The sequence below is a fragment of the Rattus rattus genome, chromosome 2, assembly GCF_011064425.1.
Source record: "Rattus rattus isolate New Zealand chromosome 2, Rrattus_CSIRO_v1, whole genome shotgun sequence".
Taxonomy (NCBI): Eukaryota; Metazoa; Chordata; class Mammalia; order Rodentia; family Muridae; genus Rattus; species Rattus rattus.
Window position 1 is genome coordinate 32,028,985 of NC_046155.1, and position 144,179 is coordinate 32,173,163.

A 144,179-nucleotide genomic window follows, 5' to 3' on the forward strand; every position below is an offset into this window, starting at 1 on the left:
TTATTAGATACAACACATTTTTGCCTACTTTCTTTCCATAGACTTAATTACACTTAATGGAGAGAATGTGTCAGGAAATGTGGTACTGGTGAGGACTGTTTCTTCTCCATTTAATTTCCATGGCAGTCATCACTCAAAGTTAAGGAAGGCCAGACTAACCTTAGATCAGAGCTACACTAGACATCCTGCGGTTCACTCTGGAGCTAGCCATGCCATGGATGCTGGGGTTTAGGGTCCAAGGACCCAGGCTTCACTGGAGCTGCCCTGAGCTGTCTGTCTAGTTTTACCTCACATGGCTGGCTGAGCATCTGTGTTGTCGAGGATCCCAACTTAATTTTACACATTTTGTATCTCTAGAGATAAGCTGCCTCACCTGTTCATAGATCCAGCTCACCATGACATTGGAATGAGCACCTTTGTGTTTAGAAAGCCAAATTCAACCTCAAGATAAAGGAAGGCGTAGGCCTTCTGGTTTCCTTAGGCCTTAGGGTTTCCTTAGGCCTTAGGGTTTACCTGCCTTTCCTATGGCAAACTATGAAGAAGCCATTTAATTTGTAGTTAAGAGTCTTCCTACAGAGAGGCACCAAAGATGGGACAGAAACTGCAGCAAGATTGCAGGATTCCCCTTTCCTGAAACATGCTACCTGGTTCTAGGCACAAAAAAAAATTATTCATTTTAATAGTTATTACAGAGAAATAGCTACCAAGTCAGATCATGTTTATGTACTGGGGCCAGAATGGCTGACACAATAAATGACTCGGGCTGAAGAGATGACTCAGCCATTGTAGGTTTGGCTTACAACCAAAATATGAGAGGGCTTCATAGGTCAACGTTATGAGAAAGAGTTGCCAGGAAGAGAGTTGACACACACATACACACACACACACACACACACACACACACACACACACACACACACAAAGAGGAAAAAAGGGAAAGGAAGCTACTGCAGACCGAGTGGTGGGGTTCTTCTCTGAACAGGGTACACTCAGTTAAGTGGTAATGAATTGTTGAAAAGAGCAGGCCACCCAGAGGGGATGACAAAGTACAGAAAATGGAAAATACCTAAAATATACAGTATCCTATTCCATCTACCATCCAAAAATGACAATTTAAATAAGATGACCTAGAAAAATAATTTCTTCACAATTTAGTAGAGACAGCAAGACTAGACACCATATATATATGTAAATAGAGAAGAATCACAAGAGAGCTTTCTCAGAATGAAAGGAAATAAAATAAATGGAAACCACCACGCCCCGACGGTTTCAGACTAGAACTTCAAGAAACAAGACCAGGCAATCCCGTGCACACCTGAGATCTGAGAAAGGTTAGAAAAAAAGAAGCAGGGCTTTAAACTCAGCAAATGCTGCCTGTGAAATGAGTGTGATGTGGTTACCAATGATTAACAAATACTATAAACAAACACGCGCGCATGCGCGCACATGCGCACACGCCACAAAACAGTACAATGCCTTTGTTCTAGGTCCGTTTCCGTTACTGTGATAAAATACCCTGACCAAAAAGCAACTTCGAGGAGGAAGTGTTTAGTTTAGCTATCAATCCCAGGCCATTGCTGTATCTCTGAAAACAAACTATGAAACCCTGAAGGCACTAGGAAAAGGAGAATGTTTCTTATTTCTTCAGAACGTAAAAGCAGATAATTTTTTCTCTTATTCAAAACCCAAGTACAATGAACTAGAATGTAATTGTCTATTTAGCTTCTCGGTTGTGATAAAATACCCACTAGAAACTACTTGAGGGAGGAGAGGGTTAATCTGACTGTACTTGAACAGGAAGCTGACAGAGGGAGGAAGCAGGGAGAGAGAGGCTTCACTTCCTGGCTTCCTTTCGCTGCCTGCTCAACTTGCTTTCTTACAGACTGCCTGCCCAGAGATGCCATCACCAACAGTGGGCTGGGCCCTCCTCCCTCAATCATCAATCAAGAAAAGGCCCACAGCACAGGCAGATGAAGGCAATTCCTCACCTGAGGTCCCCTCTTCCCAGGTGACTGTAGTTTGTGTCAGTTGACAAAAGCTGACCAGCACAGTAACTCATGGTTAATAAAAATCTTAAATTTTGACCATGAGCAAAAAGTGTTAATGTTTTAAGGAACCATGATTCCCAGTGTAAAATTAACAGACGTCAAAAAAACTAAATCAACCTGTCGTTTTAGCTGCTGTTGAAACATCTGACTTTTCTCCTTATTTCCTTCTTAGTGAAATATACACGTGTCCAATTCCTCTCCAATGGCAAGACCATGAAGCAGTATGGAGTACTAGGCATCCAAATGTAACAGGGCCCTGGGCCTCAGCACAACCGATTCCCTGATGGAAGTACCAATCAGGCTGTAAAACTCAGCACGGAGACAGCGCCACATGCCAAAACTAAAGCGGAAAACGGTCCATCGAGTTCATAGTTCTGGGACTCTCAGAATGTACTAGCCTTGCTCTTCAGCGTCTACAGCTCTGCTTTTGCCTCACGGTTTTTGTTATCTGAGGTGTGTCAACGCAGAGCGTGGTGTTTGGGCTTAAAAGCTCACCATGAGAAAAGGACATTTCTGGGGGTTGAATCAAGGTCCCAAAGACTAGGCCTCAGGATACTGGGGTTCTCGGAGGCCATTGGAGCAAGGAAGAGTATGGTAGTTGGGGACTTCTAGGGTGGGTGTAACCTGAGTTGTTCCAGGTCCCCGGGGTTCCTTTTGATGGATATCTGCCTAATACTTCAAAGGCCCTGACACATCAACTCCAAAGGGAAACAAATTAGAGATTGCCTGGTCTGTCACCTCCAAGTGTAAGTCTGGTTAAGGTGCCTTCTGGTTGGACAAATAGGAGAGGTCAGACTTGGCCTCCTGGATCCAGTGTCTATGAGAGTCGATTGATCCCTCTGTCTGTTCAGGTGAATGACCCTGGCCACCCCTGGTTGTCTTTATTGCCTCTCTCTCTCTCTCTCTCTCTCTCTCTCTCTCTCTCTGTGTGTGTGTGTGTGTGTGTGTGTGTGTGTGTGTGTTTCTGTCAGTTCTGCTTCTCTGGTGTAAAAACCCCCTGGTTTGAGGCCATGCTCCATCCCATTAGGAACCTGGATCTTTTCGGCTCTCCCAGATCACCCAGAGAAACCATGACCTATCCTATTCCAGGAGCAGGAGCACTCGCTCGTTTTGTTGCTTGACTCCTGCTCTCAGGCAGGGTTGGTCCCTGTGTGGAGAGGCCAGGCCTCCCATCCAGCCCCTGCCACCTAAGCAGAAGGCACACAGGGACGGGGAGACAGTGCCCCAGATGAGCCTCCCCCCTCTGCTCCACTCCAAACAGCACCAAGAAAAGAGGAACGTTCCCCTGGGCTGAGCCCGAAGAAAAAAAAAGAAAGTTCTACTCCTTTCTCTTTTATGATCTATGTCTTCCTTTTAACCAATGATCCATAAAACCCACCATTTTCTGAGAGAAAAACAAACAAACAAACAAATGAACAAATAAAACCCAGGCCCCTGGGCTGGGCAGGAGGACCACTACCAAGTAACACAGCCTGGACAAAACAGATTGTCTCTTCTGTCCAACACTGACTAAGGAAACTTTAAACAACTTTCACTGGGCCCTTTCGAAGGGTTTACAGACAGCTACTACAAAAGATGTCCTTTGTCACCCTATCAACAACAGATATTTTAAAAAAAATCTGAGAGTTATAAAAGTTAAAGATATAAATAGGCCCCAGTTGCTGGATGCAGCTTAAAGGGTGGTTAACAACAGAGAACTGACTGGGACAGACCTTTTTCATAAACAAAAAGTCACCTTCTCTAAAGATGAGACTCAGACTTACTGATATCCAGCAAACTTGGTGTCTCGCCCTGTGTCGGAAGAAACCAACCTCCCAGGACTGGCCCAAATCAAGCTTCTATAATTGTTCAACTAACCAGTTCAGCTTCCTCCATTCAGATTAAACAACACCCAAAGACCCTCGAAACAAGGAGAAATCGACATCCAAATTGCCCAGCCTAAAAGAGTCGGGCATCCTGGCGCCCTGCCAGTCACCCTGGGACCTCTGATTCTCATGAGTCTGACTCTTACAGAGGAGCGGGTGTTCACTCACTGTCCTGGACCTGAAAGATGCATTCCTCAGCCTCCCGTTGGCAGTGGTGAGTCAACCCATCTTTGCTTTAAAATGGACAGACCCAAATGGGAGGCTACAGAAAGCCACATACCTGAAACAGATGGTCCCAGGATTTAAAGATACTAAATGCAGACTTCCCGCCCTTCCCTCAGAGATTTCCTGGGGAAATAGGTCCTGAGAGACTGCTGCTGGAGTTGCAGAATGGACTACCGGATTTCAGTTAAGAAAGCCGAGCGTGGTACATCAGAAGCTACCTACCTATCTCGGCTGCCAGTTGAAGAGAAAGGCAAAGGGAACCTGTGTCAGAGTAACATGGCTGCCATGCCTCTGGTCCCAATTCCAAAGCCCAAGGGACAGGTCTGAGAGTTTGAGATCTGAGAGACAAATACAGCGGTAGATTGCTGCCTTGGGACATCAGCATTTGTGGAAACAGCCAGGCCGCTATACACCAACACGAAGCAGGCACTGAGCCACTAACCTACACTCAAACAAAAGACAAAGGGGGTTAACCCAAACTTTGGGGTCATGGAAATGTGGCATACCTGTTGAAACAACAGCCCTGCCTGTCTAAGAGCTTTGGTGGCTACTGATAGTTTAATGGGGAAAAAGGCAAACGAGTTAAATCTGGGTCAAGATTTTATGCCCACAGCACTCCATACAGTGGAGGCCCTCCTCTGAGGAACACCGGAACATTGGCTGTCTAGTGACTGTGACCCAGAACTAAGCCCTACTCCCGGCCCACGCTAGAGTCTAGTTTGAGAAAGCCACCACCATCGATCAGTCCTGCTACCCTCTTGCCTGGTGAAGACCCACAAGTGCTCATCCATGATTGTCACGAGATGAAAGATGAAAAGAGGTATGTGGGAGCTTGAAGGGGTGACTTTAACCAAAACAACGTGGGCACAAGCCCATAGAACAGACCTAATTGATCTGACCCAAACTCTCAAGTAGAGAAAGAGGGGAAGTCTACACCATCCACACAGACCATCAGTCTGGATGCTCTCCCTACCAGGCATGGCAGAAGATGGACCTGTCCTCATAAGTAACTTGACCTTTCTTGCTTGCTGCTTTTAATACCCATTCTTTACTCTGTGTTCTAAATATTTTACCTATAGTGTTTTAATAATAACAGTTCGTGAGACTTTTACTTTCTAGGGCTGTTAATTTGGAGTTCTGTAGGGTTTTTATACCTAGATGGGCACCTTTTTCCCTAGGATTTTGAACTTAAAAGTTCACCCTGAGAAAGGCTTGGTGCTACACTGTGATCATGAACACCCAGCGTAGTCACTAGCTAGCTAATAAAGACTTTCTGTTGGCTTAAACCCATGTTTCAATAGTCTTCTCAGTGAATACCCCACTAACAGTGGTTTCTATGTTACTTTTCTCAGGAGACAAAAGAAACCTTTTTAAAGGAGAAATGTCTGACTCTCTTTGAAAGGGATGGATCAGAATGACAGCTACTGAATATAGAGTCAATCATAGTTGGAGTGAAAAAAACAGGTACTATGTGTCTATGACTTTGTCAAATAGAAAAAAAAAATATTTACCAAGAAAGCCTTGTTGGCAAACAGAAATGAAAGTAACCCGAATGAAATTAAAATGAAGCTAAAACTAATATTTAAATCAAGCGTACTGTCGTGGCACCCAGCTGTAGACTCATGAGTGGTACTCATAGGAAGCTCACAGATTCAAGGTCATCCTTGGCTACATAGCAAGCTGAGGGTCAGGCTGAGAGCTTATATGGGGAGGGGGGAGGACTAAATAAACAAACAGATAAGGAGCTGAGGTGGCTCCCATAATGAAGGGTTTGCCTGCCACACCATCTTAAGGACATATCAGATCCCTGGAATCCATACAAAAGCCAGGTGAGTGTGGCAGCCTGCCTGGAATCTCAGCACTGGAGGATTTCCCAGGGAGGCTGCATACGGAGGCACAATCTAGTTCACACAGAGACCTTATCTCAAGAAACACGCTGAAGAGTAATTAAGGACACCTGAGTCAACTTCTGGCTTTGAACTATGTGCACAAACAAGCACTCCCATACATGAGATGTGTCATACTACATGCAGATGACACACACACACACACACACACACACACACACACATATAGAAAGAAAGAAAAAAGAGAGAGAAAGAAAGGAAGGAGGGAAGGAGAGAAGGAAGGAAGAAAAAGAAAGGAAGAAGAGAAAAAGAAAGAAAGAAAGAAGGAAACACTTATTTCCTACAAAGAATAAAAAGGCAGAAGGGAAAATGAATTGATCATAACATAATCAAAATAGACTAGACAACACAATTTTCATGAAAATAAAGAAGAGAAAGAAGGTGTGAAAACTGCTTTATAATAAGGTCAACATAAGAGGCAATAAAAATGCTATGCACAGGACTAGAATGGACTGAATAAACAGAGCCAGTACAAAGAGGCATCCTTTAGACAACCAGAGAAAGTTGACCACAAATGATGCATTAGATGGAATTAAAGAGTCATTGAACTTATCAGATATGAAAGTGACCTTGTAGTTAAATGAAGCAAAAAAAGCCTTTGTTGGGGAAACTTATTAACTATTTTCCAGAGAAACAGATCAACCTCTTCTCACCCCAGAAAATAAGAAGAAAGGAAGAAGGAAATAAAGGAAGGAAGGAAGGAAGGAAGGAAGGAAGGAAGAAAGAAAGAAAGAAAGAAAGAAAGAAAGAAAGAAAGAAAGAAAGAAAGAAAAGATCAGGAAAAAGTATGAAATTTCTAAAGCTTCATGGTGAAGGGGGCAGGTTACCATCACATCAATTTTCTTTCTGGTAGTGTATGTTTAAATTTCTTCCATAATAAGATGATTTCTAAGAAACATTGGGTGATAGTTGTCTAAAGTTGAATCCCTGACTGGGGTCTCATATATGCTCTGCTGGTACCACAGTAGATGCCCTTGAAGATTGGAACATTTCTCTCCAATGGGGTCTCTAAAGCCTTCTCTGTTCGTGAAACCATTTCTTGAAACTGAAAATACTCACCTTAAACGTGACCTGAGTGACTGAAGGAGATGAAGACAGCTAACTGTCGTGACTGTTTGTAGCATCGAACTATGGGTACACCATCTTCTGCCATTAGTTAAAATCAGGCCATTGAAACTCATTAAGTTCATCATAATTTGTTTCTGGTTTGCCTCCAGGTAAATGGAACAATAAACTGACATTTTCCTAATTGCCTAAGAGAATATTAACTTACATAAGACAAAAGGAAAGGACAACTGACTTCAGTAGCAAATAAGCATCTTGTATTTCCTCTGATTTTGCCATCTCACTAACATATACAAGAGATGTTCAAAGTCTTAGCCATTGCTCATACAAGATCAATTCCAAAAAACTTTCAATATTTTTTTTTCTCGATAAACTTTAGTGACTGGTCCATTCCAACTGATGTGTTTGAATTTTCATGATATGTAAATTAGCTTCCGGTTTTACTAAAGCTCTCGTTTGACAGTGGTAAGCAACCCTCAGACCTAAACAATATTATATGACATCAGTTGCTATTAAATGACCTTCTTATGGGGTCAGAATAAAGAACAGAATAGACTCCTAGACCATCCCAATATGAAGACACCCAAGAATCTTTTTGACTGATTCCCAAAGAGAAGAAAACCCAGTGGCCCGTGTTGTAGTCTGCTGCGGCTGTCATAACAAAGCATTGCGGAGGCCTTACCTTGGACAATAGAAATGCACGGTCTCACAGCTCCAGTGACTGGAAGTCTAAGATCAGGTTTTTCATGATAAACTAAGAGAGAGCTAGGAGTGCCTTTCTCCTGGTTTATGCACATTTCCTCGCATCTCTGGCATCTTTTGCCTACAGAGACATTCTTGTGGCCTCTGCCTGAATGATCATGTACCTCCCTCTCCTCACATGTATGTCTATGGAAGACACTGTTTTATAAACACAACAGGTTATTGGATTATAAGCTCACCCATCTCTACTGTAATGTCATTTAGACAAGTTATAACCAGAATTACTTTGTTTCTAAATTAAGTGACATTCAGAGATACAGTTGAGGGCAGGACCTCGTCTCTTTGGGAGAAACACAATTCAGCCTATACTAGACAAAGAATTAAAAAAAAAATCACCATACCTGTCCTGGATGGTTACTAGTGCTATGGTGGAACACTGTGATCAAAAGCAAGTTGGGAGGGAAGGGTTTATTTGGATTACACTGCCACATGATGTAAAGCTAGCCAGCACAACCACTTGTCATCTTGACACACTAATAAGCCACAACCTTTCCTTTCTTGTTCATCCCCCAAATTACACATTAATACTGATAATCACAACATAAAACATTTTACAAACTTAAAAAGTCTCAACGATTTTACAAATCCAAACACTTTAAAGGTTTGGGCTCTTTTAAAAGAATCGAAAGTGTCCATTAAATTCCAAGACTCTCAACTATGGTTTCTATAAAATTAAAAAATAAGTTAGATACTTTGCTATTACAAGAAGGAAGAACCGGGGAACAGCTGCAATCCAACCAAAGTGAAATAGAGCTCCCGCTGAGTAAATAGCTCAATGGCTAATATCTGGGATCCACTCACAAGCTCCTGGGCTCCTCCAAAGGGCCTGAGACTTTTCGTCCACATGCTGCAGCTCATACAGATTGCTTCCTAAGTCCAAGCCATAGCCCTGACATCATGCTGGGTTCTCTCACTGCAGCTAGGCAGTGTTTTCACCAGCAGCCTCTTCAAGGACTCCAGCCCTATCTCGTACTGTCGAGCCCCAACTGCTCTCTATGACTCCTTCGTGACTTTAAAATGCGTATCACCTGGGTGACTCTTACTGCCAACTTGGGCTTCCAGCATGAAGGACAATTGTGGCCACCTCTGGAAGACAACTTTGTGCGTAACAAGACTTCACCTTAACCACAGCTGATTTTCCAGCCCCAGCTGACCAGCTTCCATTGTCCTAGCAAAGCAAAGGTTTTAATAGTTGTGATCTCTTGTTAATTACAGGTGGCTGACCAGATACCACAAATTCTTCACACAAAAGGCCCAATAGATTCTCTGCTTCCCTCTGAAACTTCACGAGCCATGCTTTCATTATCTATAATGCTCTCAACATTCAAGCTTTTACAGAATATTCCACTGAGCTCTTAACACTCAACAACTTTCTAGCTCAGAATTCCTAAGTTCCTCCACTATCCTCCCAAAAACAGCATGGTAAGGTCTGTCACAGTAATACCCCACTCCTGGTACCAACGTCTGCCTTAGTGAGGATTACTATTGCTATGATAAAACACCAAGAGTAAAATCAGCTTGAGAAGGGAAGGGTTTGTTTGGATTATACTTCTATATTATAGCCCATCATTGAAGAATGTCAGGAAGGAAACTCAAACAGGGCAAAAACCCAGAGAAAGGAGTTGCCGTAGAGACCAGAAAGGAGTACTGCTTACTGCTTTATTCGTCATGGCTTGCTTAGCTTGCTTTCTTGTAGAACCAATAGACCAGGGGTGGCCCTACCTACACTGCTGAATCCTCCTCCATTAATAATTAAATAAGAAAATTCCCTACAGGCTTCCCTACAACCTGATCCTACAGAGACATTTTCCTATTTAAGGTTCCCTCTTCCCCAATGACTCTAGCTTGTGTGAACTTGGCATAAAACTAGACAGCACAGTATCACTTCCCACAAATCAGCTGGTAAAAATCTGCCCCTCTAATATACCAACTTACAAAACGAAGTTGGTATGCCTTGGCCAGAGAAGAAATTACCTAAATGATGGCCTTTCTGGGATCCTACTAAGCACATTAATTGAAGTTCACATTCCAGCTGTTGTAATGGTAACACATTGTTGTAGAAACTTACTTTTCCATCATTTGGGATTAAACAAACCCAAATATTGTTTGACAGTTCAAAATTTTTAGGGACCCGGGTATTTTCTGTGCCACTGTCATTTGTTGTCTTTAATGTAAAGCTCCCATCTTTGGACCAGATGGCTGCCCAAGTTCCTGCCACCATGTTCCTTCTACATCTATAAGGAAGGGATTTGGTCAGTGGGGCATATGTCTCTATTTCTGTGGGTGCACCTTCTGTAAGAACACCACTGTTTATCTCATCCCTTTAAACAGAATTTAGCAGATAGCTCTCTCCACTGCCAGGTGCCATGTTTTCTCCTCTCAGCAGGAGAATGGTGAGCAGTATCTCTGCCACTTTCATTCAACCCAGTATATTTACTCACCTCCTTGCAAACTCCTGTCATTCTTAGCAAATAGCTAACCTCAAGCCTCAGAGGCTTACTCAGGTCTCCTGAAGTGCCGTGCAACCTCCAATGACTGGGCTCTCTTTAAGATTCTTCCTCCTCATTCTTCTCCACTTCCCATTCCTTCTTCTTAATAACAGTGTTATCTGGACTAACTCCTCAAACTCTCCCACTTTTTCTTAAATGTGACTGCTTCCCTACCATCCAAATCTTTTGTTTCCTCCCTACTATCCTCTCCTTTTAGCAAAGCCTTCTTTTTCTCCTTCTGGGATCTCTCATCAGTCTTAGTTTTGTCTTAGTTTCTCTCCAATTTCCCTACTCTACAGTCACCAATGTGTGCTAGTTTCCTAAATCAGATTGTGGTCAGTGTCTTGGATCTTCTCCCGTTTACATTTCTCTAACTTGGGTTGTTATAACACTCTAAATAATATTTTCAGAATTTCATTGTCTCTGTCCTATTCTCCCCAATCTTGTCTCTCAGACAATCAATATATCACGTGTTTTAATTGTATCCATTTCTGTACCAAGACCCTTCTGCATCATTCCTAGACCAACTTCACTGATTCTTATTCTACATTCCTTCCTCTCTAAGTCTAGATCACAGCCAACAGGCTCTACCTCCTTCTCAATCTATTTCAGACCTTCAGACTATGCTAACATGAGGTATCAAAGCAGAACTTGGAGAAAAGATTTAGGAAAGCATAGGGACATCCAGGACAATGAGGGTTTGGTTCTCAGAGGAAGAATTTTGGCTTTTTAGTGTCTACCCTTTTCCACATACATCATCCAACAAAATGAGCTGCCAGGCCAATCAAACATCTGCATACACCAAGTGTGATGCCAATGGCTTTCCTCTTACTCTAATCTCATAACCAAAAAAGGATAAATATGCTTCTTTTAGAGATTAAAACATTGAAATGAGGAGGCTGTGTCTTTACAACATTACTTTGCTCTGGGGCTTAACACACACACACACACACACACACACACACACACACACACACACACACAATAAGTCTTTAAAAATAATTTACGCAAAGCCTGACTCTTTTTAACAGTTGAATGAAGACTCAAGCCAGGTACTTCCTAGAACACCCTCTCACCAGCATTAATGTCAAAGAAACCAAAGGTCACTGATACTGTCACCATCTTACAAACTAAGCAAACAAGTAGCCTTCCACGAATAGAGTCACAGCTAAAGCCCATGTTTTTCTTCTACTTTTCACAGCTTCCTATTTACGTCTACATCCCCAAACCGCCTTCAGTCTCCATGAAACTCTGCAACATTTGCAAATGATCAAGAGGAACTGGTAAAAGAGGGACTGGGCATCAAACAGGCCAAGAAACACTAACATTTATGTATATGGGTTGGTTTATTTTTAAAGTATTTATGGAATATTAGCTAAACTCTGAGCCTCCTCTAAAAAAGACAGAGGTATTCACAGGCTGTGCTTGTCACAGCCTAAAAGACTAAAAGGAGGGAAGGACCTTCAAGGGAGGCATGGATTGGATCACCCTTCAGGCAAGAGGTTTATCAACAACCTGACAATCTAGGGCAGAAACTCAAGGAAAACTTCATGCCAGTCAGGAACGCAAAGCATGTTCTTTTAAGGTCTCTTGTGTGAGGAGAGGATGTTGTGCCATGAGAAAGTGGGTACCAGTGGTCAGCTGATCAGGTTAACAGACCATTCCTAGAGTTCGGGCTGGAGCAGGTGGTTTAGAAAGTCTCATGGTCATTTCAGCATAAGAAGTACCTGGAAACTTTTGCAGAATGACAGGGCCTATTTAATATGTAACCTCATCAGGCAGGGAAGCGAGGGTGTTCTCGTCCTACATTTAGTAAGGCCTGTTGGACCTGGAAGGCATCCTTTCAGGAGGTACAGGTTCCATGATACTTATCAGATGGAAAAATAAAGCAAAGAAATCACAAAGCTGGTGAGATCGGCTCCTGCCTTTAATCCCAGCGCTTGGAGGCAGAGGCAGGCTGATCTCTGAGCTTGAGGCCAGTTTGGTGTCAGAGCAGCTTCAAGATAGCCAGGGATACACAGAGAAACCCTGTCTCAGAGAGGGAGAGAGAGAGAGAGAGAGAGAGAGAGAGAGAGAGAGAGAGAGAGAGAGAGAGAGACAGACAAACAGACAGACAGACAGACAAAGAAACAAAGAACAGTAAGAGGCATCATAGGTCCGGTAACATGAGGTATATGGAAAAAAATGTTGGAGTCTTAATAAATTCAGTTCAAACAGAAAGGCAAAGTCATAGCCCATAAAGACAGAAGGGTGAGGTGCCACCAATGTCATGGTTAACTAAAGTTAGTGCTTTTGGTTATAAAAGATGTGCTTTATTATTTGAGCATAGGGCAAATACATTAAAGGAGATCTACATCATAAGAGATCAGTTTCAAGGAGAAATTGCAAACAGAAACCATTTGTTACGCATGAAGACAAATTCAGTGTTACAGCCCTGGCCAATGTCCTCTTATACTCTAATTATAGCCTGGATAAAATACTTGTTATTTCCCCTACCTGGTACCTATCTATAATGTGTGTACGCCTAACACAGTGCACTGATTCTTAGTGTACACTCTATCACTCCTTGGTAACTATGTCAACAGACTCTCCTCTCTCCTCATTGTAATTCAGACTATCATTGAGTATCAATGCACAATTCTGAGAAAAGATTTGGGAAGCATAATAACATCTAGGCCTGTGATGATTCAGTTCTCAATGAAAGAAGCTCATCCTATACAATACTCGGCCTGTGCACTAGCACAAATTCAATATTCCCTTTCCTTTGGCTAATTCTCCATCTACCTTAGGTCTTAACTAAGGTTATTTCCCAGGAAACCTGCTGGGAGGGATGTCTTCCCAAACTGTACCAACTTGTCATCTGTAATACCATGGATACTATGCAGTGGGGCCATGATGTACATTGAGTATTTATTGACCTATATGCTTTATGCTTTAAACTCCAAGCTCACTGATTAAAAAAAGACAGCTGTGTAGTCTTACCATGTTTTATCCTCAAGATTTAATCAGCCACAAAGTACAAAGGTGCCCAACACAAACTTACTAAAGAAGTACACTTTCCGGTGGAAATTTCAGTTCCTTTTGACGATTGTGGTTCTGATGGGTTTTCTGAGATGTATCTCTTAGGGTAAAACTCACTGTTATTGTTACAAAGAGCAAATAGGTTGGGCATAGGTATGGTAAGCTCTAGGTGCGACCATAGATGGGACCTGAAAAGTGAGGTGACAGTGTCAAGAGCTGATGCCTGATTTCCCATGCCTCCTCTCCAGGTCACAGGTTCCCTTCCTTCAGTGATGGAAGAATCGTTTTTAAAAAGAAGCTACATACACATGTGCCATGCATATATCCTGGGTCAAGAAGTAAATCTTAAAATTGCAAAATGCTTGTTTGCTTGATATACTTTCAAAAAGTTGCATCTCTTTATCCTCGCTATCAGGACTTGCCTTTGCTTCTCAAAGCTGAAAACAACAAATATTCTCCTTCCAAGGCTCCCTTGCAGCTATGAGTGATCACATGGCACAGTCCGAGAGAATGGAAGCATAAGAGGTATTCTTCGGTATTCTTCTTGTGTTCTTACTAGTTTCCACCTTCCAAAAAAAGATACTAAACATAATCTTCCTCCCACCCTTTACTTCAGCCTGTAATTGATTGTACAGGACAATCTTTTGACTGAGATCTTAAGCCATAGAATTAATATCAATATGCTAAGAAAAGTGTCAGTGAGGTCAGTGGGTAGCTAGAACATACATGAAATGGGTACCTCGAGAGTTACTGCTCTGTGAGATTGTTTACAGTCTGAACTACTGTTGATCAGGAATATCTTTCTGCTTGCAACTAGATGTTATCTTGACTCTTTGTACAGGGAAATATAGGTTTCCTTCTCTGGGATTTTATCAGTTAGAGATTCCAAAAGTCAGTTTAAATCAGCAAGTAAGAGTGAGTGCTTAGGAACCGCGGGCATCATTTTGAAACACTAAAGTTATAAAGGCATCATCTAATGATGGTGATTTTTATTTAAGAATAAAATCCACATTTTAATACCAGGGGAAAGCAGTGGGCTGGGTTATTCTGGAAGAGAAACATAAGATGGCAGATTGGGAAAGGATACCCATTGGTAAATTTATTCTTGGCCTTGCTATGTAGAATCAGATCATAACTGTATAATTAGCTACCTGCCAAGGGAATGTCTCAGCCGCCCAAGAAGTCCAGGAAGCACCTGCTGTACACGTTTTACCAGCACCAGACCGTCGGAGGTTGGGAGGGAACTAATCTGCATTCAGATTAAGTGGCTGTCTATCTGCCAAGGTCATTTCTACTACCCACCCCGGCCTCAAATAACATGGAATCACAGCCCTCTTCCATCTCGTCCTCAGAAGTCTGCATTACCTCTCATTACAAATCACTGTCCCCAGACATTTTGTCCAAGTATAATTCTTAATTTATTATTAAATATAATCTTGAATGCTGACAGTTTTTTACAGAATGTTCATCAAAAAAAATAGACCTGGAAAAGGAATTACTCTATGCTTCTGAAGGACTCACAGAATCCTTGAAATCAGAGCAGGCAAGGCACAGCACAGTAAAGCACAGACAGTCGGATGTAATAAACAAATCCTTCTCAGAAACAGTGCTCTCACCACCCCAACCAACCACTTTCCACATCCAGTGCCCCTTTCCAGAAGTTCCTCCACGTAATTTGGCTCCTGAAAGCTATTTCCAGACAGAGACATAAACAAGATCTGTGACTTTACATGAACTGACCAGATTAGTTATCTAGTAAGTTTCCTTTACGTACAGGTAAATCACTATGGTTGGATAATGCAGGGACCTAGTTGGTTTTTACAGATTGCAAACACTAGAAGTACACAGGCTGGAAGAGACTAAGTCTACTGGGAAATTATGTTTCTGTGATTTATTTCCATGCAGGGCTGGGCACGCAGATTACTAGTGATGTAGTGGCCACTGTGGCATAGTTATCAGTGAGAAAGGAGAAACTCCTATGTAGACTTTGAAAAAAGATTCACTGGAGAGAATGGTGGTGGGAAATAAACCCTTGTATTGTTCTGGGTCATGAGAAATAAGTTTTAAATAATACCATGGGAGTGTGTGTGTGTGTGTGTGTGTTGTTGTTGTTGTTGTTGTTGTTGTTGTTGTTGTTGTTGTTGTTGTTCTGAGATCAACTATTTTGAACCTTGAACATAATAGGGTGTTCCCATCAGGAGACATGTTCACCACCCTTGAAAATCCAGATCAGTTTATTCTTTAGCAGTTAATACCCATAGAAATGCCAAGTGGGAAATGGAGTCACCAAAAAACTCTCCAGATGCCTTTTGAGTCAATCTACAGTGTTTAAGTAGGTAAACCATAGGGAAAATAAATGAAGGTTTACCTTACCACTATTGTTTATAAGACAAATTTAGTTTTGAAAGATCGGTTTCTCCTAAAATGCTTTCTTTTACCTACTACAAAAATCTGATTGGTGCTCAAATATTGACTTCATTCGTTAACCTAAGTAGTTTTAAATCGCACTTTCAGACAATTCATGCTACACTGCCCCATCACATTCATTAGACTGTCTAGATCGTAATTTCTAAAACATTACTTTCTTAAAAATTGTTTGGGGCCTCTTTCTTCCCAAATGAGAATACCCAGCCCAGAAGACACAAAACAGAGACGTGAGCATTGTAGTTTTCAAATGTCTCTTCAGAATTTATATGTCTGGTTGAATATTTTATCCTTCAAAGGAATCATCTACCCAATCATCTCATTATGATGATGTCTGTAATTGTGAAGACCCAGGAATGGTTCAACACTGGACATGCGGTTTTAAATAACTATTCAGTGATCCCCATGAGGGAGTGAGTAGCTGACAGAAGAACAGACAGATACATTTAAAACTTCCCCCTTGATGACTACATTTCCAGCCTTCATACTTTTGTTTCAAAATCTAAATTCAAGGCAACGCTTTGTAGTGTGAGGTACGTTTGATTGGTGAAAACATTTTAAAATCACTTAGAGTAAATGTGGGGAAGAAGAGACGTGACTTAGCAGGGTAAGGACACTTTGAGGAATACAAGGCATAGTCAAAGCACTGCAAGTGACATTCACATAGTTGGACTCGGGAGGCAATTCCAGAAATGATCTGAGCATGAGCAATGACCCTGAGCCAGGCAGATCCATTCTAAAGGGAGTGATCAGAAGGACTATGCTTGTTTGAATGCAAAAACAAAACCAAACCTGGCATGCTAATTTCCTGGGTATATTTTAGCTGGGCTCAAATATTTGTGGTAAAGTTACATGTTCTTTTGTAAATATAACCAGGGAAAAATATATAGTAACCTTAGTCTAACCTAATGAGAAGTAAACCTCCTTTTTCCTCTCTGTAAAATCAAGTATCATTCTAGAGGACTTCTAGAAAGCTCTCTAGTGTTCTCATTTAGTAAGTCTATAAATAAATAGCATAAACATCATTCATATATCTTCACATACTATCATTACACATCAGGGATTTCATATTAGAGGGAATTATCTCTTAAACAACCACAAAGCTTCAAGGAAAATCCTGCTTTCGATAAAGATCACAAGGTTTATGGTTACCAGTGGCCCTTCTCTAATATTCTCTTGCTCACTGATAACTCTCTGTATCTCTCTGCCTCTTGCTCGCTCGCTTGCGTGCACACTCTCACTCTCTCTCCCTCAATCTCTCTCCCTGTTACCATGCATGCACATAATCACACAACAACACAAACACATACCTCTGTCCATTCACAATAAACAATCTGTCCCTCAAACAGAGACAATTACAAAAATTAAACTGGTAGTTCACATTTGTGTGAAATCACTCTATAATGTGCACAGAGAAAAGCTGTTCTTCAAGATCTGTCAACTTTTCACTAAGTAGTGACAATTTCAAAAGGGGAAGAAATTCCTTCAAATGCTAGTATGACAGCAGGCTTTAGAAGTTCCTGCTTCCGATTGTGTCCAAAATATCGGATTCTGTAGACTCCAGGGAGGGCAGTATCTGGAATATGCCAATGTATTGTTGCATTGCTCAGACCCAATATTCCCTTGTGCCAATAAAACCTGTTAATAGAAAACAAACAATAAAAATTAGAATACTGCTCTTTAAAACGTGTGATTCTTCATCCTGCATGCAAGCCCAGGTCTCTTTCCTACCAGATAACTTCAACTTGCCCATATAACATTTAAACTGCAGGCCCAGCCTGCAGTGCTCATCTTATGCTAGGACCTTGCCAGTAAGTTCACCCTTCTACCATCTTCTTCAGTCCTCATATCTACCCTGAGTCCCACATCTAATGTCTCAGCCTAGTCGAGTAAGTCACATCCATCTGGCCTACAACCCCCAAGCTTTGGAAAGGATGTGCACACATTCAAGTTCCCCAGATACTGCTTGATTCTATCGCACCTGCACTCTGGACCACTTTCAGATTGAGTCCAACTTGCACATCCTATGCTTGGTCCCTGCCTGCTTATGTCCACATTAGACATAAAACCCAACTGAGGAAGTCCACACGCCTGGGTCTCATCACAAATAAGCAAGCAATGTGAAAGAACAAGACAGTTTGTCCTTCCGGCAGTCCTATAGAAATGGTCCCCAATGATAATTAAGTGGATAAACCCCAAGATATAATGTTTAAAGAACAGTCATGAAGTTCATCAGAGAACTAAAGGACTTTAAAGAAGACACAAAGAAACAAACCAATGAACCAATGAACTTAAAGAGAATGGATGCCTGCCTGAGTGATGCCCAAAGCAACACACACACACACACACACACACACACACACACACACACACACACACACTCACACACACACTCACACACACACACACACACACACACACTCTCACACACACACACACACAGAAGCCTAAAGCTGAACAAAGTAATGAGGACAAATCCAGGATTTGAAAGAAGAATTTAATAAATAGAAACATTGAAGATAACTCAAGCTAAAGATAGAGATGGAACTGATAATAATCTGAATAACCCAACTTGACTCAATGAATGGATCAAGAATGATATAGAATATTAACTCTATATAGGTATTAGAAAAGTATATGAAAAAAAGAGGGAAGGGTAATCAAAAATTATGGGACACCAGAAAAGAAAAGGAACAAATTTTCAAATTGTAGGCATAGATGAAGAAAATTTCATGTCAATAGAATAGACATGATGTTCAACAAGATAATAGAAGAAAACTTTCCCAAGCTAAGGAAAGGCACAGTGACATACCTAGAAGAAGCACACAGAGCAGCAAATGAACAAAACCAGTAAAGAAACTCACTATGGCATATCATTGTTCAAACACTAAATATAAGAAACAAAAGGTGAGTATCAAAAGATGCAAGGGGGAAAAAAAACACACACTAGTCCCATGTGAAAGAAACCCCATCCATATAGCATCAGATTTTTAATGTTAATTTCAAAGACCAGAAGAGTTTGAAGCAATACATTCCAAGTTCTAAAAGGCTATAACTACCAACCTAGACAATACCTAGAAAAATCTATCTGCCATAGAATGGAGAAAGAAAAAGTTTCCATAATACAAAAAAGCACTTGGTCACTAAACCAATCCTAAACAGAATACCAGAAACAATACTTCAGATTCAAGAGAATAGCCTTAGCCAAGCGACTGTAGAAAGAAAGCAGATGAAACTATAATTACTAATACAGAAATTATATCTAATAGCATAACCAATAGAAAGCAACAAAATGATACTATACAATCTGTGCACACCATTCAACAATAACTTTAAATATAAACGGCTTAACTCTCCAGTCACAAGACAGAGCCTAGCTGAACAGAATTCATCTTTTTTGTTGTCTATAAGAAACTTGCTTTATCTTTAAAGTTAAAGGATGAAAAAAAGCATTAAATGTTGTCCGTATAAGAGTTGCCTTGGTTATGGTATCTGTTCGCAGCAGTAAGAACTAGATAGGACACTCCCAAACTCCTTCTAAGAAGTCAGCATCATGCTAATACCCAAACCAGATAAAGACACAATAAAAACAAATCTAAACAAGAGGCTGATATCCTTGGTGAACATAGATGTTTTAAATGCTCAGTAAAACACTACAAATCATATCACAGACACATATCAAAAAGATTATCCACCACAATCAAGTTGGCTTTATCCCCAAGATGCAGGGAGAGTTAAACATACCTAGCATAAGTCAATAAATATAATCAACACATAAACTTAAAGACAAAAAAATTGCATGATCATCTCAATAGATATAGAACATGCTTTTGACAAAAGTCAACATACCTTCATGATAAAAGTCCTAGAGAGAGAAGTACCACGGGAAGATACCTCAACGTAATAAAGGCTCTCTATGGCAAATCCACAGCTGACATCATCCCAAATGGAGAGAACTTGAAACAATCCCACTGACACCAGGAGTGAGAGAGGGCTGCCCATTCTTCCCACTCGCTTTCACTATTGTGCTCTAGCCACTAGTTAGAGCAATAAGCAAGAGAGAGAAATTACACGGATACTTATGAGGGGGGGCGGAGAAGGAGAAAAATTACTCCTCTTTGTCAATGATATGCTCTGATATGAAAGAGATGCCAAAATTTCACCAGATGCCTTCTCAAACCAATCAACAATTTCAGCCACATGGCAGTAGGCAAAGTCAAGTTCCAAAACCCAACTTTAGCTTTTCTAAACGCCACCAACAAACACAGTGAGAGATCACAGACACATTCCCATACACAACCATACCCAACAGAGTCAAAGGAAGTAAAATATCTAGGAATAAACCAAAGCAAGGAGGTGAAGACCTCTACAATGAACTCTACAGAATCATCTCAACTCTGTCACCCAGTGTACTTCTTAACCAGTTTACAAAAAGCCTGGCTAGTCTTTCCAGGAATCCCTGTGACCGTGAAAAAAACAAAGGTCATGGAAGCTGGATAGGGCCATAGCTCAGAGATCCACCGCCTTCTTACCCTGAACCAGACTCTACCCAGGACACCACTAAAATCAAGGCCAAAGGTGGCAGCTGACACCTCATTAGTACCTAATCCTAAAGAAACCTTACCCTTACCGTGCTGCTTCCAGTCAAGACAGTCAAAATGGAGTCTAATTAATCAGTTAAATGTAGCCAGGAGGAGCCTTGGGAATTTTGTATGATTAATGTTGTGTACTTAGAAGTCTTTTAGTTTGTCCTTCCTACATGGTGAAGCAACTGTTTTCAAAGCTTCTGAGACAAATAATCAATAAACGTGTTTACCTCGTCTCCCAGGAGGCATCGTTATGCATTATCTGCCAGTTGGCTACAGAGTCCTCGTATTTCTCCACAGTGAGGAAGGTTTCATGGGTCTGAAATACAATTAACACCACTTATCAGAACCAAACACTTAGAGAGAGATCCGGTCTGCACTGTCTCTCCTCGCTGCATAGCATCCCACCCGTGCCTGCTGCTGTGCATGCACAAACACTAGGATTTTACCCAAATAACTAAGTAACCCCTTCATGCAGTGTCTTCAGAGTGATCATTTACACTCTCCCAATAGAATGGAAGTTTAGGAATTCTAAAGAAGCATAATTATGGTATTCACAGCAAATGAGAGCTGAGAAGAAATTTAACGTGAAGTGAGATTTTAAAAAGAGTGATTGATTTTCTCCAATCAGCAAGGAAATGGGACTTCAACTCTCTGTCTCTGGGTAGCTGAATTATTAGTTACCATGCGTTCCTAAGTCAAAACTGCATAAATTGCCCCTGTTCTGGGGTTCTAAAGACACCTCTACTAATAATAGATACCTAGAAACTGTAACATAAGCTATAACGTTCAGTTTCTATACTGAAAGATGACTAATAAAACAACTTGTTTCACACCAAGAGTCTGGCTTCAAATAAAGCCAAGAGTCGAATAAGACGAAAGCTAATAAATGAAATGGCCACGAGACTTTAATACTGCCTCCCTTAAAGACAGGCCTCCTGGGGCAGTGGGATGGGCCAGCGCTTGCCCCAGGACCAGAGTTCGGATGCTCAGAAACCACATGCCTATGACAGAGATGCCTATAGCAGTGCAGGGAGGGAAACAGGTGGACCCCTGACGCTCACTTGCTAGCTCCCTTAAGGCTTCAAGTTCACTGAGAGGCCCTGTCTCAAAAATAAATAAAGAAAGTAGAGGTAAATGAGCAAGAGTCAATGTTGGTCTTTGGCCTCTATGTGTGTGCACCCAGACCAACTTTGATAAATGCATTCCTTATTTATGTTTTGGTCACATCATTGTCTAAAACAATTCTGCAATTGTTCAACTGATACCTGATATATTGATAAAGATATGCTCATAATCATGATGGCTAATCAAGAAATCTTTTTTTTTTCATAGTCACGGCATAACGGCCATGGGGGAGAGGGCTCAGACGGAGTAGTAGGTATGATGGGTCCTAATAAGTAGGTCTGGAGTACAGGTTGGAAAATGCACCTCGGCCTTTAAGCCACCAGGGACAAAGCTAGTGATTACCTTTTCCCTACTTCCCTGTCATAATCTCTGACAGGTACAATTTACTACAAATTGAATGTTCTGCCACTGACAATAAGACAAGCGACTGAACAGCAGTGAGGATTCAATTAGCTGCATGCAAGGGTACATACAAAGCATCCACCCTGATACTTGTAGACAGCGGTTAATCAGCGGTTAGAGACAGTGATAACTGAGGTGTGCAGATGATCACAGGACGCTAGACATTGTTTTGCACCACCTCAGAGTATTGTGAGAAATGAAATCTATTCTCATTACGATGCTGTTATCCTGTTCTCACAACAATGGCGATAAAAGGACCCTGAGGATGCTGGGCTTGATACAGTATTTCAATCTCTTCAGAAAGCAGTGTTAGGAGCATGAACATGGTCTGGTGTGGCTTGGCCACAGGTGTACAGCAACTGTCCATACATTAGAACATTTCTCCCAATCCTTCCATGGGATGATATTATATTGCCACAAGTCTACCACGGAAGTAATGACGTTTGGACATACAGAAGTGACACAGCTCATTTGGGAAGAAAGCACTTTGGATCATAAGTGATTATGGACCCCAAGGAGACTGGCTCACAATATAATGATTCCATTCTCAGTCAGGGGAGGGAAGTGCTAACCCATGTGCTTCATATGCCCACTTTCCCCTAAAACTTCTCTTCAAGTTCTGTAGAGTTTGTGGCAGTGGTTTGTCATCTTCTCTTATTTTGTTTAGTCCTTTAAAATATTTGTTTATTTATGCTATTGTGCATGTAGTGAGAGGGGTGTGTGCATGGCACAGAACCCATGTCAAGGTCAGAGGACACCTTGTGAGAGCCCAGTCTCTCCCTCTTCTATGTGGAGTCCTGGAACTGAACTGGGCTTGCTGAACAAGCATCCGTACAAACTGAGTTGCCTTACCATCTAATTTCCTTAGTCTCTAATCACAGTTGTTATATAGCAATGGCTAGCATCCAACTACTGATATCTCGCCTCTACTTCCCAAGCTCTGGGATTACAAATCTGTGCCACATCTGTCTGTCCAGATTTTTGTAGACAGAACCTGCTCTATTATTGATTGCTTGTTGGACATAAGACAGTTCTAAGGAAATTACAGAAGGTTAGAGTGATCTCATTTCTACACACTGTGTATGTGTGTGTGTGTGTGTGTGTGTGTGTGTATGTGTGTGTGTGCTTTATCATAAATATCATAATAGCAAAAAATAGACATGTTTTATAACAAATTCTTAACAGTAATAACTCTAAAAAATAGATTTGTGGGAAGAAATGTTCTATTTTACAAATATGCTACTTGTTTCTACATTGGGCACATATTTTTCAAGATTAATAAATAAACATTTTTTTAATGTTCCAGTAAAGAACAGGAAATGAACAGTGTAAAATAATGAAGAGCACATGGGACAGAACCTCAGGGCAGGTACCAGTGTGTGATCACCCGGAAATAGAAGAGTCAGGTCCAGAGTTGCAGTGCCGGAGGGGTCAGAAAGATCCCCAAAAGGCAGGGAAATCATGTCCTTTTTTTGACCTTTCAATAACAAACTCAGGAAGTTCTAAATTTAAATATGTAAATGAGAATGTCTCTAAATCCTTATCTTCTGGTAAGGCAGTGTGGTCCTGGAGGATCTGTTCTACACACGGCCCTGTAAGAAGTTAATTAAATCTTCATGGGTTTGTGTTCCACATCCAACTCCACACTAGCTGTACCCACGGAACACTTTCCCACCTCCACAAATGAAGTAGAAGCCTGATACATTTTTGGATATGGGAGATTCTCCTGTAAAGTGAAGAGAAACTTTAAAAGTTTGGAAGAACATGAGGCTCACCTGGTTTTCTGCTGAATTCTTTGGGTTAGCGCCTACAAAGACAACTTCAACCACTTCTCCCTGGAAGTAAAAATGGAATTGAATGAAATCTAAAGCAAGCCTCCTTATCAGATTGGATGCATTGTCTGCTCCATGTTCCAACACCCTAGACGCTGTACTCATCCCACCCCATTTCATTAAGGGATCCCCTCTAAGTTTGGTAGGAATTAGATCCAAAGAATCTGACTTTGGCAGACTCTGATAAATGAAGATCCAGAGCTAAAAATTTTTCAACTTGATAACAGATGAAAATGGCTTCAAATTACATTCCAGAGCCCTGTCTTCAAATAGGCAACACAGACCACAGAGAAATCAGAAGTGAACCCATATCGCTGCAGCCACTCAGACACTGACAAAGGTGTCAACACATTAATTGGAGAAAAAGCGGCCTCAAAAATAACCTCCAACCGCACAGAAAATAATCAGCTAACAAATGGGATGGCAGGGAATTAGAAAGTTTCTTCTGTACAGCAAAGGAAAACATCCACAGAGTGAAGAAGCATTTAGAGGATGCCAACGCTATACCTGTCTTAGTTTCTTTTCCTATTCCGGTGATAAAATAATGTAACAGAAACAGCCTATGGGAGGAAGAGCTCTGGCTCACAGATCAAAGGAGCAAGTCGAGCCAGCAGTGAGCTCACTCTCTGAGTCTCCTTAAAGATCTGTTTCATTTTTAGTTATGTGCAGATGTGTATGTCTGTCTGTAGATATCTGCAGGAGAGTAGGTACCTGCAGAGGCCAGGTAGCTCCGATTCCTCTGGAACTGGAGTTATAAGCGGCTGTGAGCTACCAGCCGTGGGTGCTGAGAACCGAACTCATGTACCCTGGAAGAGAAGTGCACACTCCTAACTGCTGTGCCTTCGCTTCAGCCCCTCTCTTTCTCCATTTTATACAGACCTGAATCCCCTTTCCCAAAAATGCTCCCTCATACAACTGAGACTGACAGAGTGTCAAACTGCTTCCAGGAACACTGATGTAAGTGTGTAAGCATAGACAAACGCTTCTCTTGGCTTTACAGAGAAGCCTCTCTACACGATGAATAGCAGTGCAGGACAGTCTTGGCTGCTCAAGGTGCTGAGACAAGGAAAAAAAAACCAGAAAAACAAAGAAAACAAACAAAAACCAAAAAGCAACTGAGTTCTCAGTCCTAAGGGGACATTGATAGCATTCCCTGGAAGGTTCATGGAATATTACAGGAGTGGCAGAAAGAATTTAAAAGCCAGAAGATAGGGAGAAGACTGTGGAATGCTATTTTCTTTCTTTCTTTCTTTTTTTCTTTTTAAAGATTTATTCATTTATTATATATGAGTACACTGTAGCTGTCTTCAGACACACCAGAAGAGGGCATCAGATCTCTTTACAGATGGTTGTGAGCCACCATGTGGTTGCTGGGAATTGAACTCAGGACCTCTGGAAGAGTAGTCGGGTGTTCTTAACCGCTGAGCCATCTCTCCAGCCCGTGGAATGCTATTTTCAAGGCATGACACAGCCAGTGCGATTTTGGGCTTGTGAGCTGCACTGGGCCTACACAAGACTGGACCTGCCAAAAGTCAATCAAGAAATGGGCGGACTATCATGGGGCCCTACCCATTCCTTCTACACCAGCTGCTATTTATGGATTCTAGGTGATGATCAGTAATTATCTTCAGATATGTACCCACTGGTGTGTCCATATTGATCTGTTGTCTAACTCCATATCCATGGTCACACAGATGGTGCTGATGAAACTCAGTGGGACATCAAACAACAACAACTACACAAGCACAGGAAAGGATCTGTAGGGAGAGGGATGTGGGCAGGAGTGGGAGGGAGAGGATTCACAGCGGAGAGGGAGTGATCAAACCGCATTCTACACACGTATGGAGTTACCGAATGACAAACATAAATGAGAAAAGCTTGTAAAACTATGTGACTTGATGGTGATTTTTACTGGGAACTATACCATATTAGACCATATTAGTCTCTCCTAAAATACATCTTTAGTTCCAATAAATAAATAGGTAAAAAGTTAGAATCAGAGAAGGAAAAGCTGGGTTTTACATCATCAATTAACATGATCAAGATGATTTTCAACAGGGTTCCACAGAGGCCCATCTCCCAGGTGATTCTAAATTCTTTCAAGTTTGATATATAACACGAGTCCATCACAAGATCTGACTCTGTATTCTTATCTAGGCTCTATAGAAGAATTCCAGAAATTAAATACCCAAAACAAATCATCTAATCAATAAGTGAGTTAATGAGTGGAAAAGAATGTTTTGAAAAGAACAACTGTCGTAGAAATATTGTCCTAAAGTATTCAAGTCATTAGTTGTCAGGGAAATGCAATCTAAAACCACACTGAGATTTTACCTCTCGCCAGTTGGACTAGCTACAGCCACTGCTGGCCAGGATCAGGGGAGAGAAACCTGTCTCCCCTGCTACTGGACATGTACACGTAGGCAGCCAATACATAAATCAGCACTGAGACTGCTCAGAAACTAGGGCTGGAACTATGAGATGATCCAGCTTTATCATCCCTGGCCATATCCATGAAGGACCCCAGGTCAGCAAGTTTACTTCTCTATTGCTCTGGTAACCACTGACCAAAAATCAGGAAGAAGCAGTTTATACTTTTGCTTCAGAGTCCATCATTTGAGCAATTTAGAGTGGAAACTCAAAGCAGCAACCTGGAGTCAGGAACTGAGGCAGAAGGCATGGAAGAGTGAAGCTTGCTCCCCGTGGCTTGCTTAGCCTGCTTTCAAATACAAGCCAGGGCAGCTTGCTTAGGAATGACACCACCCACAGTGGGCTCCCTCCACATCAACCATTAACCCAAAAAGTCCCCTCACAGATATAACCGTAGGCCAATCTGAGATGAAGGAAAACTCTGCAATGGAGGTTCCCTCTTCCCAGGTGACTGTAGTTTGTGTCCATGTGACAAAAACTAGCCGGCACAGCATACCAGAAAATATTTGCATATCTATGCTTACTGCAGGACTGTGGACAAGAGCTAAGCTAGGAAACCATCCTCCATGTTCATTAACAGAAGAACGGATAAAATGTAACACCGTAGAGTTCTATACTGCTATGAAGGAGAATTAAATTTGGAAGAAAAGTGACAGGAATGGTGATCACTGAATTAAACAAAAGCAAGGCTCAGAAAGACAAATGTGGTGTGCTGTGCCTCACATGTGGGTATAGATTAAGCATATGTAAATACATATATGACATTGTGATATGAAAGTAGAAAAAATTATTCAGTTTAAAAACATATGAGCTAGGTTTCTCTGTGACACTGTAACATATATAATATATATAATATATAATATATATATACACACACATATATATACTAACTGTCTCTGTTCACCCCATAATCCCTGTCCCCCAGATCCTTTTCCTGCTGAACCCCTCTTTTGCCCAAACATTCCTTTTTCTGCTTTAATGACGTGCATATTCTATAACTCTCCCTTGTTCTCACTTCCTCCTACCTTCACACCTCTTTATCTCATTGTATGCGAATAAAATGATTTAAAACAAATTTATACAGCACAGAAACAGACAAAGATCAGCATCACCAGGTTCCACCAGCCTTGTCTAAACTCCATCCAATCCCAGACTGCAGAAGCTTTCGTTCTTTGTTCCAGCCCCAGTCTGGGTGTCTCATCTCATGAATATTTTGTTGTATCAATTCAGCTGAGCTTGAGACTGTGGTTGGACATTGGAATACGATTCCTAAGGCACTTAGCAGACACACATTAGCCCAAGGAAGTCTACCGGTTCTACAGGAAATTGCAAAAGACAAGCCAAGGGTCATGATTTATTCCATCTCTCATCGGAAATAAAAAACAAGTTTGAGGAAACTAAGGGCGGGAAGTAGGGACAGATAAGAACAAAACACAAGTGTGTGTGTGTGTGTGTGTGTGTGTGTGTGTGTGTGTGTGTGTGTGTGTGAAAATATAGGAAGGAAATCCATTTTTTCTATGTTAACCAAAAACATAATGTTCAAAAATGGAAAGAAGATGAATATGCATGAAGATATAGAATATGTATGACCTTCCATTACAAGGCTGGGGTAAGGAATATGCATAAAGTGAAGGCAGAGGTGAGGAGAGGATATTGGGGGTGATAATTCCCACCTCATGCTTCTGCACTACCTTCCCTGCCTGCTTCCTCTAGACGTAAACATGAGGTGACAGTCCAGGAACTTTTTCTAAGACTAAAGAGACCATCAAGAGGGGGCACAGGGCAGTGTGTGAGCCAACCAGACAGCACAGAGAGGAATAATTATATATATGGTATGTGTATACATAAAGATACATATGTGTGTATATAATTATAAATGGATAGATAGATAGATAGATAGATAGATAGATAGATATATAGATAGATAGATAGATAGATAGATAGATAGGGAAAATCTGAATACACATCTCCTAAGACCAGAAACAAGCCCAGGCTACCAAGTCTCACAAATCCTAGTCCAGAGCTGTTATGGTTTAATTATGATGTGTACTCCCTTCTACCATGATTACTGTAGTGGAGTCTGGGATTCCAGGGGTTAGAACCATTCAGAGGTGACAGAATTAGGAGAGCACTAGCTTCACCTATATGTTTATCCATTTTATCTACTATGGACTTATACTGAATGGTCCATTAAGAAAGTAGGTCACTGAGAGCGTGCCTTTGAAGGCTAAATCGTGTCCCTGGACCATCCCTGTGTTTTCTATACTTCCCTGCCACCATGGGGTGGGAAGAGTTCCCCTGTCACACACTCTTCCTTCATGGTGTTCTACCTCACCATGCATAAGCCCAGGGCAAAGGAGCCAAGTGGTCAGGTTTGAAAGCTCCGAAACAATGAACTAGGATAAATCCTCTCCTCGGCCGTGATGCTTAACTCCGCCCACCACTTGGCGAGATGAGAACCGTTTATGGAGCTATTCCAGAGAGAGTTAGTCGATGATGAAGTCTCACCCTAGTGTGAGTGGCACTGCCCCCTGAGCTGGAATACTGGACTGAAGATGAAGGAAAAAGTGAATAGACAAGCATTTGCCTCTCTGCTTCTGGCAGGGAGGCAGTGTGAGCAGCTGCCTCACATGCGTGCTGCCATGGTTCCCCCACTATGGTGGACTGCATCCTCCATTTGTGAGCCAAGAACACTCTCTTCCATCCTCGGGCTGTTCTTATCAGCCATCGTGTCACCGCAGTCAGAGACTTCACTGACACTGTGTGCGTCAGTCACTCTTTCAGCTGTCTTATCACAGCACTGAGAAACTGACACTACATTCTAGATCATTCAGGAACTGATGAAGCATGACACTGAAGCTTAGTCATGCTTCATTAGGCAAAAGAGAAATCTAGAAATGGACAAATCAAGTTACTTCGTTTGCTGATTACATTATAAAGGTAGGAATCCCTAAGGCGGGGGAGAAGAGAAGACCTGCTGGAATTAATACATCATTCAGCGAGAATGCAGAACACAAAATCAGCATAAAATGAAGCAGGGCAGGTCCCGCTTCACTTCTGTTGCTTTCCCATGCCTTGATCTAAAAGGTAGCTTGGTCCAACTCCTAGGCATGGATGTTTGACTATCTATTTAATAAAAAGAATAATTTGCATTTTGGAAATTCAATTTTATGTAGCTAACAACGAGGGGGGAAAGCAGTGTTTCCCATTTCCCTCTGCAAAGATGGAAATAGATATAAGCATCACCATCGCTGAAGCTAGCCTGTGCTACTGCCAACATCGCCATTGCTGAAGCTAGCCTGTGCTACTGCCAACATCGCCATTGCTGAAGCTAGCCTGTGCTACTGCCAACATTACCATTGCTGAAGCAATGATATGAAACCACTAGAAGCAGGTGATGATGTTTTTCCTTTTACCTCCAGAAGCAAATTCTTAAAGCATCTGGAGACTTTTCTGTGAGTCTTACCACTCTGTATTCAGGTTTTGCTGGCTGCAGGACATCCCCAAATTGTTTGCCTATTGGTGCTCTATCCGCGATATTAGGAATAAGTGAACCTATCAGGTTTTTGAAGAATGGAGGCTCAGGACCGCTGCTCATGTTGGCTACTGTGTCCTGAAACAGAGAGCAGTTGTTAAAGAAAGGTACAACGGAGATGAAGTCACACTGCCCATCCCCATTCATATCCCAAGAAATGCCCTCATTAAAGGAGGCACACACACACACACACACACACACACACACAGACACACACACACACAGACACACACACACACAGACACACAGACACACACACACACACACACACACACACACACAACACACACAGACACACACAGACACACACACACACACACACACACACACACACACACACCAGTAATTTAAATTTTTTGATAGAAGAATGTTGCACTTGAAGGTAGTTTCTTTGCTAGCCTGGCTGGTCTAATCTAGATATCAGAAAGCACCCAAGTTAGATTCTGGGCAGTCATTGTTTTCCCTGTGTAGTTCAAGGTAGTGGTCTACCACATATTTTAACTTCATGACATGATATTGCAATGTTTATATTTTCAATATTTTGTCTCATATATGTCTTGATGTGTATGTGTGTCAAAAGTCAGTATTAAATATCATTCTTATTCAGGTACCACATATCTTGGTTATTGTGCCAGGTGTCTCTCACTGATTCAGCTAGGAAGCTTATAAGCAAGCCTCTGGGATCCTCCTGTCTCTGTCTCCCCAGGACTGGGATTATAAGAGTACAGTGCATATATAGCCCAGCTTTTCCATTCTGGTGCTGAGGGTCAAATTCTGAACAGTGTGCTTGCAAACATGAGCTGTATCTCAAGCTTCTAAAATGTTACTTTGACTGATTGGTTAAGGGTGGAGTGGGGTTGACACAGGTCTTAACGATGCTACCTGGACTTTCCTGGATTTTGCTGCACAGGCCAGACTGCCCTAAACTGGGATGCTCATATCCCTGCTACGCTTGCTATACACGCAGGCAAGTACCAACATGCTTGCTTCAAATTGTGGATAATCTCTTTATCCAAAATCATTACCAAGGTCCTCTTCTAGTCCCAAATCTGTGTTGAATAATATAATAAATATATCTTTATTAAAAATTTAAGATCAGCCGTATCCTGACCAATTAATATTGTTTTCCACAAGATTCACCAACTTTAATGGAGGCATCAAAACAAGAGTCTCTTTGTTTCAATAGCCCTTGATACATATTTAGTGTTCTTTAATGTTCACATTAGACTGTTAGGTGTTATAGCTGCACAGGGTATGGGGGATACACTGCCATTCTGATGCTGCAAGCAAGAAGATGGAATTGAATATACTCAGTTGGTTTTCAAGACCACATAGTCAGTCTTAAAATAAGTGACCATATCATAGACCAAAAACCAAGTTTCCACAAGGCAAAGGAACAGGTCTAAGGGCACTATGGTTTAAAAAAAAAAGAGTAAGCAAAGTGTGTTCAAGTCTCCAGATTATGTTGAAATTTCAAATACACTAGGCAGCTATAGAATTGTATGAAATTGCCTGATTTGGTCTACAGCACATAAGTACCATGCACTTCGATCCATTATACGCACAGTTTCTTTAAATGGTGTGTGGGACTTATTATGCCATAATTTCACAGCTTTTACTATTATAAAGCTATTATGTGGTAAGCAATATACTTACTATTATAAATTCTACAGGTACTACATACAGATCTGCTTATTATCTTAAGCTCTTTGTCCCAATTGTCAACCAACTATACCACAACTGCACCTATATAAATGTGTCCTAAAGGTGACTTTTCGTGCTAAGGAACTTTAGTAAATCAGTGGTGTGCATTTCAGAAACTCACATGTGTGTGCCAAGGCAGTACAAGAGTTCAACGAACCTAAGTCTCCATTCATTACCATTTATACTATTTTGGGCCTTCATAAAATTTAAAAATGCTATTAGTTATAAGGGTGAGATTCCTCTAATCGGAAAATGCACCTCAATTTCAGAGATGCCATAATGAAGAATATGAATATCAAGTATTCTGTACCTGCATGGTCTACTCAACTCTCTGAATGGCAGGAAAGAATTTGGCAAGTGATCACTGACTGTTGTTATAGTACAGATGGCCAATTACCACCTTCAAGTATTTTTGATAATCTAAAACCGTGGAGAAAAGTAATATCTCCTTACTTCAAATGACAGTTTCATATATATAGATAGATATATATATATGAAATATATATGTATAATAGACTACCACCACTAAATGAAATTAAGCTTGAATTTTACAACCAGTAAACTTTGAATTATTTTCTTAGTGATATTATTGTTCCAATTTTCTTTCCTAAGGAAAATTGCATGTAAGATAAAATTAGTCAAATAACATGTGTATTTAAGGTTCTTTCTTCATTCTGTGCCTTTTCCCCCAAAGACAAACATAGACACAGACACACACACACACACACACACACACACACACACACACACACACACACACACGATTTTATTACCGTAGCAATTGCCTTAGCAAGGGCTCTGAAGAGCTGGATGTACGCAGACAGGGTGTGTGGTCCATAAATCGTAGATGCTGCCTCATACCGTTGAGCCTGCAGGAAAAGCAAGAAGAGATACAGATAGTTTCGCATACATCAATTAGTTTATGGAAGTAAGCATTTTGGGGCAAAGTGATGTCTGGACCATTAACATTATTCAATACCAGCAAATACTCAGTGGTTTTTGTAAAAACAGGATGTGAGCATTTTCCACTAACCAGACAAAGTGAATGGCTGAGTCTGATCCTTGTTAAAGTGATGGGTCCTTTCTGCTTATCCATTTAGGCTCCATTTCTTTTCATCTGAAAGATGTTACAACTTTCCACTTCTCCTGCCTGCATCTATTGTAGGTTTTGTACTATTAGTGATCTCCCCCTCCAGGTTAATATCAGGAGAGGAAATGAAGGTAAAATGAATCATATTTAATAATTTCCAGGTAAGTTGGCTACTAATGGTCCCTTCTGTGGAAGGACTTCTGCCATATAGCATAACCATGAAATAGAGTCAAATGCATCATATATGAGCAGGAACCCTAGGAAGCGGTCCCAAAAAAAAAAAAAAAAAAAAAAAAAGCATCATTATGAGCAGGAAAGTTATCAGTCCTCATCATCCAGAAACACCAGCTTCCCCTGCAGTATTCTGCATGCCAGCCTTCCAGTATCTCCATGGTGATGAGTTGGCAGTCATCTTAGACCCCCTCCTCCATCTCAACCTACATTTTATAAGTCTTCAGATTGTGTCATACGCCTCCTTTAAAAAACTCTCAAGGTTTTCTATTTTCCTTTCCTCCTGGCCTTAACTCTGTACAACCTTTATTCCTCACCCAGATCCTAACTCTAATGTGGTAATCAAATTCTGTCTCCACACACCTATAGTAGTTTCCCAATGACATTTTATAGAGTGAATCAAAGCACTGTCTCCAGAACCTTCCAACAAGGTCAATACTCCACTATGCTGCACCAAGGACTCTTCCTCCATTCACCTTGCCTCCCCCAGCCCTCTGAACTGTTGTGCACATGCTTGCTCTATAGAGAAGACATTCCTAACTTTTGATTTGCTTGACTGACCCTAAGGTATTGTCAAAAATCAGATAAATGCCTGTCGGTTTTTGTCTTTTGTTTTAATATTTGTTTGTTTGTTTATTTGTGTGTGTGTGTGTGTGTGTGTGTGTGTGTGTGTGTGTGTGTGATGCATCTAAGAGCCTTAGGAAGTCAGAAGAAGAGAGCATTAGATCCCTAGAACTGGAGTTACACCTGCTTATGAGCATCCCTGTAAATGTCAGAAACTGAACCTGGGTCTTCCCCCCTTAACTGCTCTTAACTACTGATCCATCTCTTCAGCCCCGAGTGTTCTGTATCCTTATCTGCTTTCTCCATTACCTCTGATGGAAGAAGCAGATTTTTATCATTACTGTCTCCAGAAAATGACCAGCAAACTGTCTATTGTATTCATTGATATGAATGAGTCAAGACCAAACTTGACAGAAACATCATCCTAAATAAGGGATCAAGTTTGCAGGGATTCCCAAGTTTGTCTGTGCCATGGACTCCTTTTGAAACCTATAGAACACCTGTCAGACTGATGGTTCTAAGTGCACAAAACAAAACACTTAAAGTTGGTCTAAACAAATTAGACTAGAATATGTTTATCAATCTACAATGACCAATTTTGCAAAAGAATATGTGCTTTCTCTTTCTCAGATAGTTTGATGAAGGTAGGCCTAGGAACTCTTCTAATTTTTACAAAAGAAAAAGAATAAAAGGTATTTCTAGCTTCTTGGCTATAAGCAAAGAGTTTAACATATGATAGCATGAACTATCATAACTGCTCGGCCTCTTTAGCATCACCCAAAAGCTATGGATGCATAATATTACCAACCCAAGCCTCTGAAGCTGTAAGCCAATATTAGCCCTTTCTCTGTGTAAATCGATGTCTCGGAGAGTTATAATGATGGGAAGCAGACTAATACAACTAAGATTTCTTATGGCAAAACCAACAGAGGGCAGCAGGGCAGATTCCAACTCGTGTATCACTGAATGCCCCTGTATGGACTACCATGATATGCCAGGAGATCTATTTGTAATTATCAATTGTGGGACTCTAGGGCATTGTCATTTTAGGCAATTATTGTTTTTTAAAAGGCTTGGGGCTGCTTTAAGAACTCTACACATAAAGAAGTAATTGTGAAAATCAGAATCCTAGCTCTGAGAGGGTTTTGTTTGGTTTTGTTTGGTTTTGAGTCATATCATGTAGAGAGTAATAAGTTACTTCAAGGCTTGTGCATGGCTACATTTGCAAGGTAGTTCATGCATAGTGCAGTCAATAAATAGTAGACAGGACGTGCTACAGAAGCTTAAGACACCAGATGCATTCTGGGTAGTTGTTTGCATACCATAATCCAGGTTTATCACCAGTGCCCCTGGCAAAACACGTGTCAGCACTACATGGTAGTGAGTGAATCGCTAATGCGGACATATACTCAGCTGTGATGAACGCAAACCAAATAAAATCCTTGTCTTATTCTCTTAGAATTCCCACTGAAACAGTCATCGCTCAGACACGTGGCTGAGGAGATCCAGAGACTGTGTAATAAAAAGTCATGAGAGCTTTTTACTTTACCTGGTATTCTTCATATGTGGTAATGTAGTGGGTATAAACATTGCTCAGCCCTGCGATAACAACAGTCATATCCTTCATCCCATAAAGTGCAAATTCCTACAAGGGGAAAGTGAAAAATTATAAGTGCACGTTTTGTATGAATTGTTAACAGAAGAAGTTCTTCTTAAGAAAATCTTCCCAATGACCCAAAACCAGCAAGGAATGTGAAAGCATAAAAGAGTACTTTGAGAAAAGACCTAATCCCCATTACGGCTGGGCAAATCGATGGATCTATGAAAGTCATAGCAATCAAATCAGTAGATGTAGAATCTTATTAGGAAAGAAGAATTGCCTCAAAACTATATTGAATTTATGTAATTAAAACAGATGTTTATAAGACCCAAATAACAAGAGAAGACATTCATTAGTATATCATTTTCTAAGTGTTTCCAATATATCTTGAATCTGAAGAAAATATAGGGGGAAAGGTCCCCAAAGGCGATGATTTTATTTAGAACATTCATGGGGCTTTAAGCAACCTTTAAATATAATTTACTCTTTATACAAGCATTATCAACTTTTAATTATTTAAATGTAAATGCCAATAAAATATTTTAACCTGGTTATAATTCCATTATATTTTAATTCTGATTCTTAAATAACTGACATTTCATATTTATCTCTACCCACTAATTTCAAGGAACATAAACTTTAGTCATTTGGGGAAAGAATAATTTAATAGGAAATTTCTTCCTCCTCGAATATAACTGTACAGGCATTGTATTTCATAGTTAACTTACATTTTTAACTGCCTCACGAAGTCTTCGACCTGACATGGTTCTGAATCAAGAAAACAGAATTAGGTTAAAATCTTCCCATTCGCATGTGTGCAAGCTATTCAGAAGGCTTTTGTTACACGTCAAAAATCCTTGCCTAGCTCAGCACACAACAGTAAAATATGTAGAAGTTGATGGTGTAAAAAAGCCTAGCTTTTTCCCTTGACTGGCCTATCTTCAAAGAAAATGCTGAATTGAAGACAATTTGACCAAAGAGGGGGAAAAAAATCAATGAGCATCACTGAAAGAAACCCATCAAGGGTTTAGGTGTAGATCAGTGGTGGAGTACTTCCCTGACAGGTACAAGGCCCAGGGCTCCACCCTGAGCATCACGAAACATGACATCATCTTCTATCCATGAGATCAACATATTGGGTTCATTCCATCCAATATGAATGAGAGTGCGGGGCCAGGGGAGACAGAGGGAGGTTCAACGCTTGGCCCCGCCTATAATGAACTTGGCATTTTATTTTCATATTTAATCCTTCAATAAAATCTTGAATATCTGCTGCTTACCAGGCCCACATTTATGTGACAATGATTTAATGGAATGAAAATTACATTCAGTAGTAAAAAATATTAAATAACCCCAGCATGGGGTTTCTACCTGCATTGGACCATTTATGTTCCCAGATGAAAAACCCATACAGCCTGTATATTTTTAAAATATGCCTTACTCAGCACAATAGCTGGACAACTGTCTACCCTCTATACTGTTAGAATCTGCCTTCCTAATGATAACCCATGGTACTTCTTACCAGGATTCATTGGGGCTGATCTTAGCTCTAATTGGCCAGCCCACATGGCCACTTTTTTATAGCTCAGTTAACCCATGGTGGCGCTCCTTTCTCCTCTTCTGCATGTTCTTCTATCCCATGGTGGCTTCTCTCTCCTCCCCTCTCTTCCCCTCTCCTCTCTCCTCCCCTCTCCTCTCCTCTCCTCTCCTCTCCTCCTTCCCTTTCCTCCTGGTCTCAAGCCCAAGGAACCTAAACCCCACCTCTATCTCTTCTCCCCAGCTATTGGCCGTTGGGATCTTTATTTCCCAATCAGAATTAATTTGAGGGCAGGGTCCCAGGGGCTATGTTGCAGACTCCAGGTTTTGGAGGGCCTGCACTTAACATTACAATACACAATAAGAGACAAAACCTCGACATTCCAAAACTGGAAGGTGACTAAATAAATAATGAAAAAGTGAGATGACATGGGGGGGGGATAATAAAGCAGAGTAAGGGTAGAATGGAATGGAGGGCACAATGGAGTTAGTGGTGGTGCTGATACTGGTGCTGATGCTGACGTGAGAGTGACAGTTGGTCACTCTTGGTAGACATACTTTTTATGTGGTATGAATAGTATTAGCATCTCCATTAGAGATCTGAGCAAAGAATTTTAAAAGAAAAAGAAAAGACTTGACCTTGAGGGCACCTGGAGAACATGTGCTTTATATAGAGAGGACCGTAAGTTCAAAATCTCCAAGCCCAGAACATGGTTAGTGGATCTAGCGGGTGCATTTGCAGTTCTCTCTATACAGAAAACCTTGCCAACCATGCAGGATGACAGAATCAGGGTGAGAAAGAAGGAAAACCAAAAGAAATCACACCAGGGAACTTGGGGAGAAACAGTCAGCATGAGAAATGTAAAGGAACTGGGAAGACATGAGGGACTGCCTGGAATAAGATGGGACGGGACTGGGTGGCCTTGAACAGAGAAGTGGCACATTTAGTTCATGTTTTGAAGCAGTGGTTCTCAGACCCTTTGGCAACCCTCTATCTATTTTATGGTAGGTATCATTACAACACGAGGAACTGTATTAATGGGTCACAGCATGAGGAAGGTTGAGAACCACTGTTTTAAAGGAAAGCAGTTGGGTATTGTGTTGAAAACGGCCTACATAGGAGCCCCAATTGAAGGTTGGTGAAATAATCTGTGTGAATGATGGCAGTGACGGGGAATGATAGAAAGTGTTGAGCAGAATGTAAGAATTTGATGAATTCTTGAAAGAAGAAAATAATTCAAGGACTAGTTCAGCGAACTTCCCTTTATGGAGATAGGAAAGATTGTAAAAGATACAGTCTTAAAATATTCTCCTTTTTAGTATCTAAACTGATGCTTTCAAATGTTTTAATATTATTTTAGATCTGCGTACTTTCCTTAATTCACTGTACTCTTTTCCCTTTAAAATGCCAGGCTTGTGAATTTTTCATGTTTTTCCCCCATCTTTTTCACAGGTCACAAGCATAGGCAGATTTATTCTACAGAGGCGCCACCAAATATGGAAAAATTATTTGTCACTATAATATAGGTGGCTACAAGAGAGCAGCAGAGAACTATCTTCCCCTAAGAACTAATCCCAGGGCCAGCAAGATGCCTCAGTAGGTAAAGAGACTTGCCACCAAGCTTGATGACACGAGTTCTGACTCCTTAGCCCACTTGGTGAATGAAGAGAAGTGACTTGGACAACTTATCCTCTGACCTGAAAAAGTATGTCATGGCCCATAAGCCCCTCCACAGACACACAAACACCGATAAAAAATTTAAAAGAAGCAATTCCAACAGAAATACATTCTTTACTATGAAAGTTTTCTTATAAAAAACTTACGTAAATTCCCCAGGGATAGCAGCTATGGCCAACGAACCAAGAGTAACGATCTGAATATCAACAATATCTGGTTGCCAAGGATGAGGTTTTGTCAGCTGAGATCCCAAAACAAGAAAGTCACATTAGGTATAAATTACCCCTTCTACCGTCGAGAATCACATAATTTCCTCCATGAAACAATTCTGAATGTTTGGTGTGCTTTGTTTTCACTATACCCTAGGATTCATTTCTAACTCTGCTGTAAGCTTAAACACTTCACGTGCATGTTTATGTCCTGGTCATAACATGTGAATCCCAATGCTGTATTACTCTGAAGTTACCAAGTGAGTGTTGGTAGACTCATCATTATGGTCCAACAGGGGTTCTGCCAGAGTGGTATAAGAGGCTATCTCCTCACTGAATAGAGAATGCCATTTAGCATCGCTCAATACAATCATTTCTATTTTTACCCCAGTAGTGCCAGTCTGGCTTCATCTCCCAACCTTCCTTCAAGAGAACCTGTCCTTTCCATATTGTGATGAGTAGAAACTATCTCACCACCCCTTCTTCCTTTCTTTCTCCGACCCTAACAATTTTAATAGGATACCAAGAAAGGTTACTTTTTAAATGCTTACACTTTGACAATCATGCTTTTACCAACAGTGGGACGACTTCTTAACAGTGCAAATGTAAAAACAAAAAAACTATGTTCTAAAGTAATGCTAAAAGAAAATTGCTCTAGCCTGGATGTGATACACGCCTTTAATCCCAGAACTTGGGAGAAAGAGGCAGGTAGATCTCTGAGTTTGAGCCCAGCCTGTCTACAGAGTAAGTTCCAGTACCCAGAGAAACCCTGTCTTGATAAAAACATAGCAGAACAAAAAATGCTTTAATTAGTGATGTCGCCACATAAGCAGAGGGAATTGAGAGGGATCTGCAGCACTCCCACGAAAAAGACAGGCATAGCGTGTACTCAATCTTAACGCTGGGAGGTAGAGAGAGAAGGATCCCTGGAGCTTGCTGGTCAGTCTGTCTAGCCTAATTGGTGAGCTGCAGGTCCCAGTGAGAGATCCTGTCTCAAAACATAAGGTGTGTAGTCCAGAGAATACATCTGAGGTATCCAATAATACCTCTGGTCTCCATATACACCCAGTCACCCATGTCCCTGCCCACCTACACATAGTAACAGACATAAATACATGCATATGTAAATAACTAAGTAAAGAGATAAACCGTGCTGCCCAGCATGAGAGAATTGACACATAAGCATTTTCCTACATGGCCTACATGATTTCCTCTGCAAAGAACGCTTCACGGACTGCCTTCCTGGAGCCCAAATAACATGAATGTTAGTCTTCCCTTTCTATATTCCAATCCCTTCCATGTTTCTTAATAATTAGATAGTGTGTGTCTTTAGTAGTAATTCTTTAAAGTTGGATCCAAATGTGTAATATCAAACATTCATGGGAGGTGACAGACTGAGAAGGCCCTGCAGGGAATGTGCCAGCCACGCAAAGCTAAGCCCAGTCCCCAGAACCCAAGTAAAGGTACAAAAAGAGAACCAACTCCACAAAGTGTCCTCTGACCTCTACAGACATGCCCCTCACACATATAGGTAATAATTGTAGTGGTGGTAAATATGTAATGACAATTAATAACAAATTACGTAAGAGCATCTAAGAAAGATCTTACATGTCAGTAGACATTAACTACTTAATTTCTGATAGCTCAGAAACTACATAGTATAACATTCTGAGTTCCTTCTGACAGTCGGATGCGTTACCTCTCCCGTGTGGATTAGGATTGGTTTAGGTTTCTGGCATTCTATGATTTCTTCAGATGGTTTTCCCAAGAGCTGGTCCCGAAGAGTGTCCCAAAATAGATTCCCTTCTGTTGTTCCTATTAGAATTGTTATGATTAGTAATATATCTTGTACTAGCCCTCTGAGGACGTCATGATTTAGATAGTATGGCATAATCATTCTAGACATCTCAGATATTTTATTAAGGTTGTCATTCAATGGCTTCAACAATTTAGAGCAATAGAAGGGGCAGTGTTTCCTGTATATCCTAAAATAATAGCCCTTAACTAGACTGTCATTTTTATAAACAATGGCAATACTATCAAGGTTGTACTCATATTAACTATGCTCATTTATGTCACAAATAAAGACGGTTTAATTTAATCCACGGGTTTGTGAACCACATCAGCTTTTTCTCATTTTAAAAATTATCACTGATTACTTCAACATATAATACTAGCTGTCTGGCTTGTAAATAGTAAAACTTTTAGAACTGCAGGGTAAGCCTTCATGATGGTGAATGATTCTTTGGTGTGATGATAAGTAACAAAGAGGAAACTGATCTGGATATCTGTGTCTCAAAGAAAATAGTTAAAAAATTGCAAAGGCGACCTATCGAATGAGGGGAAAGATTTTCAAATAATCTAACTGATGCGGGATTTGTATATAGAAATACATTTTAGAAAGCCTCATAACTTAATAATTACAGTAAAAAATCCCAAACTTAAAGAAATAGTTCCCCCCAAAATACACATGATGGCCAGTAGTCACATGAAAAGACATTTGACATCAAATAGGTGATGCAGATCAAACCCACAGGGAGACATCATTCCACACACATGCTGGCCAGAGTCAGCATGCCAAATAGCATATATCGACCAAGATGTGGAAAATTTTAATGGCTACATTACTGACACAGATGTAAAGCAGTGCAGCCATTTGGGAGGTCATGTGATAGGGCCTCAGATGTTACAACACAGTAAGCATGTGACCAGCAAACACTCCTCTCTCTATATACAAGCCTAAGAGGAAAACTGCAAACACAGACCCACTCTTGTACATATGTACTTAGGGAGGCATTATTCTTAACATACAAAAAAAAGGAATAACTGGAATATCCATCAATTAAGCAATTGGCAAACAGCATCTGGTATATTGATACCATGAATCAATTCAGTCATGAAAGGGAAGGGAGCACTTCCGCATTCTATACCTCCATGTACCTTAAAGCAGAACGCCACATAAAAGATGCAACAAAAGTCCAGACAGTGTGTGTTCCCCGGCATTTGAAATGTCTAAGGTAGCAGATGTAAGATCGGGAGGTTTGCTGGTTGCTTAGACCAAGGGAGAGGACATGTGTCAGCTAAACATGGTCAGAGCTTCTGTTCGAATGATGGAACCTCCAACACTGACTTTGAGAAAGTTGTTTCTCAAAATATTAAAAACCACCAAGTGTACTTTAAATAGCTGACTTATATGGCTTGCCAATTATTTCTCAATAAATAACTGCGATTTCCGAGTTGCCAGCAGTTGTCTAAAATACATTTTATGTGCAATTTCCCTTATCGGACTTATTTTCTGAAAATCTTGTCTCTCGTTGTCAGGGCTATCCTTTTCACTTCTCTCCTTACACTCTTTGCACGATGCCATCACAAAGAAATCATAGCTGCTTAAAGTAAAAGACACCCTGGGGGCAGGGAGATGACTCAGTGAGGAAGTGCTTGCCTCTAAAGTGTGAGAATCTGAGTTCGAATCTCCCAAAACCCACATAAAAAGGCAGGTGCGCTGGCATACACCGGTAATCTCAGCAATGGTGAAACAGGAGATAGCAACAGGGAGAGCCCAAGAAGCTGAAGGGCTACCTAGCCTGGTCTTCACGGCAATTGCCAAGCCAGTGAGAGATCTACTCTCTAGCATTGAGTAGAAGGCACTTGGGGTCCAACATCTCTAAGCCCTACACACATGCACACATGCGCAGTCATACACATACATACACACACACTAAATGAATTACCAAGGTTCATCAATAAACTAAAATGCTAAGAGACTCTGCTTCTGGTTATATTTGAATTAATAAAGCTCAGGGACAAGGGCTACCTACTCCCGGGCAGTCTGAGATGGCACACTGACACTCAGCTAGCACCCGAGTTAGAGATGGGAATCATAAGCACACTGGCCACAGGTCAGCTTCGTTAGGACACAGAAGCCTGAAGCCCCCGAACCTAGAAGCACACATTCCATCCTCCTTTCTCTCACCCTGTGTAATATTGAGGCCCGAAACTCCATCAATTGTGCCTGCGGCAAAACTGTAGCCCAGGGCAGCTTTACACGTCTTCACCTGAAGGAAAAATCACCAAACAAAAACAAAGAAAGAAGAGACACAAGTTCATCTGTGAGCAAAAGGGAGCTGTGCTTGGCCCGTGTAGCAAGGTCAGTGTCTTCTGTCATACTCACTGTGTGTGTGGCATTGAGTTGGACGCTCACATCCGTCATGTTCACCCACTGGTGAGCTGTGAGCACTGGGCCGGTCACTTCCTGGGAGGCAGAGGCATGCAGCTCCTAGAAAAGCCACATAGGCTCACTGCCCTGAGGAAAAGAACTGAAGAGAAATAGACACAGCCCCTGGCACCGAGTATCTTCTGCACCAAGACACCTTTCTTTGACTCTTTGAAAACAATCCCACCGCCAACCGGTGTTCCCTCTATCCATCCCAGTGTTTTCCTAGAACTTGAAACCTCCGGGAATGTCGACCTGTAATTCATCTCAAAAGGAGAACGTAACATGACTCAGCTCATGATATAAAATCCCCAACCTCACACTTGCTGTGAGTGCCAGACTTGGTATAAAATGGCCCTCTTCGGACCCCAGAGATCCCCAAGGACAGGGGACTGGCAGTGTCTTGAAGACTTCGAGTCCCACACACATCAGCTAATCTTTGACATCCGTGGTTTGTATCAAGTCGGGTGATGCTTTTCCAAGTGTGTGGGAAATGTAAAGTTTAATACTTTTAAGAATATTCCTGGGCTGGAGAGATGGCTCAGCCATTAAAAGCGAGGCTCACAACCAAAAATATAAGAATATTCCTGTGTATTCATCTAAGGCATATGATAGAGGAAAATTCTACTTCAGTGCAAGCACAGTGAGTGGCCTGACACCTAACCCACTTCTATGACAGCCGAGTGTGGACTTTAAGATAAGTGACTGCAGCCTGCCGTCCTGGTAGCCAAGGAAGCTGAGCCTTGTTGAGAAGAGATTCCAGAATTGCTCTGCCCCAGGCTGAGGACACAAACAAAATCTGTGGCAACAAAGGGTGTCATAGGCACATCCCCCCAAAGAATCCATAAATTAGAATAATCTACTGATAATACCGCAGTGAATAAAAAGAGCCTACAGTGATCAGTCAGGCCGTGGTTATGGCTTTCACGCCTGATTGTTTTGAAAGGCACTTTTGTTCTTCTTAATTGCTTCTGAAACATTTTAGAACTCAAACAGAAATATCTATTTAAACATAAGCAGGCAGGTGTGTGTGTGTGTGTGTGTGTGTGTGTGTGTGTGTGTGTGTGTGTGTGTACAAGTCATGGAAACAAGGGGATTTAATACTATCAATTGGTTAGAAGCCATTTCTCATTATCATCTGCCCCTCAGAAATTTCTCCGTAGAAGCAGATACAAAAATGGGGAGAGCATGGGAGACAAAATTTAGCACATCACTGGGTAGATAATAACGTGTCTATCACACAAACAGGGGGATCTCAATTACATTCCCAGTACTCATGCAAAAGCCATGTAGAGAGTCACACTTCCATATCTCTAGTACATGGGAGACAAAGACTGAAGTATCCCTGGGGCTAGTTGCTGAGGGATCCTTGTCAGCATAGGCAACTGATAAAGTTCCAAGTTCAGTGGGGGACACCCGCCCCCAAATAACAAGATGGAGAGCAGTTAAACAAGAGACCCAACCTCAGCCTTGGCCCCCATACGCATGTGTACACACATACACACATGGACATGCACCCTCACACCCCAAAGCACACACTTATTCATACATAAATACATACATACATACATACATACATACATACATACATACATACATACATACATATGTACACCACATACATCACATACATGAAACCAATAGTTTAGAGGCAAGATGAAAGCGTAGTCATTCATAGTAATCTCATTGCAAACCGGATCCTCCTTCAGCATAGTTGTTTTGTTTGTTTTATAAGAAAAGTAGGGTGGCCTTTGCCCTTTCAAAGAAGCGTACAAACTGATGGGAGCTCACTGTGACTGAGATGTTCAGCTCAGCTTTGTCACGGCAGACTAAGGTCAGAAGTGAACAGGTAACTTTAGCCAGATAATGGCTGGAGAGATTTCCAAGAATCGAGATGAGACTGGTTCAGAGTGGGACCACATTAACTGAACATTTAGAGTCTATCTGTCTCCTCAGCCTGTGCTCATGCACTCTGGGTTTCTAGCATCCTAAAATAGAACGTTTTCCTGCTTGCTCGGTTTTAAATGCACTAGGAAATCTGACCAGATCAGACAGAGTCCTGCCTGGCTCCCAAGGGCAATTTGTCAAACCAAAGTCTTTCAGACATCCTGGCCAGCCTGCGCACTTGCGGCCTTCCTTGCAATTATGGACTTCCTGCTAAATGAGGTCTGTGGGTTTTAAAGAACGTGAAACAAAGATGTAAAACACTGGGCTCGTGCCTACCTTGGCTTTCTGATAGATGATCCGTCCTATAATGTGTGTGCTCTCAAACATATCTTGTCCGGGTCCACTGGCCATGCACATGCTAGGCTGGAGCAAAATGAGACAATATGGTCCTTAGTGTGGTGAGGGATGGCTTTGAGAAATAGAAAATTACACATGAACCCAAGCAAATACATTCGTTAAGCCCATTCTAGCGTTTCTCTTCAGACGTTTTCTTAATTTACAGCTGAGGCAAACATAATCATGCATGCATTCGGAGCAAGGAGTGTTTTCAGATCGCGTCTCTTCCAGTAACTTCCTTTGAAAATTAGGAAACAGAGTTTCGGCTGGGCTGAGAGATTTGCTGTACCTCTCACAGGAGCTAAGCCTGAGCTGGGACTGGAAGTCAGGCCTTATGCTCTACCACTGCTATTTGTTTGCTGATGCTGGCCTGGGGCTCTTGCTCTGATTGCCTTACACAGAAACTCGTTCAGATTACATTAGAACCATCAGCCATCCTCCTGGGAAGAAAATTAGCAACTCTAGCTCTATATCCTATTTCTTAGACCAGAAAAGCTCAAGACTGATCAAATACTTAAATATGATAAGTGTTGCAAAGAACGTACGGAAAGAAGATACAGGAAAATAAATGCCACCGTCTGGGAAATTTTACAAAAAGACCCAAACATAATAAAGAACAGGTTTAGTAAACTTGACATCCTAACATTTTAACATCTATGTGGGAGAGACAATGTAAATAAGGTAGATAGAAAATCTCATAGACTGGAGAAACTTTGTAATGTTTATGACAATTATAACATACTAGGGACTTCAAGGTGTTTTGGAGAGAAGAACATTACTGCTTTTCTCCCTGTAAAGGAGATGAAATCATTCTACTCATTTTTTTACCGATCTCCCTTTGCCTCAGCACTACCCGTGACAGCTACCATCAACCACAGCGCCCATCAACAGAGGCCTGGTGTTCATCCTCACTAGAAGGTAAAAGCTGTAAAAGGGGCTGGAATCCATTCATTTGCAGCAGTGTGGATGGAATCAGGAATCTTCTGTTAAGTGAAATAACCCAGGCACACAAAAGCAAACACATATTCTCACTTACTTGTAAAACCTAGAAAGCTAATCTCATGTAAGAACGGGGTGGAATAGTAGTCACTAAAGACCAGGGAAGGGCAGAGAGGAACAAGGTAGAGAGAAATTAGATAAGGGTACCAAAACAATGCTAAGCTGGATTCATTCTGGTTTCTGTAGCACAGTAGGGCAACAACTGTCGACAATAATGTAAGCTATATTTAAACTAATGAGGAAGGTGGGAATTTTCCAACATATAAAAACACAGGCATATATAGGTACCACAAATTACTGTACTATAAACTGCCCAAGTACTGTATCTAAATTTGAAAAATAAAAGGAAAAGAACATCCTTATTAATTCCCTTCCATTGATCCATGCTGAGTTGGAGTTTCTCTTATCTGTAATAAAAAGCATCATAATGCATGTACCATGGACTATAGATGGGACAGGAATTCATGTCCTGACTCTGTCTCTGACTGTTTGTCTATCTGTCTGTCTGCCCCTCCCCGTGTGTGGTGTGTGTGTGTGTGTGTGTGTGTGTGTGTGTGTGTGTGTGAATTCTCATTATTACTTTGCATATTATGCCATCAAGGAGTCTAAGAGTGGTGTACTTGGCTTAAATAAAGGTTGAGGCCATAGTGGCTCACACATGGGTGAGTGGACAAAGCCACTGAGAGGGTAGACAGATCATGTGTACCACACATTAGGTGTATTTTCTCTTTAAAAGGGGAATGTAAACTCTTATACCTGTGCAGATGCGTGTGAGGTCAGGGATCAAGTGTGCTTATGGGAAAGAAGAGAGAAGAGAGGAGGAGAGCAAAGGGAAATACAAACGTGAAGAATGGTTAACTAAACAGTGGCACTTAAAACTGAGTATAGTAAAGTTACTTTAGTTAAGTTAAAAATAAAGAAGTACACCACCAAATTGTGGCAGTATATGTGATGCAGGGAGCAAATGCTGGCTACAAGATTTCCTCGGGCAAGGGAAGACGATCAAAGCATAATTGGAAGGCAACAGTTAAGGAGCAGTAACAGTTTTCCTGTGATGTTCCTAATTATAAAGGCAGTGTGCTCATTGTGAAAACTATGAAAATACATGAGCAGAAAAGCAAAATAATATATAGCAGAAAAGCTAGCCATAATAGTGTCAAGAGAAGAGTCATTAAAGTTGGTGTCACTTTTTCTTTTACTATAACATTCATTTTGGAAAATTGCCATTATACTGAGTATACAGTGTTGAATGTAAATTTATTACTACATGTTGTATAAGCTGTCCCCCACATCATCCAATATTCCAATATTTGATAAACTACTACATATTATTCTATTGCAAGTGAGTATATTTAACCATTTCATCATGAATTATGGAGTTATAAGTACTGGTTAATTCTAATTAAGTTAATTGAGTACTAATTAACTAAGATAATGAGTTCAAAAGTATTTGCAAATTAATTTAATTGCAATAAATTGATAAAATGTACAAGTGAAGAAAAAGGAAATTTTCTAGCTAAAAATAATAACATACAACATAACTACTAACCCCTGCTGCTCACTGGGTAGGGTTGGAGGGTAGAAACAGTGTAACAAAACTGGCAATAAAATGGGGATGCTTCATTTAGAATGTGATGTGATGCTTCTGCTACTGTGTGAAAGCTGAAACAGACTTACACAAATTCTGAGAAAGCAGATAAATAAATGAGAGAACAACTTCAATGGCTAACCACCAAAACTGCCACATAGATGTAGATACAGGGAAAGTATATGGAAAATTCAAGTCCTAACAACCATAAATGTCATAAAAATTCTTCTTTGAGTCATAGACAAACACAGGAAGAAGGGTACCAACAACAATCACCGAAGACTAAGGAGAAAAGTGGTATTTGATGTCTTAGTTACTTTCCTATTGCTGTGTAAAACACCACAGCTAAGGCAACTTATAAAAAAGATTTTAACTGGGTTTACGGTTTATACAAGAGTTCGTGATGGCAGACTAAGGGCACAAAGGTGGGTGCCTGAGAGGTCACATGTTAATACACTAGCAGGAGGCAGAGAAAGAGTCAAGAAATGGCATGAATCTTTTGAAAACTCAGTCTACCCCCAGTGACACACCTCCTCCAACAAGGCCACACCTCCTGATCCTTCCCACATGGTTCCACCAACTGGGGAGCAAACATCCAAACATATGAGCCTATGAGGACATTCACATTAAACTACTACATTTAAGGACTTTTAATTTTTTTCTATTTTGTGCATCCATGTTATTTGATGTTTTTACTGAAAGACCAGTTTTTAATTTTAAGAGGGAAGAAAAGGAAAAATCTTTAAAGAAGGAAATTAAAGGTTTACAATCTATGAGAAATGTCATAGCCAACAGGTTTGGGTACAAACTCAGAAACTCAAATATTCCGAGGTAAAAATATTTCAAGATGCCCAGGTTCAGGGAATTACACACAGCCTCTACATTTGGCATCACAGTGGAAAACTGTGATAAACCACTTAATATTCAGAGAAGCTGCCAGGGGGCTTCAGAAAAGAGTGGAGACTAGAGACCAACAGGCCAGAGTATACTTAGAAACAACAGATTTGCATGATACTGATGAATATTCAAGCATGAGGTAAGGATGCTCTTAATACCTACCCCACCATTGGGACAGGTGCTTTTGTCGTTGTCACAAGACTCCCCTGTGTTGACGCAATGCGGGCCAAGAATGTTGGGCGACACGTCTCCGAGATTTGATGAAGCAAAGCCTGCTACGAATGGTCCCTGCCAAAATAAATCCATGTTTTTTTTCTTTAATAATGACTTCCATTAGAAGCACAAACATTCAGTGCCCTCATAAAACTTTTCTGTATGAACACGCGTGTGGATAGGTGCAGAAATCAAGCGCAGGTATCACTCCTAGGAACCATCCTCCTCCTTCAGTTTTGATTGGCTGGTTTTGAGACACAATCGCTCACAAACTTTGTCATTTGTGGTAAGCCTATGGTGACCAACCAGTGAACTCCAGGGATCTACCAGCCACTGACTCTCCAATACTGAGATTACAAGCCTGGCTGGAATGCTGAGGCCTCAACTCAGGTAACAAGAAGCATTTTACTAACTGAACTATCTCTGATCCCTCAGGCAAAATCATTTACAGACAATAAAAGAATATATGGTATTCTAAGAAAAAAAAATTTTATTTCTAAAAAGGCTTACGTTGTCATTAATATTCTTATTATTGTTGAAAAGAATCCATTTATTAACAAAAGTTTTCAATGGATCCTTTCAAAAGCATACTTTCCTCTAACACAAACAATTTGATGTGAAATGCAGAGTGCATTAAGTTATAAAAGTGGAGTCATCCATCTAGTATCTGAATGCTTTACCTGAAGCCCGGAAATAGAACATGCCTTTGAAACTCATCGCCCTGGCTGGCCCACTGTGAGTTCCTCTTTTCTTAAACCAGATTAGAGACAGACCGGGCATCCATCGGCACCCACCATGTTTCCCAATGAACATCTTCAGTCTTCTCAGAGAAAGCCATGGATCGATGGTCTTTTAAAACTCTAAATGAGAACCTCTTTCCTCACATTGCATAATGGTACAACACTTGAGATCCTGAAAGTTGGGAGGCTACAGATGGAGGATTATAAATTCAAGGACGGCCTTGAGGACAGAGCAAGGCCTTCTCAAAAATAGAATAGAAAGAGGTAGGAAGGAATCAGAAAAGAAGGAAGAAGGGGCGGGGGAGGAAGGAAGACAGGAAAAATCAGGCTAAAATTAAATGCAAGCTAACAAAAAAGAAAGAGAAATAGGGTTTTGTCTAGAAGGGAGCTAAAAAAGCAGAATTTTTAAATGAGGTCACTATCTATGTATTGGGATCTTAATTCTCCACTAGGGCTTTAGATTCTCATCATCTTTATTTTTTTTCTGCATCTGCATATTTTTTTTTTTGCAAGCATCTGATGCTTGCAACCAGTGGCCAAGCAGAAGCATGTCTTGTCTCCCTTGTCTATCTGCAGTCACCAGTTGCCCCTAGTTTAGGAGGTCCGTGAGAACACTTAATTCTTGAAATCTGAATGGACTGTCCACTCGATTCGCTGAATCGAGATGACGATTTCAGCGATGCTCATTCTCACCTGTCCAGGCAGATAGCCTCTGTTCTTTTCTTGCTCGAAAAGGTAAGCCGCGTAGCCCATATTGTCACTGTTGACGAGGTGGTTACTGTTGTTCATGCTCACGGGGTGGACGGCAAACCAGCTGTTAAGGAGAAGAAAGTTCCAAGTCAGCCAAAAGAGCCTGAGGGGCGAACCAGAGGGGAAGCCTTCCCTCAGAGGCTCGTCTTCTCTAGCAAACTGTAGTATTTTGTGAGACTGACCCATTACTAAGGAAGCACATAAAAGCGCCTTAAATCCTAAGCATCCCACATTCACACCCTTTCACTGCTGATCAGATAAAATTGCAAATAATGTACCCAGGAATTCTGATCGTTTCCTTTAAAAATTGCAGAATTCTATTTTCATGAATATCGCATCACCATTATTTTCATAAAAGCATGTATGGTGGTCAGTTACCCAACGACAGATGTGAACATTGTCCTTCAGGACACATAAGAGATAATCTTATTCAAATCAACCCAATCCAATTCAGTAGACACCTACTGAGCAGTAGCTGTGTGCCAAGCACTAAATCAATGGGGGTGTCTCTCTGAATCTCACAGAAGACAGAGATTTAAAAAAAAAAAAAAAATGGCCTTAATATCATCCGACAAATGCAATAAAGAAATACGCATTAAAGGCTCCAGACCAGCAATGACTAGTAATTAATTGGAAGGGCATTCCAGAGATATGAACGGCAGAAGGCTTACGAGAGGCTAGGTATGCATAATTCAGCCTGTCCCCAGGCAGAGTAATACTGTGCTTAAATATAGAGCCATACAATTTACAAACAAATTACACAGCTGTAACTTTATTTCACAATGGTGGTAGGCTCTTTGCCTCCATCTGCATGGTGACCCAGAGAATCAAAATGATGGCCTACATGTCATAGAAGACTAGTGTCCTATGGCAGCTTGCCTGGACATATAAATTGCCTTATACATTATAAATCAAACCTTCATATAGGTGAAAGAAGTTGTTTCAATGTAAAAATTTTCCCACAGAGTCATGTGTGTTTGAAAATGTAGTTCCTATTGGGGGTATATGAAACTCTTCAGGTATGGGGCTGGGCTCACAGACTATAAATGCTATCGGCCTACAGGCGACTGGCTTGAAGGCCGTCACTCCTGCTCTGCCGTGACAAGAGGCCACAGCTATCCACCGCTGTCCATGCTTCAGGGACTCCCCTGCCACCATGGGCTATACTCTGTCAAACCATGAGCAAAATAAATTATCCTCAAGTTCTGTCCTTCAGCATTTTGTCAAGGCGATGAGGAGATTTAGCGAATATGGGTGTCTCCTGGATGCAAGGCAATGAAACAGATGAACCAAAAAGTTCAAGTAAAGAGAAATGTTGACACATTGAGTCTCAGGGAATTTAGGAATTTTAAAACTCTCATGGATTCAACCCTATGCTGAAGAAATTTAAACATTTTGCTTACATCAGTGTAAACAGCACACAAAAGTGAACATTTATTTAAAGATTCGGGATGTTTTAGGATTCTGGGATCTCTATTCTCACTGCCTGATAGGGGAGGTAGGCTGGAAATGGTGCCTTAACAGTGCAGTAGGCGGGCAGCACAAAGAAGTTACTCTGGTTGGTACGATGGGGCCTGGTGCGGATTACAAAGAACCGGGGAGTCTGCAGGAGCTGAGAGGCTCCAGCTGGCACGAGCCTGCCGTTGCTTTATGGAAGACAAGCCAATACAGCCAGCTCTTTCAACACAGATAAACAGAACTGTCAATCAATCTCTGTCTTCCTGTGTGCACACATATGTGTGTGTTTGTAAAACAGCATTTGATATGTAATACATGTTATAACAGTTACATAGAATTGTCACATATAAACATATTGAACATTTTGCATAGTCAAGAAAACAGTCTGCATACTGTTCTTGTATTCTGATTTAAACAAAATGGGTAGAAAAAGGTTTCACTGGACTCTCAATATATCTCAATGGTAGAATATTTGCATAGCATTGCAAGGCCCTAAACTATATACACGCACACACACACACATACACACACACACACACACACACACACACACACACAGAGATTAATTAAAGAAATGTAAAAATTTTTAAACTTTCTCAGACTTAGACTAGGTATTTAACCCTTTTAAGAAGTTGTTTTTAGAGCTTGAAGGGGCTCGAGACCTCACATGAACAACAATGCCAACCAACCAGAGCTTCCAGGGACTAAGCCACTACCCAAAGACTATACATGGACTGACCCTGGGCTCCAACCTCATAGATAGCAATGAATAGCCTAGTAAGAGCACCAGTGGAAGGGGAAGCCCTTGGTCCTGCCAAGACTGAACCCCCAGTGAACGTGATTGTTGGGGGGAGGGTGGTAATGGGGGAGGGTTGGGAGGGGAACACCCATAAGGAAGGGGAGAGGGAGGGATTAGGGGGATGTTGGCCCAGAAACCAGGAAGGAGAATAACAATAGAAATGTAAATAAGAAATACTCAAGTTAATAAAGATGGAAAAAAACATTTGAAATATAAATAAGAAATACCCAATTTTTAAAAAATGGAAAAAAATTTAAAAATTAAAAAAATAAATAAGAAGAAAAAAGAATACTCATTAAAAATAATTGAAAGCACAAAAAGAAGTTGTTTTTAACATATTTGCAAGAATGTAGAGCTAGAATCTAGCTGCTATTTTGCATAACTCTCTCCTTTTCAGTTAGAGATATGCACCCTACTGGGACATTGTCTGTGAACCTGAGTTGTACCTCTAACAGAAGTGACTTTACCTCAAGTGACCACACTCAGTTCCCCACCCCTTCCCTGCCTCCTGAGGAGGAATCTGAGAGACTGAGTGGGTACAGGTCTGCCTATGAACCCGAGAAGCTGCAGGAAGAGGCTCTCTCCTGTGATGATAAGTAGGTGCTGATTCTCTGCAGACGTGCTGCTCCGCTGTCTGTCGCTGGTGCTGAGTCCTGCCCACTCTTCAGAATCCTCACCACGTTGTTGCACTCCTGCCTCCTTGTGGCACTGATGGCCTTTCTAACAAAGTCCTTATTCCCTAGTAATCTGTCTCCAAGCCTGTTGAGCCACTCACTACATCCAAAAATGTAAACACAGTGGTTTTTATTTTTCTAAAGAAGATGCCTCTGTGGGATAGAGATGAACACTGAGATATTTATGAGTGGGATATAAACTATCTGCTGTTGCCTGTAGAATATTCTAGTAAAACAAACAAAAATGAGAATGGCGGAATGAAACAGAATGGCAGAATTTTGATATAGTTGCCATTATATCAAAGCTGACTATGGTTACATGGAGATTGTCACACTAGTGGCTCTAAATTAACTCTAGATTGAAAACTGATGGGATATTTAAACTTTCCCAGGGAAGCTCTTTTCCCTTTTTGTGTTGGCACGTTTTAAAAATAAAAATAATTTGAGATCCTTCTGTCTCAGACTCCCAAGTAATTCCAAAATATTCTAAATACAGCAAGTTTCTGGAAAAATCATCAGTCTGTAAGTATAAGTCTGTCTCCAACATGTTGCTAACCACTGAGCAAAAGTATGGATACTGTAACAACCTATGCCAACCTTAGAGGTCACGTGCAAGATTCTCAGTTTGAGAAAACCCTGTACAGGTCTTTCCCTTGCTACCCTTCCCCTCTTGTCCCCACCTCCCTCCTTTCCCTGCTCCTCCCTCAGTCTGTCCCTCGGTTTCCATCTTAAAACACAAACCCAAATCAACCACTTCTCTATTAGGTGAATTTCATAGTTTTAATATTTTATTCATTGGATTTGGAAGAAAATTTTGGTGATAGTCACAGCAGGCATATGGTTTGTCATCCGAACTAGTAACACTTAATCTACTTATGACGACGTGAGCTAGATTCAACCACATTACCACAGAAGAAAACCATGCTGGACAAAGAGGGTTTCACCATCACTGGACACTGCTCGTTCTGCCCTGTGCTCATTCACTTGCTCATGTGATGCAAAATGGGGCATCAGCCCACCTGGAGAACTGCTTCAGCATGTGTGGTGATGGACTTGTGAGAGAAGACAGAGATGGAATGGTTCGTGTAAAAGCTACAGATGTGAAGAGATGTGTTTGGGCATATGGGCAGGGGCAGAGCCTGGGCAAAGAGGAACAGCCACAGGACAAGGCAGATCACCAACGCCAAGCTACCGAAGCCCAAAGTGTAATTGTCACTGCGTTAATTCCCAAGGAAGAGACGTGTTGTGTTTTCTACACCAAAGGAGTCACAATGGCCCACGCTAATGCCTGCCGAGGAATCAACTGCTAAGAATTTCTCTTGATTAGTCGATAGATTTAATTTATTTATCTCATCCCCTTTGGGGCTTAGGAAAAAATGGCTTACTTGCAACAAGTATTCAAACTGTCATCTGAAGTATAGAAAAAGAAGACATATATATTTTGTCCTCTCCCCTTTGAAATGTAGGCTATTAAAATGTCACTGTGTCACATCTAAAGGACCATGGTAGTAGTGAATATTGATAAATACGTACAGAGACAGGGTCACATTAACTTTAAAGGGCCACGTGATTACAATTCACTGTATCTGTTCAAAGAAATATTTTTCAAAGCAAAGTTCCAAAGAGAGGAAAAAAAACTTAGTGTCTCAGAAGGAGTTAAATGAGGCATAAAAGGATGAGTATATTCCTGATGAGAAATACTTTAAAAATAAGGGTGACGTCATGCCAAGCTCTAAGAAAGGACACGGAATGCTATTCAAGTCAGTGGGATGCAATCAAGAGAGTGAACAAATCCCAGCGAGCACTTCCACTACAAACCATTCACTGAAAAGCTTACTACAAAACCCCAGAGACTGAAAACAATAAATTTCAACAGGATTTATAAATAAAGAAGCATCATAATAAGATAGTATAATTAAGTTTTTCTCCTGCATAAATAAGACATTGGAGGAAGAAGATCCTGGAGCTAGGGCTGAATATGAAATGTGTTTCCTTCTTTGAAAAGCTCTTAAATATTCTAAAACAATAACAAACCTAGCAAAAATTCCATTCACAGCTCTGGGCCTAATGAATAAACGTCATATAAACTGTACCCTGGGTAGGAGGTACAGATAGGGGGCCATTGGGAACCTAACGCCAGTCTCTGCTTAGTTCACTGAGCCAGGAACCTCAGTTAGTCCAAAAAAAGAAGAAAGAAAGGCTTGTAAGACATCTTGCAAGAGCCTCTGTGCTAGCTATAGGCCTGTCCAGACTGAGTGTCCACAGACAAGTAAATTACACTCAAAGGTTGTGTTCATGAAGTTTCATGGGAACTCTTTGAACAACACAAAAAGCTATGGTGGGTTCATAATCAAAGCAAAGCTTGATAAAGACTACACCTGCTTTGCAGGGGCCCTAATTCTGATGGCTGACACAGTTAAACAAGAGTGGAAAACAGAACAAATAACAGAAAGTGATGCCCAACGCTCAAGTGAAACACGACGTGAGGATGAAGGGAAGCCTGCAGTGCTGTGTCCGCAAGAAGAGGAAGCCAAGGATTGATTGATGGCCACCAGTAAAAGCTAAGAATGCTAGCACAGATTCTCCCTCAAAGGAAGGAACTAACCCCGTCAGTGCCTTGATTTTGGACTTTAGTCTTGTGATGAATTCGAGATCAAACTTATGTTATTTGAAGCCCCTCTATCCATGATTAACCTCCAAAACACACAGATTACATATTATAGTGGCTAAAATACCAACCCTGGAGTGAGACCCAAGTGGCTTTCACTAATTTGAATGGCAACATTTAATATCTGTAACAAAAATCATAAGTGCTTGAGATAATATCTACCTCTGATGATACTGTTATTCTGGTAATATCTGGTAATCTGTGAGCATAGATATTTGTAGGACTGATAGTATTAATGCAATGTTAAAATAAGTGGTGGATGCCACTCATGTATATTAAAAAAACATGCCCCTCCTGTATGTTAAACAACACAGGGAGCACGAAATGGTTGCATGAGGAAACTCTGCCCTCTAGTGGCAGAGATTGAATGCTTATTAAATACCCATAAGCACATTCATTTCCCAAGCCGACTTGAAGGGTGGGGCATGTGAACCTTTCTGACTAATGATATGCCTGCAGAAGGACCAATCAATACTCATTAGATTTCCATAAACCTTCACTGTGTTGAGGTACTGGAGTTTCATGCTCTGCCTGTTGTGGTATTTGACATGAATTATTTTAATGAAGGCACCTGTGTCACCTCCCTTACAGTTCTTACCTCACCCCATTGGAAAATTTTGGGGAAAGAGAAGAAAAGATGTCTCAGTGAGGTATGCTGAAAGCATCATTTGGACCGTGATTGGACTCAAATAAAACCCAACTCTTTCTAAAATGCTCAGACGGGAAAGACAATGAGCTGAGGTCCAAGGAGGCTATCTGGGTTTCCTGCTAGACAGCATCCTCAGAGTCATTTCACCATCCCTGCATCTGAGGAGAGATGAAGATTAGTAACTATACCTTTTCTTTTTCTTTTTTTTCTATTTTTCGGAGCTGGGGACTGAACCCAGGGCCTTGCGCTTGCTAGGCAAGTGCTCTACCACTGAGCTAAATCCCCAACCCCAACTATACCTTTTCTTCATCCTCAAAAATCCTGTCCAAGAAATGCCTTTGCAGTGATGATATTAAGAAGATGCTTTGTTGATGGATTCTGTCCTTTTGGTATGACCAAGAAATCAACAAAAGAAAATGTGGAAGCTGTCAACAATGGTGTTCTTTGGAAATTCAGAACAACTAGGAACTGAAGAAATATGGAGGAAAACAACAGTGTTTTCCCCTTTCTTGAATCTATTTCTTGGAAGGAAGTGTAATGAGTGATGTCTTGAGATGAGTAAGAGTCAGAAAGGCAACATTCTGCTCCATTTACAGCAGGAACATAAGGAAGGGAAACTATACAGAGTACTCTTCAGCAATGCACAGTTAGAGCTTTAACGTTAGGCATGCCCTTGGAATTTCAACTTCAAGTCTTCCCTTGGGCTCCAACTTCTAGGAAATAGCTGAAAGAAGTCTTTGGCAAACGCAAATTTGTTGAAGAATTGTTATCACAATGACTAGACAAATATATTCCCATATAATGTGATGATTACATTTGAATTGCAAGATACGAGGAACAGTATCCTTCCAGGTCCCATCTGTGCCCCAGAGTTAACCCTGTGCCACAGCTCTCCAGACCCAAATCCTATCCAGAGAAAGCTAGTCTCCCAGGAGTGCTGACACACCTAGGATCACAGGTTCACAGGCTCACAGGAAGGACAGGCTCCAGTCAGAGACAGCAAGATCAACTAACATCAGAGATAACCAGGTGGCTAGGGAAGCAAGTGCAAGAACATGAACAACAGAAACCAAGGCTACTTGGCATCATCAGAACCCAGTTCTCCTGTTACCGCAAATCCTGGATAACTTAACACACTGTAAAAGTAAAATTTAAGTACTTTAAGTCACATCTCATGATGATGATAGAGGACTATAAGAAGGACATAAATAATTCCCTTAAAGAAATACAGGAGAACACAGGTAAACAGGTAGAAGCACTTAAAGAATAAACACAAAAATCCCTTAAAGAATTACAGGAAAACACAACCAAATAGGTGAAGGAAGTGAACAAAAGCATGATTGAGAAACACCTAAAGAAATGTTCAACATTCTTTGTCATCAGAGAAGTGCAAATCAAATTAACCCTGAGATTTCAGCTCATACCAGTCAGAATGGCTAAGATCAAAAATTTAGGTGACAGCAGCCGCCGGCTTGGATGTGGAGAAAGAGGAACACTCCTGAATTGTTGGTAGGATTGCAAGCTGGTACAACCACTCTGGAAATCAGTCTGGCAATTCCTCAGAAAATTGGACCTGAGGACCCAGTTAGACCACTCCACGGCATATACCCAACAGAGGCTCTAACATATAACAAGGACACATGTTCCACTATGATTATAGCAGTCTTATTTATAATAGCCAGAAGCTGGAAAGAACCCAGATGCCCTTCAATTGAGGAATGGATACAGAAAATGTGGCACATCTACCCAATGGAGTGCTACTCAACTATCAAAAACAATGACTTCACGAAATTCCTAGGCAAATGGATGGAACTAGAAAATATCCTGAGTGAGGTAACTGAGTCACAAAAGAACATACATGATATGTACTCAATGATAAGTGGATATTAGCCCAAAAGTTCACAATACCTAAGATACAATTCAAAGACCACATGAAGCTCAAGAAGAAGGAAGACCAAAGTGTGGATGCTTCAGTCCTTCTTAGAAGGAGGAACAAAATACTCACAGGAGGAAATACGGAGACAAAGTGTGGAGCAGAGACTGAAGGAAAGGCCATCCAGAGACTGTTCCCCCTGGGGATCCATCCCACATACAGCAACCAAACCCAGACACTATTGTGGATGCCAAGAAGTGATTGCTGACACAAGTCCGATACAGCTTTTTCCTGAGAGGCTCTGCCAGAGTCTGACAAATACAGAGGGGGATGCTTGCAGCCAACCAATGGACTGAGCACAGTATCCCCAGTGGAGGAGTTAGAGAAAGGACTGATGGAGCTGAAGGGGTTTGCAACCCATAGGAAGAAAAACAATATCAACCAACCAAACTCACCAGAGCTCCCAGGGACTAATCCACCAACCAAAGAGTACACATGGGACCCATGGCTCCAGCCACATATGTAGCAGATCATGGCCTTTTTTGACATCAATGGGAGAAGAAGCCCTTGTTTCTGGGAAGGCTTGCTGCCCTGGTGTAGGGAAATGCCAGGGTGAGGAGGCAGGAGTGGGTGGGTGGGTGAGTGGGTGGGTGGGTGATAAGTGGTAGAGCATCCTCATAGAAGCAGGGGAAGGGAAAATGCGATAGGGGGTTCCAGAGGGGAAACCTAGAAAGCACATAACATTTGAAATACAAATAAATAAAATATCCAATTAAAAAAAGAATTGCAAAATATGATAAAATGTATTCTCTTATGAACATTATATATACACATATATATGAATACTATGAAAAATTCTACCTGATAATATAAAAACACTAATGCTAAAACATATTCAAAAGTTATTGCTTAATTAAAAATAAGTAAAACTTTATATATAATAAAATCTCACCTTATATATTAACAAATTATCAAAAGTTTAAATGACTATGCCACAAAATGTTTATGAAAGTTAAGTCTAATCCTCAAGATTAACAGATGATTTTTGTTTAATTTTTTCCTTTAAGGTTCATAATTTGAATACTACGTCGAGAAAGTCTTTTAAATAACAAGAAACTGTGGTCAGCTCTGGGACAATGTCACTGCTAAAATCACAGGACCAGGGCAAGGGAAGTATACCCTGGTCTTTAAGGAGGGACTGGCAAGGTCTTGTGAGACAAGAGATACTGTCACCTGAGTGGCATCACTGAGAACTACAATCTGCCATGTAAAGGCAGCTTTTAAATCTCCCCCAGTTCAAAAGTGAGAGACGAGACGGGAGTAAAACACTGAAGGCAAGGAACAAGTCACACACAGTAGGAGGCACACTTAAGTCCGGCTGCAGAACGATCAATTCCTATGATGAGTCTAACCCCACCTGTGGGATGCTGCCGTGGTCAGGTTTACAACCAAGATGGACAACGTTTAGAAGCAGCACCCGCGAGCAAAATCACAAAGGAAGGTTGAAAAAAATGATTTTTCAAAAACACATTGAGATCTCTGCCCTGCTGAATTGATTCTATTTAATAAAACTGTACAGACTCTGAGACAAAAAAACATAAGATACGAAGAGGGTCGCCACAAAACAGAGCAAGCGCCAAGCTGTTCAACCTCTTCAGTGTGAGAGCGAGCATGGTCTCTATTTTTTCATGGTGTTTGAACGTTTTAGTGCCTGCTGAGTGAAATCAGGTAAGCACCCCCCTTACCACATGTCTTTTCATTCACCCTTATTTTATTTTTTTTACAATTACTTTTGTATGGGAAGATTAACTCTTAACCACAGTGGGCTTATGGTAAGATAATTGTGTGACTAATATTTTTAATTTTTCCTGCCTACTTTTCTAAACTCTTCATATTTCTTATAGTGAAAATATTTTATTTGCATATTGAAAAACAAAATTTGTCTGCGTGTTTGGGGGGGGCGATCCTACAGATTTCTTCTGGCTAGGAACTTTCTGGGCTAGTTCAAGATCTTCTGTCCTCTGGTTTTTATGGTTTTGATTTCTGAACGCATTCTGTTATCAGTCAAAGGTCATTAATCTGGCATGAGAAAGTCCTTATGAAGCACCTTCTCATTCTGAGAAGGTGCAGCAGACCTGACAGCAGGAACCCAGTCACCTTGACTTCACCTGAGAAGAACAAGGCAGAGAAGGAAGAACAGGGCAGACAGCCATTGCTGGCTTTCTGAGCTACTCAGAAAGGAGCAGGACAGGAAAGACCTGCAGGGACAGAGATCACAGCTTCCCAGAGCAGGGCTAGCACTGGTAGAGAAGATAAGGATGGGGTGAACTGGAGGGGTGGAGACAAAAACAAAGACCATTTAGTAGACTAGACAGGGCATGGTGGGTGCCTACAATCCTAGCACTGGGAAGCCTGAGCCAAGAAGAGCACACCTTTGAGGACTGGGCTACACATGAGACCCTGCTTCAATACTTTAAAAATGGTTTCTTGAAAAGCTGCCACTGAAATTTTAGCATTTGTTATTTGAGTAATGTCAGGTGAACTGAGGGGAAAGCATACAGGATAGCAAAGACGGAGCTGCTGAGAGTAACCAGGCACTGCGACTTTGGTCAAGATTCACACAAGCGCATCCTGTTATATACATATGTGTGTGTGTGTGTGTGTGTGTGTGTGTGTGTGACATATGTATATGTGTGTATATATGTATGTAGGTATGTGTGTATTCATGCGTGTATGTGTGTGTGTTTGAATACCTATAAGACCATGACATTTGTGTGTTTCCACACATTGGACTTTGGGAGGTTCCTACACAAATTATTGTGAGAGTTTTCAGTCATCAGTGGTACTCTTGTTGTTTTTAAAATGTTCCTTCAAAGGGCACCTTGCAGGGCCCCTTTTATAAGAATTAAAGGGTTTGTAAAATATAAACTAGAAGGCAAGGGAACAATCACTGACAGGGGGAGAAGGGGGAAAGGTTGGGGGAATAGGAAAGAAAATGGGGCTAGCAAAGGGGAGGGGCTAAGGAAGAAGGTGAGGGCTAGGAAAGAGAAGGAGAGAGGAGGAGAGAGGGAGGGAAGGGCACGGGGAGGGGGAAGGAGGAGGGAAAGAGTTCACTGTGCTACTGTAATGTGAAGGAAGGCAAGACCAAGCCTGATCAGTTGTGCCACGCCTCGGGGAAGAAGCCCGAGGTTTCCCAGCTGCCATGCTGGGACTTGGCCCTTTCGCTCTGCAGAACTGGCACTCAGGTTATCTGCCCTTGAAAGGTTGTTTTGCTTTGTTTGAAAGAAAGAAAGCACTCAGCTTGTCTTCCTAACATGTCCTGATATCAGTCATGTTTCTTCCGCTGCATGACAGACAGACACGACTTCCAGAGTCTGCCAAGGCGATCTTAAGTATGCTGCACAGCTTGCATTTCAAGTCATGGTTCAGAAGGCCCCAGAACATGCTCTCTCTGTCTGGAGTAAAGTCACATAATGCTTTTGCTTAGTGGCACGGAGGGTGTGGGGTGTACAGAAAGATAGAAATATTACTGACATGGATCAGCCAGAGCAATGGAGGCTGACAGGTACTGATGAGGGTGTGGCTTGTGGCCCAATCTGACTTATGTAACTTAGTTCTGTTATTCAGGTCCCCACTCGTTTTTGGTTTGTTTGTTTGTTTGTTTGTTTTTTCTTTTCTTTTCTTTTATTGGATATTTTCTTTACTTACATTTCAAATGTTATCCCCTTTCCCGGCTTCCACTCGGAAAACCTCCATCCCATTCCCCCTCCCCCTTCTTCTATAAGGGTGCTCCCCACACCCACCCACTCCTTCCCACCTCCCCGCCCTGGCATTCCCCACACTGGGGCATCAAGCCTCCATAGGACCAAGGGCTTTTCCTCCCATTGATGCTTGACAAGGCCATCCTCTGCTACATATGCGGCTGGAGCCATGGGTCCCCCATGTGTACTCTTTGGTTGGTGGTTTAGTCCCTGGGAGCTCTGGGTGGGGTCTAGTTGGCTGATACTGTTGTTCTTCCTATGGGGGCTCCTGTAACCACTCCTCCTAACTCTTAACAGTCCCCACTCCTTTTCTATTCTCCTGGTCCAACCCAAAAATTTCTCCTTGTTTTGTTGCTATTTTGTTTAGTTTTGTTCTTTAGAAACAAAGTCTCACTATGTAGACCAGGCTGGATGAAACCTCTGGACTGCTTCCTGCGTGCTAAATGGACGGTATGCGACACCACCCTGGGCAAGATAAAAACCATTTCTTTGTATCTAATCTGTGAGTGTCTCATACAGCCTGCCCCTTTGTCCTCTGCTCTCTAGATACCCTGATATCCTATCAGTTGCTCAAATGGAACATCGTGTGCTTCTCCATGTACACGGAATGTTCCTCTCATCCCCCATCTCGCCAGTTAATGGTCTTCAGCTTTCAGCTCCATTCATTTCCTCAGGGAAATATTTTCTGACCTTCTCTACAAAATCCTTTAATATAGCCCTGTACCCATTCCTTTCTAAACACATAACCCACTTATACTTTAACTATGTAATTTCTAGCATTTAGCCCAATTATTTTATGTAGATCTTATGCTAATTAAATGCCTTCTGCTCCCATCAGTGGGCTACAGGTCCTATGAGAAGAGCGGCTCTGTCTATTTCGGCTCATTGCACGGGCAGCACAGTCCACAGTGTACATATTCCACAGACGCTGGTAAGAGGGTAAGAACCTGCACTGTGCAGAGAGAAAACGGGATGTCTACAATGTGGGGAATGGGTCACCAAGAATGACTCCAAGGGACTGATCCAGGGAATCCAAACACAGGCATTAAACTCTAAGATATTTGGTTTCGATTTTTAATGCCAAAGGATGAACCGTTCCTTCCTCATTTATAGGTGTCTACTACAAATTCACTGACTAAAGAAACTAGGAAGGAAGGAATTATGGGACGACGGTTTTGGCTATGACAAAGGGCAAAGCAATTCGTCTCTGTTCCCCAGCTGGAGGCTGCACCAGTCAATTTCCATTTTTTTTAAATAATTTCCAAACTTCTCCCACTTTGGGATTCTGCATGACATCAGGGACCAGCAGGTGATGGCTACGTTGCTTGGCAGCCCAGACGTTCTATTTTTAATGTCCATGTATGTGCGTGTGTGTGTGTGTGTATGCCAGGTACAAGTGAGTGTCTGCATAAGCCAAAGAGGGAGAAAAGGGTACCAGATTCCCTGTAGCTGAAGGCAGATGCAGTACACATGTGATGGGGGACTGGGAACAGAACTTGGAACCTCTGGGACCATTTCTCCAGTTTCATGGCTCAGAATTACTTCATGTTTTGGATCATTTTTAATGCATTCAAAGAACAGTTATTATGTATAGCAAGAGGCTAGGGCAGTTGCATCAAGGAGTGCATGCTAGGAACAGCCAAAACAATGGCAAGTTACTGCAGGCACAGCACACCGAGAAGCTCTGCTAATAATCTTGACACTTGGCCCCGAGACTTCCAGATCTGCAGCACAGTGATGTGCACACAGCACAGAACAGCTTGGCCACAAAGCTGACTGTGTTAATGGCCTGATGCCATTGTCAAATGACTCAAAACTGGTACGAGGGAATTGTAAATGGCTTTCATCATTCAGCCTACAGCTAAAAAGAAAGAGTAAGGGTGGCAAGGCCCCTTGCCCACCACTTGTGGGTTACTCTGTAAACTAACTAAAGATGTATGTTCCTGTGCTAATCCTCGCCTGAGAATAGTTCATACTAATGTGCTCTACAAACTGGAACTTGAGGCCCACTTCCTTTCCACACCTTATCCTGGACACACACTCTAGCCCAGCTCACAGTTTTTAAGTCTCCTAGGGAAATGCTTGACTTCTTCCAAGTCCAGCATTGGACTTGGAATGGTCTTGAAATAAGTTGGTACTATATTTCCCAATGTCTTACAACATTAATTGGCACAGTTCATGAATTCATTCATCGTTCATTAATAAACACAATAGTTCTGTCGATCATCTCATTTGTTTTATGGATATTCGTCTAGCTTATCTTCCATGGAGTCTATTAAAGGACTCGCATCACCCCATAGTATGCATAAGATCAGACAGTCCCATATAGTCTTGATCCCTACAGTCGCATAGCTGAGAAGATGAGAGCCCAGAGGGAACCCAAGACATTTGAATGAAGCACAAAGCATTCTCAGAAACGTTCTGAGAGCATTTTGTATCACTTTTAAAAGTCCAAAGGTCAGGGTGTCTATACCAATGCTAGCCATCCACACAGTTCCTAGACTAGTTCAATCGAACTGAGCAAAATGGCATGTGAAGACACACGCCTTCTCTTGAAGAGAACCAAGTCTGTACCTTCCTTCCTGGTGTCCCTATCAGAGACTTGTATCAAAATCTGTACTAAAATGCAGTTTTGAACTTTTCTCCATTCTTGGGTGATGCCAGCTCAACTTCTATACCTAGTAGGCATTGTTCTGCATCAAACATCATCAATAGGAAACACATCAGAGAAGTTCACATACTAAATCGTGATAAAGTGATGGGCAAGAGCATTTACTATCTTGCTAGCTGTGGTAACACACAGCAGGACAAGGTAGGGCTGAGGCAAGACAATAGCTAATTTATGTTCAACCTGGGCTACACAGCAAGGTCCAGCCAGCCTGAACTATATGATGAGATCCTGTCTCAAAACCTTAAAGGCTAGGGATGCAGCTTAGTGGTAGAGTACTGGCTAATGTGCATAAGACTCGAGGCTCTGTCCCTAGCACTACAAAATCAAAACAAAACAACTCTACTGGGTCTTTAAATTATATGCCAGATGTACACGTCTAAAATCCCTCACTTTTGCTCGCCTTATATTAATTAATTTACATGTGAACTGCTCAGCCGTTAGAGGCTAAGAACCATGTCCGAGCTCTCGTGGTGGGATCCAGTTATGTCTGATGCCAAGGCTGGACTTCTAACCACATAACATAACATCATTCTCTGCACTTGATGGCACTTGTCTAGTCTCTTTTTGCTCTCCTTAGAATTATTAAAAGACACTAACTAATATAGGGGAAGGGAGGGAGGGAGGGAGGAAGAGAGAGAGAGAAAAAAAAGGAAAGGAATGCAAAACCTGATAAGGCCCAAGTCTTCTCCATTCAAATCCACCAGTTTCAAGACGACCATTTCCTTGTCTGTGTTAGAAGAATACCTGTCAGCAAAATGAAGAAACTCTGTCAGTTTATATTAGAGACTGATCCAAATGTAGTTCAAACATTAGAAGCAGACACAAAAACTAACAAAACAGGAGTGGGGGAGATGACTCAGGATAAAGGCACTAACCGGGCAAGCCCCACAACATGACTTTCATCTCCAGAGCTCATGTAAAGTGAAAGGGGGAGCCAGCTCTCAGAAGTTGTCCTCTGACTGCCACATATGTGCTGTGGCATGAGTGCTCTCAAACACACATGCACACATGCATTCACACCTCAGTCCTCAGGTTACAATTATGATCCGTGACAGGGGCACTAGATGCACTAACTGAAGCTACAATGCAGTTTTATATCATTGCATGTCACTATATAACATGGGTGGGTCTCTTACAAACAGGATTTGCATTCGAAATGTCCACTCACATCAGCTTTCAATAGAATCTCTTCAGAAGGACTCAAGAGAATGTGAACCACAGTTGGTCAAGACCTGAGGCTTCAGAACGCTCTGTCTTTTCAAGGGAAATGAGATTCTAACTCCTACAACCAAGTAGCTTTGGAAACTATGCGAATGTAAGCTGTCACACAGTAGACCAGAGCCGTGAGCTCTAAGTACCCTGTTAGCTGTCACAGAACCCACGTATGTCTCATCATCATTCACAAGCCTGGCTCATCGCTTTAAAAAAACAAAGCCCTCGTGCCCACCGGCTGTTCCATTTAGTTATGACTGTTGCTATATCTGGCTCTGTCTTTAAGAATCTCTCTCATCCTCCCTTGCTCAATTCAGGTAGACTAACTACACTGATGCTTCCAGACCACAGATAATGAGATAAGGTAGAGAAAACCTTGCTCATTCAATGGTATGCTTTGACGTTCACATCTCCGCTTCGTAGAGAGAGAAACGGAGACCCAACAAATTGAGATGAGAAGTCCTGAAAAGCTACACATAGAAAATAAAAGATTTCAGCGGCAACTACAGTTGTTCAACTTCCATGTGGTTTCCCACAGACAACGGTGTGCAGAGACAGTGAAAAGACTTGATTTCTGGGTCTACATTGACTTCTGGTTTCTTCTTGCCTGAGATAAACGTGTTAAGGTTGTCTTGTCCTGGGATCCCACTACACCCAACAATTTACCAACGCTGGCCTTGGACTTTGGTTGCTGTTGCATAAAGATACAAGTGCCATTGTCTTCCCACTTACCTTGCTCTCTCCGACGGTGGATTCTGAAGGTAAGAGGAGGGACTGCGGTTGATCTGCACATTAGCAACATTTCCTTTGTTGATAAGGACTTTGCCCGGTTTAAGATTTGTGTGTGCTATATCAATGCTCTGAAGTTAAAAAAGAGAGCTGTAAGTTTACGCATCTTTGTGGAGATGGTGAGTAATACAAACAGAAGCCCTGACACAGCTGAGTCCCTAAGGTGCTCTCTCTCCTTCTGAGGGAGGACATTATAGCACCCTTCCGCCTTCACACCCACTATCATTTCCTGTCAACACCCATTGTTTCTAAGGTGCCCTGACTATAGCATAGCAGCGGGAGAATGACAGGACCAGTATCATTCTGGAGGTAAATAGACATGGCCTTCATAGTTGAAGTGTTGTGAGTAAGGATGTTTCATGCTTATTAACCACACCCGAAAGAGTCCCATGTCTTGGGCTCTGTGGACTGCTAGGTCACGAACAATTTGACATTTTTGGTGGCCCAAATAGGACACTGGATTCCTACCACTGTGGGATAATATTTATTTTCAAATGTCATACGAGTAGCCAACTTTCCCCTCAGCCCCATCGTCTTCTTTGTTTTCAAACATTTCTAACGAAAGCCATGAGGAAGGGGATATTTTTATCACAGCTTAATACATATTAACTTATGCATTTGAAGACAAAAGTTTTTCTAATAAAAGTATAGTATACTAGACTCTTACTAAGGTATGTAGTGTGTATTTCCCAATCTACTGAGTTCTTTTATAATTAATATTCCTTATAACCCATGACATTTATTTCATAGACCTTTAACACATTGCTAAACACAGGATAAAAACGTTATAAAGAAAATCCAGCCTTTGCCACCTGTGTACTAATTGAAATCTCAAAAATTATTATGCTGTTTAACTTACAGAAAAGTCATATATTTGCAACTAACCATGGGAGGTGATGCTCTGGGTCAGGTGCTCTAGCCACAAGGAGAAAATGGACGTTCACAGCCTGGATGACGAAGCCCTAACTTAGCACATAGCCTTCCTACATGTCACTCCTTGCTCCTACAGCACCTCCTTTCCCTCCCCATAAAAACCCTGACACAGCTGAGTCCCTAAGGTGCTCTCTTTCCTGCTGAGGGAGGACATAATAGCATCTTTCTGCCTTCACACCCACTATCATTTCCTGGCGATTGGTGTCTGAGCTGAAAAGAGACAGACGGGCTTCTGGTAACATCGGAAAAGAGGAAAGGCAGGTGAAACTGAAACATCCGTGAGAACAGTAAACCGTAGTTGTAGGGCGCTTTTCGCCTACCTTCATGATCCCAGAGACTATGTACTGAAAGGTCCGGTTGCTGAATCCCTCGCTGGCAAGTATATAGAGTGTATATTGGAAAAATCCTGCTGGGCCAGAGTGTGTGTGAGTGGCACTCAGGATAACGTTGTCTCTTCGATACAGAGAGCCATATTTACTCTGTAGTCTCTTTAAGACCTCGAAGGAAAACAAAACATAGAACTAAGAAGAATCCTAGAGCATCTCAGCCGGAAGGGGGCTTCTGAAGAACTCAAGCACCGGTCTGTTTCACCCACTTCCCTTTCAGCTGGCCCCTCCCTCCAAGCCGCCCATCATAGTAACAACTGTAATAATGGCGACAGCAAATGCTCTCAATCTGTAAAGCCTTGCTATGTGCAAGCACAGCCATGGCTAGGTATTTAATGTACATATGCTATAAAATATTCATAACCCCAGAAGTAGTTACTATTAACCCCATTTTTCAGCTGACAAACTAATACACGAGAGTTGATTTTTCCACTAAAAACCAGCGGAGACCAAACTCCAGGCCCACGTCTGTCTAATCAGAACTCCATGTATTCCTTTCGAAATCTCCTATTACTGACAGACAGAAGTATAGTAGGTCTGACCCTCCAAGGTGTTTTATTACAATCAAAGAGAAAGACAGAAATAATTATGTACTGTTACACAACCTGGCAATGAATTCTACATAGGAAAACATGGCAGGGCGAGGAAAATGGTGGCGGATAATAGTGACTAGAGGTCTTCCTGAAGAGGGGCTGTGCTTGGCAGACGTTGAAAGGAAAACAGAGAAGCTGCTTCTGTTGCCTATAGGAAAGGCATCCCAGACAGACTGCAAAGCCTTGCCTCTCAAGATGAAGACCCCTCTGTTCTCTGACACACACTGTGTCATTTGTTGGTCTATGAGAAACTACCTACTGTGTGTAAGGCCACCCCAGGAATCCAGTGGAGGACTCACGTAGGAAAGAGCCATCCTGTCAGCACTAATATGCTAGGCATAGGAGTAAGGAGCGATACCATTCAGGACTTAAAAAAAAATTACCTTAATCCTACCAGATCCGTACTGCTTTGAACAACTAGGATTTTTAATTTCATTGTTCAGCAATAGATAAAGGAAAGGTTCACTACCTTAGGCAATCAATGAATACACACATATGTATGTGTAAAGACACACATATACACACAACACATCAAGAAGATACTGAAAATGTAAATGTCGCTGAGTAGCTAATTATGATTCATTTGCTGCTGTTGTCGCTTCGATGTGACATATCACTAAAATGATCCCAAAAAGAGTCAATCACAAGGCAACCACTAGCAGTGCCTCTCACGAGACAGTGCAGTCCAGGTTCAGCACACCGTTGGTCTAACAGCTTATGTGATATGTATTTAACATGCAGGGATATCAATTCACTCTCTTCTTCTTCTTTAACTAATGAGCTCTATCAGCCTTGCTCCAATTTTGTGGTCAGTAAAGCAAAACAAAAGACCATGTAAAGTATTTCACCTCATTAACCTATCTATGCCCCCAGGGTTACCATGTGGGTTGGCTATTTTAATGTCAATTTGCTACAAATTAGCATTACCTGCTAGTCAGCTAGACGGTGGCTCAGAGGCTAAGAGCACTTAGTGCTCTTGCAGAGGACCCTGGTTCAGGTCCCAGCACCCACACAGCTGCTCATACCTTATGCTCAACTCCAGTTCCAGAAGAGCTTATGCCTTCGTGGGCCTCTGCAGGTACTGTGCATATATATGGTACATATGCATAAACGTACGCAAAGACTCCCTCACATAAAATAAAATAACAAGATAAATAAGGAAGAGGAAGAGAAGGAAGAGGAAGAAGAATAGGAGGAGGAAGGAGGAGGGAGCCTTAATTGAAGGATTGTCTTAACTGCCTTAATTTACATAGGAAGACCCGCACCAAGTGTGAGAAGAACCCCCACGGACTTACAGACCCCTCACATAAAGGCACTTTCTCAAAGTGGTTGTGCCAGCTTGCTGTCCCACCAGCAATGGAGGAGTGTTCCTCTTTCTCCCCATCCTCGCCAGCATCTGCTGTCACCTGAATTATTGATCTTAGCCATTCTGACTGGTGTGAGATGGAATCTCAGGGTTGTTTTGATTTGCATTTCCCTGATGACTAAGGATGTTGAGCATTTCTCTAAGTGGAAATCAGTCTGGCAGTTCCTGAGAAAATTGGAAACAGTTCTACCTGAGGACCCAGCTATACCTCTCCTGGGCATATACCCAAAAGATGCTCCAACATATAACAAGGACACATGCTCCACTATGTTCATCGCAGCCTTATTTATAATAGCCAGAAGCAGGGTTGGGGATTTAGCTCAGTGATAGAGCGCTTGCCTAGGAAGCACAAGGCCCTGGGTTCGATCCCCAGCTCTGAAAAAAAGAACCAGAAAAAAAAAAGAAAAAAAAAATATAATAGCCAGAAGCTGGAAAGAACCCAGATGCCCTTCAACAGAGGAATGGATACAGAAAATGTGGTACATCTACACAATGGACTACTACTCAGCTATCAAAAACAATGACTTCATGAAATTCATAGGCAAATGGATGGAACTGGAAAATATCATCCTGAGTGAGGTAACCCAATCACAGAAAAACACACATGGTATGCACTCATTGATAAGTGGATATTAGCCCAAAAGCCCACAATGCCCATAATACAACCCACAGACCATATGGAGTATAGAAGGAGGGAAGACCAGGGTGTGGATGCTTCAGTCCTGCATTGAGGGAGGAACAGGATGATTGTGGAAGGTGGAGGGAAAGGGGGACCAATGAGGGGAAAAGGAGGGGGAGGACATAAGAGGGGCAGGATCAGGAACTGGAAGGGATGTGAGAGAGGTACAAAGAGTCAGGAAATTGAACAAAAATATGTAGCTGGGGGATGAGGAACTGGGGATGGCCACACCAGAGGGTCCCAGACGCCAGGGAACTGTGAGGCTCCCAGGACCCAGTAGCGACAACTTTAGTCAAAATGTACAGAGAGGGGGAGAGAGAACCTGCAGAGACCTCCTTCAGCAGATAGGCACAGCCCCCAGTTGAGGGATGGGGACACCCACCAATCTCAAAGTTGTTAACCCAGAAATGTTCCTGTCTAAAGGAAGAACAGGGACAAAAATAGAACAGAGACTGAAGGAAGGGCCAACCAGGGACTGCCCCACCTGGGGGTCCCTCACGTCTGCAGACACCAAACCCAACACTGTTGCCATGGTCAAGAGGTGCTTGCTGACAGGAACCTAGTATGGCAGGTCCTGAGGAAGTCCAGCCAGCAACTGACCAATGCCGATGTGGAAGCTTGGAGCCAACCATAGGATGGAGCTCAGGGAGCCTGGTCGGGGAGCTGGGGAAAGGACTGGAGGAGCAGAGGGGGACTGCAACCCCATTGAAAGAGCAACATAGGCTGGCCTGACCACCCAGTTCTCCTAGAGTCTAGACCACCAACCAAGGAGTGTACCTGGAGGGACCCATGGCTCCAGATACATATGTAGCAGACGATCGCCTTGCCTGACAGCAACAGGAGTGAAGGCCTTTGGTCCTGGGGGGGCTTGATGCCCCAGCATAGGAGGAGGCTGGAGCGGTGGGGCAGAAGACTGTGGGTGGGTGGAGGAGCCCTCTCATACAGGCAAAAGGAAGGAAGGGTTGGGAGATGTGGGATGTGGGATGGGAGGTTGGTGGAGGGGGTAACCGGGAAGTGGGATATCATTTGAGATGTAAACGAATGGAATGATTAATTTAAAAAAAAAAAAAGACACTTTCTCAATTGAGGTCCCCTCATTCTAGATGACCCAAGCTTGTGACAAGCTGACCAAAGAAACTAACCAGCACACTCCCTCTCCACTCTAACCATTTGGAATTCTACACAGTAAAGTATGATTTCTACTATGAAAATGCTTTCCCGAATTCCATTTTCTGCATTTCCTTGTCTTCTTGTGATAGTCTTAAAAGACTACATATGCCCACCTACCTAAGTAAATAGCCTTAAACTTCATAGTGAGACCTGGCCTCAAAACAAAACATAGTTCTAAAGCTTAATTTTCCTAACTTTAAGTATGTATAGACTTGCTTAATGAACAGGACAGGGTAATTGTGTACAATTGCTGAAAATGAGTCAGAAAACCACTGTCTACCGCCCTGCAAGAATTCATGACAATTGAGTGGAGACCGAAAGCTTCCTGATAACAAACCCATTAGAGCCATCTTGCATGTGGATTCCGTAGCCTGAGTTAAACCTTCGTATCTGTCCCTTGCCATTCTCATAACTGCAAGAGAACCCAAACCACCAGAACTATGTAGCTAAGCTGGTCCTAAATTCCATTTCAACAGAGCAAGTAAGATACTAAATATTGTCATTTTGGGCTGCTGTATGGTGGATAAAATACTATATGGAAATAGATAACCACTATAGAACTGTACTCCTGTGATTCATGGCAACCTGCACAGTTCTGTTACAGTCTTTTCCCCTAAGACTTGGCTGTACAGAGGACATGGACTGTGACTCTAATTGTGTCCTCTACAGACACTAGCAAAACACCATAAAGGAAACAATAGAGGCGATTTTCCATCTAAAAGAACGGAGTCTTTCCTAGTTGGATGCACCATAGTTAGGAGAGTATTTGCATGGTTTACAGAAATCCCTGGGTTCAATTCTCAGTACCACATAAACCACAAGTAAGCCTGGTACTTAGGATATAGAGGCAGAAAGACTGTAAGTTCAAAGTTATTGTAGCATATGCCAGTGAGTTTGTGACCAGCTCTATTATTTGCTAATAACTGCCTTAATTTTGGAAGATGAATCCCTTCCTCTAGGATCCGGCTATTTTATCTGGGGAAAACAGCAGAGCCAGCTTAGGGGGTTGCTGTTGGCATAGGACAGATGAAAATAGTTAATTCCCTCCTCCTCCTCCTCCTCCTGTCTGCACAGGGGAGCGAGTCCCACTACAGTCCCAAGAGTGGCAACATCAGGTGATGTCTTCAGGGTGTCATCACTGCCCGCTCCACACAGCACAGCAGCGAAGTGTTCAACAAGAGTGACAGAACACACGCCTGCACGACTGACACCTGATTGCTGCTCGTGCTGGTGCTATACCTCTCTGCCACACTGCAGTCCTCAACTGGTTCCTCCTTACAGGCATTTTCAACTGCGTGAGAACTTGAGGAAGAGGTCAGGGACCATTGGTGCCCTGAGATGTCTGACAAGCTGACAAGAATGACTACGTGAGGATACATGAGAACGCAAATGGAGCATGGCAAGCTTTCAGAGAGCATTTGCATTCATAACAATGACGAGCTGTCAGAATAACTGAAAACACGCTTTGAAAAGGAACACGTACGACGGCAGTAAAGGAGGGCCTCTGCCTGCATGACTGTTTGGTGTGTCTGTCAACACCTTACTTTGAAGGCAGGAGATACTCATTAGATGAGAAAGCAAGAGTGCAGAGTTCCTGTCCAGGGCATCCAGCATCCTTCCCAGCCCTCCCTTGTATCACTCACCTCCAACCTGAGTCGTTGGGAAATCATGCTTAGTTCCACGCTCACAAATGCCATTCGATTTGACCCATCTGGATCCACCAAGATAAAAGCGCGGCTGAACAGCCTGGTGAGGAGACCCTGTGCGTTCTGGCCATTTTTGCCATAGCCCATCTAAAATGAGAGAAAGACATTGAACTTCTTCAGAAGCCAGGCACCGTCCTACCAGAAGAGCCTGCTCAGGGACACAAAAATTGGCATGACACTGTGACTCAGTGAAATTGTGTGTATGTGTATGTATGTGTGTGATTTGTGTTTCCAAATATGTAAAGAAACTGAATTCATTATAGAGCCTTTGGTATTTGCACAGAAAAAGAGAAAAGTACTGATCAGATTGGCAAAACTTCTCTGTGAGAAAAGAGCAGGTGGCTGTACCCTCGGGAGACTTCCTATGTCTGTAATGGGATGAATTTCATCTAAGGTTTTATAAGGAACGCACCGTGTTTCCTTCCTCCACTGTCACTCGGCTTTTTACTGCCTCATTATTCTCTAGCTAAGCCAAGTAAGATCATGCACTCACTCCTGTTCCACAACCCTTCTCTCTCCATATCCAAAACAAGCAAACAAAGAAACAATCACCTATTTAAACTAAACCCAGGTCTTCCCACTCTTGATTGTTCATTTAGTGTTCACGCTTGAGGCTTACTCTTCAGAACAAACAGCTGGGTATAATAAAGAGTATTTGCTAGAAAGGAACAAGTTGCAGCAGACAACTTCTTGCTCTAATTCCCCAGGCAAGCAGTGAGGTGGGTGGGAATTTCCACCACCTGCCTGGTGGCCGTCAATAGGCTGCCTGTGACTCATGGAAGTCCATGACGCTGGCCCACATTAGATTTATAGCTTTAACCATATATGCCTTTAATGCCAATGCTTGGGAGGCAACCACAGACAGATCTGTATGAGTTCAAAGTCAGCCTTTTCTACATAGTGAGTTTCAGGTCAGCCGAGGTTTATATCACAGAACTCTGTTTCAAATATGTGTGTGTGTGTGTGTGTGTGTGTGTGTGTGTGTGTGTGTGTGTGTTAAAAAATAAAAACAAAAACAAACAAGCAAAAAAATTCATACTTGTCTGAATGTTACAAATAGGAGGTATACAGTATCAAATCTTCAGAGATTTTCTGGCTTTTCACCACAAGTTTATAAATAGGGAAGGTCAGAATATGTAGATCCACCCACAAAATTGATTGTGATTAAATTTTAAAAATTAGTTGTCCTTATCGATAATATTCTTAGTACTGGGCAGCAACAATGTCAACAAAAGAAATAAATGATGATTATACAACAATCAGGAATAAAGGCTACCAAATAAAACAAGGACTTGTTTCACATCTTCTTTAAGGAACCGAGTCATTTACCTACCAAATTGATATCTGACACTTGTCCGGTGCAGTCAGCTCGCCCAACACCAATGTAGTAGCCACTGAAGTTCTGAGAGGGAGTGAGGTCCGGAGTTTGTGTGATTGGAGTTTGTGTGGTTGGAGAGGACTGGGTGGTTGTGGGGCCCTGGGTGGTTGAAACCCAGTGATTCCCTGAATCTAAAAACAGAACAGGATAGTTGAAAACCAGCACTTTATCCCACTTACTCTCTGATATCAGGTAGAAGATACAGTTTCAGGTTCCTAAGGAAAACTTTTCACATTGTCTCTCTCATCTTCTCACTTTTGCTTGGTTTGGATTGGTTCATTTCTTTTTTTATTATTATTATTCTTTTATCCTTTGTTATAGTCCAGTCTTCATTCCCCTCCTGGTCCCCCCCCTTCCCTGTTATTTTTTGAAGCAGCCTTGGAACTCAGAGTTCTCCCTGCCTTTGTCTTCTATATGCTGGGGTTGCAGGTGTTTTCCACCGCTCCCAGTGTTATGCACTGGACTACATATGAAAGTGAGAAATGGGAGCCTGTTTGAACTCATAAACTGAAGTGCAGACTTGCTCTTGGACTAGCGACGTTTTAGAATAATAAGCTAAGTCTTTGCAAAAATATTTTTCACGTTTAACTTCTCACCGGCATTTCTTTGGTGCCTACTTTTCCATTCTAGTCAAGCAAGCCACGTACAAGGTACTACCACTCTGCTCCCAAGCCCGGCGCCTGACTTGGACTTGTCCCGTTGTCTCCAGACTTCCCACTACTCCACAGAGTGGTCAACAATGGAGAAGGGATAAACGCTCACCCCAGCCCTGGCTGGCACCACGTCCCCACCCATTTTCTGTTTAGAGCATGAAATTTCTGGGGGATATTTCAATGTCTAGGGCCCATTGTTCTAGTAGCTGACAGCCATGGGGTGGGGCGCTTAATGAGATCTTTGCTATTAAGTGTTTCTTGATAATATCGTCACTGCTGCTAGGCTGGTTACGGCCGGAGTTGTTGATCTCTAGAATTTCAATCCCCAAATTCTGGAATCTCAGAAGAGATCAGACATCAATCCCCTTCTCTAAGTACTTCTGACTGCCCAGGCCTGTGGCGCTGTCCTCTGAGGCTTTGGCTACTCCTGACTACTGAGTTCTGTCCACCACTCCTTTGAGAGCTGGTCCACCTCCATCACTCCTACAATGAGCCTAGTTTCTCATTGAAACTACCATCCAGCTGTGACGTTCCCCGTTCTGGTTCTCAGCATGCTAAAGCCTGTTGTTAATTCACCTGTAGTCACTTTACATTTGGTGACGCAATTCTACCTCAATTTGATTATTCTAATATGTGTGTGCTTATATACATATATTTCATGCCAACTGCGTACCTCTATATACATATTTATTTATATCACACAAACTTATATGAATAGCAGGGGATGGAAAATGATATAGAACGTAAAAGGCAAGTGCCAGACACAAACTTCTTGGTTTGAAACCTAATTCTACCAATCATTAGCCAAACAGATCACGGGATGTAATTCTCTCTAGAGTAAGAAGAGGTTAGTGTGTTTCCTAGTACAGTTTTGAGCGGTAACCTTGTGATACACAGTAAAGAGGTGGAGCAGTGTTACTATGTAGCTTTGACTTCCCTCACAGCAGGACATTTTGCATATACATTTGCTTGCCTTTCTGCTACTGTCAGGAGTAGCCAAAGCCTCAGAGGACAGCGCCACAGGCCTGGGCAGTCAGAAGTACTTAGAGAAGGGGATTGATGCCTGATCTCTTCTGAGATTCCAGAATTTGGGGATTGAAATTCTAGAGATCAACAACTCCAGCCGTAACCAGCCTAGCAGCAGTGACGATATTATCAAGAAACGCTTAATAGCAAAGATATCATGAAGCGCCCCACCCCATGGCTGTCAGCTACTAGAACAATGGGCCCTAGACATTGAAATATCCCCCAGAAATTTCATGCTCTAAACAGAAAATGGGTGGGGACGTGGTGCCAGCCAGGGCTGGGGTGAGCATTTATCTCCTACAGGAGATTCCACATAGTTCTGACCGCCTGTCAAAGCACCTTGCAGGAGAGACCGGAACTGAGATCAGGATGGTAAAAGGATCCCATTTTGACCAGGCAGGATGTGTGACTGAACAGCTACGCATGCCACTTGCCGTCTATTGAAAGCTAAACCTCACGTCAGGTGGACTTGGGCTGGGGGTGGAGGGATCACTGATCCTCTTTGTTCCTCTGCACACTGTGGCCGTATGGAATATAAATCTTTTTGTTTTTCACTGTGACTTTGGCCCTTAGAGGATGAACAGCCAAACAGAGCTTGATAGTGTTTCTAGGGCCCAGGCTTGGACCCTCACAGTTCTTCTAATATAACTTCCCATGTTTATAAGTAAGAACCCTGAAACCTGAACTAGAAGAAGCGATTTAACTAGGACTTCACAAAGAACATGTGATGAAGCTGGTCTCCAGAGAACCTCAAATCAGAACCAGATATTCCTGCAGCTGCCTCTCCAGAGGAGTTGGGCCCTCAGACATCTCTTGCACAGCATCAGATACTACAGGGAGAAAAAGCATACTTTTGCTTTTCCACATGGCTGCCAAACCATGGGCCTTGTGCTGAATGTGATATACACTGAGACCAAGCCTCACAGAGAGCGCGAGCTCTTCGTAATCCTGGGATTGCGAGGTGTAAAATGGTATCGACACTAGAACTTCATAAAACAAATTTGTGACGGTTAGATGAGAGAATAGCATAGGACTCTTATTACACAGCCCCCACCACATGCCCCACCCTCCAAATGCAATAGTACTGCTATGAGAATATACTGCGGCTCCTGGTAATCTCCTGACTCTCCATCTTATTTATTCTCTTATTTTAGAAGCCATGCTGAATGAACAACATTAAGTCCTGAGGATGATTTTGCTTCTAGTAGTCCAAGAGTCTGCTTTGCCCGCCACTGCAACAGACAACCCTTACTCCTTTGTATTTACAGAGAATTCAGAGTACCAAGATGTGGCAAGGAACACACTGCAAGAATGATAAGGCTACAAATGGGGAAGGTTCCATCTCCTTTGCTACTCTACCTGAGGCAAGCTCGCTCGCGTTCTCTCTCTCTCTCTCTCTCTCTCTCTCTCTCTCTCTCTCTCCTTCCCTCCCCTCCCTCTCTCCTTTCCCTCCCCTCCCCTCCTTCCCTCCTCCCTTCCTCCTGAATTTGATCAAACATCCAGCCCTTGTCTATCGTCTCTATTCAGGTAATACCCATGTATCTGTGCTCTGAAACAGAGGCTCCACCCATGACCCAATGATAATAGGACCTAGAAATGCACCCTAGGCCACATTCAGAAATGAAGTTTGCCTCCAACATTGGAACAAGGAAATCCATATCTAAATGCCACAATTTCTATATCCTTTCAGGAACGTGCACACACACACAAAATTAAGATTAGATATGATATCATGACAAGGTGTACCTTGTTTACAGAAATTGACTGGCCCTTGTAGGGACTGGGGTCTGGCATTACCATTTAGGATGGTTTGTTTGGCTAATGGTTTGGTTTCTACTTTGCTCCAAGTAGAAGAATAGGCCAACCAGCAGGCAGGGAAAGACTGGAGGCTTAGTATGGAAAGGTAAACTTTCTAGGCTTGAAAGAACCTTGAACTGTGACTGCATCAACAGAAACACTAAGCAGATATGTGTAACTGTTATCTGGCTATTTGTGGGCAAAGGTGGCTGTGATAAAAGCTGCTATCGTTTCAGAGAACACAAGCAGTGCAGGGGAAGACAGCTCTCTCAGGCTGCTCACGGGCAGTTGAAGCAGAAAGACACCGTTGCCCATCTTGGCACTGCCCAACAATCTCGAAACATTCTACAACCCAGGCCTGATGTTCAGACGAGCCCAAGACACTTGCCTTTGTGGTTTTCGATGGTCCCACTGGTGACGAACAAGAGGGTGAGAAGGGCCACTGTGATAGCCGTCATTATTACCAGAAGGAAAATGAGGAACGCCTCCAAGGAGGAAAAGGTTCGCTTTGCCATTTCTCCTAAGACAAAGATAGAAGGAGAAACACAGGAGGAAAAGAAATTACAGATTAACAGGCATGCACTTCAAGCTGCCCGAGACTAACTAAGCAATCATAGCTCTCCCATTTCAGCGGACTATGCCAAGGACGGATGGCAAGCTCAAAACACACTTACCTCTTGCTCCATATCCCAAGTCCTTAGAAAATAAGGCCAAAAAATAAAAGTACTCTTCTTGAAAAGCCTAGATATGGCTTCCAAATCTGCCTTAGCACCATGATCCTCTTGGCCACTGTTTCTATGATTTGACACTGGCATTCCTTGGCTACAGCATTCTGCTTCTGTTCACGGCAACGGTACTATTTATGGGTCTATACACAGGTCTGGGCTGAGAGTGCTTCCATACGGTGACTGATACACAACACACTGCTTGCACTTTGCAGGGGCTAGTCAGGCTCAGAGCTGTACTCTTTCCTTATGAACCAAGTAGGATTATCTTGTCCATGGGCTGGAAAGATGGCTCGGAGGCCAAGGGTATCACCTGCTCTTCCAGAAGACCCAAGATTATCAGATCCAAGTGGAGGCTCACTACCATCTCTACCGCTAGTCCCAGGGAATCTGACACCTTCTTCTGTTCCTATGGGAACTAGGCATGAAGGTGGTGCGCAGGCATACACGAATGCAAAGCACTCATAAACATAAAGTAAAATAACTTAAACTATTGATTGATTGATTGATTGATTGATTGATTGATTGATTGATTGAGACAGGATCTCTTTCTGTAGACAGGCTGGTCTTAAACTTACAGAGATCTACTTGCCTCTGCCTCCAAAGTGCCGGGATGAGAGAAGTGTACCACCATGCCCAGCTAAATTTACTTAAAATAATAATAATGTTTTAATTTTTCCTTGTCCAAATGGAGGTGAAATGCACTGTGTTGCTGTTCAAACTCTGTTGGCACCTTCCTGACTGCCTGGACAGAGGAGGACATTGGTAGTTCTAGCCAGCAATTAGTGAAAATCTTTCTTTTGGTAATCAGAAAAATGTCATATAGCTTACGGCTCCTATGTTCCACAAAAGTACTTCTTTTATCATTTTCTTTCAAATGTTTTAGAAGAATTTATCACCACTCAAGGTGACTTCAGGAGTTAAAAATCTAGTACAATGGTGGTTCTCAACCTGTGGGTGGTGACCCCAAATGAATGACCCTTTCACATGGGTCGCCTAAGACCATCGGAAAACACAGATATGTATGTATTACAATTCATAACAGTATCAAATTATAGTTATAAAGTACCAACAAAAATACTTTTATGGTTGGGGGTTCACTACGACTTGAGGAACTGTATTCAAGGGTTAGAACTTGTATTAAATTAATTGGAACCTGTAGTGAGGGTTGAGAACCACTGTGCACTACAATATAACAAGAAGAATTATAACCTGGTGTAAAACTAAACTCTGAAGCCTAGCAATGAAGTTGAAATCTCTTATCTGGTCCTTACAGAGGACTTGTAGGAAATGTTTAGATACTCAACCATAGGTATACGGTGATCATTTTAGTATCAATGTTATAGAATTCCATAAAGTGCTATGCTATGCTATGCCATGCCATGCTATGCTATGCTATGCTATGCATGCTATGCTATGCTATGCCATGCTATGCTATGTTATGCTATGCTATGTTATGCTATGCCATGTTATGCTATGCTATGTTATGCTATGCCATGCCATGCTATGCTATGCAATGCTATGCTATACTGTGCCATGCATGCTATGCCATGCTATGCTATGTTATGCTATGCTATGTTATGCTATGCCATGCCATGCTATGCCATGTTATGCTATGCTATGTTATGCTACGCCATGCTATGCTATGCTATGCAATGCTATGTTATGCTATGCCATACCATGCTATGCTATGCAATGCTATGCTATACTGTGCCATGCCATGCTATGCCATGCTATGCTATGTTATGCTATGCTATGTTATGCTATGCCATGCTATGCCATGCTATGCTGTGCTATGCTATGCTATTGGTATTACTCCTTTGGTTCCCTGAGATGTAATTAAGTGCTCAAAGAACAGTCTTAACCTTACATTTCAAAACAACAAAACTGCACACCTCTCCCAGGTTCAATGTTAGAGGGTTATTGTAAACCCAGGTGGGATTTTTTTTCCAATCGATTTTTCATTAAAAAATTTGGGGCTCGATTTATTTATTTTGTATGTGTCAGTATTTTGCCCTCATGTTTGTATGTGTAACACATATATGCCTGGTTCTTAAGGAAGTCCGAAGTCAAATTCCCTAGAATGGAAATTAAAAATGGCTGTGAGCCACCATGACAGTGCTAGAAACTAAACCCAGAAGAACAAGAACTCATCGCAGCTGGGCCATCTCCAGCCTGCTTTCTTAACCTGTGCTTTAGAAAACTCACGCAGGCATACAGAACTGAAATCAAGTCCTTTCAGGCTAAGGCGCTGTTCACCTAAGAGTTTCAAACTGGCAAGAGATCAGATACGTTCTGTAAAGCCCAGACAAGGTTCTGTTTTGATTTCACCCAGATGGCGACATTAACAATATCATCATCAGAGTCTCTGTTAGGGTAGAATTTACACTTACAAAATCTGAAAGTTGACATTTACTCAAAGGTAGTGCCCAGAGTATGGCAGCACGGCTATCCCTTGGGTGTGCCAGGAACTCTCTAGTTTCTAATCCCTGCTCATGGGCCTAATCCATCTAAATCACCTCCTGGTTTCTGTATTCATTGGATTTTGCAATCTTTGGACTAGAGGTGAAAAATCAACAATGGCAGAAACTTCTGAGTTGAGTAGACCCGGGAAGGGATAACAGATGGGAACGTATGTTCTTCTTACTGGGATGCTCTCCTTTACTGTGGCCACCATCACCCTCAACAGGGTAACCTCAGATCTAGAGCAAGGCTAGTTAGGTCTATGCCTTAGTCCCAATTCCCTTCACCAGTCTCAGGGATGAGAAAACACATCTAAAGCATGCCTCTGAATCTCCGATACTGACGGCCACTTACCTGTCACTAGCTGCTGTTTCCTGTAGTGGATTTTAAGTCCATTATACTCAATACCCGCTTAAAGCTTTTACTCCTAGGTGCTTCTTCTGAGCCAAGATGAGGAACAACTGGGCATCTCAACCCTAGATCATCAGAATGAAGACTGTATATATAAATGTAATCACAGCTTGTCTATGAATCAGAGATTTTGTGTGGTGTGTGTGTGTGTGTGTGTGTGTGTGTGTGTCTGTGTCTGTGTCTGTGTGTGTCTGTCTGTCTGTCTGTGTGTCTGTGTCTGTGTGTGTGTGTCTGTGTGTGTGTGTGTATGTTGGATTTACAATACCAACCCTCAATATAAACCAATAACTGACTTGATCTAACCTCTTACTTGGACTTGAATGGTCTACCTCATATGCTTCCCCACTCTCTTTATCTGCTTGGATTGCTTCTGATACATTACCATTCTTTTAAAAACACTTGATCTGACCTTACAGTCCTTTTCAGGAAATCAGATTTTTGATTAGCACTGTTTATTCCTAGCATTAGTGAACAAAACCTTGAATCAAATATGAAGGCAGATGTCTTGTTCATCCTCAGGGTGCAAACCTACCATGAGACCCTGAGTCTTTCACTGTAACTTAAATAACTTTCACTGTAAGTTATTTCATAATGGTTCACTCAGTCAGACTCCAGCAAGCTTTGCTATTTGGAACATCTTTGCAACATAAAGATCTGTTCTTCATGGAGACAACAATGAAACAAATAAACAATTTGACACAAATGGGCTCCCAAAACTATGAACAAGGTAAAACTTCCAGACTGTATCCAGGTGTTAGACAACAAGATGATCTATGGGCTATGGTTCATTTTCCATCTCTTTTCATTAAAAAGGGGGGGGGGTTATTCTTACCTGACTCTGTGAATCAAAGCAAGTCCTCACCTCCCGGGAGTCCAAATGGCCATGCAGAATCCTGTGCCTTGTGCCCTGCAGGTTGCCCAGGCTGATTTCTCAATGTGTTTCCAAATCTACTGAGGAAAGATTCCAGTCAAGTCCAGGAGCATTAAAGTTCTCATTAGCATACCTGCAGCCACAGCAGCAGGGTATGACTAAAGTACATTGATTAAAGAAAGCTTACACGCACTCTCTTGAGCCTGCCTGCTATTGGAGGTAACACTGCAGAAGGCCTGTTAGACTGAAGGTCATTTCAATCTTACTGCAACCTTTCCAGTATGACAAGTTCCGTGGCAGACCTGCAACCCAGATTATTAAAAAATATTCATCTGCTATATTTATTCATCCTCTGATCTGGAAGATAATTAATGTTGTTGGACATGGGTGCGGGCTATGGGAACCACTGAGTAACACATATTCCTATTTTAGAATAAGGCAGTGATTTTAGACCTTTTTTAGCTTTCAGGCACTTACAGTAAAATGTAAACAGTCCAATTAAATAAGAATGTGGTTCATAAATAATATGACATTTACAATTATACTGGTGGCAAGGCACAATCATATACACCAGGCTTTAAAGACTAGTCTGAGCTATGTTGCAAGAGACTGTCTTTAAAATAGTGACCATGATGACAGTGTTGTAGAGCAGCTGTGCTGACAGGCTTCCATGACACTAAAAGCATCACTGTGTAGTAAGTTGTCTTCAAGTTTTCAGTAGCACAGGATACAGAATAGACATAAGGATGCACAGCAAAACAGTCAGAGGTCATTATCTGGTGACTAAGGATGGTTATTTATTTATTTATTTATCCTCCATCTCTTTGTGATTTCTGTGATAGACCTTGTATCCCTTTTGTAAGGAAGAAAAGACATTTTTCCTCCTCTTGGAGACTGGGTTCTAAGCAACTCTGAAGCGGAAATGGGCTCACCTTCCTGCCTTTTTATCTCCTAGCAAACTCAAGGTACAGGAATCAGCTTGAAGGCCACCTAATCTTTTGCAGAGTTACAAAGGACAGTGGGCTGTAGAGTTACACGTCAATGCCCTCAGGCTGATCACTTAGTGATAGCTCTTAATGCTGTTCTGCTACTGCAGAGGGAAACAGCTGGTCATAGTAGCAAACAAGAGGGGTGTGTGTGTGTGTGTGTGTGTGTGTGTGTGTGTGTGTGTGTGTGTGTGTGTATTTAAAGTCTTAACGGTAACAGATCTAGATAATCCAAGGCAGTAGGAAGAGAGAGAGGGGAGATGTGAATTCTCAGGAGGGCCAGCTCTGCAGATATGGGAATAGGGGCTACAGAGCATCTTGCCAGAGCATGGCCATGATATGTGCTTTCCTGTTACATTAGGATGCTATGTTCTTTCTTTGGTCTTTGAGACCTGAAAAATGGCATGTAGCTGACCCAGCATGGGTCATATTGTTAGGGGTATGTGGGGCCTCTGATATGGAGTTCTCTGATAGTTATCAGGGCAGGCTAAGCCTGGAGGTCAAAGGCGCCTTAGAATGCAGACTGCTGAGAACTGTTAGTGTTCTATAATAGAAAGAAAAATGACCCAGCACAAAGCAAGGAGAGGATGATGTTCCCACAGTAGGAAAGTGTTTCTCCTAAAACCCTAACTCCTAAACCGATAAGCAATAGCATCAGAAACATCTTTTTTTAAGAAAAACGATTTATTTTTATTGTTGTGTGTGTGCATGTGTGTGTGTGTGTGTGTGTGTGTGTGTGTGTGTGTATGTGTGTATATACACCACATGTGCACATGTGCTAGTAGAGACCAGAAGAGGATGCCATATCCCCTGGAACTGAAATTACAGGGGAGAGGCCTAACGAATTTGCTGGGAATGGAACCTTTACAAGAGCAGCAAGTGGTCTTAACTACTGAACCATCTCTCTAGGTTCCAAATTTCCTTAATATATTACTTGTGTCAATCACTTCTGGGCCTTAAAAGGAATGGTGCTGAGTTCATGTACTCTGTATTAACAGTCTTTCTATTCTTTAACCCTTATGATAACTAAAAATTGAATTACTTTCACATGTTTCAAGTGAAATCTCTCTTTTCCTTTACATCACTTCTTGCTCAAGAAACCAAATATTCTTGGAGAGACCGTTGTTCTCTGGGATCAAGAACAAGAATTGCATGAAACAAAGCTACAATATTTTATTATGTAAGAATTCAAGAAAGTCATCAAGATTATTAGAAGTGTGTCAAAAGAACTTAAAAAGTTCCTATTAATCAAAGATTAATAATTAGATAATTAGCTTTAAAAGTAACTACACAATGGGATGAAAGGAATAAGTCTGAATCTGTAATCTCACAAGGGTGGCTAGCATCTTCACCTCATGGCTAACATAATAATTGTACTAATCGAGTCAGGGTAGCATTTCTGTATCTTTGTCCTTCTTCTGCTTGGAGCCCTTTAATAAGTCATACATAATAAATTATTGTAATCTATAGCTTCCTCTCTCTGTGTTAGAGATACAGAAACTTACCAGTCCTAGAAAATCCCCAGTTTCGAAAAGACTCTAAGGAACCAATTCTCTTTTCTAATAGCTGATAGCAACAACCGAAAGGGAGTGGGCTCAGAAATTGAAATCTACTCTGGTTTTCTTCCCCCTGTACAAATCGACCCTGGAAAAGTCAAATAATTGGTGAAAGATTTCCTCACTGTCTACGAAATGAGGAGAGCATGAAAAGGGCTCAACAAAGAGATTTGGCAAGGATTTTCACCATTAAGTTAAAACTTAAATCAGACAATCCTCTAAAACTGACTGCCTGCCTGTTTTGTACAAACCACACACACACACACACACACACACACACACACACACACACACACACACACACACAAAGTGACTGTGTGCTGAGATCAATAAGCTGAGTCAGCAAGAAAACCCCAGGCTGCCAGACACTGAGAGGCAGTGAGCTGGTTTATATAAATGCAGAAGAAGAGAGAGAATGGAGGACGAGCAGGAGCAGAAGGAATGCAAGGGGCTGGGAGAGAGAAGAGCAAGAAAGCCTAGAGCACAGCAAGAGGGAAGGAAGAAGAAAGGAAATAGCACAGAGTAAGAGAACCCTAGAGTCGGAGAGACGTCGGATGCTGTAAGCCCCCAAGGTGACATCATTTGGAACCTTACTGGGAGAAAGCAGATTTGCATTCCCACCCAAAGTCCTGAGACTGAATACTATCTAGACATTATTAGATAGGCTATTAAAAACAATTCTTGTTAAAATGTTACTGTGCTAATGACATTGTGGTTACACTTTTAAAGATTTTGTTGCTGTTGCTATTGTTGTTGTTGTCTGTTGCTGAAATACATTTTGAAACAGAATATATATATACATATATATACACATATATATGATATCTAATATATATGATATATAATATATTATCATATATATATGATAATAGAAGAAGTCAAACAAAATAAAAACAGCGTAATTTGGGTGGACGGGTGGCTGGGTGGGTATCTAGAGGGGACAGAGAGAGGAGATACAAGCTTTGCTCTTTGATATACTGCCTGTTGACAGATAAAATAGAGGGCTTCACTCAGTTCCCATTCCAATCGCAGATGCTGGAGCCCCGCCTGCCTAGCCTGCCAACATGCTTTAGGACCAGCCTGTCAGTGTAAGGCTTAGAATCAGGATGGAGCTACTGGAGAGACACAGGGCCCAAGGCACACCTCTCACTGCTTTGTCTCATGCCAACACAGATCTGACGGCAGCTTCCTGGCTTCTCCCTCATTCCACAGCTCTGGCCCTAAACTCTATTGGTTAAGCTGTGTTCTGTAGCTCAGCCCCAGCTCTCTGTATTTAGCAATGCAGTGATTCCAAAAGTTATCTCAGCCCTGAAGACTCTTTGCTTCCTGGGCTCCCTGGAGGTGCTATAGTCCACTAAGATCCTGCCCAATCCTAGTCTCATAAAAACAAGCACTGGACCTTCCACGCTTTGGAAAATGTTGACATTCTAAGCAGTAAATTCTGTATGTGACAAATGGTCTCTGCGAACATTTGGTGCAAGTTGTATGAACGTGTTGCTCCGTGTAGGTATGCCTGTGTGTATTGGGAGGTGTGTGTGTGTGTGTGTGTGTGTGTGTGTGTGTGTGTGTGTGTGTGTGTGTGTGTGTGTGTGTAAGTGGAGGCAGAGATCACCCTTGTACGTTATTCCTCAGAAATCACCCATTTGTAGTTTTGAGACATGGCCTCTTACTGGGTTGGGGCTTGTTTAGCAAGTCCCAGGGAACTGCCCGTCTCAACAGCCCTAATGGTGGGATTACAAGTACATAGCACCATGCCTCATTTTTAAGTAGGCATTGGGACTCCACTTAGTTCCTCATGCTTACATAGCAGGCATTTTAACAACTGAGCCACCTTACCCCAGTGCTTTAAAATGTAAAGTCCTGAGCCGTTTGACACAATGATTTTCATAAAAGAAATTAGTTTTAAATACACAGAGCAGGTGGACTGACACTTGAAGACATCACACAGGAATGGGAGGAGATTACTTCAGACCTCAAAACACTGAAAGTTTTCACCTCTTCTCTTGTCTCAGGTTAGCCTTGATCTGGAAGAGAAACCCCTTCTGCTGCCATCAGGAATTTGGATGTCTTTGTTAAGGCTATATGCTATATTCATCTTACAGTGAGTCTGGGGGTCACAGCTAGGGACATTCTACCATGCAATGGAACGCTCCAGTCTCTGAGCAAAGACCTAGTAACCACCACAGTGCCAGAAAGCAGAAGGCTAAGGGGCTGGAAGAACATGTTACTCGGCATCCTAGAAAATCCACCAAGCCCACATACCCTTCAAAAGACACCCACGAGGTGTTAAACGGTATTTCATTTTACCCAAAGAATGAAAAAAACTACCAGTGTCGGAGAATTTTTCTACCCAGCTGACTTCAGCCTTGCCCCAGAGACAACAGAAAAACATAAGCAGAGCCATGGAGGCATGAGGAAGGCTGGGACTTGAACCTGAAAGTTACTAGGGTTACTTTCCTCGGCTTGGGGTTGGAAAACTACCTAACAGGAGCATATCTTTTTTTTTTTTTTTCTTTTTTTCAGAGCTGGGGACCGAACCCAGGGCCTTGCGCTTGCTAGACAAGCGCTCTACCGCTGAGCTAAATCCCCAACCCCAGGAGCATATCTTTTTAAGACATCATGGAGACAATATATTTTTTAAAAAGCTCTTTGCTAACTTTATAACCAGATGTCAGTTGTTATATTACATAAGTGTCTAAGAGGGGTAGGTGTTTGTACAGTCAAACCCCTAGAGCATAGTTTCCTCTTAGCCCGTGTCTTATGCCAAGTTCCAAAGATCTCCCTATCAAGCTTTGATAAGCTGCCCAGTGAAAAGAGATAAAATTGGAATTGTAAAAACCTCACCATTTCTGCACTTGTGATTAGCAAGTGGGGATCTATATAACCTTTTCCAGAGTGTTTGGAAATTATTGTCTGGTGATTTATCCTTTTCCAAAACAACGGATAAGAATTTATTTCATTTTGTCAGTGACAAATGTGGTGTGTTTGCCATACAAGATTATAAAGGCAGATTGGAAGAAAACAGGCAACAACCGCATTTGTCTTCATTTCAGAGACAGGGTAACAATATCTTTTCATAAAACTCTTTGCCACCACATAAATCTCAGAAACTTGGCGTCTCCTGCTTAGACTGTGGGCTTATGGGAAAAGCACCAAGTTATCTTCTTGATAAAGGTAGAGATAGGAAGAGTCAAAAGAAAAAAGAAAAATAAAAAAGGCCAGACTTACACAACACTTTCTCTAAGAGACACGACAAATAAAGGAGAGGTCGAATGGAGGTGGATGGAAGGTATATTGCCATCCATGTGCTGATCAGAAGGTCTGTGGGTGAGATCCACCTGGTGAGAACCACTCACTTCCCTGCTTAGAGCACAACCCATCCACATCCATGCAGAATCCCCTGTTAGATTCACCAAGAAGCAAAAGGAAATGGGAGCCTCATAGTGTCTGTATTCGCTACCTTCATGATAGTGAGACCATCCAACAAGTAGCAGCTTGAGGGGTTTCTCCAGGTATGAGGGTACAGTATCTTTTCGAGGAAGTCATGGTGGGAGGAATGACTGAAATCTGCAGCAGAGAGAGAGGTGGATGCTAGCACTCATGGTGGAAGCCAGTTCCTTTTTCTCCTTTGTTCAGTCTGAACTCCAGTCCATGGCCTGATACTGCCTACTCAGGGTGGGTCTTCCCTTTTGAGTTAATCTTCTTTAGAAAGTTTCTTGCAGACATGCCCAAAGGTATCCTCACTAATGCTCTAGAAATTTCTTCATCTAATCACAGTGAAAACCACAGTTAGTCATCATGATTCCTATTCAGGAGCCACATACCATTTCATATATCCTCTCTTGCTGTGACTGTTCCTTTACATCCCAAGAAGAGCTCCTGTAAGATCTTGAACCATGGAGGGAAATATTCTTGCTTATGTGTACCTCCTAGAAAAAGCTTGAGTAAGGAGGACTTGTCACTGCAGATCTGCCATGGATTTAGTTAGTGATAAAGGCAAGATAACATCTAAAATATGAAGTCCCTTGAAAGTAGAGTCTACTTAGCTTGCCACTAAGCTCTAGAGGATGCCATGTAGGAAGAACTACAGTGGGCAAGTGAGCTGACTGGAGATGGCCCACCATCTTGTTCCCCTGTGATGGGTGCACTCTGGTGAAGCATGATCCCAGAGATGTTGCCCTAGGTGTACTTCTTGCTACTGATGTGCTTTCCCATATTAGTCATTGCTATATTCCTCATTTATTTGGCTCAGTGTGAGTGGACACCAGGAGTCCCTACTGCCTGATATGATTACTTCCTGCATGACAGCCCACCATACTGGGCAAATTCCCTGCAGACCAACATGAAGATAAACTTTCATGAATTAATGCCGTTTATATGAATTAATAACTTCATAGGATTCCTGATTTGAGTGAAATAATTTTAGGAAGCAAGCTTAAGGAGATGTTTTAGTTATTTTGCCTGAAATATGTAATAAAATTAGAATCAAGAATAGAATGTGTCCCTTCCTCATAGAATAGTAAGTAATGGTTGCAAAATAAGGAACACAATGAACTTTCATAATTGCACTAGAAGACAAATAGGCTTGGGGCAGATTTGTGATGAAGGAAAAACCATTAATTCTAGGTAAGGTCTAAGGAAGAAACCATAGATAAACACTATGATAAAGCAAGGCCATGTGAAACTGGTTCTTTGAACTTATAATGAACTTATAGAATGAAACACTGCTTTGACCTTACTATAGACATCCTCCTGTAACTACCCTTTTGTGTAACATTTTATCCATGAGATTTTTTTTCTTACATAGAAAACTTTTTGTCTAAAAAGCTATAAAAAGCTAAAAGCAAAACTAAAGGTTGGTGCAGCCCTTTCTGCTTCACCCAGTGTCCAAGTATCTCTGTGTGTATCTGAATCTCTCTCTCTCTCTCTCTCTCTCTCTCTCTCTCCTCTTTTCTTTTCTTTCTGCCTCATGAAGAGTTAATGAAATCTGAGCCTCTTGCCTAGAGGCTCCTGAGCCAAAGAGAAAAGACCCTAAGTAACTATGCTTCTCTTTTTAATCCCCTGCTGTCATCAACAGGAGTTAATTTCCCTAAGTCATTGGCTTTTGGCCCCAGAATAGCAAGAAAGACTAAAATTGCCAAAAGTCATCAGCGTTTGGACCCAGTAGCCAACACCATACCCTTCTACTTTCTTCAATCACCTGGATGTCAGAGCAGGCCAGTAGCAAAGGTCCTTTGCTAACCAGAAACTGAGGTGGACCTTGGGTCTGGAGTAGTTGAGAGTAGAGATGGACTCTCTTGCCTAATTTGGATTCCCTCAAAGTTTAGGGGCCATAAATCAGTCTATGAATGACATTCAGTGCAGGAAAAGCAGACAGGATTTAGGAGCCTGAAGAAGCCAAAGGCAGGATCCATCTCAGGTGTCAGGTGTTGGAACTAAGATGGGGCAGGGAAGGGTCCAAGCTTACGAAGCACAAATCTGAGGCATGGAGGTTCACTCCCAAGTCTCCAACACACCCTAACGCTGTTTTGTGGGTTAGTAGATTAGAGATTTGCATGAGATGGGCTGACTTATCTAACTGGAATGAGACAGACAATAATTAAAACAATGACAGTCTTCTGAGACCTTATACGTAGATGCTTACAAAGCCAATACAAGCAAAGTCACCATTTAAAAGAAATCACTATAAAATAAACCTGGTGAACTCCTAATACATGCTGGGCTGTGTTACAAAAACATTCTACAAATTGCCTCATTTAGTGGTCCCAAAAACTTTATGAGGATAGTATTTTTCCTATCCTCAATATATATTTAAATTAAAAACCAACCAAACAAGCAGACAGACAAAGAAACAACAACAACAAACTATCACAGAGAAAATAAAAAATGGAAGGTCATAATAGCCAAACTAGATTCTAAGGACAAGATTATCTGTCTTTGGTCCTCTTGTGAGCGCTCAATTTCACTATGCAACATGAACATGTGCCTTTTGCTCTTAATAGATATGAGAATCCCGAAGTCATAATGAGCTAATGCATACAATGTAATCTAACCCCCAAAAGCTACCCTAAGAAGAAATCGGGATTGGGGGAGGGGCTGGAGAGATGACTCAGTGGTTAAGAGCACTGGCTGCTCTTCTAGAGGACTAAAGAATAATTCTCAGCACCCACTCGGCAGCTTACAACTGTCTGTAACCCAGTTACCCAGGGGGTCCGACGCCCTCCTACAGACATACCTGCAGGGAAAACACCAATGTCCTCAAGACATAAAAATAAATAAAATTTAAAACGTAAAAGAAGAAATGAAACATTTAGACTCTGTGACTCTAAAAAGGGAATCTAAGGACTTGTCACTCAGCCAAGAGGCAAACAGAAGTTATGTGGCTGCTTGCCTGTGGTCACTGTGAAAACTTGCTGAACTTGTTTGTAGCTGGTTCTCTACTTCTTCATGAGCAGATAACAAAGTTATGCTTTCCCCTCTGGTAGTTGCAAGCCAATGGGCTGTGGGTATCAGGTGCATGCGTCACTTCTAGAGTCAATGACACGGAGGCAGTTGAGGGGATGTGTAAGCGCCACCTGCTCGCTCTTTCTACGCTGTAAACTTAACTGCCATGCATACTAGATGCAGATGGAAGAAACAAGCCTCAGAGACTCACCAGACTAGGTATACACTTTCCATGGGAAGAAATAAACATTTATATGTTAAGCACTAAGGTCATGCATTTGCGAAGTAAACCCTCTTGCCTATCCAAATGCAAAGACAAGCCAGTCGAGGACAACAGTTCCTCGGCTTAGCTCAATTACACGATTGCAAACACCATCCCATTCACCAATCACCTCTAATCCAATAGTTATTCCTTCATTTCAAAGGCTATCAAAATCTCTCTAATGGAATGTCGAATTTTATGAAACTTCAACTTCAAGACATAGTTAAAAGCAGGAAGATAAAAGACCTATAGCTCACAGAAATCCATTAGGAAAAGAAAAGTCATGATTTTATTGCCTAAGAAAGGCTCTGGGACTTATTCAGACCATGTGACTTCTGATTCACTATGTCTAGCCAAGTATTTTTATAATCATAGACAATTATATAATTTTATAATCATAAAATAAAAAATATAATTTTATAATTATAGACAATTAGTTCAATCAGTACTTAGGGAAGTAGGTCTCAATGGCCAAAGAGACAGCTGAAATAGACTCAGAATGACTCAGTCTGGAACTATAAGCAGTGGTTGGAGTGACAAATCATGGTTTGCCTTGGTTTGTTTCTGTTTTTCAGGACAGGGTTTCTCTGTGCACCAGGCTGACCTCAAACTTTTTGCCTGCCTCTATCTCCTGAGTGCTGGGATTAAAAGTGTGTGCTAATTCAGGTCATTTTTAACAACCTCTAAAATACCCACATTGTATCCATACATTCCTCCAAGATATATGCCCCCACCCTGACCTCCATCCCATCTTTTGGCTTCAAAACAAATAAGTAGGCATTTTAAAACTAATTAAAATATAAAGAGGAAGACGAGGCAGAGATAGCTTACAACAATACATTTCAAAATGCTCAAAATGCTTGTTAGGGAGATATTTGAAGAGCGGTTTTTCCTTCCTTCCTTCCTTCCTTCCTTCCTTCCTTTTCTTTCTTTCATTCATTCATTTCATCATATTACATTTTTTCTTGTAATCAACACGTTCTACTTTTGTGATACAAAAGTAAACTTTTCAGGGATGAATTCAGGCATTTCTCAAGGAGGCTGATGAAATGTACTCTACTTATGCATAAGGCCACCATCTAATGCAACACAGGGCAGACTCAACCAACCAAGCGCTGATAAGATCGGTTCCTGTTTCCCCCCTCAGAATCCTGAAGAGTGGACTCATCTCCGATTACATCATGGTTGAGCTTCTTATTCAGGGGTTAAGTGTGTGGGGCTTTGGGACGTAAAGTGAGTCAGAGCTAATGGATCAAAGTTCTACATGCAATAACTCACTTCGATAATCAAAGAACAGGTTTAGCTATCTGTTACGCCAGGGTGAGCTAAACCTTAGATGCACCCCAGTGATAAAAATTCTTTAGAATTGGATAATTATGCTGACATTTACATATGGGGTTTGATAAGTCTAATTTGCCAGTAACTGTTACCGAGTTGCCAAGCCTGTTGATTTTGCAAATAGGTACAAGGAACTGGAGATGTGATCTGAGACCAGAATATTTTCCATTCCTCTGTATCAGTTGAGAGGTTGATCAATTCAAATTTCTAACTACGGCTTCACATCAGCTCTACTGGGTCAGAGCGCAGGTAAACAATGGACAGGTTGTCATTCCTGCTAAGTGCCAACCAGCCAGGCTGTAGAGACTCAGGATTTGCAGTGGCAGAGGTAGGCTTCGTGAAAGACTCAACCACTGAAATATAAGCATTATAAATAGAGGGGATAGGGAAACTCCCACAATTTCAAACCATACAATCTCACCTCATGATGCTAAAAAAAATTATTTCAATTCTTCATAAGGGAGACAGCAGCAGCTTTATAAAGAGTGTCGAGAACATCATTAAAGGAGAACGTATCAGAAAACCGTCATAATGTCCCTGACTAGCCAGGACTCGTGGGTTCCACAAGAGAATGCCTTCCACCAGGTACAGTTTCTGCCATCACAAAACTAACTTAGCTTTAAGAATCTTGCTTCATGAAAACTATACTCAACAATAAAAGAACTTCTGGGGAACCTCAAGCAGTATTATAGAGCAATAGTGATAAAAAAAATGTATAATATTGGCACAGAGACAGGCAGGTAAATCAGTGAAGTAGAATTGAAGACCCAGAAATGAACCCACATACCTATGGTCACTTGATCTTTGACAAAGGAGCTAAAATCATCCAATGGAAAAAAGATAGCATTTTCAACAAATGGTGCTGGTTCAACTGGAGGTCAGCAGGTAGAAGAATGCAAATCAATCCATTCCTATTGCACTTTACAAAGCTTAAGTCCAAGTGGATCGAGGACCCCCACATCAAACCAGATATACTCAAACTAATAGAAAAAAAGGTGGGGAAGAGTCTCAAACACATGGGCACTGGGGAAAATTTCCTGAAAAAAAAAAAACCACCAATTGCTTATGCTCTAATATCAAGAATTGACAAATGGGATCTCATAAAATTGCAAAGCTTCTGTAAGGCAAAGGACACTGTTATTAGGACAAAACGGCAACTAAGAGATTGGGAAAAGATCTTTACCAATCCTACAACTGATAGAGGGCTCATATCCAAAATATACAAAGAACTCAAGAAGTTAGACCGCAGGGAGACAAATAATCCTATTAAAAAATGAGGTACAGAGCTAAACAAAGAATTCTTAGCTGAGGAATATCGAATGGCTGAGAAACACCTAAAGAAGTGCTCAACATCCTTAGTCATCAGGGAAATGCAAATCAAAACAACCCTGAGATTCCACCTCACACTAGTCAAAATGGCTAAGATCAAAAACTCAGATGACAACAGACGCTAGCAAGAATGTGGGAAAAGAGGAACACTCCTCCATTGTTGATGAGATTGCAAACTGGTACAACCACTCTGGAAATCAGTCTGGAGGTTCCTCAGAAAATCAGACATGGCACTACCTGAGGACCCAGCTATACCTCTCCTGGGCATATACCCAAAAGATGCTCCAACATACAACAAAGACACATGCTCCACTATGTTCATAGCAGCCTTATTTATAATAGCCAGAAGCTGGAAAGAACCCAGATGCCCTTCAACAGCGGAATGGATACAGAAAATGTGGTACATCTACACAATGGAATACTATTCAGCTATCAAAAACAATGACTTCATGAAATTCATAGGCAAATGGATGGAACTAGAAAATATCATCCTGAGTCAGATAAGCCAATCCCAAAAAAATCACACATGGTATTCACTCACTGATAAGTGGATATTAGCCCAAAAGCTTGAATTACTCAAGCTACAATACACAGACCACATGAAGCTCAAGAAGAAGGATGACCAAAGTACAGATGTTTCACTTTTTCTTAAAAGGAGGAACAAAAATATTCAAAGGTGTAGATATGAAGGCAGAGTTTGGAGCAGAGATTAAAGGAACAGCCATTCGGAGCCTGCCCCACATGTGCCCCATATATATTTAGTCACCAAGACTAGATAAGATTGATGAAGCTAAGAAGGGCATGGTGACAGGAACCGGATATAGATGTCTCCTGAGAGACACAGCCAGAGCATGTCAAATACATGGTTGAATGTTAGCAGCAAACCACTGAACTGAGAATGGGATCCCCATTGGAGGAATTAAAGAAAGGATTGAAGGAGCTGAAGGGGCTTGCAACCCCATCAGAACAACAATGCCAACCAACCAGAGCTCCCAGGCACTAAACCACTACCCAAAGACTATACATGGGCTGACCCAGGGCTCCAACTGCATATGTAGCAGAAGAAGGCCTTGTTGGGGCACCAGGGGAAGGAGAAGTCCTTGGTCCTGCCAAGGTTGGACCCCCAATGTAGGGAATGTGGGGGGGGTGGATGGGGAGGGGAACACCCTTATAGAAGAAGGGGAGAGGGATGGGATAGGGGGCTTATGTCCAGGAAACTGGGAAAGGGAATAACATTTGAAATGTAAATTTAAAAAAATCCAATAAATAAATAAATAAATAAATAAAAGACTCTTGCTTTAGTTTAATCAGATGAAGAGCTAAATTACCCTAGAAAATCCTTAGAATGAAAAAGTAAAACATGTTTGTAGGGGATGGGATGGGGAAGCATTAGTGATTCTTTGGGGAGGCCAGAGCTGCCTACATAAACTCGCTTACTGAAGGCAGAAGTAGATAGGTAGGCATGTTTGTCAGCTGCTCTTCTGAGTTATAGTCTTTGAAGCTGGTAAATGGGTGAGGGAGACTGTAGATTCAGTCTGCAAGTGAACAATACTAAATGACAAGGGGCAAGGAGTGTTGCCCTGTGCAAAGGGCGCAGTCAGCACTCATCGGCGCATGAGGAAGCTCAGACTCGGTATTGTTGAGGAAATATAAGTAATAGTGCAGTCAACGTCCAATTTTTTGACGTTTAAGTGTAGCAAAGAGTTGAGAGAGAAAAATAAACAAAGGAAGTGCATCACTCCTCAAACAGATACAAAGTGAGCACACAGTCTACAAGAGGCAATTTCTGCATTCCTCCCATCCTTCAACATTTTCTGAGAATCTATGGGATATGTAATTAAATAGGGTCCTGATAGCTGGAAGGTGATGGCACACTTCTTTAAGGCAAAGGCAGGCAGATCTCCGAGTTTGAGTCCTGCCTGTTCTATAGAGTGAGGTCCAGGACAGCCAGGGCTCCACAGAGAAATCCTGTCTTCAGAAACAAACAAAGAAAGCAAAGGTCCTGCCTTCACATCTTGCACAGGCTCGGCTGGGATATGAGTTAGTGGCAATGTCTATGTCTAGCGTGTGCTAGGCGAGGTTTCATCCTCAACACTGTTTAAATTAAACATTGGGTTCTCTCTCTTTTTTTTTCTTTTTTTTTTTTTTCTTTTTTTTTCTTTTTTTCGGAGCTGGGGACCGAACCCAGGGCCTTGCGCTTGCTAGGCAAGCGCTCTACCACTGAGCTAAATCCCCAACCCCGTGGGTTCTCTTTTTAAAATAACAATAATAAATGAAAAGAATTAACTCTAGTGTGAAACAGAGACGATATGCAGGTAACTCAAATCCTGAACTATCAGTTCCTCTGGGATCTCTGATGTAAGCCTAGAAAAAGAGTGCCAGAAAGGGCTCTGCCAAAGAGATGATATACGAGGTGAAACCCAGTCTATCAATATTTGTGGCTGCTTAACAAACCGCCCCATCATTTACTAGCTGAAAGTAATAATTTTCTGAGCTCACAATTCTGGGCCAGCTGAGCAGCTGTCATCTGGGACTTAGCTAACACATCCACAGAGATGCTAGCACATCCACAGAGATGCTAGCACATCCACAGAGATGCTAGGTTGGATGGGGATTGGATGGGAATCACTCATCTTAGGAAGGGCTCCATCAGATAGATCTGAGTTTTGTTGGTGGTGGTGGTGGTGGTGGTTAGTTGGTTTTTTTTGTTTTTTTGTTTTTTTTTTTTTATGCAGCCTGGCAGATGTTTGCACTCATGGCATCTGGGCAGGCTCAAAGAATGGGTGGAAAGGGGTTAGAATTGGCCCAGCATAACTTCCCCTGAAGCCTGTTGGCCAAAGCCAGTTTTAGGGTCAGCTCAGACTCAAGGGGAAGAACAATTCACTCCACCTCCAGACGGGAGTAACAGTGCAGAAGGTGTAGTTTCTGGGTGAGGCCAAAAACTGTAGCCATTTTGGTAACGCTCTTTAACCAATAGAGGATGTGGTGTGTGGGAAGCCCTGAAGGTAATCAAGAGAGAGAAAATGGAGTTCCAGGTAATATAAATTGTGTGCTGTGACAGCAACAAAGAAGTCAAAAGGGTTTCAAGGGAGGACAAGAAACTGAGACCAGAGAACATATATAACCCCGGTGTGTATGCAGCCCAGGGAGACTTAAAGAGCTTTCTCCTTGCAGAAAAACAGTCACACAATAGATATCATGCTTGGTTAAACATAGGCTAGAGAGATAGCCAGCCCATACAAGGCTAAGCTTACAACCAAAACATATTACCTAGGCTCATATCTAGTGTGAAAACTCTCAGGGAAAGCATCATGAAAAAAGTAAAATTCAACCTGGACTTTGAAGGACAAAAATGATTTTGCCAGAAAGAATTATAAGGGTGAGCATCCGGTAGTGTGTGGGAATGAAAACCAAACAAAACCCTGTAAAACACAACACAATCTGTATTGATGTGATTTGTCTAAGCAGAGAACTACAGCTCTCAATCTCTTTCAATGTCTAAAAGACTATGTTCATATCTAATACTGTCATACTCACACCCTGGGTGACCGCCAGAGTTAAGACAGGATGCAGAATTAGATGTGGGTGCCAGCTTTGTGACTATACTCCCACCCTCTCTTCCCCCACTGACTCTTTGTGATACTGCATCTAAGACGTGATAATGCCACTCCCACTAGGGAGACAGGTAGGTTAACTATAAATCATCTCCTCCTTCTCCTCCTCCTTTTCTCCAAATCCACCCCCCCACACTCTCATCCCCAGCTCTGTAACAGACTGTCACCTGATGTGGCCTCCTCTCTACCCTGCCCCCAGCTCCCTAGGAAACCAGAGGCCACACTGGCCAGGGAACCTAACTTTGGATCTTCACCACATCTTTGTCTTTGCTAAATCCAACTCTCCAGTCTCTCCCCTATTTCTGGAGCAGACGCATTGCTGTCTGCTGTGGCCTCCTCTCTGTCCCCCACCTCCAAGGGATCATGCAGATTTGCTTTGCCAACTTTCCGCCCTACTCATCCTGTTATCCCAGCCCCCAATCCTGCAAGCATTCCCTGGGAACCCACCAGGGAACTTCACCTACCAGAGAAGCTAGTATGCTATCCCAGTGGAGCTGAAAATGAAGCTTCAGGTCTTCCTCCTCGCCTCCATATCCGATCCGCCAATCTCATCCCCAGCTCTCTAGCAGACTACCTGTTGGGAATTCTTCTTACTCTCTGACCCCATTTACAGAGAACTAAGCAGGGAAGAGCACCCTGCTTTCCTCCCATCTATGGATGTTCTCATCCCCAGCCCAGACTATCCCCATTCCTAAGTACAGCTCCCAACAACCTAGAAAAACATTTTACCCAGAACTCCTAGTGGCCACACCTGAGAGGGTTCCAGAAGAATTTCGTACTAAGAAACACACAGCCATTGCTACAGCTTTCTAGGAACCAGAGAGGGCAACAGAAACTGGGAGCAAAACACCTACCCAACAAAGACAAGACCGGATATTGCATTTAGAACTGCAATCATCCCCAATACAGATACCTAGAAAGTATAATAAAACACAATCAATAATAGCCAGGATGATATGTTTCTTCTTGGCCCCAGTAACTCTACCACAGTAAGCCCTGAGTATTGCAGCATAGCTGAGGCACAAGACAAAGGCTGTAAAATAACCTTTATGAATATAATAGAGATCCTTAAAGAGGAAATGAATAAAGTCTTTAAAGAAATCCATGAATACACAAACCGACAATGGAAGGAAATGAGTAAAACACTTCAAGACCTGAAAGTGGAAACAGATTCAACAAGGAAAACACAAAGTGAGGTAAAAGTGGAAAAATTTAGGAACCCCAACAGGAAACTCAGCAGCAAGCTTCATCAACATCCTTATCTTGTAGTCACAAGAGATGGAAGACATCACAAGAAGCCAAGGCATTGAAGTCACTGTGGAAGAAATGGATACCTTAGTCAAAGAAAATGTTAGCTCTAAAAAGTCCTGGCACAAAACATCCAAGAAATCTGGGACACTATGAAAAGACCAAACCATGCCAGGAAGTTTGGTATGGTAGAGCAGGTGGAGACCCGGAGACTTGGTGGGCACATACCTGAGACGTAGGCGACTCCCAGCTCCCTGCCAGACTCCTGACTTGGACAGGGGCCCTGCTTCTCACATAAAACAAATGTGTCCCATGACCACATAGGTTCAAGAAAGAGTTCTCCATGCTAATGAGGTACCTCGAGGCCCAGACTCAAAGAAACCATAGATGCCAGCATACTACTTTTCTCAGCAAACTTTTCAATCGCAATAGTTGGAGAAAATGAGACATTCCATAATTAAACCAAATTTAAGCAATATCTATCTACAAATCCATTCCTACTGAAGGTGGAAAATTCCAACCTAAAGGGGCTGACCACATCCAAGAAAACACAAGGAATAACTAACCCCAGACCAGCAAATCAAAAGAGGGAAAACACACACACACACACACACACACACACATACACTTCTCACCACCACCACCAACAACAACGACGACAACAACAAGAAAAACAACAACATAACAGAAATAAACAAACATTGGGTGGTGAAGCATACCTTTAATCCCTTTTAATCCCAGCTCTTAAGAGGCAGGTGGAACTCTCAATTTGAGGCCAGCCTGATCTACAGCGTTCCAGGGCAACCAAGCCTATACAGAGAACTCCTGTCTCAAAAACCAAAACTAAAATAAAATGAAACGAACACTTCTAATGGATATCTTTCAACACCTATCACCTCAGCTCCCCAATCGAAGATGCAGACTAACAGAATGGATGCTAAAATCATCCTTCTGCACCCAAAAAACACAACTTAACATCAGATAGATATTACCTCAGAGTAAAAGGATGGAAAAAGATATCCCAAGCAAATAGACCTAAGAAGCAAGCTGGTCAAGCCGTTTTAGTATCTGACAAATAGAATTCAAACCAAAATTAATCGGAAGAGATAGGGAAAGACACTACATTCTCACCAAAGGGAAAGAATCGATCAAGAAGACATTGCAATTCTTAAGATCTATACACCAAACAAAAGGAAGCCTGAGTTCATAAAAGAAACACTACCACAGATTAAATCACATATTGACCTCCGTACACTGATAGTGTGAGACTTCAGTATCCCACTGTTGCCAATAGATGAGTCATCCAGACAAAAGCCAGAGAAATGCTGGAGTTAACTAACATTATAAACCAAATAGACCTAACAGATACTTATGAACACTTCACCTAAACACAAAAGAATATACCTTCTTTTCAACAGCTCAAGGAACTTTAGGTAAAAATGATCATATATTCAGACACAAAGCAAGTCTAAACAGATACCAAAAAATTGAAATAATACTATGCATTCTATCTGACCGGATAGCAACAACAACAGAAACAGCAGAAAGTGTACAAACTTATTAAAATTGAACAACTTACTATTCAACAAAAATGGGTCTGTTGGGGTCCAGGAACTGCCTCACAAATCACACAAACACTGATCTCAGTCAGACCGGGTCAGATAAGCAATTTAAATAGATCTATAATCCCTAAGGAAATAGAAGAAAGCATTAGAAGTTTCACAACTAAAAAAAAGCCCAGGGTCAGATAATTTTAGCACAGAATTCTACCAGACTTTTAAAGAAGTTAATGCCAATACTCTTCAAATTATTCAAAAAATAAAATAGAAACATAAGGAACATTGTCCAATTCTTTTATGAGGCCTAATACTCAAACCACATAAAGATTCAACAAAAAAAAGAGAATTACAAACCTATTTCTCTTATAAACATGAATTAAAATAATCTTGATTAAAATACTTAGAAACTAAAGCCAAGACACATCTGAAGGATCATGCATGAAATCAAGTAAGCTTCATTCCAGGGATGTAGGTATGGTCCAACACTCTTAAATACAAAAATGTAATCCACCATATAAACAAATGGAAAAACAGAAACCATACAATCACCTAATAGCTGCAGAAAAGGCCGTTGACAAAATCTAAAACCCCTTCATGGTAAAAGTCATGGAGAGATTAGGAAGTATTTCGCTGAAACAAAACAAACTCAACAGTATTTTTTCTATTTTTCTCATTTTGGTTTTGGCATTTTGTTGTTGCTGCTGTTGCTTTATTGGTCTTTTGCTTACATATGACAAGGCAAGGGAGGGAATATGGGGAGGAACAACTAACATAAATGAAAAGCCATAAAGAAGCCTAATGTGATAAATACACATAAATGCATCCTAAATATACACATGTATAAAAAGGAAATTAAATGGGATTACCATATAAAGGTGGAGACAAAACCCAGCTAGTCATTTTATGCCAACAACTAAAACCTCTATGGCCAGGAATGGGTTGTATTGTGGTGAGTCCTTGGCCAAAGAAATCTCATAGACAACCCCCAAATACCACACACCACTGTCAAGGCTATTGATTAGTCTCCATAACGTGATGGGAAGACTCTGTTGCTAAAGGCACAGCTTACTCATGTCACCAAACATGGAGTATTGAGCTGGTGCCCAACTAGAAGCTTCACCTCTACTGAGTAGCGTTCATGGTACTTTGCATGCTACTGGAGGGAAACGTTAATAGTTACAAAGCCTGTGATCTGCAACAGAGATCTGCTTGCAGGATATACTGGCAAAACAGTGGTACAAATGTTATGGGATTAACCAGTCATGTTTTTATTGAATTTAAAGCCCACGCCAGGAGATGCAACCTATTCCCAACACTGCCAAAGTCACCAAAACCTGAGAATAGATAGGTCATGGGCCTCTGGGGGAAAACTAATACTAATTCTGCTAAAGGAACATAGCAATAAAATTACTCTACTGACATACTGCTATACCTGTAGATTAGAGCAATCATTTACCCTCACCAAAGGGTTTTCTTGCTATGGAGGGGAGTTAACATGGACAATGGGCCTCAGTTTGGAGCACTCAGCCCTAAATGGGGTGTCTTTATTAAACCCCTCTCTTCAAAGCTCAGGGGTCTCTGCGGAAGAGGAGGTAGAAGGGTTGTAAGAGGAGGGATTGTGGTGGTGACTCTAAGAAAACGGTGTCTTCCAAATACAACGACATGGATACACATATGAACTTACAGAGACTACGACAGAGACAGCACACACAAGACCTGCATAGTTTCAAACCAGACCAAAATCCCAGCACTGAAATCATGGCGTTCCCACCTCTAACTAAGAAGCTATTTACAGTTGATACCTGCTCAAAAACGGAAAATCTATTTTCTCCGATGGAGCATCTTGGGTGAATTGACCACATTCTAGGCCATGCTTCATGTCCAGGAGTAGTGGGCCAATAAAAAAACAGATTCCATGTTTTTTTAGTTTTTGTTCTATTTTGAAACTGTTCTTGAGAGAAAGTTTCTGGGTGACTAGTTCATTTTTGTTTTGTTTTGTCTTATTGGGATTCTTGACTTTAGAGCCTTTTAATTTCATTTTTTTTGTTGTTGTTGTTGTATTGGGGGGTCTTTTTGAGAAAAAAGTGAACATAAAGTTGTGTGGGCAGGAAGGTAGGGAGGCTATGGGAGAAGGTGGGGGAGGGGAGAGGATGTGATCAAAATATATTTTATGAAAAAAAAATAAAATATTCATTAGTTAAAACGATTGCTGCAAGGATAAATGAGAACTGCATGTCACATGGACTCAATCAATAAATACAACTGTTTCAGTCACGTTGAGTGCTAACCATTCTTTCTGGACTTTAGCACTGTCAGTAGCTACTGGTTCTTAGACTTTCTGAGAGTAAATGTCCCTTTGGTCTAGTACATCTGGACTGGATAAGAAACATTAAAAGCCTACACAAGAAAAACACATGACGTAAGGGAAATTCCTTGTCTCATCCTAGCCACAAAGCCCATGTGCTGTAATTACCATTCACATCACACCCAGTCCTCATGTGCATGACGTTGGGAAGATGGACTTTGACAACTGACCTACCACAACAGAGCTTAACAGGCATCCAAAGTAATGTGTGTATAATGGAGGTGAGATCCAGGCCGGATTGTGTGTGCACAACCCTCTCTCTGCTTTGCACCTACACTTCAATCTCAGCCTGACAGACTCCCTGTACCTCTTCTATTTTCACAGAAGGCCACAGGGGCTAGGAAAGGACTAGGGTCCTATCTATGAAGGCCAGCCATCTTCTAAGCATAAACGAAGTGCTTCTGCAGCACAACTCAGATGACAGTGCTGCCCCTGGGAGTTGGGGGGGATACAAGATTTCTTCATAAGTTTCTTTTTCTTTGCAATGTAGCATCATAGAGATGGGATCCGTACGATTCAATTAATAATTTGACAAGTGTGAACCTCAACAAAGTAGCAGCCTGCTCTGAAAAGGGTGACCTGATCATAATTTTCCTGACTTCAAAACCCTTTGAGTCATCTTAGAAATAAGTAGGCCTTTGGCTTACCATAACGTTCCATTAAGAGTTTAAAGTAATTCCGAGTTCAGAGCTATCTTTTCTCCCAGGGTCTTAAAACAACACGTCATTTCTCCATGCAAAATTTTTTGCAACAAGCATTGTTAGACGATACCAGTTGTTAAGGGGTTAAAAAGCTTCGATGTCTTAGCATTTGTCCATTTCTGTGCAGACTTCAAGTATCTCTGATTTCCAGTCACCAAAAGATAATTCTCGAAAGTCAGTCGAGCAGGTCAGTCCAGTAACTTGTTCTAACGAGCCAATACAAGCTGTCCCCAGCATGTCCTCCTAGGTCATTGTACCAAGTCACCTAGGAGCAATCTAGCAAGTGTAGTCTCAGAACAATTCCCTTGAGCCTTTTCTTTATAGCTTCTATTCTTCCTAAACCAGTCCCACCTGGTGAGTCAATTAAGCAATGTTGGTAACAGAAGCTTTGCCAAGGCCCTCAGTAATGTCAAGCCTTCACAGAGTTCCAAGAGCACCTATGTGATTCTCAGTCCCCAGTACATTACTGATGCCGCCTCTCTGTGGATGTTATCGGTGCAGAAGCTATTCATAGCTACGAGGAGCTCTGTCCTGGAAAATCAGGTACAGCTGCTATTGGAGCCAACTTCTGAGGGAAATTTGATACAAAGTCCCTCATGTGGAATAGCAGAATATCAGAGTAGTATCATTAAGTGTCATGGACAGAAATGGCCTTCGGTGTAAGACCTAGAGGGCCAGAGTTCCTGCCTCTCCAGAAAATTTCCCCGAGAGTCAAATCTGAGGTGTGAGGAGATGCTGGTGGGAACATTGAAAGTGGAGATGAATAGTTGGCTTATCCATTTCCCCCTGATTTTATGAAACTCCTAAAGCCCTGGGCTGGTCCAGACCAGTGTACTTCACTTCCTCTCTTCGCATACTGAACTAGCTCTGGAAACCAATATCTCCCCATCTCTCATACTACTTGTGAATGAATGGGTGCTTCTTTCTCTGGCTGGGAATAAAGGGACTGGGAAAATCTCGCTACAGAAAGATGTTGGAAGACCTTCCGGAGCCAGCTCCTGGAATCTGTTTAACCAGAGGCAATATTTCCAGGCAGCTCCTTACAGGACACTGTGTTTCCCATGGCAGTAGTGACGAGGAAGGGCTTTTCTAGATCCTGCTACAAAAAATACCACTTCACAGACAGTGAATCGCATAGAAGATGCCCTCAGCCTGTATGTCTGGGAGCAGACCTAGACGCCTGGATGGATCAAGCCCTGGATCCTATCTGTCAGCGCTGCCAGAGAGCATGAACGCACACACCCAGAGCTGCATCTCTCCAGCACTCAGACCAGCACTTACGGGTTTAGAGAGGGTAGAAGGCAGGGATGCTGCTTGTCCTGACCTCAGTGCCGTGGTGACTCCCTCCAGACCCAAGCACCTGACAGACACCCACAGCTAGAACACTAGTCACACCAGGGATGCAAGGCAGAGGGGCTCTGGTGTACCCACCAGATAAACTGTTCAGCCCACATATTTGCAAGGATTTAAATTTTTTTGTTTCTTGTTTTCTTTTAAAAGAAAATTAATTCTTTCCCATTTCCCTACTTCCCCACCCTCTTTGACCTCGATCATTTACTGTTTCACACTTAAAGTAATTTGTGATTTTATAATACACTCTGCACCACTTTTTTCATTTTCCATCTTTTGATCATCGGTGACACATTTGTACGTTGATTGATTTTCAGTGAATTTCTAGCTCTTGTACTCCTTCCTTCCTTCCTTCCTTCCTTTCTTTCTTTCTTTTTTTTTTTCTTTCTGAGCAGAATTAGAGATTGAACACTCACCACTCAAAGGCAGGCTGCTCTAAAAGGAGCCACCCATAGGGGCTGGAGACATAGCCAGGGCTCACTGGTTTAGAGCACTTGTTGGTTTTCCAGAGATTTTGTGTTTGGTTCCCAGTACTCATGTGGTGGTTCACAACCACCCTCAAGAGCACTCCAGTTCCAGAGAACTGGTGCTTGTTTGGTTTCAGACCCTGCAGCCAAGGGACTGAGGAGCATATCTTACATACCAAAGCAGACCTGACCTCCAGGGTTCTCCCAGGATCCCTCAGTCCCTACCTGGCATACCCTGTCCCCAACCCTGAAATTTCCAGCTCAAAGGCTGGGCTACCTACCCTTCCCCCAGAGGCTCTGCCCTATATAATCCAGACATTTTGACCTCCTCTGACCCCCAGCCTCCTCTTCTCCTTCTCTTCTCTCTCTGAACACAAGTCCTCTCTTTCTACCCCACCCCACTCCCACCCCCATGATGGGCCCTGGCCTCAGACCCTGGGGACAGTGAACTTGCTGAAGAGCAGCTTCCCAATAAACCTGCATTTAACAGAATGTAGTCTGGCTTGAATTGGCTCATTTCGCCAGCGGAGGAATAATGAATCAGTGCTCTCTCCTGACTCCCCGGGCACCAGGCAAGTGCATTGTTCACTTACATACACACAGGCAAAACACTCGTGGGCACAAAATAAAAACAAATAAACCTGAAAAAGAATTCTTTTTGATCCACAAATAAAGCCCGAAGTGAGTACTAAGCAAGACATGACTTGTCCAGAAGATGACACTGCCTCACCTTCTGAGTTCACAGACTCTGAAGCGGGCAGGGGACCCGTCAGAGAGCACACAGCTCAGCAGTAGAACTGATCATTGATCTCGGAGACTCGAACAATCAGATGAAATGAATACTAGACCCAGAGAGTAAGTTTGACAACAACAGAGGAATAAAAGATGATAAAATGGACTGGGAGAAATGGGGGACTTAGGGTGGGGGGGTCTAACAGTACAGATGAAAATTAGCAGGACGAGGTAACACACTTTTTTTTTTCCTGAAAATATCTCTAATGTCCAAAAAGGCTGAGCTTTTGGTGGACCCTGCAGCCAAGTTAATAAGATGCCAAAAGAGATCAATAGGTTAAAAGCAATCACAAATGAGACAAATACCCCCTAAATGTTGGAGGCAGCATGTGGTATATAGGTTAATAATATGTGTTTTCAGTCTCGAGTACTATTCTGGGGGAGTTGTGTTAGTACACAGTTTCTCCCCTGGTAAAACTTCGTAAGAATCTTTCATCCCATGCTGTGTTTTCTGTGCTAGTCAATAAACCCAGAGCTGGGCCTTTTGTAAGTATGAGGGAGAAGACACAAGGGCTTTAAGTAGAGAATCCAAACTTGTGCTTCCTCTTGGTCCAACTACTCCAAGAGAAAGTTGCTGTATTTTTTACTCCTTAATACATTATCAGTGCACAAGGAGATTTTTCAAAAAGATAGAAATGTTAGAAAAGAAAGATTCAACGAACCGATTTGCAAACGCAGACTCAACCGAGAAGAGAGAATATTAAAGATAGAAGAAAAAGGCAACACCAGCAAACAACCCTGAGCATGACCACAAAGTCCAAGACTGTGGCATGGGATCTGAAACCTCTGAAACCTCAGGCTGGAGAGATGGCTCAGAGGTTAAGAGCACTGACTGCCCTTCAAGAGGTTCAGTTCCCAGCCACCACATGGGATCCGATGCCCTCTTCTGGCATGCAGATGTACATGCATGATACAAGATAGAAGTCATAGACATAAAGTAAGTTTAAAACCAACAAAAACCAAAAGGACAAATCTTAGTATCCAGTGGGTAGAAGGAGCTAAGATTAAAAGCTAAAGACAGATAATTTGTTCAACAAACTTACAGCAAAATTTTCTCAGAACCAGATAAAGAAAAGGATATTTTAAAGGTAAGAGGCATTTATAACCCCAAGCAGACATGACCAGAGAAAAATTTCCTCACAATGCACTGTAATCAATACATCAAAAACACAAAGGAAAAGCACTAGGTTGCCTATGAAGGCAAACAGAATAACACCAGCTCTCATACTAGCAACCCTAAAAGACGGGTATCCATGTAATGACAGAACCCCAAAAGAATATAACTGCCAACCAAAATTTTATACCCAGCAAAGCTATCTCTTGAAGTTAGTGGAGACAAGCGCACTCTAAAGTAGTTCATGACCCCCAATCCATAGTTGCTGAAGACAATATTATACAGGAGTCTGAATCAAGGCAGCGCAGGGAGGAGTGAACTTAATGAGGGAATAAATAACAAAGGAAGGCTAGAAGTGAACTAATCATGTATAGCATAGTAAACAGAGGAAAAGAACTGGGCTGGAAAGTGGGCTGAGCATTTAGGTACACATTGCTGCTCTTCAAAACCAGAGGGCCCTGGTTTGATCCCCAGAACCCACATCTCTAACCCCAGTTTTAGTAGAACCAATGCCATCTTCTGACCTTTGAGGGCTCCAGGCATGCAGGTGGTACACATACATGCACACAAACAAGCAAAACGCTCATATACATAAAATAAATAAACCTTCTAAAAATGAAAACAACGTAATCATCCAGCAAACAGAAAAATAAAACTACCGGAATTAGTAGACATTGCCTTTCATATAATTGCCTCCTATCACCAGTAAAGAAATGCAAACTGGCCAGCCAGATTAAAAATCAAGACAGCTATCTATTCCCTACAAACAAACAAACAAGAAAAAGCAAAAAAACAAAAAACCCAAGATCCCCCCCCCAAAAAAACCAAAAAACAAAAACACAAAACAAAAACCCACACACCTCATCAGGAAAGACACCTACATATTGGCAGTCAACATTTGAAAGCCAGTCTTTCAAGCCTAGTGGAAGCTGAAAACAAGCTGGTGTAGTAATCCTGAGATTTGATAGAGAAGATTTCAGATTGGAATGAGCCAGGAGAGATGATGAAAGCTACTACCTGCTAACAAAGACAAGAAAAGTAATGGGGAAGGAATAACAACTGTAACTATATATGCACTGACCGAGTGGTGGGGCCACCAATGTCATAAAGAGATCCTAATGAGCATTAAATGTTGGATTGATACAGTAACTGCAGGGAACACCAACGCCCTATTCTCATGTTTAAATAGGTCACCCAAACTAAGTGGGGGGAAAAACTGACAAATTAAACAACAACAAAGGAAGCCTCCGGGTTAAATCATACCATAGATCAAATTGACTTAATAGATACAGAGTGGTCCGTCCAACAGATGTGGAAAATACGTTTCTTTTTCAACAGCCTGTAGATAATCAGAATAAACAGAACGCATGTTAGACAGTCAAGTCTTAACAAGTACAGCATAATCACAGTAATTTCTAGTAACTTAGCCATGGCATAGAGTGAGAGATAGAGAGCCAGGGAAAGCACAGAAAGCACATGACTACCAGGAAAATAAAAAGTAAACTATCCAATGACCAGCAGAGCATCGGCAAACCCAGGAAGGGGTTTTTAAACGCTTCTATAATCAAATAAAGTACAATTTATCAGCACTTTTGAGATAGAAATAAGACAGTTTTAAGAGGCAAATGTTATAGCTTTAAACGCTTACATTTAAAAAAATAAGAGATGTTTCCAGTAAATAACCAATGATTAAACATCAAGGTTTTAGAAGAACAAGAACAATTCAAGGCCCAAAAAAGCAATAGGAGGCTAAAAATAATTGGATGTTTATTTCTTCAAACATCCAATTTATATATATATATAGATAGATAGATAGATAGATAGATAGATAGATAGATAGATAGAGAGAGAGAGATAGAGAGATAGAGAGAGAGGGAAGAAGGGAGAGAGAGAGAGAGATTCCTAGAGAAACTAACCAGAAGAGAAAAGTTCCAGGAAAACAGAATTCTAGATGAAAGAGGATGATGTTATAACAAAGTCCAAAGAAATCCAGTGTCTCATCACAGGGCTTTTTGAAAATGCAATCCTAAAAACTGAACAGCCTAGGAGAAATTAATAAATCCCTGTACACAACTAATCTGCCTACATGAAATCAAGAGGACATCAACACCTTGAACAGTTGCATAGGCAACAAGAGTCAGAGAGTGATGAAAATGTGTGCCCACAGAGAAAAGCTCCGTACAGGGACTGGTTGCTGGATTCCACCAAGTCTTCGAGTCAGCGCCACCACTCCTCAAGCTGCTCCCAAGACAGACCAGGCAGAGCATAAGCAGCAGACTCATTCCACGAAGCCAATACTGCCCTGACTCCCAGACAAGGACACAGACGCACACAAAAGACTGCAGACCACGTCTCCTCCTGAGCACAGGTGAATAAAATGTTTGCAGGCCTTGGAGAGATGGCTCAGTGATTAAGAGCATCTACCGCTCTTCCAGAGGTCCTCAGTTTTCAGCATCCACGCCACGGTGCTTACATGGTACTCACAACTACTGGAACTCCAACTCCAAAGGATTCAAAGCCTCTGGGCACACCAGCACTCCTGGGCACAGACCTGCACAAGGAGACATACACATAATAAAAAAATAAAATAAATATGGTTAAAAACTAACATATTTGCCCAAACTCTTCAGGAAAACATTAAGACCATATATATCCCATGGTTAAGATGGTTCCATCCCAGGAGTTCCAGGTTGGTTCAACATATACAAACCAATCAAGGCGATCCAAAACATGTAGAGGCTTAAGGCTAGAAAATACACAATTAATAGATGCAGAAACGGCTTTTGGCAAACTCCAGCACCTCTTCATGAAAAAAAAAAAATCCCAGACTACGTAGGGATATAAGGAACATATCTCTCCATGAAGATGATACAGGACAAGTCTGTTAACTGACATTGTGCACTAAATAGAGAAAAACTGTTTCCTAAAGACACAAACAAGTCTCTCTCTCTCTCTCTCTCTCTCTCTCTCTCTCTCTCTCTCTCTGTGTGTGTGTGTGTGTGTGTGTGTGTGTGTGTGTGTGTGTGTGTGTCTGTGTCTGTGTGTGTCTGTGTGTGTGTGTGTCTGTGTGAGATGGTGTCCAAGTTGAGGGAAACTTTTAGAAAGATATTGAACGGAAGTTGGGGACCTGAACAACGATTCCCTGTGTTTCAACTGCACCACGCACTCCTGGAAGTTTGCAAATATCTTCACCGTCACCCCTGTGTCCAGTACTCCTAGGATGTACCTTCCCACCACAGTGGTCCTCTTTCCCCAAACTGCCATAGAGACCGGATCCGAGCCTCTCACCTAGAGCTCAGGCTCCTTATCCCTTGTCAGCAGCTGTCCTTCCCTTCAGCAAATACCCGTGGCTTCAAGCAAAATGATCTGATAAAGGCATTAAGTTGATTTACCTGGTAATCCTTTAAGAATGACAGCTTTGCCCGAGTTTTTCAACAGTGGGCAAATGTTTCAAAGAGAAACTTAGCTATCAAAGGAATTTGAGGGATGCATTACAGATGAATAGAAACTATGAACACTTAGAAGAAAATATTCTAGATGATTCAATATTGATTTTTTTCCATATGGACTTCTAGGTGGTTGAATATTAATTTTTGATCACCACGTTGGGGAAAGGGTACCTCATTTTTTTTTTTGTTCTTTTTTTGGAGCTGGGGGACCGAACCCAGGGCCTTGCGCTTCCTAGGCAAGCGCTCTACCACTGAGCTAAATCCCCAACCCCTAGGGTACCTCATTTTAATCTGCCAACTGGGACGGAGTCAGTGATCCTAGCTTGGGGCTCATGCTGCAGTGTTGAAATGTAGGGAGAGCAGGACCTGATAAACTTTAAGCTAAAACCTTGTATTCCTTGAAATTCCATTCAAGTCTTTAAAGATATTTCTAGTCTGTTTTGCATTTCAGATATGTTCCTGAGGTCATCCCAATCCCCAGCTGAGCACTGTAGAGACGGATCAGAAGCCAAGACATGCTGAAGGTTGTTTCAGATCATGCTGCATAAGCCGGGACTAAAGTAGTCAGATTGTAGGGGAGGGGAAAACATTTTAGATGATGCCTCCCTCACTCGGGCTTATGATGAATTATAGAAGTTTGCTCTCCGAGTCTTGGGTTTTAAATTGTGTCTTCCAAAATGGGCAGGAAAATGTATTTTCTGCCGCCTGCGTCCACCAATTCAACAAAGAACTTCACATGTTTACCTCTGGTTTACAGGAGAGATAGCGGGAAAAAAAAAAAAAGAAACCTTTTGAATCCCACTGCAATCATGACATTCAAATGACCTGGCCACGCCGCACTAGAATTCAGATCAGTTTAAAGACAATCTACCGCATCCCAGGAGCATCTTAAATGAGGATGGAGACTCTGCAAACGCTCACCCCTGCACCCTGGGCTCCTATTTTCGCGATCGAATGCAGGCTAACAGAAAACTGCTCTTTCTCAAAGGGACCCTGTTTACAAACATGGACAAGCATTGCTTTGTTCTCCGGAGAGAAAACAATACAGCGTCAATCGAAGCAAAGCCACATACCCAAACCCGCTGCTGCAGCTGCTCATTCAAAACCGCATATCGTTCGCTGCAAACCAGAGTGCCTGCTGGGACGCTGGTGTATGTCTGCCTGGCTCCTCAGAACATCGCTGCTGCAGGTTAACTCTTGGAAGGTTGGAAGCTCTAACCAGAAAGCCAAGGCTCGGTAACTTAACCACTAGCATGCTGACTCACTCAGCAGGCACGGTGCATCCTGCCGAGCGAGCCTGCTGATGGGCGAACCCTTGCACCACACTCGGAAGGTAACACCCAGAACAGTGTTTCTCAACCTGCACTTCGCCACCCTTTCGGAGGTAAGACCCTTTCACGAGGGTCACATATCAGATGTCCTGCCTGTTGGACATGTATGACGCATAATATTAGCAAAATTACAGCTTTGAAGTAGCAGCAAAGACAACTTTATGGTTGGGAGGTCACCACGACATGAGATACTGCAATAGAGGGTTGAGGTGTTAGGAAGGGTGAGAACCATTGCCCTAGAGGCTGTCTTTTTGCGCTCTGAACAAACTTTGTTTGCTCAGCCCGACCGCCTTGCCCTCCTTGACTTGGAAGGCCAGCAGTCCATTCCCAAGGATATCAAATGCACACAGCAGAGACAAAATTAGACAAAATTAGACTGCAGAGACTGGGATAACGAACATTTTGGACGAAGGACATCAATTCTAGAAAAGAAGAGGCCTCCAGTTTTCCAGACAGATTGCAACTTGATGGAGAAAGTTACTCGCATGCAATAAACGTACCAAATTACCTTAGTAATTTGGAGAAACAAATACAGACATATTTATACTCCCATGGTGTCCCTCCAGGCACTCCCCCAAAAAAAAAAAAAAAAACCCAGCTTCTTGCAATATTGCCTTTATCTACATGACAGTTACTAGGGCTCCTTAGCAGGGCAGGTACGGGAGTGAAGGAATCTCATTCTTCTGAGTCTTTGGGAGTTGATTTACAAGTATGAAAGCCAGGGACAGAAAGCAAAACTAGTGTTTTTGTTGTTTCCTTTGGGGCCTTTTCTTCTTAAGACAGGTAATCATTGTGTCCTCAGCCTCAATTCACAGCCATGCCCTGGCCTCAGGTCTCTGGAGTGATGGCATTACAGGAATGTGTCCCATGCTTGGCCTTGGCTCAGGTTTTTCAGTTTACCTCACTCCCCACATGTCACTATACAGAAAGCTAATGTACAGGGAGTTCCCAGGAAGACTCCTCCTTTGTGTTTGTAAGCCGGTTGCTGCATGGGATGCTGAGGCATAAACCAAGGACTGCAAGCCCCTAGCTTTCTTCAGGCTACAGAGTCTGCCAAGGCCTCAGAAGGAAGTAAAACCTTAAGTACAAAGCTGGCAGGAGTGACACAGTGTTTGCTAAAAACTGAGCTACTAAAAGTAATGGTCCCTCCATGGGAAAACAAGGAAGCCCAACAGGAACTGTGGCTAGGGACTCCCTTTCTCCTCCTCTCTGTCATCTGTAACCGCAAGGGATGTCTTCTGACGTTTGTTATCTACGAACTGGGCTTCTAGGTTCCTGGGCCACCTTTGCCTAAACTACATCCACCCTGGGAGTCTCAAAGCTCCAGCAAAGAGTACGATCTGTGAAGAGGAAAACATAGACCTCCTGGGTAGCAGTAAGGACACTAACAAAAGCAGCTTACCACACTGAAGCTTGCCTCAGGCCAGACTGCCAGAAAAATCTGGGTTTCCTCCTCCTTCCCTGCCCACCCTATGGTCAGGGCTGCCCTGTACCTGAAATCTGAGCTAAGGGATAGCAAAAGAATCGATCACACAGAGCAAACTGAGAAAGGCCCCTTATCAATTAAGTGACCAAAGAAGGCTGGGAGGAGACAGGGCGGAAGAGAGTTAAAAACTGAACAGGAGGGTCAGGACGTCTAATTTCAGTTTTACTGAGAAAGATCCTGAAGTTTCAGTAAAATCCACCATCGACCCATTCAGACATTTTAATTTTGCTTTGTCACCTGTAATTACTGGGACATGCACACGGCTGGCCCCATTTCCTAATTCTTGACCTGGAGCCAGATGACAGGTGCGTTCAACTTGTGCAAGCCTAATGAGCATCGCCTTTGAGTGTGTGAGACTTCAGTCGTGCTTTTTAGTTTATTCTGTCAAGTGAAAAATAGAAAGTCTCTGGGACAGGAGCCAAAGTGACAATAACAGTAACAATACAGTAACAGTAACAATAGAGTAACAGTAACAATACAGTAACAGTAACAATACAGTAACAGTAACAATACAGTAACAGTAACAATACACTAACAGTAACAATACAGTAACAGTAACAATACCATAACAGTAAGGATGGTGGCTGTTATTAGCTCAGCACAGAACTTACAAGGAGGGTGTCCCAATGTTCATTATCTTAGGGCCCAAGGATATCTTAAAGATCCACATCTGGCCCTGCTAGAGGAACAGGGTACCTGTGTCCACAAACATTTAAGTACGAGAAAAACTTCCAGGAAGTTGCCCTAGGCAGTTCTTGTAAAATTAAATATAAATCTACCACCACAGCCCATTAATTCATACCTCCATATTTATCCCCAGGAAAACATGCATATTTGCATCCCAGCCTGAGCACTGCATGTTTATGCAAGAACATTCCTACTCACAGAGAATGGAGCTGTGGCATGCTTGTTCAATTTGTTACTACTCCCTAACAGAAACAGTGAATTGTACACACACACACACACACACACACACACACACACACACACACACACACACACACACGTGACTGTGATCCAAGAGTTGGCAGAAAGAATTTCAGAGAAGAATATTCATCCCATGGTCCCTTGGTCCCTATGCATTTGTACAGGATGTCACAGCATGGGGACTGTGGAAGGGAAACATTGCTCACTTCCAGGGCAACCAGGAAGCAAAGAGAGAGGGAAGGTGGACATTGAGATACCTTCCTCACCCTTCATTCTGTCCTGGTTCTCACCTCATGGAATGGCACTGCTCACTGTCAGCCTGAGTCTTCTCTGGAAAAACCCTCATAGATAAACCCACAGCTATGTCAAGAGCCATTGCCACTTCTCTGAAGCAGAGGTGGGGGAGAAGAGGGGAAGGAGAGGGAGGAAGAGAGAAGAGAAAGAAGAGAAAAGGGGGGGGGGAGGGGAGGGAGGGGGGGGAGGGAGGAGGGGAGAGGGGAGGAGGGGGAGGGGAGGGGAGGGAGAGAGAGGAGAGGAGGAGGAGAGGGAGAGGAGTGGAGAGGAGGGAGGAGAGGAGAGGAGAGGAGAGAGAAGAGAGAAGAGAGAAGAGAGAAGAGAGAAGAGAGAAGAGAGAAGAGAGAAGAGAGAAGAGAGAAGAGAGAAGAGAGAGAGAAGAAGAGAAAAGAGAAAGGAGAAGAGAGAAAAGTTGGCCTGCCAGGCAGAGTCAAGGCAGGTCAGGGCCTGTTGGCAGACGTCTAGGCCTGCTGGAATGATAAGAGGAAGTGTACTTGAGGCTCAAGGCTAGGGGCTGAAGATTCTATTGACCTTGATGGAAGGAACAGAGAGGTTTTGGAGATGGGAAAAATTGTCTTGTGTACATTTTAGTAAAATTGTTCCTCTTAGCTGTGGCTTTGCTTCCCATGGTCCTGTCGTATAAGAAGGCTATGAGAAATACGTTTGCTACTGACTGGTATTTATGGTGGCCCTCCCATACCTGTCTCGTGCCTCATCTTTCTATCTTTCCTCCCTCCCCCCTCAGAGGACTGCTGGACTTTGCACCAGCAGGACCAGTGCAGTGCTGTGCCTTGAACAGAAGACAGCTCTGAGAGTGTATGGGGATTAAGCGGGAAAGACCCAAGTGCTTGGAAAAGGTAAAGGGCGGCGGTGGGTGAGAATTTCCTAGGAGGAGTAGACTAGGAAAAAATACAGATAATCAGAAAAAGTAAGAAAAATGGTAAAAAGTAAAAGTCAAGAAAAAAATGGGAAAAGGAGCCAGCCGTATGGTTTTTGTATATATGCTTTCTGTATAATATGTTTGGTGAAAGTAGAGTAACAGCAATTACATACTTTTTTAGATCTTGTAGAGAAGGTTTGTCCTTGGCTTCCTGAGGAAGGTACAATAAAGTTAGCAGCCTGGAAGAAGGTTGGGCAAAGACTTCAAGTTAGTATCACGTGCATGGACCAGGTAAAGTGCCTGTCCGTACCTTTAGCCTTTGAACCTTGATTAGAGCTAGAAGTGGACTTTGGAGAGGCAAACCCGGTGAGAGAGACACGGAAACAGAAAGTAAGTTGTTCCGGAGCTGCTCTGGAGGCACGCAGCGGGCGAGCGCCTGGTCTCCGGTCTCCAGCAGGCCCCACTCCGGGCCTCGGCTGGCTCTCCGCCACGGACCCCTGGGGCAGGGGTGGAGATGGCCGCAGCGGCGGGACTAGAACGCGGGGAGAAAAAAGGCAGGCGCCGGACCGAACGAGGGGAGAGGAGTGGCTCAGGAGAGGGTGAAGAACCCCGCGGCGCAAGCGGCCCCAGCGGCCCCAGCGGCCCCAGCGGCCCGCAGGAACGCTCTCGCCACTCCCTCCTCCCGCAGCTCCCTCCCTCCTCCGGAGCCAGCAGCTCTGACAGACAAACAGGATTCCTGATTTCCACACAAATAGCCTCAAATTTACATTATCTAAACTAATATATATCATACAAGTCAGGGACTACGTAACATTGAAACATGTCTATAAAATGTATGTTTTATTCAAGTGTCCTCAGAAGATAATCCGTCCTTAATAACTACCCACATATTTACATATGCATGTGCATACATAAGTTATCAACATTAAAAATAAAATATACGTTAAATATGAATTTTAAAGGATAGATACAGATTATATGGTGAATATAAGTTGTATACACTGAATATGATCTATATATCTTAGTATATATACATATGTATACATTATATACAATGAAAATGTGTACATTAAATATTAATGATATACTTTAAATGAAAATTGTGTGCGTTAAATTAAAATTAGACATGTTAAAATATGAATTATATATTAGTTAAATCTATAAAATATGAGTCATAATCTATATAAAATACATAATTTTATATGTCCTCAGGGGAAGAAAATTATGGGACGAGCCCATGGAGCTCTAAGAAAATAGTTGTATAAAATAAAAAGGGGGAGTTGTGTACTCTTTCAATTTTGTTTTCAATTTTCAGTCTTAGATGCCAAAGAGTTCCCTGCTGCTGAGTGTCTACGACATCCTACAACCCGGCTTATTCCTGGGGGGTTGGGGGGGGAGGGGGTGGGGGTGGGGGGGGCTGGGGGGGGGGTGGGGGCTTATTCCTGGGGGCTGGGGGAGGGTAGGGGGTGGGGGGCTGGGGAGGGGGGGGGGTGAGGAGGGTGGGGGAGTGGGAAGGGGCTGGGGGGATGGGGAGGGTGGGGGTGGGGGGGTGAGGAAGGGGGAGGAGTGGGCCTGAGGATCAAGGCTAGAGGGCTGACCTTTGTGGAAAGAACAGAGAGGTTTCAGGGATGGGAACAGATGTCTTGTGTACATTTTAGCAAAACTGTTTCTGTTGGCTGTGGCTTTGCTTGCCATGGCCCTGTCGTATAAGAAGGCTATGAGAAATACACTTGCTACTGACTGGTATTTATCGGTGGCCCTCCCATACCTGTCTCTTGCTTCCTCTATCTTTCCTATAATCATCCTCGCTCCCCCCTCAGAGGACTGTTTGACTTCATATTGGCTAGACCAGTACACAACTATCAACAACCTCCTAGGTCAGTGGTTCTCAACTTGTGAGCTGCAGTTCCGACTGACCTTTTCACAGAGATAGCCTATGACAGTTGGAAAACACAGATATTTACATTACGGTTCATAACAGTAGCAAAATTATAGTTACGATGTAGCGACAAAAATAATTCTATGAGTGGGAGTCACCACAACATGAGGAACTGTATTAAGGGGTCACAGCATTAGGAAGGCGGAAAACCACTGTCCGAGGTGATTCTAGATTTGGTCAGGTTGACAATGAAGACACTTACCAGAGATGAATATAAAAATATAACACAGTATAAAATAAGCCATACATCGAGAATACTTATTGAACACATGGAATTGTGTGAAAATCGTGGAAGGTTGAGTATATGTCTCAGTGGTAGAGCATTTACCTAATCCTATCACAGTAAAGAAAGAAGAAAGAAAGAAAGAAAGAAAGAAAGAAAGAAAGGAAAGAAAGAAAGAAAAGAAAGAAAGGAAAGAAAGAAAGAAAGAAAGAAAGAAAGAAAGAAAGAAAGAAAGAAAGAAAGAAAGGAAAGGAAGGGAGGAAGGGAGGAAGGGAGGAAGGGAGGAAGAAAGAAGAAAGTGAAAGAAATATGGGGTTATTATTGCTGTACTAAAACACCATGACCAGAAACAACTTGGGGAGTTTATTTGGCTTACATACCCTGAATTACAATCCATTGGTGATGTATAAAATGAGGACATGATCCTTCAAGGTATGGTTGAGGGGAAGGTTTTCATTGTAGATAGGAGGGAGAGTACAGTCATTCTCATATCTTCAATTAAACATAAAGAATCCCTCATATCTACAAGAAAATATGAGCCAGAGGAAGAGTCCAGAGCAGGGAGAGAAAGGAGTAGACCAAACATGGCCAGAAGACTGAACCAGACCATGAGAGGGTGTGAGGAGAGCAGGAGAGAGGGACTAAGAGAGGAAGACAAAAAGAAAGAGAGCCAAGAGAACCCATGGCTGAAATGGCAGAGTTATATAGGAAGGAGAATCTGGGGAAAGGGACACCTGTGAGCTGGAGAAGTTTAGGGTAGCAGGTGCAGTGTGAACCCCAAGTTGTCAGATGAATTCTGTAACTGGTGTTTATGATGCTAATGGAGCCTGCTTTCTTATGGAACCCCGGGCAGTCTGCCTGCAAACGACAGGGCCTTCCCTCATCAGCCACTAATTAGGAAAATGTCCTACGGAATTACATACAACCTGAGCCTGTGGAAATATTTTCTCAAGTAAGGCTCCCTCCTCTCCTTGCATGAAGGTGACATAAAAACTAGCAGGCATGGTAGTAGAAACAAAGAGTGAGAGTTTACCTCAGCTCTTCAGGGCTAGTCAAGGGTGACTGGAAAGGTTATAGGAAACTTTCTCTTGAGTTAGCATTATTTCATATCTTGATAGATGTTTGGGTTATATAAATACATTTGTCAAACAATATTTTATCATTAAATTGCGGATATACATTTTTTTTCTGCAAACACCAGGCTTTATTGATTAATGTTGGTCACCGCTGCCATAGTAGAGAACGGAGCTCACTGAGATGTCAAGCCTTTCTTTTCCTGAGGGGCAGAGGGGCTCAGCCTTCTTGGAAAAGACTGACCCTGGTTAACTCACTGAAGTTACTTTTATTCAATCTTTCCACAAGATTAATTGGGGCTGGGAAAAGCTCCAACTACCAAAAGTTATCTTGCTCTTGCGGCCCTGGAGAGCAGACAAGCCATGCAAATCTCAGTCCCTTCTGACCATGGTTAGCCATAATCAAAGGTAAGAACTCCAGGTTTGCCAGGAGTGGCTTAGGACCAAGTTTGGGGCAGCTGCAAACTCTCACTTCCAGGGAGACAACACTGCTTTAAGATTCAAACAGTCTCAAAACAATTTCTCAGCCTCTACTGATTGACCCAAACATGGCAAAGGCAAAGACTTTGCTGAAACATTTCATTTAAAGCCAGACACAAAAGCTTTTATATATATACTGCTTCAAGATCATTTAAGACTATGTATGTACTTAGCCTGAAGTAGCACTGTGTATGGGACCTATTTAAGTTTAACCTGCTTTTAAGATAACAATGTTGTTACATTACTACTTACATACTTACTATGTCTTAGATTTCTCAAGGGATCAGCCTTCACATTTTAATCCAAATGCACAGCTTTAATTTTAAGTCATGTACTCTTCCATGCCCCTGACACAGAATAATATATGTGTGTTGTGGTAGGCTTTTGTTAAAAGAACCCAAACGGTATAAAAGCATCTATAAACAGGACAAATACCGCACAAATGTCGGAAGCAACGTGTGGATGCAGTTGGTAACATCTGTGCAGCTTTGCATATTATTCAAGGTAAGTGACGTTAGCAGTTTCTTCCCTAGTAAAACTCTGCTAAGGCTATCTATAAGGAATCCCTTGTTCCTTTCCCATAACATGCTTTCTGTGCTGTTCAAGAAACAGAGAGGAAAGCTCTTTGTTAGGGTCAAGAAGGGATATAGGAGGGAACGCAAAGGCAATAGGATCAGATCAGATAGGCCAGAAACAACAAACCACAGATAGTCAGAAGACACAGGGGGAGAAATGAAGCATTCAGTTTTGAGCTGGCTCTTGGTCAAAGTGCTCCAAGAGGAAGTTTGTCTTCATTCCTTAATGCGATATTGACACATTCCAGCACCCACTGTGAGGTTAATACATTAACCAACACAACCAGTAAGTCTTAGCTCAAGAGATGAAAGTATGAACTATCTTTGAATTTTGGTTGAGGATTATGTGGAGGTGACCAAGCCTCTGCTGGGGAAGGTGCATGAGTCTCATGCGGACTGCTCTCCTTATGGCCCCCCATGTGGCAAGGACCTGTGGGAATATGTGCTGTGGAATCTCCTGGCCTTTCCTGAGGGAATGCTTGGTCCACTTTCGCTTTGTGTTTGCATTTATGGCTTTGCTATTAGAAGCCTTCGCTTTCATTTTGTCTGTGATAGATATTTTCCCAGAAAAAGAAAAAGAAAGCTTCAACTATGATTTATTCTTGTTCTTCTCTGAGGATTGTGGGAGTGAAATAGATCACAAGGCCCTGGCTAACATCTGGATGTTCTCTTCCAATGGGAACTTAGTTCTGACACTGATTTGCCCACCAACTTATTTCAAAGCACAGTTAGTTGATTATCAAAATGTTAGGGTGGTCTTGCTGGATCGTTGATTCCAAGACTTAATGGGAACACTCAGAAGTGACCCAAGCAAGAATGAGGAACTGACTTAGGTTGCTAATTTGCTGAGAGCCCTGGGCGTTAGAGGAATTAGATCTCTTGATTAGGATATGGGGAGATGCTAGGTGCCAATAATTAAATCAGAATTTCCTGGCTCTGTATTCTAAAACCTCTCTATACTGTAACCGCAATTACTAGCAACCATGGTCACTTGGTGATGTCCCTGTGTGCTGGGTTAGATATTAACTGCTTGCTGAAACTGTGCTCCCTTTCTTGATACAGTCCGTGGGGTAGCAGGAAACCACAGAGATTGAGGAGGAAAAGGAAGGGGGAAAGTACAGGGTGCACATTATTGTTCAATGTAGGAAGTTCTTAAAAGAGATTGTGCATGAGGAAATAAGAAAACGAATGGTAAACATTTTCAGCTGTGAAGAATCAGGTGTATAAATAAAGGCGACGACGTGAGCTGTCTCAGGGCCAGGGTGTGAGCTGAGCTTCTTGGTCCAAGTCTTCTTTTGCCTGTTCTACACATTCTCCTTGGGGTTTTGAACCCTGCCAGGGCTGGACTCTGACTGGTAGGCCCACTGACATTGAGGGAGAAGTGAACTGGCCCTTTTATCTACTTTGGAATGTATGTGAAAATAAGACTAACTGGTAAAGAGAAACATAAGTGATTGATCTGTGGAAAGCAAGTAGAATAAAATAACGTTACAGACTCCATACGGCTATACAGGATTTCAATATAAAACTTAGATCTCTCATAACAAAATGGAAAGAGGTGAAGTTTGTACAGAAAAGGTCCTCATTTTTGTCTAAGAGAAGTAATGGACTTTCTAAGGGCAGGGGTAATCCATCATTTCTTCTGATTTTCAGTAGTGAGTCAGCACTGAACAACTTCCATTTCGGCGACAGTTTTGCTATCCCAGATGTATAGCAAGCTGAATTTTCTATCCTTGCCATGTGTGAAAGTGATATTTCAGAAACGTCCCTGTCTCCTTTTCACTTTTGTTTTGGATTTGGGCACGAGGGGGCTGTGTGTGCTGAACACACCGACATTTTCTCTTCTGGAGAAAGAATGCTTTCTTCCTCTCCACCACTTCCCAACCATCTCTGCTATTGTTGGGCACAGTGTCTTGTAGGACAAGACCTTCTGGCTGTATTTCTCCCCTCTATTCCTCCTCTTCCTCCTCCTCCTCCTCCCCCTCCTCCTCCCTCCTTCCCTCCCTCCCTCCCTCTCCCCCAACAGTTGTGTCCCTCTGTGCCCAAGATCTCAGGAGCCTCAGAGGAAACTCTGACATCCATTTTCCCTGAGGATTCAGAGCTGTTGTAAGTGGCACCAGGAAAGAGATCCATTTGTTAGCACAGGGAAGCGCTTGAGGCTCCCATGTTAGTGCCAAAGAGAACCTGTAGCAGCAGCCCTCCTGGGACAGACTCCCTTTTAAGCCATTTTCAGTACCTGTTCATCCATAGAACTTGTGGGTCGAGAGGGTTAGCAAATGCCTATAAACCTAGCCGATGTGGAAGCCAGGAGGCTCATGGAATTGGTTGTAGTGTTGTCTGCCTATCTACCTGTCATGAATAGAAAGTGTGTGTTGGGACATACTTTAACTCAACTCTGTCCCTTCTAAGTTCTCTCTCACAGGTGATTACCAGCTACGTGTCAAAAGACTTCCTTGTACTGATCAAAGAGCAGGTCCCATAGACTTGGCATTAATAGCCTCCTGATACTCAAAGTCAATGGTAAACCAAGCATCTTAGTAGCTAGATCATGCTTCATCCAAATTATCTATTATTATTATTACTATTATTACTACTATTATTATTATTATTATTAAATGTTCTGATGCAGTTTGTTTCTTGTATGTAAATAGGCATGTTTAGTTTTTCTGACAAGATGGGCAAAGAGTATCCAGACCTGTGGGTCCTTACATATGAACCTGTCTGTATAGGAGGCTCCTTTAGGGAACCATCTCACTTTGGTTGATATATGTAAATATACTGCACTGTGTTCATGCCTCCATCATTGTAAAAATAACTGGGGGGGGGTGTTCCAACTTTCATTGCATCTTCTAAGAATTAGTTTCTTTTTAGATATTTCCTTTTTTTTCTTTTATTGGATTTTTTTTATTTACATTTCAAATGTTATTCCTTTTCCCAGTTTCCTGGACATAAGCTCCCTATCCCACCCACCTCCACTTCTTCTATAAGGGTGTTCCCCTCCCCATTGACCCCCCTTTTTGCCCACTCCCCATATTCACCTACACTGGGGGTCCAACCTTGGAAGGACCAAGGGCTTCTCCTTCCATTGGTGCCCAGCAAGACCATCCTCTGCTACATATGCAATTGGAGCCATGGGTCAGTCCATGTATAGTCTTTGGGTAGTGGTTTAGTCCCTGGGAGCTCTGATTGGTTGGCACTGTTGTTCCTATGGGGTTGCAAGCCCCTTTAGCTCTTTCAATCCTTTCTCTGATTCCTCCAATGGGGGTCCCGTTCTCAGTTCAGTGGTTTGCTGCTAGCATTTACCCATGTATTTGACATGCTCTGGCTGTGTCTCTCAGGAGACATCTATATTTGGTTCCTGTCAGCATGCCCTTCTTAACTTCATCAAACTTATCTAGTTTTGGTGGCTGTATATATATAGGCCACATGTGGAGCAGGCTCTGAATGGCTGTTTCTTCAGTCTCTGCTCCAAACTCTGCCTCCATATCTCCTGCTATGAATATTTTTGTTCTCCCTTTTAAGAAGGACTGAAGCATCCATACTTTGGTCATCCTTCTTGAGCTTCATGTGGTCTGTGTATTGTATCATGGGTAATTTGAGCTTTGGGGCTTATAGCCACTTATCAGTGAGTGCATACCATGTGTGTTTTTCTGTGATTAGATTACCTCACTCAGGATGATATTTTCTAGTTCCATCCATTTGCCTATGAATTTCATGAAGTCATTGTTTTTGATAGCTGAGTAGTACTCCATTATGTAGATGTACCACATTTTCTGTATCCATTCCTCTGTTGAAGGGCATCTGGGTTCTTTCCAGTTTCTGGCTATTATAAATAAGGCTGCTATGAACATAGTGGAGCATGTACCTTTGTTGTATATTGGAACATCTTTTGGATATATGCCCAGGAGAGGTATAACTGGGTCCTCAGGTAGTTCAATGTCCAATTTTCTGAGGAACCTCCAGACTGATTACCAGAGTGTTGTACCAGTCTGCAATCCCACCAACAATGGAGGAGTGTTCCTCTTTCTCCACATCCTTGCAAGCATCTGTTGTCACCTGAGATTTTGATCTTGGCCATTCTGACTGGTGTGAGGTGAAATCTCAGGGTTGTTTTGATTTGCATTTCCCTGATGACTAAGGATGTTGAGCATTTCTTTAGGTGTTTCTCAGCCATTCGATATCCCTCAGCTGAGAATTCTTTGTTTAGCTCCATGCCCCATTTTTTAATAGTGTTATTTGTCTCCCTGCAGTCTAACTTCGTGAGTTCTTTGTATATTCTGGATCTAAGACCTCTATCAGATGTAGGATTGGTAAAGATCTTTTCCCAATCTGTTGGTTGCCATTTTGTCCTAACAACAGTGTCCTTTGCCTTACAGATTTTAGGAGGCCCCATTTGTCGATTCTAGATCTTAGAGCATAAGCTATTGGTGTTTTTTCAGGAAAATTTCCGCAGTGCCCATGTGGTTGAGACTCTTCCCCATTTTTTCTTCTTTAGTTGGAGTGTATCTGGTTTGATGTGGAGGTCCTTGATCTAATTGGACTTAAGCTTTGTACAGGGCAATAAAAATGAATCGATTTGCATTCCTCTACATGCCGACCTCCAGTTGAACCATTTGTTGAAAATGCTATCTTTTTTCCATTGGATAGTTTTAGCTCTTTTGTCAAAGATCAAGTGACCATAGGTGTGTGGGTTCATTTCTGGGTCTTCAATTCTATTCCATTGATCTATCTGCCTGCCTCTGTACTAACACCATTGCAGTTTTTATCACTATTGCTCTGTAATACAGCTTGAGGTCAGGGATGGTGATTCCCCCAGAAGTTCTTTTATTGTTGAGGATATTTTTAGCTATACTGGGTTTTTTTGTTATTCCAAATGAATTTTCTTTCTAACTCTATGAAGAATTGAGTTAGAATTTTGATGGGGATGGCATTGAATTTGTAGATTGCTTTGGGCAAGATGGCCATTTTTACTATATTAATCCTGCCAATCTATGAGCATGGGAGGTCTTTCCATCTTCTGAGACTTTCTTCAATTTCTTTCTTCAGAGACCTGAAGTTCTTGTCATATAGATCTTTCACTTGCTTGGTTAGAGTCACACCAAGATATTTTATATTATTTGGGATTATTGTGAAGGTTGCCATTTCCCTAATTTCTTTCTCTGTCTGCTTTGAGTAGAGAAAGGCTACTGATTTGTTTGAATTAATTTTATACCCAGCCACTTTACTGAAGTTGTTTATCAGGCTTAGTAGTTTTCTGGTGGAACTTTTGAAGTCCCTTAAGTACACTATCATATCATATGCAAATAGTGATATTTTGATTTCTTCCTTCCCAATTTGCATCCCTTTGACCTCCTTTCATTGTCTGATTGCTGTGGCTAGAACTTCAAGAACTATATTGAATAAGTAGGGAGAGAGTGGGCAGCTTTGTCTAGTTCCTGATTTTAGTGGGATTGCTTCAAGTTTCTCTCCATTTAGTTTAATGTTAGCTACTGGTTTGCTGGATGTAAATTTTTACTATGATTTTTACATAGTAAATACATATACATACATATAAATTTTTACATAGATTTTTTTTTTACTATGTTTAGGTATGGGCCTTGAATTCCTGATCTTTCCAGGACTTTTATCATGAAGGGGTGTTGAATTTTGTCAAATGCTTTCTCAGCATCTATTGAAATGATCATGTGGTTTGTTTTTGTTTTTGTTTTTGAAGTGGATTACATTGATGGATTTCTGTATATTGAACCATCCCTGCATTGCTGGGATGAACCCTACTTGATCATGATGGATGATCGTTCTGGTGTGTTCTTGGATTCAGTTTTTGAAGATTTTATTGAGTCTTTTTGCATCAATATTCATACAGTATATTGGTCTGAAGTTCTATTTCTTTGTTGTGTCTTTGTGTTGTTTAGGTATAAGTGTAATTTTGGCTTCAAAGAAGGAATTCGGTAGCACTCTGTCTGTTTCTATTTTGTGGAATAGTTTGGACAGTATTGGTATGAGGTCTTCTATGAAGGTCTGATAGAATTCTGCACTAAACCCATCTGGTCCTGGGCTCTTTTTGGTTGGGAGAGTTTTAAAAGCTGCTTCTATTTCTTTAGGAGTTATGGAGTTCTTTAGGAGTCTGTTCCTGATTTAACTTTGGTACCTGGTATTTGTCTAGAAAATTGTTCATTTCCTCCAGATTTTCCAGTTTGTTGAATATAGGTTTTTGTAGTTTTTTAAAAATTTCCTCAGATTCCGTTGTTATGTCTACCTTTTCATTTTTGATTTTGTTAATTCGGATAAACTCTCTGTGACCTCTGGTTAGTCTGGCTAAGGGTTTATCTATCTTGTTGATTTTCTCAAAGAACCAGCTCCTGCTTGTATTGATTCTTTGTATAGTTCTCTTTGTTTCTACTTGGTTGATTTCAGCTCTGAGTTTGATTATTTCCTGCCTTCTACTCCTCCTGGGTGTGTTTGCTTCTTTTTGTTCTAGAGCTTTTATGTGTGCTGTCAAGCTGCTAATGTATGCTCTCTCCTGTTTCTTTTTGGAGGCACTCAGAGCTGAGTTTTCCTCTTAGCACTGTTTTCTTTGTGTCCCATAAAGTTTGGGTATCTTGTGCCTTCATTTTCATTAAATTCTAAAAAGTCTTTAATTTCTTTCTGTATTTCTTCTTTGACCAGGTTATCATTGAGCAGAGCGTTGTTCAACTTCCATGTATATGTGGGCTTTCTGTCGTTTTTGTTGTTATTGAAGTCCAGCCTTAATCTGTGGTGATCTGATAGGATGCACGGGATTATTTCTATCTTCCTGTATCTGTTGAGGCCTGTTTTGTGGCTGTTTTGTGGAGAAGGTATCATGAGGTGCTGAGAAGAAGGTATATCCTTTTGTTTTAGGGCGAAATGTTCTATAAATATCTGTTAAGTCCATTTGGTTCATAACTTCTGTTAGTTTCTATATGTCTCCGTTTAATTTCTGTTTCCATGATTTGTTCATTGATGAGAGTGGGGTGTTGAAATCTCTTACTATGTGTAAGGTACAATGTGTGATTTGAGCTTTAATTAGGTTTCTTTTAGGAATGTAGGCGCCCTTGCATTTGGAGCATAGATATTTAGGATTGAGAGTTCATCTTGACAGATTTTTCCTTTGATGAATATGAAGTGTCCTTCCTTATCTTTTTTGATGACTTTTGGTTGAAAGCCAATTGTATTCAATATTAGAATGGCTACTCCAGCTTGTTTCTTCAGACCATTTGTTTGGAAAGTTATTTCCCAGCATTTTATTATGAGGTAGTGTCTATCTTTGTCTCTGAGGTGTGTTTCCTGTATGCAGCAAAATGCTGGGTCCTCTTTACTTATCTAGTCTGTTAGTCTACGTCTTTTTATTGGGGAATTGAGTCCATTGATGTTAAGAGATATTCAGGAATAGTGATTGTTGCTTCCTGTTATTTTCATTGTTAGAGGCGGAATTATGTTTGTGTGTCTCTCTTGTTTTGGTTCGGTTGCAAGGAGATTACTTTCTTTTTCTAGGGTGTAGTTTCCCACCTTGTGTTGGAGTTTTCCATCTATTATCCTTTGTAGGACTGGATTTGTAGAAAGATATTGTGTAAATTTGGTTTTGTCATGGAATATCTTGGTTATGGAATATCTATGTTAATTGAGAGTGTTGCTGGATATAGTAGCCTGGGCTGGCATTTGTGTTCGCCTAGGGTCTGTATGACATCCGCCCAGGATCTTCTGGCTTTCATAATCTCTGGTGAGAAGTCTGGTGTAATTCTGATAGGTCTGCCTTTTTATGTTACTTGACCTTTTCCTCTTACTGCTTTTAATATTCTTTGTTTTGTGCATTTGGTGTTTTGACTATTGTGCAACAGGAGGAATTTCTTTTCTGGTCCAATCTATTTGGAGTTCTTTATGCTTCTTGTACATTTATAGGCATCTCTTTCTTTAGGTTAGGGAAGTTTTCTACTGTAATTTTGTTGAAGGTATTTTCCAGCCCTTTAAGCTGGAGTCTTCACTCTCTTCTATACCTATTATCCTTAGGTTTGATCTTCTCATTGTATCTTGGATTTCCTGGATGTTTTGGGCTGGCAGCTTTTTGCATTTTACATTATCTTTGACAGTTGTGTCGATGTTTTCTATGGTATTTTCTGCTTGTATCACCTGATCTCTTCCCTAGGTTTTGTTGTCTCCCCTTGTGCTTTCTTTAGTATTTCTATTTCCATTTTAAAATCCTGGATGGTTTTGTTCAATTCCTTCACCTGTTTGGTGTGTTTTCCTGTAATTCTTTAAGGGATTTTTGTGTTTCCTCTTTAAGGGATTCTACTTGTTTACTTCTGTTGTCCTGTATTTCCTAAAGGAAGTTATTATGTCCTTCTTAAAGTCCTCCACCATCACCATAAAGTGTGATTTTAAATCTAAATCTTGCTTTTCTGGTTTGGATATCCAGTATTTGCTTTGCGGGGAGAAATGGACTCTGATGGTGCCAAGTAGTCTTGGTTTCTGTTGCTTATGTTCCTGTGCTTGCCTCTCGCCATCAGTTTTTCTCTGGTGTTAGCTTGTCTTACTGTCTCTGACAGTGGCCTGACCCTCCTGTAGGCCTGTGTGTCAGCACTCCTGTAGACCTGTTTTCTTTCTTTCAGCCGGATCTGGGAACAGAGAGCTCTGCTCTCAGGTGTGTAGGCATTCCTGATGACTGGCTTTCAGCAGAAACCCGAAGGGTCCTGCCCCAACTGTTTCTAGGTCCCTGTGCCCACAGGGCACAGATGACACTAGGTGATTTCCTCTTGTGTCAGGAATGTGGGCAGAAAGTAGTTGTTTCCTCTGAGCTCTCAGGAGTGTCCGCACTTCTGAGGATCCAGCTTTTCCCCCTAAAGGATTTGGGTGTAGGGAGCTGTGTGATTGGTCCAGTTCAGTTCTGGCACAGGCAGAAGCCAGCAGGTTCCTCCCGCTGACTGCCCCTATATTCCTGTATCCAGAGGCACTATGCAGTTTCCTCTTGGGCCAGGGATGTGGGCAGAAGTGGGCAGAAATGGTGATCTGTCCTGTGGTCTCAGGATTGTCTGCACTTCTGGGAGTTTAGCTCTCTCCCCCATGGGACTTGTGTGCCCTTCCTTGACTATTTCAAGAACGTATGTTAATTTTTATTTTATTTTTTAGATTTTTATTTTAAAAAGTAAATTATCCAATCTACCTTACCTGGCTCAGGATTACTGTTGCCGCGATGAAACACCACGACCAAAAGCAACTTGGGAAAGGAAGGGTTTATTTGGCTTACACTTCCATGTTACTGTTTATCATCAAAGGCAGTCAGAACAGGAACTCGAGCTGGGCAGGGATCTGCAGGCAGCAGCTGATATAGAGGCCTTGGAGGATACCGATTACTGGCTTGTTCCTTGTAGCTTGCTCAGACTGCTTTCTTAAATAACCCAGAACCACCAGCCCAGGATGGCACCACCCACAATGGGCTTCCAAAGTCAGCATTAATTAAGAAAATGTCCCATAAGCTTGCCTCCAGCCTGATCTTATGTATTTTCTTAATTGGCCTTCCCTCCTTTCGGATGTCTTTAGCTCATGTCAGGTCGACGTAAAACTAGCCATCAATTCTCTCCCCTTTAATTCCTCCCTCCAACCATTGCTATTTCATCCCAAATCCAGCAGCCATCAATCATCAATAGATTCTCAGCTAAGGATGGTACTTCATGATTCCTTTGTTTATTCTTGCTAGGACTTTATCTGGCTTCATCTGGACCACGTCTTATATATGCATAATGGCTGTGTGAGTTTGTACGGAAAACATTATTTTACTATAGTCATTCACTACCTTTCACTCTTACAATATTTGCACCCGCTCTTTCACTATGATCCTTGAGTATTGAAAATGGGTGTGATATAGAGGATCTTTTTAGGGCTGAGCATGCCTCACTCTCTTACTTCCTGAATGTACTGGCTGTGGGTCCGTTTGCAGAAAAGGAGCTTCTCTGATCATATTTAAGAGATACTCTAATCTATCGTATAGAGATAATTACTTAAGGGCATTTTAATAGCATTTTCATATAGCAAATAGTAATGGGTTTTCCTCCAGGGTCTATGCTTTCTTTAGCACAGATTCTCAGCTTAGTTGTATGGTATTAGGCATGAATTTCATCTTGTGACATGGGCCTCAAAACCAATCAGAAAATGATCAGTTACTCTTATAGCATTCATGCCACTGTAGTGCTGGTGGGCATATTTTACGAGGTCAGTCATTGCTGTAGCATTCAGGGTTTACAGCTGGATAAGACTGTTGATCAGTCTTCTCCTCTGAGAGCATACACAGTTCCTTCCAGCATTATAAAAACTAGCTAGCAGGGATGAAATGTTCAGGTCAGAACTAGTTTTATTGATCTCCTTTCTGTGAGACAAGAATGTGGTATCTTCAGGAACAAAGTGTGAATGGCCCGTGAAGTTCTGGAGGGTAACCAAGGACAGAGGTAATAACCAGTGGTGTTTGGGGGCAGGGGTGTTTGGAACCCCACTGACCAACAAATTGAGAGAGGTACCTATTCATACTTGGCACTGGAGTTCTATGGTGTCTAGTAGTAGTAAGTGTCCAATAATTACTGTTATGTTATATGATAACTCTATTTAAATGCTTTTAAAAATATGTATACACTTAAAGAAGTTTCTATGTTGGGTTTTCCTATGACTTTTTTCATATGTCCTTAGCTTTATTTATTTCTCTCCACACTCCGTCCTCTACTGTAGTAGTGATGTCTGGTTCTTCCTTTCAGCTCCATGCTCCCAGAAATAAGGCTCAGACTCAAAATATATTTATAAATACCTTGGCCATATAGCTCAGTTTTTCTCTTATTAGGTCATAACTTAAATAATCCCATTTATTTCAGTCTACCTTCTGCCCTGTGACTAGTTACCTGTGCTCAGGTACCCTGTGTCCCTCTAGTTACATCTTCCAGGGGCTGCACCCCTTCACCTGGCTCTATCCCAGAATTCTTTCTGCTTCCTGAGTGGCTCACTTCCTACTCTACCCTTTCCTATAGGCTATGGATTTTTAATTGACAGGTGATGCATCCATACAATACACAAGATATTCTTTCTACACTCTACCCTTCCCTCCCATTACCCCCTAACTTTTTTCTGCTCTATTCTCTTTTCCACCTTCTAGCCACCTATGTTCCACTCCCCATCCCTTGCCATCCATCCCTATGGTCTCCTTTTATGCTCCTGACTTCTCCTGATACTCCAATTTAAACATACCCATTCAAAGATAAAATCTATATCTGAGGGAGAAGATGCACTTTCTTTCTTGGTCTGGGTTTACCACACTTACAATGATTATTTCCAGCTCCTTCCATTTGCCTGAAACTTTCCTAATTTCCTCCTTTACAGCTGAATAAAGCTCCAGTGTGTATATTTCCCACATTTTCATGGTCCGTTCATCTGTGGATGAGCATCTAAGATCTTTCCATTTCCTAGTTCTTGGGAATAGAGCAGCAAGGAACATGGATAAGTAGGCATTATGCAGTGAGCTATAGAGTCCTTTGGTATATGACCAGGAGTGGTCTAGTGTTGCAGTAAATATTAAAAATAACCCCAATCCTTCACTATCCAGCATTGTCAAGCCATATGGCATTATCAGAGTATTTTCATCTCAGTCATAAAGGCATCTCATCTGCTAAACTCCCAATCTCTATCCCACACTGCTGCCGGCTGCTGTCTGAGCCCAACAGCAACCTCTCCATCCATCTAGTTCCCAAGGAGGGCCGCTGTCACGCCAGTTTCCAACCGAGACCACCTATCTCTCAGCTCTCTTACTGCGAACTCTGCTCATATTCCAGCAACTGCCCTAAGGTCCCGGTGGAGGCCACCCTCTCGCAGCTCTCTGCCTCTGCTGTTTATGTTCCCAGCATCTGCCCCCTAATGGCTATAGTGTCAACTCCCAGCTACCTGTTAAAATCAAAACTCGAGATGCTTGAATTTAACAATCAGATTCATCTAAGTAATTTATCTCAGTAAATTTACATTTTACAAAACGTCCACACAATAAACTCAGAGCCAATTGATAATGATATAAACCTAGATATGAAAAATTTACCTATAGATATCCATTCCTTAAGAAATATTCTTAACTACCTGTGGCCATTTAAGGCCACATGGATCTGGGTCATCCTTCTCTGCCTCCACCTTGGTTCTCCCCTTTCTCCTCTCTCTCCCCTAACCAAAACTCTGTCCCTGCCCCCTTTCTCACTGCCCAATCACAGGCCCTGCCCCATCCTGAGTCAGCCATCACCTTCATAAAGACAACAATCTATACTCTGGCTGGATCATACATGTATTTCTAGTTTTACAGGAACTTCCACACTGATTTCCATAGTGTCTACAGCAGTTTGCACTCCCACCAACAGGGAATAAGGGTTCTCCTCCCCCGACATCCATGCCTGCAGGTTGCTGTCATTTACTTATTTGGATCTCAGACATTCTGACTGGGGTACGATGAAATCTCTAATTTTGATTTGCATTCTCTGAAGGTTATGGATGTTGAATACTACAAAAATCACACACACCCCCAAAAAAACCCAAATCCCAACTCAACCGTGTGTGTGTGTGTGTGTGTGTGTGTGTGTGTGTGTGTGTGTTTTTAGAGAATTCTGTTTAGTTCCATGCCTCAGTTTTTAATTGGATAGTTTAATTTCTTGGTGTTTAGAGTTTTGGGGTTTTTGTCTTTTTAAAATAATCCTTATTCTGTTTTGCTTATCGTTTTGCCTGCATGCATGTCTGTGCACCACATATATGCAATGAGCACAGAGGCCAAAACAGGATGCCTTTGGGACTAGAGTTACAGACAGTTGTGTCTCTCCATGTGGATGCTGGGAATTGAATCTGGGTTCTCTGGAAGGGCATCCAGTGCTCTTAACTGCTGAGCCCTCTCTCCCAACACTTATGTTTAGTTTTTTTTTTTTCCCCAAGACATTAATCCTCTGCCAGACATAAGTGGCATTTTCCCATTCTGTAGGCTGACTCTCTTCATTCAAGTGATGGTGTCCTTTGCTTTTTTTTGTTTCATGAGGTTCCAATAAGACATCCGGGCTTGTATAGAGCTGCACTCTAGGTCCTGTATGGACATCACCAGGTACAGCAGCATATCAAAGATTCTGGAATTTCATAGCCAAGAAGTCTAGAGAATAGGCCTCGGTAATCCAAATGAATGTTAATTGCAAGGTCCTAGAGCAGTGGTTCTCAGTCTGTGAGTCATGACCCACTTGGAGGTTTAGTGACCCTTTTACAGAGGTTGCCTAAAACCATCTGCATATCAGATATTTACTTATGTTTCATAACAGTAGCAAAATCAGTTATGATGAAGCAATGAAAATAATTTTATGATTGTGGGTCATCACGTTGTAATGAACTGCATTAAGGGGTCACAACACTAGGAAGGGGGAGAACCACTGTCCTAGACTACACCTCTATTTTCCACACCAGTGTCATTCTCTCTCTCTCTCTCTCTCTCTCTCTCTCTCTCTCTCTCTCTCTCTCTCTCTCTCTTCCAGTGTCATTTTTTCTTTTTCTTTTTCCCAGTGTCATTTTCTTTTTTCTTTTTCTTTTTTTTTCCTTTTCTTTTTTTTGGAGCTGGGGACCGAACCCAGGGCCTTGCGCTTGCTAGGCAAGCGCTCTACCACTGAGCTAAATCCCCAACCCCCCCCAGTGTCATTTTCTACTCATGATCTCCTGGACGTCTTCTGAGTTGACAACTAGAACACAAAGTAGACTTGGATAGTCTGTTGTAGTTCTTTAACTGTTAGCAGACAAGTTTGTGGGCTCAGTCATTAACAATACTTTATAGATCACCACTTATGGTCTACAAAAGAAACCACCAATGTCTCTTTTCTACAGTGTAAAAGTGTAGGCATCATCATTCCCATCTTTATAGAAAGAAAATGTTGGACCAAATGGAAAACAACTTTTCTTAGACCACAAAGAAATCGCAGGTCCAGCCGCTACACCACAGTACCTGTAGGTGCTTCTGTCTTCGTGAAATAGAAGCTGGTAGCCATAGCAACCCTGATGAGTCGTTGGGGGCCGGCCCTTCATCCTATGCCAGTTACTTCTAGCCTTCCCATCTGACTTAAGGAGAAAAATACACAAAACAAAACACTCAACAAGTGGAGGAAAAAAAAAAAAAACACTCAACAAATGTCAAGTGGTAGATTAGAGGGTTTAATATTTACTTTTGAAGTTCAAGCTTGGAAACACAGCCCACACCCATTATGAGACTACAAGGAAGCTCAGTCAAGATTGACATCCAAAATAGTATATCAACGAACTATGGAGCCTCTGGCATCTATAGTTGTAAGCCTTGGTTACAATATTGATGAACAAATATATTAAAACTAAATTCCTCTTTTCCAACCTAATATACCTATCAGCAAAAAAAAATTTACAAAGTTTGCTAAAAGGCATGAATACCCTGAAGACAGAACACAGAAATCATGACTAAGAATGAGCTTGTCAAGGGTTGGAGAGATGGTCCTGTAATTAAGAGTACTCGCTGATCTTATAGAGGTCCTGGGTTCAATTCCTGGCACTCACATGCTAGCTAACAACCATCTACAACTCTAGTTACAGGGGATCTGATGCCCTTTTCTGACCTTTAAGGGCACTAGACACACTCATGTGGTGCACATGCATACATTCAGGTACAACATTCATATACATAAAAGAATATTTTTTTTAAAAAAGAATGACATTCATAGGGGTTGGGGATTTAGCTCAGTGGTAGAGCGCTTGCTTAGGAAGCGCAAGGCTCTGGGTTCGGTCCCCAGCTCCGGAAAAAAAAAAAAAAAGAATGACATTCATAAAACTCACGCACATGGGAATACACACAGGAATATCTAGAGAACTTTAAGCACATGGAGGATACAACTGGACAAAGTTGGGGCAAGGAAGAGAGGAGTCCTATAAGCAGAAAATGGAAAATTTAAGGGCTGCAGGAAAGAGTAGAAACCATGAATGTTGTAACAGACACAAAGAATGTCTGTGATGTGCTCATTAATGGGAGAGACACTGCTAAAGACTAAGTGAGCTCGATATTTATGTGAAATATAAAAGGAGAAGAAGGAAAAAAAAAAGGAACCTTTTAAAACCTTTTGGTAACTCCAGAAGGTTCAACGTATCAACTAGGCATGTCCTACTCATACTACAGACAGCAAGGACAATTTTTAAAGAAGCCAGTGGAAGGACTCAACTACCTACAGAGAGACAAGGATTAGACCTCTTTTGAGAAGCCATGTAAGTAAAAGTGGGCTATAAAAAAAATCAACACTGTGCAACTCTATCAGCAAGGTATCCTTTGAAGGTAAGGGGGAAATGAACACTTTTGGAGCCAAAGCTAAAGGAGTTTACCACAGCTAACCTGAGCTGCAGGGGATGAGAATTTCCTCAAACTAAGAGAAAACGGAGCTCAGAGACTTACATTTAGCCAGGCACGGCAGCCACACCTTTAATCCCAGCACTCAGAAAGAAGGCAGAGGTAGGTGGATCTCCTGAGCTCCAAGTCCAGCCTGGTCTCCAGTTCCAGGACAGCCAGGGCTACATAGAGAAACCCTGTCTCCAAAGACCAAAATCCAAACCAACCAACCAAAATACAAACAAAAAAATAAAAAAAAATTAAAAAACCCTTACAGCTACATAAAAGCACACCAGTACATAAAGATGAACACAGTCTTTGGTTTTCCTGATTCTTCATTTTCTACTTTGTAATTCTTAACGTGGTTAAAAGGTTAACTGCTTGCTTAAGGGAATACTGGTAATGATCTATTGGGTGATTGTGACCGTTGAGTAAGTGAACTGACTATCAGTAATGCTACCAAGGCACCAATCCTCCTGCCTCAACCTCAGAGCAGATATCTGGGACCACAAGTGCACATTATCATGCCTGACAAAACTTTTCCTTTTAAAGGAGTTATAACTGGTTTACTGAGATCCAATTTCTTCCATGACAAGGGTCACGTTAATTCCTTCTAACCTGTCCTCCGAAAGAGCTGACAATAAGCAGATACCAAGAGTTTTACTTTCTTTCACATAAGGACAACAAGGAAAGATAAAGGTTTTTAAGTGATTTGCATAGCATACTAAGCTGGAGTAAGTTCAAAACCTAGTAGTCTTTCTGTATAACGGGGATCAAATTTCAGCAGCATAAATTCTCATTTTATGGGGTACTAAGCAAGCTTGTGAAATGCCAAACCGATCAGACCTGGTATGTGCTTCAGACAGAAATAAACCACACGATTTCTAGGAAACCAGTGAAATTTCCTTGCGCCGTATAGACGGTCATGGATTGAACTTAATCTCACCCCATAAGCAGAGGCTTCTCCCACTGCTGATTATGTTCCATAATAGCTCAGAGCACTGCCCGGGAAGAAACTGCTTTATACATAAAATGGGGACAGTTGTGGTTATATGAGCATTACCAAGATAACACACATAGCATGCTTAACTTGTGAGTATAGTAATTGTAGCAGTTTTCTGGGGATCCAGCTGATCAAACAGGGCAGAAACTGCAGGTGCTTATCCAGCCTTTGTCTTGTCCCGCATGCAACCTTCAGGATACAGGGACATTTCTCTTGGCCCTTCATGGGACTGGCAGCAGGTAGATGCAAATTAAGATGGACAAATAACACGTGTTCTGTCTTGTGTCCCTAGATTTTATAGTCACATAGAATCGTGTATGTGTATAAAAATAAAAGAACTGTCTGGGGGAGCAAATAGAAGGTATGGGGGTGTACTGCTCAGTATACAGCAGATACTTGTATAAACCACACAAGGTAATTTCCTGGCACATACGTGGCAAATAAACTCCTAAGTATGCATGTTTAACAATCATTTTAAAGTTTCGGCCAGGCATAATGGTGTACTCCTTTCTGTTATTCTGGAGACTGGGGCAGAAGGTTTTACATGCTTGAAGTTCCCATGAGATAGTGAGTTCAAGGTTAGCATAGGCAATTTCAGACCCTATAGCAAAATAAAAATTATAAGAGTGAGCAGGGAAGGAAGGTGCTTGGAAATTGGGGTGAAAACGGATTAGGAGTTCAAGAATACCTTAGGTTACATGAAACCCAGGTCCTGTAAATGGGAGTGGGCAGGGCAAAGGACACAGTTCATGGTATATTATGTCCAAGGCCCTGGTTCAAGCTTTGACCACAGCAGTTCTCAACGTGTACAGACATCCTGTATATCAGATATTTACATTACGGTTCATAACAGTAGCAAAATTACAGTTATGAAGTAACAACAAAATAATTTTCTGGCTGGGGTCACCACAGCAGGAGGAACTGTATTAAAGGGCCAGGGCATTAAGAACCGCTGCTCTACCACAACAAAAACCCTTCCTCAGGTTTCTTAGGTGGGAAAGATGCCTATTTCTAACATGCGTTAGTAATTCACATTGATCTCCATCTTGATTTCTTTTCAGTACGTAGCATCTGGCTAACACAAGGAAAGCCAACCCCAGGATAGCTGAGAGTGGGCCAGTGGGGCATTTTGACAGATTTGCTGTAAGACTTCACCACATAGGCCTGGGAGGTACAATCTCCAGACTCCCTGCTGTCTGGTTCTATTGGCTTCACTCTGCCTCTCTGGAGCTACCCTGGGCCTCGCCTATTAAAGCCCTTCCTTGCTTTAAATCAAGGGTTAGTACCACCTTTGTCTGTGAAGAGTTCACTGAGCTGCAGACTGTCCACATGGCACACTGCAGCAACTCTGGTACCTCAGAAAGGCTGCACTGGTTCCATTACTAAAAAAAAAAAAAAAAAAAAAAAAAAAAAGTGATTTGGTTGAGAACTGGAGAATTCACTTACTGGCAAACAATGGTAACAGCTTGAGTTTCGTTTATCTGTGGCTCCTTTTACATACTGGGAAACAAGAACCTTTAGGGGCTTTTGACAATAAAAAAAAAATACGTTTTAAAAGTCCTGCTTGGAGAGGTAGATGAATAATAAATAAAGACTTGGGCGAGGCAAGCTCTGAAGAGATCCCAAGGCCTGGCTTCCTACATTGATTTAACAGCTTCATGACTTCTGTGAAGATTAACACAATATAATAGCCACAGACTTTCAGTATAAGTTTTTATTAAAAAGTGCATTTTGATTAATTTATGATTTAGGTAAGTTGTAAGATTATCAGTATACTCTCTGGAATAATAACTTTACAAAGATTTAAAACAAACAAAAATTTAAAAGCCTTTTTATTTCCTTCACCATTATTGTTTTACAATACAAATATCACCTTGTGAGGAGACACCACACACACACACACACACACACACACACACACACACACACACACACACGCACACGCACACATACATGCACGCGCATACACACTCTTGCACGCGCGTGCACACACACGAAACCTACAGAAGGTAATCCTGCTGCACATAAAATACAGAAAGGATATTATATTTATATTTATATTTATATATATATACTTCTTCACTCTTAGAAAACTATTTTGTTCTCCACGTTGGCAAGTATAGAGTAGAATACTTCCCCAAACATACGTATGTCAGGAGTAAAACTCAGAGTTACATGCGGTTTCTGCACAAATATATTGTAAAGAAATAGCTCTCTTTTTGCTGTTGTTGCTCACCAGCAAACCTGTCATGAGAGTGTGGATAACTATAGCTTTCAAGTTTCAGGTAAGTGATCATTTTCCAAACTCTCTTTTTAAAAAAAAAAAGATATTCATGGCTGTTTTTATTGAGTAGTTAAAACCAAACTACCAAATCCATAGAAGAATTTCAGTGGCACTTGTCAGTGCTGTCTGCTCACAATATGTGAATAGACGCAGACGCTACTTCACACCCCCGTTCTTCAGTTCAAAACCGTTTTCAAACCATTAGCAGTCTTTCGCTTTAATTTAGCTATAAATGCGAAATTTAGTAGTGTATACATACATTTATATTTTCATGGAATAAATAAAAACATTTAAGATTGCCTACCAACCGACCATACAATCAAGACAAGAAAGGCACTAGAAACATAGACAAATTTCTCTCCCAAGAAGCATCTTTAAATTTTAACTCTCTTTTCTGTGACATGTAAAAATCTTTAAATTTGGTTTTCATAACATCATTTTGAAAAATAAAGTTAGGAAATACTTAGAAAAATCGCTTTATAACAGAATCCTTTTTTGCACTTTTGATACACCATCTCTGCTGACTGTGTAAAACCCCAGGTACCAAACCTCTCTGCACCTAGCGTCTTCAGCCGAGCCTCGGTGTAGTTGGCAGAGATTCTGAGTCAACTCCCATTCAGACACATAGGACCCTTCATAGAGACATTTACTAGAAAATGGCTTACAGCCCTGTCTTTGGGGCGAGAGATATATGAAAAGTATCTTTTCCCAAGAAAATAACACACTTTATTTCCAGATGTGGCTGGAAAGGCCAGCGCTTAGGATACAGACGCGCGCGGTGGCGTGGCTGGATGACACAAGGGACATGGTGGCTGCCCGGTATAGAAGCCCCAAGCTTAACAACAGGAAATGTGTACAGTGCATGATATGGTAAATTTTCTTTATTGTTGTCCAACGCGGGTCCTTTGGAGAGAAAAAAAAAGATCACAGTGCTGAGCAGATAACTCAATGGGTTCAGTCAAGGTAACTTGAGAGATAGCAGGGGAGGTGGTTACTCTATGGCGTCTTCTCTCATGGAGTTCTTAGCACTTCGGACCATTCCTCGTTCCCCTAGGCGGCGAGGCTGTTAGGTGTCGTTTACCAGCCGGCTATATTTAACTTGCCTACTAAGGTGGACTACCGGCCAGGGGAGCGGCCAATGGTAAGATCGAGGTACAATCCCTTGGACGTTCTTTTCAAAGTACTGAAATGGCCTGTACCACCACACTCTGGCCAGGAGGTTCATCTGGGAAGCTTCCTTTAGCACCTAGGAAAGCAAAGACCACAGATGTCTTTTTAATCTTATTATCTTTCCTTGAAAATATTTCCCATGTTAAAATTCAAAGACTTGCCCCACACCCACCCACACAGCCCAGCTTCACTGAGTTCACCACACTACACCCTGGACACAGCAGACTCCAGAGAGCAAGGGCAACTGAGACTCCCTCAACCGTGCCTATTAAATATGTCAGCCAGCCCTTCTTCACTCTCCTTGGATCTAAACTTCCTGTGCTCTTATAGAATACATATATAATCTATAATATTTGTATAATGTAACACATATAAATAAATATAATAAATAAAATTTATTTAATAACTTAATTAAATGTAACTATGAAACTAGTGACGGGCCCATCATAACCAAAGGAGGTTAGGAATGCACCCTAAGTGCAGAGACCGGCTTAGAGAATATTTTTTTCACAGACAGGGGGTGTCTATGTTTCAGAAGAAAGCGTATCTGGGCCAATTACATTAATACTTTACCGCTGACTCTGCAGAGGAATGGTGTTATAAAAGCCAGCACCACCACAAGTGGTGACTCCTAAGAGAGGGAAACTGTGGGAAGGATCCATACATTCCCAGTCTTTCCAACACCTCTCAACTCTGGCCTCAGCCAGCAGCGCCAAGCCTGGGGCGAGAGAAGCTTAGGTCAAAGGGAAGGGGGTGACTCACTTGCTGATTGGCCATCGTGTGATACCACCAGAAGAGTCTTGTGGTGATGTAGTAGGCTACCACCACGTCCACAGTGTAGTGGTCATGCGCTAAGAGAATACAGAAGATTCCAACGACGCTGAGGAGCCAGCAAATCCAGTGGTACCACCAGAGCCGCCGAGGGGAATCTAGAAGAGGAAACATTTGCAATAGTCCTGGTTCTAAATACCACTCACCCATGTCCCCGCCATTCTGTAGGTCCAACCGTCTCACACGTCTCCCCTGAAAGCCCATTACGTGGGCCAGCAATCTAAGGGACCTTTTGTTTCTCTATAACTAGAGACAGCAGGAAATGGCTTTTAAAATGAACTATGACTAGCGGCAGTGATTTATATGGGGCTATAACCTGTTTCATAAAACCAGAAATGTAACATAAAAGGTGACTATGACCAAATGTGCACAGGTCAGCGTGCTGAGCTCCATCTGTAAAAGACGCTCCACTGACACTTTTATGTACACACGTGCAGTGTGTGTATGCATGTTTGTGTGGCTATAGACACTGATGTGTGTATGTATGCCTCACATGCAGAAGCCAGAGCTTGACTAGTTTCTTTCTTGACTGCGCTACCCTTCTTTGCCGCCGAAGGTCTCGAGGGTGTTAGCTAGTCTAGCCACCCAGCTCGTTCCTAGGACCCCGCCACCCCACACCGGCTCTGGGACTACAGGCGTGCTGCCACGCCCACCTGGTGTTTCTGTGCGTGCTAAGGAGCTGAACATGCATTGCTAGGTTGGTACCTCAAGCAATTTACCCACTGAGCTCTCTCCCTAGGCCGTCCAATGCCATTAATTAAACGCAGCCTATAAACTGAGGTTAAGTGCCTTATGTAAATCCAACACCTACTGTGCCACAGATGCTTTTTCTAAATGTGTATTTCTGAGACTATAATTGAATTAGTGTTTTCTCCTTTCTCTTTCCTCCCTCCAAATCCTCCCTCCTATGTATCTCTTCCCACTCTGCTTCCAATTCATGGCCTCTTTCCAGTGATGGTTATTGCATGCATACATGTGTCTGTATATGAACATATATTCCTAGTGATAACCCGTGGAGTCCATACTCTATCCCTTGTATGCACTGCTCTCAGGGCTGGTGATTTGACACTGGGCAGTCTGGTGCTGTGCTCTTCCCTGGGGAGGACTGCTGTGCGCCCATCTTTACTCCATTGCCGCGGTTCTTTGTGTAGAGTTGAAACCTCACGGTCCTTTCCCCATCCAGTTTGGCATGTTAATTGGCGATTAGCTCATGTTTGTGCCAAAAATGCTTAGACACGGACCATGCAGTGATAGTTGCTACGATCACCATCCTGCTTTCAGGTTCCCCACCCACACATCATCTGAACGACTCTGAGATTTCTATTCCACATTCTCAATGGGAAGGGGACTAGAGGGCCTGGGGTTTCAGAGAAAGCTTTGAATGGATCGACTGTCCTCATTTCAGGGAAGAAGGGACTGCTGACTTTTACTGGATTCTCGAGAGGTCCAACAGTCATTCACTCAGGCAGGGTGCATCTACCATTCCCTGGACGGCTCCTACTCGAGATGTCTGAACCAACAAACCAGTAAGCAAAGGCCCGCCTCTGTGGGGAGAACCCTTGCCAGAAGGGGGGAGGGGCTATCATCACAGAGTTGTATATTGTATATACATTGTATATAATATATATATTGTAAGGTGAAAACTGAAAAACATGAGGGGATCAGAAGGAAGAGGAAGAAAGAGGTTTTTTCCCCTTTGGTTGTTTTTGCAATTTAAAATTGGGCACTGGGGGCAGGAATCGGCTACTCATATTCATACCTTAGCAATACACCAAGAACAGCTACTACACATTTTCTGTGAACCTTGCTGAGTATCCATGCATGCCACTTAGTTTTCTTTTTATAGCCTCTTCCCACTCAGGAAATAAAGGCTCATTTTAAAGATGAGGAAACAAACACACATAGAAATTAAACGTTTTTCTCCATTGTCAGAATGCTGGGGGCTGAGAGTTCCAGGATCCCAAATCAGAGTTCTGTGACTCCTGCTAGCTCTCCAAGTTTCCCAGTACAGCATGGTGCCAATGGTCCAGTACAATTTTAACATGATAAACAATTTCAGGGGTCAACCAGTAGGGGGCGAGCACCCTATCCCCAAGGGCCTATGGCAATTGAACCCTAATGTGTCCATTCCCTATACCTGGTTATATTGTGGTACAAAGGTCAGATGCCCTGTAGTTGTCACACAGTAAACAAACACTAGGCATCTAGCCTCCCTGCCTGCCTCCCTCCCTCCCTGGCCCCTGCAGAACATCCCACTTCTTAATGGTTCCTTTACTTCTGTTTCAAAGACAGGGTGGAGCAGCCTGCCTGCTCCTGTTTCCTCGTGTTGCTTGTCCTGTCACCAAGTTCTTCCTTCCATACCTTCACTTCTCCCCAAGAGTGAGCTCAAGCCTCAACTCCTCTGCATGACTGTCTCTTGGTCTAGCCTGCTCTCACCAGAACTTCTTGAAGCTACTTCTCAGAAGGAAACATCAGATGACACTGTTCCCTTGTTCCCAACCGCTCTAAGTGTACCCGTCTGCTGCAGACGGAAGCCAAGGCTCTGCTTTGTGGCGTAGGGAGCCTTCTGACCTTGGCACTACTTCTCTGTCCGTTTTCTTTCTCATGACCACGCTGACTCAGCTCCCAGCAGACGCACGTCCAGGAGCTACAGTGCTAACTCCAGACTGCGGTATGTCTGTTCTCTGTGTTCCCCTTTCACTTATTACCCTCCGTGGGGACTGCATACAGAGGGACTGTCTCACTGAATAGCTTCTAACAGTAACATTTTGAGGATAACTGAATTTTCCAGGGAAATAAATCATCTGTTGTTCAATTACAAGGCTGAAATCCTAATAGCAATTAAAAATGAATGAACCAGGTTTCATGTCTCAAAACAACCCGAGAGAAAAAAAGAGCAGAATGTGTTTACATGTGTTGTTTGTATTCAAATACTTTTATTTTTATATTCAAATTATTTTATTTTATATTTAATTTTTTTTTATATTCAAACCACATGT

At 42.0% G+C, this 144,179-nt stretch overlaps 2 protein-coding genes and 1 long non-coding RNA gene across 5 annotated transcripts in view; all 3 read right to left on the reverse strand.

The window, feature by feature from the left end:
• Positions 1-17,046: 17,046 nt before the first annotated feature.
• On the reverse strand, positions 17,047-110,392 carry Asah2 (N-acylsphingosine amidohydrolase 2). The gene is made up of 23 exons (XM_032891802.1): positions 110,324-110,392; positions 109,114-109,189; positions 82,687-82,802; positions 78,644-78,775; positions 74,735-74,910; positions 73,339-73,488; positions 67,822-67,998; positions 66,512-66,639; positions 65,234-65,311; positions 49,958-50,078; positions 48,474-48,599; positions 44,768-44,854; positions 42,503-42,607; positions 42,305-42,386; positions 40,031-40,146; positions 38,269-38,363; positions 35,637-35,676; positions 34,858-34,953; positions 32,197-32,292; positions 29,651-29,797; positions 23,698-23,757; positions 20,623-20,711; positions 17,047-17,444 (listed from the first exon to the last, which is right to left on the reverse strand). Exons 4-23 carry the CDS (start codon positions 78,768-78,770, stop codon positions 17,255-17,257), a joined length of 2,286 nt encoding a protein of 761 aa, XP_032747693.1. The 5' UTR covers positions 78,771-78,775; positions 82,687-82,802; positions 109,114-109,189; positions 110,324-110,392; the 3' UTR covers positions 17,047-17,254.
• A 2,858-nt stretch (positions 110,393-113,250) lies between these two features.
• Positions 113,251-116,556, reverse strand: LOC116891089. Its single transcript, XR_004386815.1, has 3 exons — positions 116,528-116,556; positions 116,391-116,428; positions 113,251-114,497 (listed from the first exon to the last, which is right to left on the reverse strand). It is a non-coding gene; the product is annotated as an uncharacterized LOC116891089 (long non-coding RNA).
• Positions 116,557-138,594: 22,038 nt separating this feature from the next.
• The window catches only part of Sgms1 (sphingomyelin synthase 1), a 265,773-nt gene continuing 260,188 nt past the window's right edge, over positions 138,595-144,179 (reverse strand). For 2 of the 3 annotated variants that reach the window (XM_032891806.1, XM_032891803.1), the window contains 2 exons: positions 141,112-141,278; positions 138,595-140,425 (listed from right to left, as the gene is read on the reverse strand). In XM_032891806.1, the coding sequence (XP_032747697.1) occupies positions 140,246-140,425; positions 141,112-141,278 (347 nt within the window). In that variant the 3' untranslated portion in view covers positions 138,595-140,245. The remainder of the gene's footprint in view (positions 140,426-141,111; positions 141,279-144,179) is intronic. The other variant, XM_032891804.1, reaches the window with a different exon arrangement.

Bases quoted from the DNA above. Each gene is read 5' to 3' on its own strand.
- Asah2 (XM_032891802.1), bottom strand. From the start codon at position 78,770: ATGGCAAAGCGAACCTTTTCCTCCTTGGAGGCGTTCCTCATTTTCCTT. The intron at 42,608-44,767 runs GTAGGCACGAGC...TGGCTTTTCTAG, and splicing joins TCATCTATCAGAAAGCCAAG to GAGCTGCATGCCTCTGCCTC. The intron at 20,712-23,697 runs GTGAGCCTCATG...ATTGTATTTCAG, and splicing joins AGAATTCAGCAGAAAACCAG to ACCCATGAAACCTTCCTCAC.